General features: G+C 46.6%; 2 protein-coding genes across 3 annotated transcripts; one reads left to right on the top strand and one right to left on the bottom strand.

Annotated features, from left to right (window-relative positions):
* Window positions 1-44,730: 44,730 nt before the first annotated feature.
* LOC134351090 (phosphoglycerate mutase 2) lies at window positions 44,731-53,821 on the top strand. The gene is made up of 3 exons (XM_063057149.1): window positions 44,731-45,234; window positions 49,044-49,224; window positions 53,506-53,821. The coding sequence occupies exons 1-3, from the start codon at window positions 44,821-44,823 to the stop codon at window positions 53,673-53,675; spliced, it is 765 nt and encodes a 254-aa protein (XP_062913219.1). The 5' UTR covers window positions 44,731-44,820; the 3' UTR covers window positions 53,676-53,821.
* Window positions 53,822-58,355: 4,534 nt separating this feature from the next.
* stard7 (StAR related lipid transfer domain containing 7) lies at window positions 58,356-113,231 on the bottom strand. 2 transcript variants are annotated; one of them, XM_063057146.1, is made up of 8 exons: window positions 112,462-113,177; window positions 87,697-87,875; window positions 82,229-82,278; window positions 79,653-79,763; window positions 72,141-72,223; window positions 66,824-66,923; window positions 64,011-64,095; window positions 58,359-60,815 (listed from the first exon to the last, which is right to left on the bottom strand). In XM_063057146.1, exons 1-8 carry the CDS (start codon window positions 112,941-112,943, stop codon window positions 60,640-60,642), a joined length of 1,266 nt encoding a protein of 421 aa, XP_062913216.1. In that variant the 5' UTR covers window positions 112,944-113,177; the 3' UTR covers window positions 58,359-60,639. The 2 variants fall into 2 exon arrangements, with proteins under 2 accessions (XP_062913217.1, XP_062913216.1); XM_063057147.1 differs by lacking the exon at window positions 79,653-79,763 and having other exon boundaries at window positions 58,356-60,815; window positions 112,462-113,231.
* Between the last annotated feature and the right edge of the window lie 2,786 nt (window positions 113,232-116,017).

Raw genomic sequence — 116,017 nt, 5'->3', positions numbered from 1 at the left:
AATTGCCCGCAGAAACTCCAGCCATTATTGCTCTGCGAGTGTCCTATTGGCCAGCTCCTCTCTCATGCCTCTGTAATTCCCTTCACTCCACTGTAATATTGGTACATCTGACTGTATCTGCTCACTCTCAAACTGCAGGGTAAGTTCTTTCATATTATGATCACTGCTTCCGAAGGGTTTCTTTACCCTAAGTTCCCTAATGGCCGGCTGGTGGTGCAGTGGCATCAGCGCCGGACTTCGGAGCGAAGGCTCCCGAGTTCGAATCCGAGTTGGGCCACCCCCCGAGCACGCTTTCCATCCGTGCTGGGTTGAGCGTCGAGCTAGCCACTCGGCCTCGTAAAAAAAAAAGGGTCAAGTCAGGAACGTTCATATCGTGACCCGGTTAATCCGAGAGGAGACCAATCCTGACACCACGTGCCAGACAAGAATGGCTGACTGTCTGGTGTGACACGCTAAAAATAAAAAAAAAGCTCCCTGATCAAATTTGATTCATTGCACAACACCAAATCCAGAATTGTCTTTCCTCTAGTGGGCTCAACCTCAAGCTGCTCTAAAAAATTATCTTGTAGGCATTCTACAAATTCCATCCCTTGGGATCCAGCACCAACTTGATTTTCCCAATCCATCTGCATATTGAAATATTCCCCCCCCCCCCATTACTTTTGCAACATTGCTCTTTTGACATGCATTTTCTATCTCCCATTGTAATTTGTAGCCCACATCCTGGCTACTGTTCAGAGGCCTACCATTAGGGTATTTTTACCCGTGCGGTTTCTTAACTCTACCCACAAGGATTCTACGTTTTCCAATCCTATGTAACCCCTTTCTAATGATTTGATTTCATATTTTGCCAACAGAGACTCTCCACCCCCTCTGTCTACCTCTCTGTCTTTTCAGTACACAACAATGATCTTCTTTCAACCACGACTCTGCGATATCCACAGTGTTATACCTACCAATCTAACTGCACTACAAAATCATCTACCTTATTCTGTATACTGTGCACATTCAAATATAACACCTTAAGTCCTTTATCCATCACCCTTTTCAATTTGCCCCCACGTTACACTTCAACTCAGCCCACTAACTGCAACTTTGCCCCATCATCTGCCTGTCCTTCCTTATAGTCTCACTACACACTGCATCTACTTGTATACTTGCCCCATCCTCAGCCCTAACCCTCTGGTTCCCACCGCCCTGCCAAATAAGTTTAAATCCTCCCCAACAGCTCCAGCAAACCTGCCCGCAACGATATTGCTCCACCACAGGTTCACATGCAACCTGCCCTTTTAGTACAGGTCTTAACTTCGCAAGAAGAGATCCCAATGATCCAGAAATGAGAACCCCTGCCCCTTGCACCAAGTCCTCAGCCACGCATTCACCTGCCAGATCATTCTGTTTTTGCCATCACTAGCACGTGGCACAGGCTGCGATCTAGAGATTACTACCCTGGAGGTCCTGCTGTTCATATATCTACCTGACTCCCTATATTCTCTCTCTCTCAGGACCTCCTCCCACTTCCTTCTCATGTCATTGCAGATATGTACTAAGACTTCTGGCTGCTCACCCTTCCCCTTTAGAATGCTGTGGACCTGGTCCGGGACATCCCTGACCCTGGTACCTGGGAATACCATCCAGGTGCTTTGTTCACAATCACAGAACCTGCTGTCTGCTCCCTTAACTGTGGAATCCCCTAACAGTACTGCAGTCCTCTTCTTCCCCCTTCCCTTCTGAGCCACAGAGCCAGACTCAGTGCCAGAGATCTATTTGCTGCAGCTTCCCCCGGTACATTGTTTCTCTCCCTACCCCCCCACCCCACCTACAATATCCAAAGCAACATACCTGTACTTATTATAGAGGGGAACAGCCCCAGGGGAACTCCGCACTGGCTGCCTATTCCCTCTCCTGACAGTCACCCTAGATACCTGTCTCCTGAAACTTAGGGGAACCTCCCTGTAGCTCCTATCTATCACTTCCTGATCCATAGGCGATCGAGGTAGAGCTCCATTTCCCTAACACAGTCTCTGCGGAGCTGCAACTTGGTTGTCAGGGAGACTGCAGATCTTTCAAGGTTCCCACATCTCACACAAGGAACATACCACTAACTCTGCACCCATTCTCAGCGCACTAGCTATGTACTAACAGGAAAAAAAAGTTACTAGAAGCTTACTTAGAGCCTGCATCTGTGTTTGCCTGAGCCTGTTCTCACCTAAGCCTGTTGAGCCAAAGCTGGACCACTCTAACACTGCCCCACTCCAACAGTGGCCACTCTCCTTTCTTTTTTTTGGTTCTAATAAGACTCACTCCGACAAGACAAAACTGCTCCCTCCCTGCAAGATGTCACTCTCTCACTCACTACTTCAAACAAAGCATGCTCACAACTCACTAATCCTATCCCGTATGTCTTTAGAATGTAGAGGAAACCAGAGCACCCGGAGGAAACCAACATGGCCACAAGGAGAAAATGGACATACCTGACTGACAGCGGTGGGTACCGAACTCCGAGCCCTGCTGCTGTAAAGCCTTACGCTACTCTACTCTGCAGCCCTATCAAATGTGCAAGTGCATCGAGGCACAGAGCGTGCAAACTCCTTATAGACAGCAGCAGAAGACATAGGAGCAGAATTAGGCCATTCAGCCCATCAAGTCTGCTCCACCATTTCATCATGGCTGATCCCAGATCCCACTCAATCCCATTCACCTGCCTTCTCACCATATCCTTTGATGCCCTTACTGATCAGGAAAAGATCAACTTCTGCCTTAAATATACCCTTGGGCTTGGCCTCCACTGCAGTCTGTGGCAGAGCATTCCACAAATTCACTAAAAAAAATCCTCCTTACCTCTGTTCTAAAGGGTTGCCCCTCAGTTTTGAAGCTGTGCCCTCTAGTTCTGGATACCCCCACCATAGGAAACATCCTCTGCACATCCACCCTATCTAGTCCTTCCAACATTTGGGAGGTTTCAATGAGATCTCCTCGCATTCTTCTAAATTCCAGTGAGTACAGGCCCAAAGCTGCCAAACTCTCCTCATATGTTAACCCCTTCATTCCCAGAGTCATCCTAAGACAAGTCATTGGGTATATTTAAAGCCGAGGTTGATAGGTTCTTGATTAGTAAGGGTATCAAATGTTATGGGGAGAAGGCAGGAGAATGGGGTTGAGAGGAAAAATAAATTAGCCATGATGGAATGGCAGAGCAGACTTGACGGGCCAAATGCCCTAATTATGAACATAGAACATAGAAATTTACAGCACATTACAGGCCCTTTGGGCCCACAATGTTGTGCCGACCATGTAATGTACTCTAGAGACTGCCTAGAATTTCCCTAGCGCATAACTCTCTATTTTTCTCAGTTCTATGTACCTATCTAAGAGGCTCTTAAAAGACCCTGTTGAATCCTGCTCCTAATCATACACATTCTCAGATGGAAGACCATGACCGCCCACTTCATACAATGCGGCACATAATAACTGACCAACTGCTCCTATGTTTTATGGTCTGATGACTTTGCAGTGCTCAATCCAGAACTGAATCACCTGCTGTTAACACTGGTGTGTGACAACTTGAGCAGGAAGCCGCCACAGGCTTTTGGGAATATGCACCCCAAGTCCTGAACTTGCACACCAACACCAAACCGTACCTCTGAGACCTGAATCCCAACAAAAATTGGTGAATGAGACATTGAAGTAGAATTAGGTCATTCGCCCGTCGTACAAACTCCTCACACTATTAAAGCACCAGCAATCACCGATTGGGGTTCAATTCCACCCCCCCAACCCCACTGTCTGTGAGGAGTTTGTATGTTTACTCTGTGACCATGTGGGTTTCCTCCAGGTGCTCTGGTTTCCTCCCACATTCCAAAGACATACAGTTAGGGTTAGCGAGCTGTGGGCGTACTATAGGGCGGCACGGTAGCGTAGTGGTTAGCACAACGCTTCACAGTACTGATGACCTGGGTTCAATTCCCGGCGCTGCCTGTAAGGAATCTGTACGTTCTCCCCATGACCGCGAGGGTTTCTCCCGGGTGCTCTGGTTTCCTCCCGCAGGTCGATAGGTTAACTTGTCATTGGAAATTATCCCGTGACCAAGCTAGGGTTAAGTTGGGGGATTGCCGGACCTCACAGCTCAAAGTGTCGGAAGGGCCGGTGTCTCCATAAATAAATAAACATTGGCACCAGAACAATCCTTGACACATTTCACTGTGACAAATAAACCATAAGACATAGGAGAACGTCGGTAGGTGCTGGAAATCCAGAGCAACACACTCAAAATGCTGGAGGAACTCAGCAGGCCAGGCAGCATCTCTGGGAAAGAGTACACAGTCGCCGTTCTGGGCCGAGACCCGTCATCAAGACTGGGAAAAAAAGATGAAAAGTTAGAACAAGAAGGTGGGAAGAAGGAAAGGAAGAAGTACATGGTGGCAGATAAATTCGGCGTGGCCCATCGAATCTGCTTTGCCATTTCATCATGGCTGATCCATTTTACCTCTCATCCCCAATCTCCTGCCTTCTCCCAGTATCCCTTTATGCCCTGACCAATCAAGAATCTGTCAACCTCTGCCTTAAATTTACCCAATGACTTGACCTCCACAGCTGCCTGTGGCAACAAATTCCACAGATTTACCACTCTCTGGCTAAAGACATTCCTCCTCATCTCCATTCTAGGTGGACATTCTTCTATTCTGAGGCTGTGTCCTCTGGTCTTAGACTCCCCACCATCGGAAACATCCTCTCCACATCCACTCTATCGAGGCCCTTCAACATTCGATAGGTTTCAATGAATTTCCCTCCTCAGTCTTCTGAATTCCAGTGAGTACAGGCCCAGAGCCGTCAAACGCTCCTCATATGATAAGGCTTTGAATCCCAGAATCATTTTAGTGAGCCTCCTTTGAACCCTCTCCAGTGTCAGCACATCCTTTCTCAGTCCTGCTGAAGGGTCCCGGCCCGAAATGTCGACTGTACACTTTTCTATAGATGCTGTCTGGCCCGCTGAGATCCTCCAGCATTTTGTATGTGTTGCTCGGATTTGCAGCATCTACAGATCTTCTCCTGTTCGTGATCAGATAAAGGTAGTCTGTTTTTAAGAGATTTCCTGCAGCTGCAGGGTGTTATTTTGGCATTTGTGCAGGGGAGGTTAGCTGTGCGTTGGAGGATGTGACACAGATCACTGTGCATCACTGAGGGTCTCTTGGTCAGCCGCTAACAAGATAGACCATCGGGACGAAACAGCCTCAGACACACGAGGAGGCGGCAACCGTTTCCTAGTTCTGAGCAGAGGAAGTCACAACACAGGCAGGTTGATGAACTGATGTCAGTCCTGCCGCTGGAGGAGAGGCTGATCACGTCACTCAGAGGAACTGAACTTGAGCTAGGTACACAGTGTCTATGACGTGTGTTCACACACCCTCGCTCACTCCCGCCCACAACAAGCCACAGCACACTGTCAGAATGTGGATTGACGGGACTCAGAATCACAAGAGATTCTGCAGATGCTGGAACTGGTGAGCAACCACGCACAAGATGAAGGGGAAATAAACAGTCGACGCTCGAGGCTCGGACCCTTCATCAGAACTGGACGGGAAGGAAGCAGGAGCCCCAAAGATGGAACTCCCGCCCTTATACTCAGGATCAGCGGATTTATGGTTTTCATTGTACCTTGGAAGTGGTTCAGTGTTGTCAGAAATAGACCCAGAGCAGTCCTAATTATTTGGTAACTAAGAATCAACCTTTTCAATTAATCAAAGTCAAAGTAAATTTATTATCGAAGCACATACACTCAGTGGCCACTTTATTAGGTACACCTGCTCCTTAATGCAAGTATCTAATCAGCGAGTCAGGTGCCAACAACTCAATGCATAAAAGCATGCAGACATGGTCAAGAGGTTCAGTTGTTGTTCAGACCAAACATCAGAATGTGGAAGAAATGGGATCTAAGTGACATTGACCTGTGGAATGATTGTCGGTGCCAGACGGGGTGGTTTGAGTATCTCAGAGCCTGCTGACCTCCAGGGGATCTTAACGCACAGCAGTCTGTAGAGTTTACAGAGAATGGTGTGAGAAACAAAAAAATTTCCAGTGTCCGGCAGTTCAGTGGACAAAAACACCTTGTTAATGCGAGAGGTCAGAGGAGAATGGCTGACAGTAACTCAAATAACCATGTGTTACAACAGTGATGTGCAGGAGAGCATCTCTGAACGCACAACACGCCGAACCTTGAAGTGGAGGGGCTACAGCAGCAGAAGATCACGGACACATACTCAGTGGCCACTTTATTAGGTACAAGAGGCATCTGAGGTACTGAGTCTATGCCTTTCCCTGTAACTCAGGCCCAGCAAACAACTTTGTAACTTTTTTCTGCATGCTTTCCGCAAGTTTCCTGTACATAGGTAACCAGAAGCGATGTGGGAGAATGTCTACAAGGGAAGAGAGAAGTGATCAGAGGATATGTAAACACCAGGAATTCTGCAGATGCTGGAAATTCAAGCCACACACATCAACTTGCTGGTGGACGCAGCAGGCCAGGCAGCATCTCTAGGAAGAGGTACAGTCGACATTTCAGGCCGAGACGTCAACTGTACCTCTTCCTAGAGATGCTGTCTGGCCTGCTGCGTTCACCAGCAACTTTGATGTGTGTGATCAGAGGATATGTCTGGTTATGGAGAAGGATGTGGGAGCAGGAGCAAGGTGCTTGAAATTGGGAAGGTGTCAGGGCATCAGTCATCTGACACTACACCAGAACTTCTGCATTCCTCTCAGAGAGGCAAGGCCATGCTCGTGACCTGTATGGGAGAGGTACGATGCTAACTCATTGTTAATTTCCCCAAGTTGCCTAATATTTACATACATCCACTAATAATTAAAGGATGAAACATCCCAAGGGAATGTGTACTGCACACCCCACACTTGCTTGCTCACCGATGTTTTGATGAGAGTTGACTTTCCATAGCTTGGAGACCAGATAGATCACTTGACTTAGACTGAGCGACAAATGACAAGCAACATGCAAGAACACTGGCCGTACTCAGAATGCACCCCCAAAAGCATTAACACTCTCTGGGATCCTGTTACCACCCATTCCTTCTCTATGTGGCTACTTTCCCCAAGTGCCTGTCAGAATGTGGGAGAACATTCCCACACAGTCCATCCATAAGACCATAAGACATCATCATCATCCATTACATGCTCCGTCACATGACGTGGATGGTCATGGTCCATCAATGTCTATGATTGTTCTTGGCAAATTTTTCTGCAGAAGTGGTTTGCCATTGCCTTCCTCTGGGCAGCATTTCATAAGCCCATAAGACCATAAGATATAGGGGCAGAAATAGGCCATTCGGCCCATCGACTCTACTCCGCCATTCAGTTGTGGGCTGATCCAATTCTTCCAGTCATCCCCACTCCCCTGTTTTCTCCCCATACCCTTTGATGCCCTGGCTAATCAAGAACCTATCTATCTCTGCCTTAAATACACCCAATGACTTGGCCTCCACAGCTCCTCATGGCAACAAATTCCACAGATTTACCACCCTCTGACTAAAGTAATTTCTCCGCATCTCTGTCCTAAAAGGACATCCTTCAATCCTGAAGTCGTGTCCTCTTGTCCTAGAATCCCCTACCATGGGAAATAACTTTGCCATATCTAATCTGTTCAGGCCTTTTAACATTCAGAGTGTTTCTATGAGATCCCCCCCCCCATTCTTCTGAACTCCAAGGAATACAGCCCAAGAGCTGCGAGACATTCCTCATACAGTAACCCTTTCATTCCTGGAATCATTCCCGTGAATCTTCTCTGAACCCTCTCCAATGTCAGTATATCCTTTCTAAAATAAGGAGCCCAAAACTGCACACAATACTCCAAGTGTGGTCTCACGAGTGCCTTATAGAGCCTCAACATCACATCCCTGCTCTTATATTCTATACTTCTAGAAATGAATGCCAACATTACATTTGCCTTCTTCACAACTGACTCAACCTGGAGGTTAACGTTTAAGGTATCTTGCACAAGGACTCCCAAGTCCCTTTGCATCTCTGCATTTTGAATTCTCTCCCCATCTAAATAATAGTCTGCCCGTTTATTTCTTCCACCAAAGTGTATGACCGTACATTTTCCAACATTGTATTTCATTTGCCACTTCTTTGCCCATTCCCCTAAACTATCTAAGTCTCTCTGCAGGCTCTCTGTTTCCTCATCACTACCCACTCCTCCACCTATCTTTGAACCATCGGCAAATTTAGGCACAAATCCACAAGTCCAAATCATTGACATACATGGTAAGAGTCAGCGGTCCCAACACCGACCCCAGTGGAACTCCACTGGTAACCGGCAGCCAGCCAGAATAGAAACATAGAAACATAGAAAATAGGTGCAGGAGTAGGACATTCGGCCCTTCCAGCCTGCACCGCCATTCAGTATGATCATGGCTGATCATCCAACTCAGAACCCTGTAACAGCCTTCGCCCCATACTCCCTGATCCCCATAGCCACAAGGGCCATATCTAACTCCCTCTTAAATATAGCCAATGAACTGGCCTCAACTGTTTCCTGTGGCAGAGAATTCCACAGATTCACCACTCTCTGTGTGAAGAAGTTTTTCCTAATCTCAGTCCTAAAAGGCTTCCCCTTTATCCTCAAACTGTGACCCCTCGTTCTGGACTTCCCCAACATCGGAAACAATCTTCCTGCATCTAGCCTGTCCAATCCCTTTAGGATTTTATATGTTTCAATAAGATCCCCCCTCAATCTTATAAATTCCAACGAGTATAACCCTAGTCGATCCAGTCTTTCATCATATGAAAGTCCTGCCATCCCAGGAATCAATCTGGTGAACCTTCTTTGTACTCCCTCTATGGCAAGGATGTCTTTCCTCCAAATAGGATCCCTTTATTCCCACTCTGTTTTCTGCTGACCAGCAATTCTCCACCCATGCGAGTAACTTCCCTGTAATTCCATGGAATCCTTCCATGAAGGATCCATGTTGGGATCCTTCATCTGGATAGTCTCAGACAGAGACGTTGACCGTCCATTTCCCTCCACCGATGCTGCCTGACCCACTGAGTTCCTCCAGCCTTTTTGCGTTATGCTCCAAATTCCAAGCATCCACAATCCCTCAAGTCTCAAATGACAAGCAGGACCAAGCGCTGCAGCTCTCTCTAGGTTATAGAGTCAGGGCTGTGAAAGAGTGAGGGGAACCAAGAGAGGGTTGGATCCCTGTGAAGAAGAAGGCGATGAGCTTAAGGCTTCCTCAGAAACCCAATGACAGTAATCCAACCGTTCCTCCCACTCTATCAGTTAGACAGAGCTCTTAAAGATAGTGGAGTCAAGGGATATGGGGAGAAGGCAGGAACAGGGTACTGATTGTGGATGATCAGCCATGATCACAGTGAATGGCAGTGCTGGCTCAAAGGGCCGAATGGCCTACTCCTGCACCTATTGTCTATTGCCTTATCTCCTCACCCAGTATTACACCAACCTCCATTCCTCCAACTTATTAACACATGTAACAGTCACATGAGCCCTGCAAGCACGTACACTTCTATTTGTTTATTGTTCTCTTATCCAGAGTTGTTGAACCTTAACAAATTTATTTTGACTGCCACGGGTTTTCCGCTTACTGTGATCATTTAAGGTGGACTCCTGATCAACACTCATCACAAGGTTCTTAATCTTCTAGAGTGACTTGTCTCGTGGTGTCGCTCGGTCAAGCGACCGAAGTTGTGCTGGAATTTCAGTCTCTGCGTGGGAGTCTGTCATTCCTCTGCACCTGGGTTCAGATGTCTGTCAGCACACACTGCGACCGGAGGACCCCGTCACAAATGGACCCAGCAGAAGTTCAACAGCGGCTTGGACATCGGTCAGCTGGAGGCAGTGGTGCCTTCCATTCTCAGCACCTGTCCTGAGGCTATGTTCTGAGTTTCCTTCCCTCCGCTAGCCTGCAGCCCACCCTCCGGCGAGGTGCAGCACCTGCTTAGCCCCCCGATCAGGGTCACGTGAAGCCATGGAGCAGGTGGTGGATGGTCGTATGAGCAGCTGGTGCATATCACAAATCCTGGTTATGTGACCACTGACACCAGGCAGACAATCTCTGAAGAGTATTGATAATAACTGGGGTCACCCATCCTGTAAAGACACTGCCCAGGAGAAGGCGATGGAAAACCACTTCTGCAGAAAAATTTGCCAAGGGCAATCATGGTCACCCATGTCATATGATACAGCACATAATGATGATAATGATGAACCGGTAGTGAATTATTTAAATGAACAAGAATGTTTAATCTAACAGCATATTTACAAGATTACTCAAATATTACTGCAATATTAAATACTCTACAGAGCCTGTGTTGCCTAATTGACCTGCAAACCTGTACACCTGTGGGATGTAGGAGGAAACTATGTGGTCACAAGGAGAGCATACAAACTCCTCGCGGACAGAGACAGAATTGAAGCTGGGTCACTGGCAGTGTAATAGCATTATGCTAAATGCTACGTTACCGTGCTGCCTGCAATACACACAACGTAAGGTATAAACGGGTTTATTGCAGAGTGTGTATTCGGACAAGTATTGGATGACTGTCAGCTCACAGGGGATACAGTATGGTGGTGCATTCAGACCGTGACGGCTGCTGTAGTGGATAACAGAGGCTAGAGTGCAGCTGGGTCATTGGGAACTAAAACAGCAATACAAGGCTAGCACAGTTCATGCGGCGTGTTGCACTATGACCTTCCCAGAATAAACTGGTTTGGAACCAGAACTATTGTAACTCTAGTGTTTAGGGTCCTGTCGTACGAGAGTCCAGAGTTCGAGGTTGGCCGTTCGGTCATCAGTGGGTCCTGACGTCAATGCTGAGGATCGAGGCCCGATTTGACCCAAATCCAAGTTGAGGCTCATTGGCTGGAGCCCTGGATCTGCAAGTATCTGCGAGTCCCCTGGGGTAGTCAAAGGCCCAATGTCAGTGTGTCTGAGTCTGCTGGAGACAGTAGGCTGAACAAGAGTGTCTGTCTTGGGGTTAGACGTCTCTGTAGGTGCATGGTTGGGTGGGAGGCAAGGGGCACATCTTCCCCCTTCCTTTCCAGTCCTGATGAAGGTTCTCAGCCTGAAATGTCAACTGTTTATTCATTTCCATAGACGCTGCCTGACCTGCTGAGTTCCTCCAGCATTTTGTGTGTGTTGATTTGAATTTCCAGCATCGGCAGACTTCCTCGTGTTTACGTGTTGTTGTTGATTTTTTTTTTGTTGTGTGTTGTTCTGCCGATCATTGCGGCCGTGCTATGTTAACGCTGGAATGTGTGGCGGTGGCTGCTCCCAGCACACCCTCAGACTGTGTTGGCCGCGTTTCGACGTAGGTGGTAAAAAACCGTGAATCTTGATCTTGATCTTGACTGGTCGCAACACTGTCTGGTCTGGAGGGTCCGATGCTCAGGGTGGAAAGCGGCTGAAGAGGGTTGTAGAATCAGTCAGGCACAATCCTCCCCTCAATCGAGGACATGGCTGAGTACCGTTCTCCCAGAGTGAGTTCATACCTTCCCACCTGGGTATTCTACAGTGGGATACAACCTTCTAACAGCCTTTTTCCATGAGTTACTGTGCCTGAGATGGGCCTTACTCACATTTTCCACCAGTGGGAGGCAGAGATCCCTTCCTCGTGACGGTATAAATTCAGTGAGAATGAATTATTTTTATCTTTGGAGTTGTTAATTATATCCGAGAGGGTAAATAAAATCACCGTGAGAAGGTAAAGGTATGACGATATTGAGTCTGCTCTCCGCATCCTCTCATAAGAGAAGATTTCAAATCCTATCCGATATAACATATAATATAAAAGTAAGATTTATACCCAGTGCCCACCTGTTTACCTGCTCATTAATGCAGATATCTAATCAGCCAACCACGTGGCAGCAACTCAAAGCATTAAAGTATGCTGACATGGTCAAGAGGTTCTGTTGTTGTTCAAACCAAGGTCAGAATGGGAAAGAAACGTGTTATAAGTGAATTTGACTGTGGAATGGTTGTTGGTGCCAGATGGGCTGGTTTGAGTATCTCAGAAACTGCTGATCTCCTGGGATTTTAATGCACATCGGTCTCTAGAGTTTACAGAGAATGGTGCAAAAACAAAACAAAAAAATCACACAGAGTGTGTGGTGACACTCGCGGGCTGCCCCCAGCACACTATTGGGCATGTGGTTGTTAACATAAATAGTTCATTTCAGAGTACTTTTCAATGCACGTGTGAAAAATAGATCTGATTAAGTATCTAGATGTGCCCTCACTTTAGGAAGGTTATACCATAACAACTTACACTTCAAGGACTAGTTCAATTCACACGAAGGTCTAGCTGTCAAGAATCATTAGTTGAGCAATGGTCATCCCCACACTAACAAGTTGGAGATTCTCCCACCTAACAATGGATATTCCTACACTAACAAGTTGGAGCTACTGCCAGTTAACAATGGGTCTCCCCATACTAACACGCTGGAGCTACAGCTAACAATGGGTATCCCCATGATAATAGGGGTGAGACTAGAACTAGACATCATGGATTAAGGGTGAAAAGTGAAACGTTTAAGGGGAACATAAAGGGGAACTTCCTCACTCAGATGGCATTGAGAGTGTGGAGTGAGCTGTCAGTGGAAGTTGTGGATGTGGGATCAATTTCAACATTTAAAAGAATTTTGGATGGGTGCATGCGTGGGAGGGGTATCAACACAGACTAGATGGGCTGAAGAGCCTACTTCTGTGCTATAGTATTGTATGACTATGACTGGGAAGGAGATGAACTTAGCCATCAGGCGCTGCCCAAAATCTTAGCGAATACAAGAGTATTCTTTCCTTTTGCAATACACAAAGAGCTGGAAAAACTCAGCAGGTCGGGCAGCACCTGCATTGTCCAGGTGAAGGGCCCCGACTCGACCACATCGGCCGTCCGTTTCCCTCTGCAGATGCTGCTCAAGTGGCTGAGTTTCTCCAGCGGTTAGCTCGTTGTTCCAGATTCCAGCACCTGCCATCTCCAGCGTCTCCATTCTTTTCTTCTGGTTCAATCTCTGACCATTCCTGCACGGCCACACATCTCAGTTTGTAGGGAATGAGTGGCATTCAACATTGTCACAGAAAACAGCCTCCCCTCGACAGACTCCGTCTACACTTCCCGCTGCCTCTGTAAGGCAGCCAGCATAATCAAAGACCCCACCCATCCCGGACAGTCCCTCTTCTCCCCATCCCATCAGGGAGAAGATACAAAACTCTGAAAGCATGTACCATCAGGCTCAAGGATAAGGTTTTCTCCTTTTGCACATTGTTTGTCAGGCAGTCTTTGTGAGTAGTTTTTCACTGATTCCATTGTATTTCTTTGTTTTACTGTGAATGCCCGCAGGAAAATGAATCCCACAGTAATACGTGACATATACATACTTTGATAATAAATTCACTTTGAAGTTCGAATTTTCCACCCCGTGATATAAGACTGTTGTTCATTTCCCTAGCCTGATAAGATGGACTGTTGATCTACAATCTACCTCACTGTGGTCTGCCTTCTCTGCAACTGCATTTGGCATTCTGTTATTGTTTGTCCTTGTACTTCCTCAATCATCATCATCATCGTTATGTGCCACAGTGTATGACGTGGGTGATCATGTCCTTCCCCGCCCATGAGTGTACTCGGCAAATTTTTCGACAGAAATGGTTTGCCATTGCCTTCTTCTGGACAAACAAGAGAAAGCCCGCAGATGCTGGAAATCCGAGCAACGCACACAACATGCTGGAGGAACTCAGCAGGCCAGGCCGCATCTATGGAAAAGAGTAAACAGTCGACGTTTTGGGCCATTTCAGGACTCAGTCCTAATGGTCTCGGCCCGAAACGTCGACTGTACTCAATTCCATAGATGCAGCCTGACTGCTGAGATCCTCCAGCATTCTGTGTGCATCACAGGTAGATCAGATGGTAAGGAGAGCTTTTGGTACATTGGTCTTCATAAATCCAAGTACTGGGTACAGGAGATGGGACGTTATGTTGACTCACACACAGAGAAAATGCTAGAGTAACTCAGCAGGCCAGGCAGCATTTATGGAAAAGAGTACAATTGACATTTTGGGCCGAGACCCTTCAGCAGGACTTCTTCTGGGCAGTGTCTTTACAAGACGGGTGAGCCCAGCCATTATCAATACTCTTCAGAGATTGTCTGCCTGGTGTCAGTGGTCACATAACCAGGACTTGTGATCTGCACCGGCTGCTCGTACGACCATCCACCACCTGCTCCCATGGCCTCACGAGATCTTGACCGGAGGGCTAAGCAGGTGTTACCCCTTGCCCGAGGGTGACCTGCAGACCAGTGGAGGGAAAGATGCTTCACCCCTCCTTTGCAGAGATGCGTCTCCACCCTGCCACCCAAACTACCTCAGTACACGATTGTTCTGTACGGACAGTGGGCAAAACAAACTTTCCACTGCACCTCGGTACGTGTGAAAAGAATATGCTGATTGACCAATTCCTGACAAAAGGTCCATGGACTCTACCTGACCTGCTGAGTTCCTCCCAGACCTTGTGTGCGTGTGTTTCTCAAGATTTCCGGTATCTGCAGAACTTCTTGTGTTTACAATCTACCGTTAGGAACAAAAGAAAGAAATAACAAGAGAAAATGCTAGACATTTTCAACATGACTGCCAGTATCTGTGGTGAGAGGTGAAATGTTACCTCTTCTTCTCTAGCCGCTGATGTTGGCCAGCCCATTGACTATTTCTGGCACTTTCTGTTGTGACCGGTGAAGATGAAGATCAAGTTTGTTGTCATCTGACCGTAGGTCTGTGTGGTGCGGGAGAGTTTTTAAGGTGGGAAAACCATTGCACTGGGGCAGTTCCACTCTCCCAATGTCAGAGGTCCAGGTCCAGTGCGTAAACAAGCATCTCAAACTGGGGTCTTCCTTGGTTGCAGTGGATGCCCACCTATGCCTTGTCATGCCCCTCCCTCTGCATGGAGCATTGCAGATCCATCTTCCTGGCCATTGGATCTCACTGTAGATCTCATCTGCACAGTCCACCAGAGCTGGCTGTGCATGCTAGGGCAAGGCATGTCCCTGTCTCAGCGGGGTACGAGGCCCACCAGCTACCCTCACCTGGTTTAGTCCGCCCGTCGGAGCGATGTGCCGGGCTGTGGCCGCTGTCGCATGCGAACGGCTACTTGGAGACACAGGTGAGAGCTGAGTGTCCGGTAAGGACCAAAGGTGAGTGGGCTGCCCCAGAATGGACACGACAAGCCCCTTCACCAGAGATGCTACCCCTCCCTGGACATCCCATATGCCCCATACACGTATACAACCAAACAAAAGCACATTTCTCCAGACACAAACATCAATCATACGCAACACTAAATCAAAATATCATCATAAGTAACTTAGTAAAACCATAAAGGTAACGATTTGATAGGGAAGGGCTCTTCCCACAGTGGCATCTTCTTCTTAGGCAGCTTTTACTGTTAGGGCAAAGTGGACCCTTGGTTAAATACCTATTCCTCATCAATGCATGGCTCACGCAGGAATAAAGATCCTCAAGGCATGAATCGAAAGCTGGGCAGTGCCTGTGTAGTTGTTCTCCGACAAGAACATTCAGATTGCCTGGGCTGTTGTCACTGTAGATTGCATCAGAGGTTCAGCAGTCCAAGGGATCAAACCACAGGCCACTCAGTTTCATTCCGAATTTCCACAGTTGCAGTCAGACAGACTCAGTAGCGCTTCATCCTACCTAAATATTTCAAGATTAGCTTTATGTGTCACGCGTACATCAAAACAGACAGTCAAATGTGTTGTTTGCGTCAGCAACCAGCACAGTCTGAGGACTGTGCTGAGGACTGTGTTTGAGGACTGTGCTGAGGACTGTGTTTGAGGACTGTGCTGAGGACTGTGTTTGAGGACTGTGTTTGAGGTCTGTGTCTGAGGACTGTGTTTGAGGACTGTGTCTGAGGACTGTGTTTGAGGTCTGTGTCTGAGGACTGTGTCTGAGGACTGTGTTTGAGGACTGTGTTTGAGGACTGTGCTGAGGACTGTGTTTGAGGACTGTGTTTGAGGTCTGTGTCTGAGGACTGTGTCTGGGGACTGTGTCAGGGACTGTGTCGAGGACTGTGTTTGAGGACTGTGTCTGAGCAGCCCACAAATGTCACCACACTTCCAGCACCAACACAGCACGTCCACAACATACGAACCCTAACCCGCACGTGGTTGGACGGTGGAAGCAGACCAGGGCACGTGGAAGGTATCCACGCACAGGGAGAATGTGCGAACTCCTTACAGACAGCAGTGGTGGGAATTGAAGCTCAATCTTACAGCTGGTGCCGTAAAGCATTACGCTAACTGCTACACTACCATGCCCTGTACCTCACCGAGACTACAATGATCATCGAGCCCCCAGTTTTACACTCATAGTGGGACAAAGGGCCCACACTGGACTGAACTGGTCTATGTTCTAATCCAGATTACCCTCCACACTGTAACCACTCACCCACAGAGTTCCAGTGGCCAACTAAACCATCAACCTGCACGGTAATGGGATGTGGGGAGTACAGAGAACATACAGACCTCACATGCGTGCGTGCGTATACACACACACACACACACACACACACAGGCAAACACACGCACACACACATACACACACACACATGTGCACGCACACACAAACATGCACACACACATACATACACTATTACACATTCTCACACACACACACACACAGAGGCAAACATACATGCACATACCTACACACACACACACACTCACACACGCATTCACACTCACACATACACACACATGTACACACACACACATTTACACTCACATACACGCACACACTCACACACACACGCAATCACACACTCACACACCCATTCACACACTCACACATGCACTCACACACTCAGACACACATACACACTCACGCATGCACACACACTCACACACATATGCCCACACACACAGCACTGGGGGTTAGGATTAAACCTGGGATGTGAGATAGCATTTGTATCACCGTGCCGCCCAAGTGTCAGCCAGCTCACTACACAGTGCAATCCAACAAAAACCAGCTGAAATAGTTAATCTCAAGTGCACAGTTTAAAACTAGAAGCTGGAAGTGAACACACTCTCCTCTCCGTCCCAGCTGGCAGATTGCACGTATCCTGCCCACTTGTATCAGTCCTGAGGCGGGCAGAACCCACGCTATTACCAGAAGGGAAGGAAATCCCACTCAGTCCTTTGTGAAACTTCAGAATTAATTCAAAAAGGGATTGTGATCGCATTCTTTCCCATTGTAGACAGCAGAGGGTGTGGAGAAACAGCATCTCTACAATCTGTTCCCAGGGGTCAGTAACTTTCAGCCAACCTTACTTGGAGAAAACAGAATCAAACTTTCTGACAGGCGTCCTGCCTACCATGCACCCTAGAACTACAACATCCAGAAAATCATTCGCTCAGTCATCAGCTAATCATAGGACACACACTCAATGATTCAGAAACAGTTTCTTCCTCTCCACCATCATGTTTTGTGTTTAATATTTAAGTAATACTTGAGTAACATTGTAAATATCTTGTCTGATTAAACATTCTTTGTTGTTTCCTTAATTCATACAGGTTATATGTAAAAGTATGTGAATGGCATACAACATCATGCCACCACGTCATATGTGAGCACTTCACTAAAGAAAAGTAAGTAGACACGTATCCTGGTTCCTGTGTTTTCCTTTCAATTAGCTTTGGAATTACAAATCATAACACATCAGATTTCTGAATGGTCCGTGAACCCATAAGCACTACATTATTATTTCTACTTCTGGCACTATTTATTTTTCAATTTTATAGTAACTTTATGTCTTTGCATTGCACTGTTTTGAAGTACTTTATACTTTATGCTTTATTGTCGCCAAACAATTGATACTAGGACGTACAATCATCACAGCGATATTTGATTCTGTGCTTCCCGCTCCCTGGATTACAAATCAATAGTAAATATTAAAATTTTAAATTATAAATCATAAATATAAAATAGAAAAGGGAAAGTAAGGTAGTGAAAAAAAAACGAGAGGCAGGTCCGGATATTTGGAGGGTACGGCCCAGATCCGGGTCAGGATCCGTTCAGCAGTCTTATCATAGTTGGAAAGAAGCTGTTCCCAAATCTGGCCATACGAGTCTTCAAGCTCCTGAGCCTTCTCCCCGAGGGAAGAGGGACGAAAAGTGTGTTGGCTGGGTGGGTCGTGTCCTTGATTATCCTGGCAGCACTGCTCCAACAGCGTGCGGTGTAAAGTGAGTCCACAGACGGAAGATTGGTTTGTGTGATGTGCTGGGCCATGTTCACGAACTTCCGCAGCTTCTTCCGGTCTTGGACAGGACAACTTCCATACCAGGTTGTGATGCACCTTAGAAGAATGCTTTCTACGGTGCATCTACAAAAATTAGTGAGGGTTTTAGGGGACAGGCCAAATTTCTTTAGTTTTCTCAGGAAGTAAAGGCACTGGTGGGCCTTCTTGGCAGTGGACTCTGCTTGGTTGGACCAAGTCAGGTCACTTGTGATATTGACCCCGAGGAACTTAAAGCTTTTGACCTGTTCTACTTGCGCACCACCGATGTAAATTGGGTCGTGTGGTCCGCTACTCCTTCTGAAGTCAACAACCAATTCCTTTGTCTTGCTGACGTTGAGGGATAGGTTATTGTCTTCGCATCATGCCACCAGGTTCTTAATTTCCTCTCTGTACTCAAACTCATTATTACCCGAGATACGGCCTACAATCAGCAAACTTATATATTGAGTTCGATGGAAACTTGGCTGCACAATCATGGGTGTACAGTGAGTACAGCAGGGGCTGAGTACACAGCCTTGTGGGGCACCAGTGCTCAGAGTGATTGTAGAGGAGAGCTTGTCCCCTATTTTTACAGCCTGGGTCCTGTCTGTGAGGAAGTTGAAGATCCAGCTGCAGATCTGAGTGCTAAGGCCCAGGTTCCGGAGCTTAGGAATCAGTTTATTTGGAATGATGGTATTAAAGGCAGAGCTGTAGTCAATGAAAAGGAGCCTTATGTATGCGTCTTTATTCTCCAGGTGTTCTAAGGAGGAATGTAGGGCCAGAGAGATGGCATCTGCCGTTGACCTGTTGCTCCGGTAGGCGAATTGCAAAGCGTCGAGGTTGACCGGTAGGCTGTGGTTGATGTGTGCCATAACCAATCTCTCGAAGCACTTCATAGCAATTGATGTCAGAGCCACAGGTTAATAGTCATTCAGGCATGCCACCTTGCTCTTCTTCGGCACCGAGATTATCGTTGCCTTCTTAAAACACCAGGGGATCTTAGACTGAAGCAAGGAGCAGCTGAAGATGTCAGCAAACACTCCAGCTAGCTCGCTTGCACAGGCCCAGAGAACCCATCCTGGGATGCCATCTGGGCCCGTTGCCTTCCTTGGATTTATCTTCAGGAAGGCCCTTCTAACGTCCTCCTCAGTGACGATGAATCTCGATGCCACCAGGTCTGGTTCATCCGGAGGGAGCGGGATGCTCCTCTTCTGTTCAAATCTTGTGTAGAATATGTTAAGTTCCTCAGGAACAGAAGCGCCACAGCTATTGATATTCCCAGCCTTTTCTTTGCGCCCAGTGATCTCATTTAGACCCTGCCATAGTCTACTGGCATCCCTCTGGTTAGTCTGGGCTTCCAACTTGGCTTGATGTTGCCTCAATGGCTTTCCGGAGTTCATGCCTGGATTCTGTGTATCAACTGGTATCCCTGGACCTAAAAGCCGCAGCCCTAGCCTTCAAAAGGGACTTGAACTCATAATTCATCCAAGGTTTCCGGTTAGGGAATACCCGGATCATCTTGTGAGACACACAGTCCTCCGTGCATTTCCAAATAAAGTCTGTGACAGCTGGGGTATACTCATCGAGGTTAGCTGCCGAGTCCTTGAATACTAACTAGTCCACTGATTCAAAGCAGTCACGGAGGACCTCATCCGTTTCCTCCGTCCAACGCGACACTACTTCTGACACCGTGCCCTCCCGCTTCAGTTTCTGTTTGTAAGCTGGGAGGAGGAGTACGGCCTGATGGTCCAATTTTCTGAAGTGAGGTCGTGGGACGGAACGGTAGGCATCCTTGACTGCTGTGTAGCAGTGGTCAAGTATATTCGGGCCTCTAGTGGGGCAGGAGACATGTTGGTATAACTTTGGCAGCGCTTTTCTGAGGTTGGCCTGGTTAAAGTCCCCGGCTGTAATGAGCAAAGCCTCCGGATACCCGCCTCAGTGCATTAAAAGAGCTAAAAAAGACTGACATTTATAAATAATTATCTGGGACGTGCTCTCTTCTCATTGCTACCATCAGAAGGGAGGTACAGGAGCCTGAAGACAAGCAACCAACGTTTTAAGAATAGCTTCTTCTCCACCGCCATCCGATTTCTGGAAGGTCCATGAACACGCGAACACTGTCTCACTATCTCACTACTTCTCTTTTCAAGATTCAGGATTCCAAGTTGGTTTATCATGTGGACATTGGAACTAATGTGTCATTTGAGTGAACTACCTTCACCCCCAAGGGAGTGTTGGGGGCAGCCCACAACTTGGTTTATCATGGGGATGTTGGAACATACAGTAAAATGTGTCATTTGAGCTAACAACCCACACACCCAAGGGCGAGCTGGAGGCAGCCCACAAGTGTCATTATACATTCCAGTGCCAACATAGCTCATACAGAATATTCAGCAGAACAACGCATTATATGCGCTATTTATTTGCTTTGTAATTAACAGTAACTTTTATCGGAAATAATTCAGAAAGTATGTAGCTCAGGTGATTGATGCTTGGGTTGAGTGTTCTCCCTTCTGGGCAATTTGTTTGCAAATGTTCTGTCACCATACGGGGAGACAATATCAGTGCGCTGTTGATTTGCGGTGTGTCCTCCAAATCCTTTATATCAGCTGATTGGAATTTCAGTCGCGCACAAGCCAACAGCAACATTGAAGAGAGTACTTTGCAAACTAGAAGAACGAACCAAGCTCTTAGACAAGATCACTGTGATCTATGAAATCCAGTGCGAGGACTGCAGCAAGTGTCACGTCGGCCAAACTGGGAAGAAACATTCCACAAGGATCCACGAACCTCAACTGACTGTGAAGAGGCATGATCGCCTCTCCCTAATCCCTACCCATGAAGGTCGAGAGGGGCACAAATTCAAATGGACGTCAGTGAAAGTCATGGTGCAAGCATACATGTGGTGTGCAAGGGAATTCCTATAAGCGTGGTTTTCCATGAGCAATTCTCTAAACAAAAAAAAACCTGGATCCTACTTAGGAGCCAAAAAGGGCAAAATTCCAAACCACAATGCACAAAGTTCGCCACACAGCCAATCAGCGACGAGATTTCCTCCCTACACCACAGCGGAGTTTCTGAAATGATGTCCAGTCAGCTGGATGACAAGTATATACAGGCCAAGCCTTCAGAGCACACACCACAATGACTATCGCACTGATGATGTCTCCTTGTATGGTGATGAAACGTTTAGTAAATTGCCGAGACTGGAGAACAGCTCAACCTGACCAGTAATTTTTATGTCTTGTGCTGTACCACTGCCACAAGACAGTGAATTTCATGTCCCCTAGGTCGGTGATAACAAACCTAATTCTGATGCTGCTGTGAATCAGCCAAGATCGAACGGTGGATCAGACTCGATGGGCTGAGTGGCCTACTTCTGCGCCTATGTCTTATGATCTTAAATCAGCCGATGGCATAAAAATAGATGGAAGGAAATGTGATGATGATATTTGAATCTTGCTCTGGGTTGGGTGAATGGAGGAGTGCCTGACAAAATCCATTTAAATCAAAAGCCCTGAGAAATGGGAATGAGTGCAAATCTTTCTAATCCATTTGTACTCCATACATAAGCAGGCAGACGCTGTGATCCCTTTTCAAATCTGCCTATAGTATAACCTAATTTGGATATAGAAACATAGAAACATAGAAAATAGGTGCAGGAGTAGGCCATTCGGCCCTTCGAGCCTGCACCGCCATTTATTATGATCATGGCTGATCATCCAACTCAGAACCCCGCCCCAGCCTTCCCTCCATACCCCCTGACCCCCGTAGCCACAAGGGCCATATCTAACTCCCTCTTAAATATAGCCAATGAACTGGCCTCAACTGTTTCCTGTGGCAGAGAATTCCACAGATTCACCACTCTCTGTGTGAAGAAGTTTTTCCTAATCTCGGTCCTAAAAGGCTTCCCCTCTATCCTCAAACTGTGGCCCCTCGTTCTGGACTTCCCCAACATCGGGAACAATCTTCCTGCATCTAGCCTGTCCAATCCCTTTAGGATCTTATACGTTTCAATCAGATCCCCCCTCAATCTTCTAAATTCCAACGAGTACAAGCCCAGTTCATCCAGTCTTTCTTCATATGAAAGTCCTGCCATCCCAGGAATCAATCTGGTGAACCTTCTTTGTACTCCCTCTATGGCAAGGATGTCTTTCCTCAGATTAGGGGACCAAAACTGCACACAATACTCCAGGTGTGGTCTCACCAAGGCCTTGTACAACTGCAGTAGTACCTCCCTGCTCCTGTACTCGAATCCTCTCGCTATAAATGCCAGCATACCGTTCGCCTTTTTCACCGCCTGCTGTACCTGCATGCCCACTTTCAATGACTGGTGTATAAGGACACCCAGGTCTCGTTGCAAAACTTTATAACTCAAAATTATAGTCTTTGTACTGTTTTGGGATGACAATTATAAATCAAGATCTGCTTATTCGACATAGCTAATGACGCAGTGAAGAATATAATAATTTATCCAACATAATGGTTCAAAGGATTTGCTTCCAATAAGTGAACATAATTTTACAGCTGGATTCTTAAACCAGCCACGTTTGAAAGGCAGAGTTCAAACTCTGCTCCTATCTCTTAAGGACTTGACTGACTTGGCAAGTTTTAGCAAGTCGTTAGGACTGGGCAGAAGTGTCAAGCTCGGCTCAGAGGTTTCTCTACTCACTTCTGAGGAATGTGAACATAATTCTGTCTGTTGTCCCAGTGACGTGCAGAAAGAAGGGAGTGGTTAACGTTATATCCAGTCGACGTGATGTTAAGTTCCCACCTGCCTCTTCAGACTCACTCATAAAGCATGAAGAGGGAGGAAGAACAAGCAAGCGTTCCTGGTATCCTGGCTGTTATCTCTCAAAACAAAGAAAAACAGGTCATTGCCACATTGTAGACACAGGAGATTCTGCAGATGTTGGAAACAGAAAGCAACACACACGAAATGCTGGAGGAACTCAGCATCTGCAGGGCTCCCAAACTTTTTTATACCATGGACCAACACCACCAAGCAAGGAGTCCGGGGATCCCAGGTTGGAAACCCCCGAGTCGATGTTTCAGGCCAAGACTCTTCTCTACGAACCTCTCCCACACACTGCGGTCATTCATTTCTGACTTGCGAATGGTTTGGCTGACAAACAATTCTCGGCACCATCGTAACCTGGGGTGAACCTGTACACAAAGGTCTGAAGAGTGGACAGACCTCAATACTGGTTGGATGGAGTGGTTCTCCAATCTTGGCAATTTATTTGTCACCATGCGAGGAGACATCCTCAGAACAATGTGACCTCTGAATGCCTGACCTTTATATACTTATCAATCAGCTAAGTGTTGGCACGTGGCCGAATGGTTAAGGCATCGGTCTAGTGACCTGAAGGTCGCTAGTTCGAGCCTCAGCTGAGGCAGCCTGTTGTGTCCTTGAGCAAGGCACTTAACCACACAGTGCTCTGTGACGACACTGGTGCCAAGCTGTATCAGCCCTAGTGCCCTTCCCTTGGACAACATCGGTGGCGTGGAGAAGGGAGACTTGCAGCATGGGCAACTGCTGGTCTTCCATACAACCTTGCCCAGGCCTGTGCCCTGGAAACCTTCCAAGGTGCAAATCCATGGTCTCATAAGACTAACGGATGCCTATTAAAAAAAAAATCAGCTAATCGGACATCATTTCGGAAACTCAGTTGGTGATGTGGGGAGGGGGTCTCATCGCTGATTGGATTGTGGTGAACTCTGTGCCCTGTGGTCTGGAATTTTGCCTGCATCAGCTCATAGGTAGGATCGAGGTTTACAGAACTGTTTGCAGAAGACCATGCTTTCAGGAATTCTCTTGCTTGCCCTGTGTTTGCTGTGTCACGACTTTCACTGATGCCCAGTCAAATTTGTGCCCCTCTCGATTTTCATGGGTAGACTTTGAAGCTATTATGTGCGTAACTTTTTCTTCCAGAGGCTGGTCAGTTTATCGAATGAATCAGAACCAGGTTTATTGTCTCTGGCACACCGCATGTCATGAAAGTCGTTGTTTTGTGGCAGCACTACAATGCAAGACAAAAACATCACAATAATAGAAAAAAGTTCCTAACAAGAATAACGAGATAGTGTCTATCAGCTCTTGGGCAGATCAGAAATCAGATGACAGAGAAAACAAAACTGTTCCTTAAACATTCAATGTGTGTCTTCAGGGTACTGTACCTCTTCCCTGAAGGTAGCAACGAGATGAGGGCAAGTCGTGGGCATTTCTTTATAATTGCCAGTTTTTAGTTCTTTCATGGCACTGAGCTGTATCCAGGGATCAGAATTTCAGAGAATGAAACACAAAATCTCGCCGTGGCCTGCAAGTACATTCTCCCCGTGACTGCGTGGGTTTCCTCCGGGTGCTCCAGTTTCCTCCCACAGTCCAAGGTAGGTTAACTGGTCACTGTAAATTGTCCCGTCATTAGGCTGGATTCAAATTGGGGTCATGGCTCGAAGGACCATAAGGGCTGACTTTGTGCGATATCTCAACAGATAAATAAAAAAATAAAAATTACAGGAAGAGATTCATTTTCATATCAAAAAAAGAACAAGCAAACATGAGTTGGTGTTTGGCGCACTCACTCTGCTACTGGCTGGATGGCTGACAGCGGTTCAAGCTCCTGAACCGGCTTCGATAACTTAGAAACATAGAAACCCTACAGCACAATACAGGCCCTTCGTCCCACAGAGCTGTATCCATCCAGGAGTCTCTTAGAAGACCCCATCGTTTCTGCCTCCACCACCGTCGCTGGCAGCCCATTCCACGCACTCGCCACTCTCTGTGCAAGAAACTTACCCCTGACATCTCCTCTGTACCTACTTCCAAGCACCTAAAAAATATGCCCTCTCATGCTAGCCATTTCAGCCCTGGGAAAAAGCCTCTGACTATCCACACGATCAATGCCTCTCATTATCTTGTACACCTCTATCAGATCACCTCTCATCCTCCGTCACTCCAAGGAGAAAAGGCTGAGTTCTCTCAATCTATTCTCATAAGGCATGCTCCTCAATCCAGGCAACATCCTTGAAAATCTCCTCTGCACCCTTTCTATGGTTTCCATGTCCTTCCTGTAGTGAGGCAACCAGAACTGAGCACAGTACTCCAAGTGGGGTCTGACCAGGGTCCTATATAGCTGTAACATTACCTCTCAGCTCTTAAACTCAATCCCACGATTGATGAAGGCCGATGCACCGTATGCTTTCTTAACCACAGAGTCAACCTGCGTAGCAGCTTTGAGTGTCCTATGGACTCGGATCCCAAGATCCCTCTGATCCTCCACACTGCCAAGGGTCTTACCATTAACACTATATTCCGCCATCATATTTGACCTACCAAAATGAACCACCTCAAACTTATCTGGGTTGAACTCCACCTGCCACTTCTCAGCCCAGTTTTGCATCCTATCAATGTCCTGCTATAACCTCTGACAGCCCTCCACACTATCCACAACATCCCCAAACTTTGAGTCATCAGCAAATTTACCAACCCATCCTTCCACTTCCTCTTTCAGGTCACTTATAAAAATCTTGAAGAGTAGGGGTCCCAGAACAGATCCCCGAGGCACACCACTAGTCACCGACCTCCATGCAGAATATGACCCATCTACGACCACTCTTTGCCTTCTGTGGGCAAGCCAGTTCTGGATTCACAAAGCAAAGTCCCCTTGGATCCCATGCCTTCTTACTTTCTCAATAAGCCTTGCATGGGCTACCTTATCAAATGCCTTGCTGAAATCCATATACACTACATCTACTGCTCTACCTTCATCAATGTGTTTAGTCATATCCTCAAAAAATTCAATCAGCCTCCTAAGGTATGACCTGCCCTTGACAAAGCCATACTGACTATTCGTAATCATATTATGCCTCTCCATCTTCGCTCACCACAACACTAAACTGGTCCCACAACCTACAGGCTCACTTCCAAGCACTCTATAACTCATCTTCTCATGTTGCCACCATCGAGAAAAAAGTACAGGAGCCTTAAGTTCCACACCACCAGCTTCAGGAACAGTTATTACCCTACAACCATCAGGTCTCACACTGCCAGGTTCAGGAACAGTTATTACCCCCCTACCATCAGGTCCCACAGCACCAGGTTCAGGAACAGTTATTACCCCTCAACCATCAGGTCCCACAGCACCAGGTTCAGCAACAGTTATTACTCCTCAACCATCAGGTCCCACACCACCAAGTTCAGGAACAGTTATTACCCTACAACCAACAGGTCCCACACCACCAGGTCCCACACCACCAGGTTCAGGAACAGTTATTACCCTACAACCATCAGGTCCCACACCACCAGGTTCAGGAACAGTTATTACCCCTCAACCATCAGGTCCCACACCACCAGGTTCAGGATCAGTTATTACCCCTCAACCATCAGGTCCCACACCACCAGGTTCAGGAACAGTTATTACCCTACAACCAACAGGTCCCACACCACCAGGTTCAGGAACAGTTATTACCTTACAACCATCAGGTCCCACACCACCAGGTTCAGGAACAGTTATTACCCCTCAACCATCAGGTCCCACACCACCAGGTTCAGGAACAGTTATTACCCCTCAACCATCAGGTCCCACACCACCAGGCTCAGGAACAGCTATTACCCCTCAACCATCAGGTCCCACACCACCAAGTTCAGGAACAGTTATTACCCTACAACCATCAAGTCCCACACCACCAGGTTCAGGATCAGTTATTACCCCTCAACCATCAGGTCCTACACCACCAGGTTCTGGAACAGTTATTACCCCTCAACCACCAGGTCCCACACCACCAGGTTCAGGAACAGTTATTACCCCTCAACCATCAGGTCCCACACCACCATTCAGGAACAGTTATTATCCCTCAGCCATCAGGTCCCACACCACCAGGTTCAGGAACAGTTATTACTCCTCAACCATCAGGTCCCACACCACCAGGTTCAGGAACAGTTATTACCCCTCAGCCATCAGGTCCCACACCACCAGGTTCAGCAACAGTTATTACTCCTCAACCATCAGGTCCCACACCACCAGGTTCAGGAACAGTTATTACCCTACAACCAACAGGTCCCACACCACCAGGTCCCACACCACCAGGTTCAGGAACAGTTATTACCCTACAACCATCAGGTCCCACACCACCAGGTTCAGGAACAGTTATTACCCCTCAGCCATCAGGTCCCACACCACCAGGTTCAGGATCAGTTATTACCCCTCAACCATCAGGTCCCACACCACCAGGTTCAGGAACAGTTATTACCCTACAACCAACAGGTCCCACACCACCAGGTTCAGGAACAGTTATTACCTTACAACCATCAGGTCCCACACCACCAGGTTCAGGAACAGTTATTACCCCTCAACCATCACGTCCCACACCACCAGGTTCAGGAACAGTTATTACCCCTCAACCATCAGGTCCCACACCACCAGGCTCAGGAACAGCTATTACCCCTCAACCATCAGGTCCCACACCACCAAGTTCAGGAACAGTTATTACCCTACAACCATCAAGTCCCACACCACCAGGTTCAGGATCAGTTATTACCCCTCAACCATCAGGTCCTACACCACCAGGTTCTGGAACAGTTATTACCCCTCAACCACCAGGTCCCACACCACCAGGTTCAGGAACAGTTATTACCCCTCAACCATCAGGTCCCACACCACCAGGTTCAGGAACAGTTATTATCCCTCAGCCATCAGGTCCCACACCACCAGGTTCAGGAACAGTTATTACCCCTCAGCCATCAGGTCCCACACCACCAGGTTCAGGAACAGTTATTACCCTACAACCATCAGGTCCCACACCACCAGGTTCAGGAACAGTTATTACCCCTCAACCATCAGGTCCCACACCACCAGGTTCAGGAACAGTTATTACCCCTCAGCCATCAGGTCCCACACCACCAGGTTCAGGAACAGTTTTTACCCCTCATCCATCAGGTCCCACACCACCAGGTTCAGGAACAGTTATTACCCCTCAACCATCAGGTCTCACACCACCAGGTTCAGGAACAGTTATTACCCCTCAACCACCAGGTCCCACACCACCAGGTTCAGGAACAGTTATTACCCCTCAACCATCAGGTCCCACACCACCAGGTTCAGGAACAGTTATTACCCCTCAACCATCAGGTCTCACACCACCAGGTTCAGGAACAGTTATTACCCCTCAACCACCAGGTCCCACACCACCAGGTTCAGGAACAGTTATTACCCCTCAACCATCAGGTCCCACACCACCAGGTTCAGGAACAGTTATTATCCCTCAGCCATCAGGTCCCACACCACCAGGTTCAGGAACAGTTATTACTCCTCAACCATCAGGTCCCACACCACCAGGTTCAGGAACAGTTATTACCCCTCAGCCATCAGGTCCCACACCACCAGGTTCAGCAACAGTTATTACTCCTCAACCATCAGGTCCCACACCACCAAGTTCAGGAACAGTTATTACCCTACAACCAACAGGTCCCACACCACCAGGTCCCACACCACCAGGTCCCACACCACCAGGTCCCACACCACCAGGTTCAGGAACAGTTATTACCCTACAACCATCAGGTCCCACACCACCAGGTTCAGGAACAGTTATTACCCCTCAACCATCAGGTCCCACACCACCAGGTTCAGGATCAGTTATTACCCCTCAACCATCAGGTCCCACACCACCAGGTTCAGGAACAGTTATTACCCTACAACCAACAGGTCCCACACCACCAGGTTCAGGAACAGTTATTACCTTACAACCATCAGGTCCCACACCACCAGGTTCAGGAACAGTTATTACCCCTCAACCATCACGTCCCACACCACCAGGTTCAGGAACAGTTATACCCCTCAACCATCAGGTCCCACACCACCAGGCTCAGGAACAGCTATTACCCCTCAACCATCAGGTCCCACACCACCAAGTTCAGGAACAGTTATTACCCCTCAACCATCAGGTCCCACACCACCAGGTTCAGGAACAGTTATTACCCTACAGCTATCAGGCTCCTGAACCAGCATGGATACTTCACTCTCTTAAACTCTGAACTGATTCCACAACCTATGGACTAATTTTCAAGGACTCTGTAACTCACGTTCTCAATATTATTTATTTACTTATTTGCGCGATTTGTCTTCTTTTGAACATTGGTTGTTTGTCAGTCTTTGCTTCTGTACAGCCTTTTCACAAATTAGTTTGTATTTCTTTATTTTCCTGTAAACGCCTGCAAGGAAGTGGATCTCAGGGTAACATCGATGTCGACAATAAATTGACTTTGACTTTGTCAGAGTGACTACACATCAGTGGAGAGAGTGATTCAGAGAAAGGGGGCCTCTTGCTTCTACTTTGGTGCCCACCAGACAGTGAGATGACTCCAACCCACTGAGCAGGAAGTGTAGGTTAGTCGGAATTGGGCTGCTGTCTCTCAGATAAAAAAGTAAAGTTTCCCCTCTGCCCTTTACCTTTGATCCACCCTCATCATGCACTCCCTCACCTCGAGCCTAATGGTAGTGATTAGCAGATGGGAAAGGTGAGTGGGCTGCCTCCTCTGCCTCGAACAGCAGCAGCTCCTGGATGAAGTGCACTGTTTCTCTCCTCCAGCACTGTTCCTTTCGGTGAGTCCTGTGTCCTGTGTCCTGCGCCCTGTTACTGAGTGCCAGGGGCACCAAAGTTCAAAGTAAGTTTTATGATCTAAGTAGGTATATGTCATCAATTATACCCTGAGCATCGTTCTCTCTGTGTTTTTTTACAGCTGCACGGACCAACCATTGCTCCGAGAGGATATTTTTGCACAGCCTGAAAGCCGTGTGGTACTTTAAATTGTGTTTTATAATACTCAACATGGAGGACAACAATAGAACACAACTTTATTCTCATTGTTCAAGACGACGAGATTGCAGTGCTACTCCGGTCCTTGCAAAAACAGATATTTACAATGCATGCAGTACAGCTTAATTTTGTTTTTTAATTCCCATATTTACATGCAACAAGTGACTTTGTTGGTCCAATACACTCAGCGGCTATTAGCAAGCCGGGGTGGAGCATTAATGTCAAAGTTCAAAGTAAATGTTACTATCAAAATACATATATGCTATCATATACAACCCTGAGATTCATTTTCCTGTGGGCATACTCAGCAAATCTATAGAATAGTAGCTGTCAATGAAAGATCAACTGGAGTGCAAAACACAACAAACTGTGCAAGTGCAAATATAAATAAACGAGAACATGAGATGAGATAAGGTGGCTTTAAGGATATTATCATTGGTTGTGGGAACATCTCGATGGATGGGCAACTGTCATGACAGGGGGAAATGCCCCATTTCCGCCCAGAAGAAAATGCCTGCTGCCCCACAGCAGCTGGTAAATTCATCCCCATCCATCCCGCCTGTCTCCCAAACCCTTGTGCCTGGTGCCCATAATCAGGGAGAATCTGTAAGGCAGAATCAAAATTTGTCTGCTGCAATGGCGCCATCTCCTGGGCTCAGTCAGAATCAAAATAAATTTGTCAAAATCTCAAGCAACACACATCAAAGTTGCTGCCTGGCCTGCTGCATTCACCAGTAACTTTGATGTGTGTTGTTTGAATTTTCAGCATCTGCAGAATTCCTCGTGTTTGCGTTGTCAAAATCTCCCTGATTTCAGAATCAGATATACTGTTACTGACAAATGTAGCAAAATTTCTAGGCTGTATTAATTATTCAAAATTCAAAATAAATTTATTGTCAACATACACATAGGTCATCATATACTACCCTGAGATTTGTCCACTTGTGGGCATTTACAGCAGATACAAATAAATAAGATAGACAGATACTTTATTGATCCCAAAGGAAATGACAGTGTCACAGTAGCATTACAAGTGCACAGACATATAAATATTAGAAGAGAAATAAAAAAGAAGTCAGAATAAAATTAAGATTTACAAGATTTACAAGTTTACACTAATAAGATGGTAGTGCAAGAATTACTGTAATATTAGCCTAATGGGTGCATATTCACACCATCCAGATAAGAAGTGATGGTGGTAATGCACTGAGTGTCTGCGATAGCAGGGTGTGGTAAACAAAGCAAAAAAGAGCTTAAGCAAAGGTCTAACAGGAGGGGGTCATCACTTCTCCAGCTACAGGTTGACTCATTATAGAGCCTAATGGCCGAGGGTAAGAATTACCTCATATAATGCTCTTTGGAACAGCACAGTTGTCTTAGTCTATCACTAAAAGTGCTCCTCTGTCCAGCCAAGGTGGCATGCAGAGGCTGAGAAACATTGTCCAGAATTGCCAGGATTTTCTGTAGGGCCCTTTGTTCTACCACAGCCTCCAGTGTGTCCAGTTTGACTCCTATAACAGAGCCAGCCTTTCTAATCAGTTTATTGAGCCTGTTGGCATCACCCATATTGATGCCATTGCCCCAGCACACCATCGCATAGAAGATTGTACTAGTGACAACAGACTGGTAGAACGTGTGAAGGAGAGGCCTGCATTCTCCAAAGGACCTCAGTCTCCTCAGGAAGTAGAGGCAATTCTGGCCCTTCTTGTACACAGCCTCTGTGTTGGTGCTCCACTCCAGTCTGTCATCCAGGTGCACCCCCACGTACTTGTAGGTCCTCACCATATCCACATCCTCACCATCAATAGTAACAGGGAGCAGGCTTAATCTTCCTAAAGTCCATCACCATCTCCTTTGTCTAACTGATGATGATGTTGAGCTACAAATGATTAGCTTGCACCATTTGACAAAGTCCTCCACCAGGGCCCTGTATTCATTTTCCCATCCTCCCTTTAGACACCCGACTATTGCTGAGTTATCAGAGAATTTCTGCAGATGACATGACTCAGTGTTGTATCTAAAGTCCGAGGTATACAGGGTAAACAGGAAGGGAGCCAATACAGTCCCCTGTAGGGCCCCAGTGCTGCTAATAGCTATGTCTGACACACAGCTCTGAACTGCACAAACTGTGGTCTACCAGTCAGGTAGACCATTATCCAGGATACAATGGAAGTGCCAACCTGCACTGAATGGAGCCTTCCCCCAGCAATGAGGGCTGTATGGTATTGAAGGCGCTTGAGAAATCACAAAACATGATCCTCACAGTGCTGTCCTGCTTATCCAAATGGGAGTAGGTTCTGTTCAGCAGGTAGATGACAGCATCGTTGAATCCAATGTGCCCCTGGTAGGCAAATGGTAGGGGATCAAGTGCTGATCTGACCAGGGTCAGAGGTGAGCCGGGACCAGCCTCTCTAGGGTTTTCATGATGTGTGAGGTCAGTGACAGTGGACAGCAGTCAGTCAAGACTTTCGGTCAGCCTTTCTCGGGTATTGTGACCACACACGATGTTTTCCACACAGTCAAGACAATTTCCAGGCTGAGACTGAGATTGAAAATGTGCTGGAGAACTCCACACAGCTAGTCAGCACACTCCTTCAGGACTTTGGGGTTCACACCATCCGGTCCCAAAGCTTTGCCCATGTATGAGTTTCCCCAGACCCCCTCTCACCTGCTCAGTGGTGAAGGAGAGTCCATGATGACTGGGGAGTTGGTGGAAAGTGGGGGCTGGGGGAGGTGAGGATTGGGATGATAGCAGTTGGAATGTGGAGGTGTGGATGGTAGGTGCAGGGCAAGGAGGGGATGTAGACAGTGGTAGTCTGTGTTGTTCACCCATGTGTTGAACTGGAGGGCGGAGCAGGAGGAGGGAGGAGGGGAGGTGGTGCTGAGGGAGAGTTGGGTGTCTGGTGTGCTGGGGGGGGGTATGAACAGAAGGGTAATTGTCAAACCTATTGAAGAATTGGTTTAACTCATTAACCCATTCATGGCTGCATTCTGAAGCTCTGCAGCCAGGCTGATTGAAGCCAGGGATGTTCTTCATGACTCTCTACACCTCCCGTGAGCTCACTGCCCAGGCTTGCTCTCCAGCTCTCTCCTGCATTCCTCTTCAGCCACCTTGATCTTCTCCTTTAGCTCCCTCTGCAAGTTTCAATTCCTCCGTCTCCTGATCTGAAGGCTTTCTTTTTGTGGTTGAGAAGAGCCCTCAGATCACTGGTGACCCATGGTTTGCTGTTAGGGAAGCAGTGAACAGTCCTTGATGCTATTACCATGTCCACACAGAAGTTGATGTAGCCAGTGATGCAATCAGTAAGTCCATTAATATCCTCCCCATATGATTTACAAAGCACAATCCAATCAGTGATCTCGAAACAGCCCTTCAAGGCTTCGATGGCCTCTGGAGACCATTTCTTTACTGTCAAAGTAGAAGCAATGATAAACTTCACACAAAGACGGACAAACAACCAATGTGCAAAAGACAAACTGAACAAATACAAAAGAAAACAAATAATAATAATAATAAATAATGTTTATTGTTTAAGTCCATCACCCCTCCTGGGGCCTAAGCAGCTGACAGCAACTCACCAGAGTCCTCTGCCCTGAGCCAGACTTTCAAATGTCACCAGATTCAATATGTTCAATAGGGACATTTAATGCCAGTGAAATGTATACAATATACATCCTGAAATTCTTTTTCTTCACAAACATCCACAAAAACAGAGGAGTGCCCCAAAGAATGAATGACAGTTAAACGATAGAACCCCAAAGCCCCCCACCAGCTCCCCCAACCCACGCACAATCAGCAGCAAGGCAATGACAACCCCCCCACTACCAGCAAAAAAGCACCAGTGCCCCCCACCAAGTACTCAAGCATGCAGCAAAGCATCAATAAAGACACAGACTTGCAGTATCCCAAAGGCTACTTGTTCACCCGGTATTCAACATACCACAGGCTCTCTCTCTCCTTAATAAATGAAAAAGAGGTATCCCCATTTCACAGCGAGAGGGGAGACATAACAAAACAACTCGCTGATTTACGGTGTTCAAAGTCTGTTGCCTCGCTTTTTCCGAGCTCTGTGCCTCTGGGCACACAGCCAACATCAAGCCCACTGCTTCTGATCTTCCTTGTCCTCCCGCGACGCACTAGCCTTCCGAGCCGCATCCTCGGCATATCGAAAAGCAGCCAGTTGTGAGGCCCCGAGAGCGGGTCCCATTTCCACAAAGAACCAAAGTCAGAGCGTAACTCCAAGTCAGGGTCGTCAAAAGAAACTTGGAAGGGAAAAGAAGAGATATTAAAGATAGAAATAAAGCTGTTTCTGAAGATGCAAGCAGAGGAGTTGCCGTTTAATGCTGTCATCACTAAGCTCCGCACTCTTCATGGGTGTAACCCATCTTCAAAGATGGTTCCTCTCCCTGGGATGAGGACTTTGGAGTTTCGGTTGGCGTTTCTGTAGCTTCTATGTTTTTATGCAATGGTGGTGCTAGCCCCATGCCCAACCCTCCCCCTTTTGCAGCTGGACTTGTGTCTGTCCATGGTGGGAACAAGAAGTAACAAATTATACTGAGAACATGAGTTGTGGAGTCCTTGAAAGTGAGCCTGTAGGAGATAAGTTCGGTACTGAGGTGAGAGACGTTTTCTACGCTGGGTCAGGAGCGTGATGGTTGAAGGGTAATAACTGTTATTACCCTGGCGGGGTGGGACCTGAGGCTCCTGCACCTCCTTCCCAAAGGCAGCACTGAGAAGAGAGCGTGGCCTAGTTTGTGGGGGTCTTTAATGCTACTGGTGGATTGGTGGGTGAATTTGGTGTGAAGCAGCTTAGTGTGAAACTTTACACCAACCAACAGGACAAAACCAAGTCGCATTAGTGACACACACACACAAAGTGCTTCAGGGAATCAAAAGGGGACACACAGCATGCTTGCCTTAATTGCGTAGAATCAAATCAGGTTTATTACCAACGCAGGGGCGCCACGATAGCAAAGCATGTAGCACAAGGCTGTCACATTTCAGTTTGACTCCAGATTGTACATTCTCCCTGTGACCGTGTGGGTTTTCTCCGGGTGCTCCGGTTTCCTCCCACAGTCCAAAGACACACTGGTTACTAGGTTAATTGGTCTTTGTAAATTGTCCTGTGATTAGGCTGGGGTGAAGACGGGTTGCTGGGTGGTGCAGCTCATTGGCCTTGAAGGGTCTGTTCAGCACTGTATCTCTAAATAAAGGACAAATATATAACATATAAAAACAAGAGATGCTGCAGATGTTGGAAATCTTGAACAACACACACAAAATGCTGGGGGATCTCAGAAAGTCTGGCTGCATCTATGGAGGGGAATAAACAGTTGATGTTTTGGTCCGAGACCCTCCACCAGGTCTGGAAAGAAATGCAGCCTAAGCCAGAATAAGTTGGGAGAAGGAGGAGTGGAATACAAGCTGACAGGTGATAGGACAGACCTGGTGAGGGGGATAGGTAAATAATAGAAGCTGGGAGGGAATGGGTGGAAAAGATACGGGAACTTCGAGGGATCTATGGATGTGGACCCCAAGATACCTCTGTTCCTCCACACTGCTAAGAATCTTGCCATAAACCCTGTACTCTGCCTTCAAATTTGACCTTCCGCTTTTCCAGGTTAACCTTCATTTGCCGTCACCAGTGGATGGAAGTGGGAGGCTGGCTACAAGATTGGGGGGGGGGGGGCAGTTATTTATAATTGAGATGGACCTTCTTGCAGATGGTGATGAATCCCTGAATTCTCTACCCTGGAGCGTTGTGGAGACAGGATCATTCAAGTTCAAGTTTAATTGTCATTCAACCATACACAAGGACACAGCCAAATGAAACAGTGTTCCTCGGGGGTCAAGGTGCAAAACGCAATACCAACAGTCACACACAGCATAAAGCACACATAATAATAAACATACAGTTACAAAAAGATAAATAATACAGTCCCAGTCCCTGAGTGTCATAGCCTGTAGATAGATGGTGCACGAGATATTATCCTAGAACCACGTTCCTGCAAGAACAAGTATGCACTGTGCCCTCAAAGTCACACAGGTGCACGACCATACAATAATTGAAATGCTCCCACGCACATAGCCTTTGTTGCTGCATAGCTAGAATTTTCTTTTATACTGTATTACATTAATATAATTTTGAAATTATGCTGATATAACTTTGAAAACTAATTTAGTATAATTGTGAAATTCCCCCTGTAATTAATTAATGTGAGAAGAAATTAATGTGAATAAATTCCATTAATTTTCTAAATAATAAACATACCACAGCCTTTACCTTGGAACATTTTAGAGCTTCACCTTATTTACATTCTCAGTGTTTCAAGTTACAACATGGTCATAAATTGTAACAATAAACACAGAATGGAAGTTGCTTGAAATAAACCGCTGGACCGCCAAATGCCGAAGCCACCTCGTCAAAACATTTTACTTTTGCCATTGTGCTTGTCAGTTGTTTTGACTTTTGGACATTGTTTACTTGTGTTGTGAGTTGTGGTTCATGTTTGTTTGATGTGCATTTTACTAACAAAAAAATCATTTAAAGTGCTGTACAGTTTTCAGGCCATGTAAAAATTTCCTGCTCAGAGCAATGGTTGGTCCAGGTAGCTGTAAAAGACAGTAAAGGAAACATTGCAAGCTTGCAGCAGCTCCTCATCACGCATTAATGCAGCACAGACAAATGCAATCCAGCTTGTCAGCAAAATTTTGATCAGAGGATCAGAGGATGCAGATATATATTTTGGAATCTTTGGGAACAGTGGGCAGTGGGGGTCTGGCATTGAAGAGCAGATGAGACAGTTCAGTTGTAATCATATTGAGTGGTTTTTCCCACACAAAATGCTGGAGGAACTCAGCAGGCCAGGCAGCATCTGTGGATAAAAGTAGAGTCGACGTTTCTGGCTGAGACCCTTCTACAGGACGGAGGGAAGGGATGAAATGCCTGAATTAATAGGTGGAGGAAGGAGAAAGAGGCTAGCTGGAAGGTGATAGGTGAAGCCAGGTGGATGGGAAAGGACAAGGGATAGAGAGGAGGAGACAGTGGACAATAGGAGAAAGGGAAGGGAGAGGAGACTCAGGGGAAGTAATAGGCAGCTGAGAAGAAGTAAAAGGTCGTAGTGACGAATAGAGGAGGGAGGAGGAATTTTTGTTCACCAGGAGAAGGCGATATTCGTCCCATCAGGTTGGAGGCTACCCAGACAAAATATAAGGTGTTGCTCCTCCACTCTGCAAATGGACACATCTTGGCACAACAGGAGTCCATGGACCAACTTGTCAGAATGGGAATGGGAATTAAAACATTTGGCCACCAGGAAGTCCTGCTTGTGGCAGATGGTGCGGAGGTGCTCGACAAAGTGATCTCCCAATTTAGGACAGGTCTCACCAGTTTAGAGGAGGCCACATCGGGAGCACCAGACACAACAGACGACAGATTTGCAGGTGAGATGCATTGCCTCACCTGGATGGACTGTTTGGGGCCCTGAGTGGAGGTGTAGCATTTAAGCTGCTTGCAGGGATGAGTACCTGGAGGGAGATCAGTGGGGAGAGACGAATAGACCAGGGTATCATTCAGGGAGTGATCCCTGTGAAAAGCGGAGAGGGTAAGGAGGTAGGGATATGTTTAGTACTAGGGTTCCTTTGGAGATGGTGGAAGTTGTGGAGGATAACGTGTTGGATGCAGAGGCTGATGGGATTGTAGGTAAGGACAAGAGGGACTCTATCAGTATTACAACGATGGGAAGATGGGGTGAGCGCAGATGTACGGGAAATGGAGGAGATGTGGGTGAGGGCAGCATGAACAGTAGAAGGAGGGAAACACTGTTCTTTAAAGAAGGAGGACATCTCAGATGTCCTGGAATGGAAAGCCACGTCCTGAGAACAGATGCAGAGGAGGCAATGAAACTGAGGGAAGGGAATTGCATTTGTACAGGAGAAAGTGTAGGAAGAGGTATAGTCGAGATAACCATGGGAATCGGTAGGTTTATAAAAGGTATCAGTTGACACTTGTCTCCAGAGATGGAGACAGAGAGATCGAGAAAGGGGAGATGGCCCAAGTGAATTTAAGGGCATATCTTTACCTCTGTCCCCCTCTCCGCAGGGATCACTCCCTTTATGATTCCCTTGACCATTCGTCCCTTCCCACTAATCTCCCCCCAGGCACTTATCCCTGCAAGCAGCCAAAGTGCTACACCTACCCATTCACCTCCTCCCTCACCTCCATTCAGGGCCCCACACAGTCCTTCCAGGTGAGGCAACACTTCACCTGAGAATCTGCTGGGGTCGTCTGTTGTGTTTGGTGCTCCCGATGCAGCCTCCCCTCATAAATTGGGAGATGGCTCCGTCGAGCACCTCCGCACCATCCGCCACAAGTGGAACTTCTGGGTTCCCAAACTTTCTAATTCTGATTCTCATTCCTGTTCCGACGTGTCGATCCATGGCTTCCTCTTGTGCCAAGACGAGGCCACCCTCAGGGTGGAGGAGCAACACCTTATATTCCACCTGGGTAGCCTCCAACCTGATGGCATGAATATCGATTTCTCCTTCTGGTTAACAAATTCTCCCCCCCCCTCCATTCCCCACTCTGACCTTTCACTTCTTCTCAGCTGCCTATTACTTCCCCCTGGGTCCCCTCCTCCTCCCCTTTCCCCTATGGTCCACTCTCCTCTACTATCAGATTCTTTCCTCTCCAGCCCTTGACCTTCACCCATCACCTTCCAGTTAGCCTCTTTCCCCTCCTTCCACCTTCTAATTCAAGCATCACACCCCTTCCCTCGCCGTCCTGGAGAAGGGTCTCGGCCAGAAACATCGACGGTTTACTCTTTTCCACAGATGCTGCCTGACCAGCTGAGTTCCTCCAGCATCTTGTGTGTGTTGCTTTGGATTTCCTCTACAGAACTGTAGATTTTCTCGTGTTTGTGAGTGGCTTTTCCTATCTATCGGACTGGTGAGGGAGCTATAACACCAAGGCCCAGCTGCTGGCCTAGTAAGGAGGTGTCTGTATTGTCCTGGTGAGATACTGCAAGAGGGGGGGAGTTGGTGGAGCAGTGGTAGAGATGTTAAGGTGTGCTCAGGAGAGAAGAGAGAGGGAAGTCTTTGGATGGGGAGAGTGGGAACTTGCAAAATACGAGGCAGAGCACTGTAGGGTCTGAGTATTCAGCGACCTCTGCTAAACACAGGGGCAAGTACTGGAATAGACATGCAGAGGATGTTTCCTATAGTAGGGAGTCTAGGATCAGAGGGCACAGGCTTAGAACAGAGGAGGCTGTGGAGGACAAGTCATTGGGTGCTTTTAAAGGGAGGTTGATAGGTTCTTGATTAGTCAGGGGTCAAAGGTTATGAAGATAAGGCTGGGGAATGGGGTTAAGTGGGAAAATAAATCAGCCATGGTGGATTGGTGCAGACTCAACAGGCCGAGTGGCCTAATTCTGTTCCTATGTCTTATGGCTGAAGAAGGAATCTGATGGGGGTGGGGGGGGGGGATGGACCATGGGAGAAAGGGATGGAGTAGGAACTCCAGAGGGAGGTGATGGCCGGGTGAGGAGAAGGAAGGCATTGAGAGGGGAACCAGAATAGGGAATGGAGAAAGAGAGAAAAGGAAGTACCGGAAGTTAGCAACAACGGTGTTGATGCTGTCCGGTTGGAGGATAGATACATGAAATATGAGGTGCTCAAAGTTAATTTGTTATCAAGGTACATATACGTCACCATATATAACTCTGAGATCTATTTTCCTGTAAGCATACTCAGTAAATCTACAGAATAACAGAATCATTGGAAAACCACCCAACTGGGGTGTTCAGCCGGAGTACAGAACACAACAATCTGCACAAATACAAATAGAAGAAATAATAATAATAAATAATTAAGCAATAAATATCAAGATGAAGAGTCCTTGAAAGTGAGTCCAAGATTAACGATTAGCTTTATTTGTCACGAGTACATCAAAACATGAAAACAGACAATGAAATGCGTCATTTTGCATTGACAACCAACACAGTCTGCGGATGTGCTGGGGACGCTTCACTAGTGTCACCATGCTTGCTGGCGCTTTAAGCACTAGGCTAACCACAACGCTACCTTTCTCTGTGTATAGTTTTTCACTGATTCCATTGTATTTCTTTCAGTCCACTGTGAATGCCCATAAGAAAATGAATCTCAGAGTATATGTGGTGACACCCACTCAGTGGCCACTTTATTAGCTACCTCTCATACCTAATAAAGTGGACACTGGGAGTACGTACGTTCATGGTCTTCTGCTGCCGAAGCCCATCCAGTTCGAGGTTCAATATGCGGTGTGTTTACAGACACTCTTCTGCACACCACTGTTGTAATGTGTGGTTATTTGAGTTACTGTTGCCTTCTTGACAGCTTGAACCAGTCTGGTCATTCTCCTCTGACCGCTCTCATTAACGAAGCGTTTTCGCCCACAGAACTGCCACTCACTGGATGCTTTTTAGTTTTTCACACCATTCCCTGTAAACTCTAGAGGCTGTTGTGTATGAAAATCCCAGGAGGTCAGCAATTTCTGAGATACTCAAACCACCCCATCATTCCACAGTCAAAGTCACTTAGATCACATTTCTTCCCCATTCTGATGTTTGGTGTGAACAACAACTGAACCTCTTGACCATGTCTGCATGCTTTTTGTGCATTGAGTTGCTGCCATGTGATTGGCTGATTAGATATCTGCATTAATCATCAGGTGTACCTAACGAAGAGGCCACTGAGTGTATGCATACAGTACTTCGATAATAAAATTATTTGAATATTTATATATGTTCTATGAACTTTAAACCACACTGCAGATGCACAGTATGCAGATACAGCATTTTGTATTTTTTTGTCTGTTGCAATGCAATGTCACCAGTAGATTGAACGGGCTACAAACAGTTAAATTCGTGCCTATTTTTACAAGTGGCCACGCCCAGTTCCTGTGACATGGACTCTGCATCTCTGAAGGTCAGACCACCCCAGGAACTAGGCATTTCTTCCTTAAAAGCCCACCGGAGTGACAGATTATTCAAACCGCCTGAATCTGAATTAACCTGAGAGATTGTCACAACAGCTGTCTCTCAGGACCTCTGACCCTGAACTCTGAATAAAGGTCAGAGGCTCTGGCGCTCAAACTGCAGACTGGCTTTTGGCCTGGGAGTCAGACGCTATTAGCAACGGCTGGCCAGATTCCCAATCCCATGTCTAGCCTGCATTTGAATCTAAATACCATGCACTAAAGCAAGTCTTCTAACTCGCTGACCCACAGTGAATGTGCAGTCAGCTCCGGCTCATTGGATTTTGAAATATCTAATCAGCCAATCACGTGGCAGTTAAAGATCAGTGGTTTGGAAATGCATATCATGATGGTATTATGTTGAAAACCTATACATTTGTAAAACTCTGTGAAAGTTCCACGTATTCTAGAAAACTGCTCAGTGAGTACAAGGCTCAGGTGCAGGGCAGATCTTGGGTACAGTACCAGGTCCCAATCTCCAATCGCAGGCCTGTGTCAATGTTAGTCAGAGCAGGCATGGAATCCTCCTGGTCCACTGCAGAGATTCTGAGATGGGCATGGTTTTCCAGGTCATGTGATCCTGTGTCAATTTCAGTCCGAGTGGGCTTGGGACTCTCCTGGTCCACTGCAGAGATTCCAAGATGGCCATGGTTTTCCAGGTCATGTGATCCTGTGTCACTCAGTCCGAGTGGGCTTGGGACTCTCCTGGTCTTCTGGCCGTGGTTTTCCAGGACAGGTGACTCTAAGACTGGAGACTGACAATCTGAATTGAGTGGTGCCTCAACAACGTCAGCAAAACAAAAGAGCCGATTATTGACTGCAGGAGGAAGAAGCTGGAGGTCCATCAGCCTGTCCTCTTTAAGGGATCAGCGGTGGAGAGGGTCAGTTTGGTCACTTTAAGTTCCTTGGCATGAACATTCCAAAGGATCTGTGCTGGAACCGGCTATTGCGGCGAAGGTACGACACTGTCTCTGCTTTCTGAGAGGCTTGTGTAGGTTTGGTGTGGCACAAACACTTTGACAAACTTCTATAAATGTAAAGTGGAGAGTATCCTAACTGGTTGCATCATGGTCTAGTAAGGAAACACCAAAAAAGACTACAGTCCAGTCCATCGTCACCATTGAGTACATTTCTTTATTTAGCGATACAACGCAGACGAGCTCTTCCAGCCCTTCGAGCCGTGCTGCCCCAGCAACCCCACGACCCTGATCAACCCTGATCTTATTCACAGGATAACTTACAATGACCAGTCCATCCAACCAGTGCTTGTTTCGACTGTGGAAGGAAACCAGAGCACCCGGGTAAAACCCACACATTCCACAAGAGACGCCTTGTAGGATGATGCTGGAATTGAACTCTGAATTCTGGAACGGGCTGAGCTGTAATAACATTGTGCCCACCACTACGTTACCACGGTGTCCCACCACGTAATACCCCATCATCAGAGGTCCCCTACCATCCAGGCCATGCTCTCTTCTCGCTGCTACCATCCGGCAGGAGCTACAGGAGCCTTGGGTCTCACATCACCACGTTTAGGAACAGTTATTACACACAGCCATCAAGCTCCTGAACCGGGGGGATAACTTCACTCTGCACAACGTTGAACTGATTCTATGTCTTTCAAGGACTCTTTACAACTCATGTTTTCAGTGTTGTTTTTTTAAATATTTTCACCACTTGTCTTCTTTTGCACATTGGTTGTTTGTCAGTCTTTGTTTATGTATAGTTTCTCATAAATTCTATTGTTCTATCGGAAGGTAGGCCTCAAAATCCCCGGCCTTGCCTGCTTCTGGCGACCAAGAAGGAGGTTGAATTGTTCGGACAGAGATGGCGCTCAGTACTCGGTGTCGGGGAGCTGATCAGGGCTTGAAGTTTTCGGATGACTCAGAGTCGGATTGTGGTCGGCATGGCAGGGAGAGTTTTTCTTCCCTCTCCCGTCTGCGTGAGATGTGGGACATTTGAGAAACTTTGAACTTTACTGCGCTCACAGACTTCTTCATCAAGTTATGGTATTGTTGCACTGTTGTAACTATATGTATAATTATGTGATTTTGTCAGTTTTTTCAGTCTTGGTTTGTCCTGTATTTTTGTGATATCACACCGGAGGAAATAATGTATCATTTCTTAATGCATGCATTACTAAATGACAATTAAAGGGGACTACGTGTCTTCATAATCTAAAATTTCTGCAACAAAATGATTCCCTGGGTAGTATATGGTACTTTGTTATTAAATTTACTTTGAATTTTGACTTGCTCAGACCAGGCTGCAGGAGTATATGCTGAGGGACACACTGCTCAGTACAGCAGACGTAAAGGCTCTGTGGGGAAGACCACAAGACATAGGAGCAGAATTAGGTTATTTGCCCATCAAGTCTGCTCCGCCATTTCATCATGGCTGATTTATTATCCCTCTCAACCCCGTTCTCCTGCCTTCCCCACAGTGAAGGAGAATGGGGATGAGAGGGATAATAAATTGCAGGAAGTGCCACAGCCTAGGTTCCATCCGCTCCCACAGAGTCAGACGGGGCATCGGAAGGGTCTATCACCCCAGCGTGTTAATGCTTAAAAAAACAATTTAATGCTACTGCAACACACACAAGATGTTCGGAGACTCAGCAGGTCAGGCAGCATCTATGGAGGAACATGAACAGTGGGCACTTTGGGCACAGACCCCTCAACGGGACTGGATGAAGGAGAAAGAAGCTGAGAGGTGACCTTACAGACGTTTTCAGGCTTACTACAATATAAGATTCAGGTAATGTGGATAATCACAGTCTTTTTCAAGGACAGTGGAGTCTAAAACGAGAAGAAAGAGGTTTCATTGTGAAAGGGAAAAGATTTAGAGCGGAGCAGATTTTTCACACTTTGAACGAACTGCCAGAGGAAGTGCTAGAGGCAGGTTCCATCACAACATATAAAAGATATTTGGACAGGTACATGGATAGGAAATGTTTAGATCGATATGGGCCAAATATAGGCAAAAAACTAGCTCGGGGATACCTCAGTCCGTGTACGTGTCCTGTGTCCGTGATGGGCCACAGGGCCTGTTTCATGACTCAGATGGAACAGTGCTTGGGAGCTCCCAGATGCTGTTTTCGGAACAGAAGCCCTCTTCATCTTAAATGTTCTACATCATTCTCTGTTCTCTCGGCCTGGACTTCCCGCTCCTGCCGGTGGGCGCGGCCTGTCACTGATGGACAGGTTCTCTCGGCCCGGTGGGCGTGGCCTGTCACTGATGGACAGGTTCTCTGGGCCCGGTGGGCGTGGCCTGTCACTGATTGACAGGTTTATAGACGCGGTCCACCCTCTGCTGCCGGTGGGCGCGGCCTGTCACTGATGGACAGGTTCTCTCGGCCCGGTGGGCGTGGCCTGTCACTGATTGACAGGTTTATAGACGCGGTCCACCCACTGCTGCCGGTGGGCGCGGCCTGTCACTGATGGACAGGTTCTATCGGCCCGGATCTCCCTCTGATGCCAGTGGGCGTGGTCTCTCTGATGGACAGACTCTACCAGTACGGTCCTCCCGCTCCCGCTGGTGGGCGTGGTTTTCGCCAAGGTAGGCGGGTCTTCCGCCGACCGAGGGGCTAAATAGGCTCCTTTTCCAGGCGCGACGTCATTTGGACCTCTGGGCCCGGTACCGTCTCCTCAGTCATCTTGCAGCCTCGCCCCTCGATTACAGTACCGCAATGGCTTGCTACAAGCTGGTGATCGTGCGGCACGGCGAGAGCACCTGGAACCAGGAGAACCGCTTCTGCGGCTGGTTCGACGCCGACCTGAGCGAGAAGGGGCTGGGCGAGGCGACCCGTGGGGCCCAGGCCCTGAAGGAGGCCGGCTACCAGTTCGACGTGTGCTACACCTCGGTGCTGAAGCGCGCCATCCGCACCCTCTGGGTCATCCTGGATGGCATCGACCAGATGTGGCTGCCCGTCACCCGCACCTGGCACCTCAACGAGCGCCACTACGGCGGGCTGACCGGCCTCAATAAGGCCGAGACCGCCGCCAAACACGGCGAGGAGCAGGTGAAGATCTGGCGGCGCTCCTTCGACATCCCGCCGCCCCCGATGGATGAGAAGCACCCGTACTACGCTATCATCAGCAAGGTGAGGGGTCTGGCCGGGGTGGTTTAGAGAGAGGGGACTGTGGTATGTATGGTCTCTGGGCTGGGCTGGGGTGGGGACGGGGAGAGGGAACCGCATCTGGGCCGGGGTGGGGACGGGGAGAGGGAACCGCATCTGGGCCGGGGTGGGGTCGGGGAGAGGGAACGTACCTGGGCTGGGGTGGGGACGGGGAGAGGGAACGTACCTGGGCTGGGGTGGGGACGGGGAGAGGGAACGTACCTGGGCTGGGGTGCTGATGGGGAAGGGGGGCCGCAGTCTCCAGATTTAACGTGGGATTGGGAGATCTGGTTCCTGGATGGTTGCGGAATTGAGAGGGGAGACCACGATCCCGAGATTGGGGTGGGGAGAGGGCATGGTGTCTGGACTTGGGACGGGGCGTGTCGGCACCATTGCAAGGAAAGTTACCTCTTTATGCTGGGTGGGGGACACACTATCCCTGGACTGGTGCGGGGGAGGATGGAAATTCCCCTGGGCCGATAATGGTAGTGGTGAAGAGGGGTCCTTGGGCTGGGTAAAAATGGGGTGAAGATCCACCCTAGCGGAAGATAACAGCACTTGTCTGCCCTCGTGGAAAGTTTCTTTGATCCTTACGTTCGTCCTAAATCCTGGGGTATCCTTATATGTTAACGCAACGCACAGAATTGAATCCGGATTTCACTGCTGTAGATTTTTCTTGCCCATTTTGTAACTCTTCACATGCCCTGCGTCTCCTTCCGCCTGGTGGTGAAACGTGCAGTTCCTCACGATGCCTCTCTTGCCTATTTACACTCATTCATCGACTTTCATGTCATGGAAACTGTCCAGCGCCGCATTCTCCGAATTAGTAATTCTCAGATTCTGCTCCTGTCTGCCTTGTCACATTGGGTCTCTAGAAATGCGCTTGGGCACTTTGAAACTGGTGATTAGTGGGGCATTTTCATTTCTAGACTTGACTCTATTCCCATTCGTGTTCATCAAATGCTGTTTGTGTTCATCATTTTCACACCCACATCTCTTCCAGGTGTGTGCCTCCAGGATGGTAGTAATGAGAAAAGAATCAGGTTTAATGTCTCCAGTACTTATCACAAATTTGTCTTTGCTGCAGCAGGACAATGCAGTAGATACTGGAGAAAAACAGTGAATTTGTACGTGTGCGTGTGTATATAGTTAAATAAGTAGAGCATAAATAAAAATATAGTGAGGTAGTGTTCATGGGTTCAAGGTCCATTCAGAAATCTGATGGCAGAGGGAAAGAAGCTGTTCCTGAATCATTCAATGTTCTGTACCTGCTTCCTGAAGGTAGGCATAACCTGGGTGATGGGAGTCCTTAATGATAGATGCTAGTGCCCATGATGGAGCTGACTGAGTTTACAACTCTCTGCAGGTTACTTCGATCCTGTGAGGTAGCTCCCCACCCCACCCCCCATACTAGATGGTGATGTAGCCAGTTAGAATACTGTCCACAGTACACCTAGAAATTTGAGTGTTTTAGGTGATGAGCCAAATCTCCTAATGATATATAACCGCTGTCTTGCCACCTTTATAGCTGCATCAATACGTTTGGTCCAGGTTAGACCCTGAAGAGATATTGCCACCCAGGAACCTGAAATTGCTCACTTTCTCCACTTCTGATCCCTCTGAGGACTGGTGTGTGTTCCCTCATCTTACCCTTTCTGAAGCCCACAATCAGTTGTTTGGTCTTACTGTCGTTGAGTGCAAAAGTTTGTTACTGTGACACCTCTCAACTAGCTGATGTATCTCGCTCATGTGTGCCCTCTCATCACCGTCTGAAATTCTGCCAACAATAGTTGTATCATCAGCAAATTAAAAGATGGCATTTGAGCTGTGCCTAGCCCCAGAGTCATGGGTACAATATAGGGAGAATAGAGCAGAGGGCTAAGCACACACCCAAGGTGAGCAAGTGTTGATTGTCAGCGAAGTGGAGGTGTCGTTTCCGATCTGCACAGATTGTGGTTTTCTGGTTAGGAAGCTGACGATCTAGTTGCAGAGGGAGGTACAGAGGCCCAAGTTCTGGAGCTTTTTGATCAGAGCTGTGGGAATGACTAGAATGAGGGCACATCTAGTCCATGTTGTTCTTTTTCATGCATTGGGCAGCATTTTTGCTGTTTTCTTAGCATTTGATTTTTACGAGGCCAAGTTGCTAGCTGAACACTGAACCCAGCACGAATAGTAAGCATGCAAGGGGACCAGCTGGATTCAAACCCAGGACCATGTGCCTCGAACTCCAGTGCTGATGCCAGTCCACCATCAGCTGGCAATGCCTAGCTCATACCGAGCTATTATTCTGCATAGTCCCCTTGACCTGCAACCAGTCTGTAACCCTTCGTACCCCTTCTTTCCATGTACTATTCAAACTTCGCTTGTGTGTTATTATATTTAAACGCTTCTGCCATTAAAATCAATATGGTGTAATATGTGGGGTGGAGACAGCGTCTACCAAGAAGATGTAAGGTACTCTGCTACCCTGCAGGGCAGAGTGTAGCACCTACCTGCTTAGCCAACCTGGTTCAGATCCAATCAAACAATCTTCCACAAGAGCTAGAATATACTTTAACTTGGGTTCTGAGTCAGGATCTGGCAGCTTTCTGCTGGGGTGGGGGTATTTCTGTGAGGTGCAGGGGAAAGGGGCTGTTGTTTCCTTTTTATGCCTCTAGATTAACATTTATCTCTGAAGCTGGATCACTAAATAAGATTAAACCGTGATTACTACTTTGCCATTTGGGGAATACGAATGTATGGAAATTGTCATTTTACCTACTTTGCTGCACCTTGGAAAAAGTATTTAAACCATTAAAATTATCTGAGTTATAAACTGAATAGGGATTATCCTGAGATTATGAAAGTGTCTATTAATCAGAATCATGTTTGTTATTGTGTAATTTGGCAATTCACAAGCGCCTCTCATTTTTAATACAATAAATATAAAAAAGTGCAAAGAAAAAGCAAAATATTGAGGTAAACGCATAAGATTCTGCAGATGCTGGAAATCCAGAATAACACACACACACAATGCTGGAGGAACTCAGAAAGTCAGGTAGCATCTATGAAGGGGAATAAACAGTCAACTTTCCGGGCCAAAGCATCAGGACCAAAAATAATGAGTTAGTGTTTATGGTTTCCTGGGCAGTTCAGATATCTAATGGGATAGTAAGAAAGTGTTCATAAAATGTGAGTGTGTGCCTTCAGACTCCTGTACCTGCTGTCTGCTGGTAGCAGTGAAAAGACCGCATGTCCTGCAATGTTCCCTCTAAGGTAAGTGTGTGCACACACCTTTTGCTACTAACGCATAAAGGAATTTAAACTGCGCACAGAAGATTGTCACCCTCTGTCTTATTAGCATGTTAAGTATACAATCACATTTCCTTTCATGTTTCTGATGCAAATGAGGAATTTGCAATAATTTGTCTGCAGATTTTAGAACTGGCTTATTATACTTTTCGTTAAAGAAATTATTCAGTGTGCACATGTCACTGAGCAAAAAATTGCACAGCACAAGATTTTTGCACATGGTGGTCATTACAAATTAGAGGGAACACTGACGTCCTAGGTGGTGGGGTTCCTTAATGATGGATGCATTTTTTGAAGATGTGCTGAATTGTGAGCAGGCTACTACCCATGATGGAGCTGACCACGATGCAGCACAAGCCTTTCATCTGTCATCATGAGATGCGTATGGATGCACTTTTTGTAAATAGAGCATTAAATGGTCCTCTGAGCTTCTGAAGAGGCTGTAATTACGTTATGTATCTTGTAGCATAGTAACTGATCTGAGAATTATTTTTTGATCACAGGCAAGGCGCTACAAAGGACTAAAATCTTCAGAGCTACCAACCTGTGAGAGTCTGAAGGATACGATTGCACGAGCCTTGCCTTTCTGGAATGAGGTGATTGCACCACAGATTAAAGCGGGAAAACGTGTTCTGATTGCAGCCCATGGAAACAGTTTGCGTGGCATAGTCAAGCATCTAGAGGGTAAGAAATAACTTGTATGTGCCTTATATAATGCAGAGATTATACTTGAGAGATTCCTGGAATCAGTCTGTCGTTTTGCCTCAGTATCTCAGTCTCTGAGTCTCTGAGATGTGTGTGTGGGAAAGGGGCTTGTGCTGTTGTGGTTGCTTGTGTTCTGTGGAACATTGTGGGTATGCTATGTTGCTGTGACATTTGCGTGCTGCCCCCAGCACATCCTTAGGTGGAACGCAAAAAGACGGATCTCACTGTATGCTTCCGTGTACAAGTGATAAATGAATCTGTACTGCTGCTAAGCAATAAATTTCACCTCATTCAAACCAGTGACGATAAATCCTGATTCTGTCATTTGATCCAGCAATGGCTCTTTCAGAATTTGAACTGGGGAGGGGGGATGAATATGGCATATGCAAAAAGTGACCAGCGAGAGATCTCATCTAGGTTGCCAGTGTTCTTTATGGAAGGAAACCTTTCCTTTTCTGATTCAACTCCAATCTCCGAGTTAGAATTTGCACTTGATACTGACCTGATTTTTTCCAGGTCACCCATTAATGCCAATCAAGGCCTTTAAAAGTAATTTAAAGGTAGGGGATGAGATCAAGTGTTGAGAGATTAGGTGGCCTGCTGCTCTGAAGGAGCAGCTTGGGAAGGTGTCGATTACAATTGACATTTGAGGAACAGTTGGTTGAGCTCTGTGAAATTTCATTCCTGTCCAGGGTCAGAATTGGAGCTGGTTAGAAGCCATTGGCAGAGGTATTGCTGTTCATCCTATGCTCATGGATTCCAATAGTTTAAAGATCACTGTTCAATCTGCTTGATGGAAGTGTCTTTTTGACAGCAGTGGGGATCACTGGTTGAATTGATCTTGGCTATCCATTTGCAGCCATTTCATCACTATACAAGGAGACATCATCGGTGCACTGTTCATGTGTAGTGCGTCCTCCGAATGCTTGGCCTTTATATACTTATCAGTCAGCTAAGCCAATGCAATATTTGCTATTTGCGTGATCTCACGTTGCAGATCAATGCACATTTAAACTGGCCTTGTCCAATAAAATAACACTGCAGTCAGGATTTGCTTTAGTAAATCATTGATCCACAAGCGTATCCTTTAGACCCTAAATGTTGAAATAATCCCACTGTTCCCTATGGGGTTGATGATGCGATGTGTAAGCTCCAGTGGCTGAGCAAGACGTTACCTACTGTGGGCATTGCTGAAGGAAACGCACCTCCAACAGAAGAACAAACTGTCCACAGATGCTCTCTGACATGGCTGTTTGCAGCATTTTCTGTTCCTATTTCAGATGGCCGGTGCCTTTTAGTTTTTCTTCCATCATTAGGGCAGCACAGTGGCGTAGGGGTTAGCACGATGCTATTACAGCTCAGGGCATTCTGGAGTCTGGGGTGCAATTCCAGTGCTGCTCTGTAAGGAGTCTCTGTATGTCCTCCCCGTGGAATGTGTGGGTTTTCTCCAGGTCCATCGGTCTCCTCCCATGTACCGGTATGTTAATTGGTCATTGTCAATTGTCCCGTGATTAGGTTAGGGGCAACGTGGCTTGAGAGGCTGAAACGACCTACTCCATGTTGTATCACCAAATAAATAAATCAAATTAAAATTCAAGCAACACACATCAAAGTTGCTGGTGAATGCAGCATCTCTAGGAAGAGGTACAGTCAACGGCCTCGTTCACCAGCAACTTTGATGTGTGTTACTTGAATTTTCAGCATCTGCAGAATTCCTCGTGTTTGCGTAAATAAAATTTAACCTCAGTAACCCTGGGTGGGGAAGGAAAAATTGTCTTGTTCTTGTTAACAGTAGCCAGGCAGGTAGAAGAGCCACTAAATATTAGGATGCCCTACATTATTTGGTTTTCTGATTTTTAATGCCCACCCCTTATCAACTAATTAATCCTGTTGTAGATCCTAAATGTAGAGGACTGGATTGAATTCCCCGTGGATACGCATTTGCACCCGTGTGTGTGAGAAGAGTGCACTACACTGTAGAGTAGGGGAGCAGACTTGAGGTGAAAACAATTGTTGGAATATTTGTTAAAAGAATATGGGACGGTATCATAGCGTAGCAGCTAGCATAAAGCTTTAAAGCGTGCCAGCTGTAAAATCTGGGTTTAGTTTCTGCCACTATGAAGAGTTTGTACGTTCTGTGACTGCGTGGGTTTCGTCTCAGTGCTCCTGTTTCCTCCCAGGTTCCAAGGACATATGGTTAGGGTTAGTAAGTTGTGGCCATTCAATATTCGAGCTGGAAGAGTGCAATACTTGCGGGCTGCCCCCAGCACAAGCGACACAGTGAATTACAGTAATTGCTGGGAATTGACACCACCATCTGTGTGCTTCCAGACATGGAACACTACAGGTCCTGCCACCTACAATGTTGTGCCTACCTTTTAACCTACTCTAAGGTCAATCTAGCCCTTCCCTCCTACATAGCCCTCCATTTTTCTATCATCTAGGTGTCTATCTCAGATGTTCTTAAATGATCCTTGTGCTTCTGCCTCTACCACCACCCCTGGCAGGGTGTTCCACACACTCACCCTTTTCTGAGTAGAGAACTGATCTCTGTACCCCCTATACTTCCCTCCAATCACCTTACAATCATGCCCCCGGTACCTGGCCTGGGAAAAACTCTCTGGCTACCCACTCAATCTGTGCCTCTTATCCATCCAGATCCTGTGGTCTCCCTCATCACCACTTACTGAAGGTGATGGGAATTTCAGTTGACTTCCCAGCTCAGAGATTTCTCCATGGAAATTAGGGCTATTTAGAGCTGTGATGAACTCAGTGGACAATGACCTCCTTTGGCCTTGTTACCATAGGGTCAGGTAGGCACTATTCAACATCGCATCATATAATGATCTTTATATCAGATTCCATTGGTGGTCGCATTGCGAGCAAAACATTCTGTTCTGATATCAGTTACGTATTGGCCAAGACATGTGCAATAGCACTCCCCCACTGTCTGTAAGGAGTTTGTATGTTCTCCCCCCTGAGCATATGGATTCCTTCCGGGTGCTCCGTTTCCTCCCATGTCCCAAAAATGTACGGTTTAGTTGATTACATGGAGTAATTGGGTGGCACAGGCTCATTTGCTACCATGCTGATCTCTGGGTGAAAATAAAACCTTTTTTGCTCTTTAAAATGGTACCTCAGGATATTTAAAGCAACACACAAAATGCTGGAGGAACTCAGCAAGTCAGGCAGCATCTATGGAAAAGAATAAAAGAGTTGACGTTTCAGGCTGAGACTCTTCATCAGGATTGGAAAAAGAAGGTGGGAGGAGGGAAAAGAGTTAAAGCTGAAACATGGTGGGTAGAAACACTGCTTTGTTGCAGTGTGAATTCTGTGCCTTTGAGTATTCCGAGAATGAGTACTTGATGAATTCCTGACTCTTAAAATACCTGCTCCGCGGAAAATTTAAACACAAGCCTCGCCCCATCGCCACTCAATCAAATTTATGACCCCACGTGGGTGGGTCCCACTCATTTTTGTGTGAAAAGATTGGGGTCGATTTACTATTAAATGTCTCTGTAACCATTTCCATCATCTCACTCCCGACCCGGCCTCAGTGGATGCTAAAAATAGTGATGAACCCAAGCAGTGTAACCCGAGAATGGAGACCTGCTTCATAAAGGTCAGAGGTGCTGTGAGCAGCGGTGGCTGCTGTAACTCGTATCCTTCTCTAGGGTCATACACTCCACGGCCACCTCATTTCACATTAATCCAAATATCCAATCAGCCAATCATCTAGTAACAACGCATAAAAGCACGGTCAAGAGGTTCAGTTGTTGTTTGGACCAAACATCAGAATAGTTCTTTTGACTGGAATGATTGTTGGTGTCAGACATGGTGATTTAAGTATCATAGAAACTGCTGATCTCCTGGGATTTCCACGCACAAGTCTTGAAGAGTTTAAAGAATGGTGCAAAAATAATCCAGTGAGCAAGCAGTTCATTGGGTGAAAACACCTTGTTAATGAGAGAGGTCAGACTGGTTTAAGCTGTTGGCCTTAAGCTCACTATGAGAGGGATGGTAGTGAGAGGGTCACACTGTAAGAACTCTGGTCAGAACTCTCCTAAAGTTTAAAAAAAGGCAAAATCCTAACAGGTTTAGAGATCGCCGGAAGATTTTGGGTCTGTGGTGTCGTCTTGGCAGTGGACTAGAACATTTTCTCTTCCTGGAAGGATTCTATTTTGTAAAAATTTTGATTTTAATTTTGAAGTATTATCACCTGGCCTCCGATCCTCAGTTTGTTGCTGTTACTCTTTCTAGGGTTGTCTGACGCTGCCATCATGGAACTCAACCTGCCGACTGGTATTCCAATTGTTTATGAGTTGGACGCTCACCTGAAGCCCACCAAGCCTATGCAGTTCCTGGGAGACGAGGCAACGGTGAAGGCGGCCATGGAGGCTGTAGCAGCTCAGGGGAAGGTCAAGAAGTGATGCAGAGGGAACCGATCCTGCAAGCAACTGAGAGCAGAGAAGTGCCTGCACCTACTACACACTGGGCAATAATAAATTGTTTTTGTAAAATGTTCCTGTAAGCAGTTATTTATCATGCACTGTTAAATTAAACATGATTATTAGAACTGTTTTTATCTGTTACTCAGAAGCGATGGCTTCCAAAACACCAAATTGCACCTTTTACTGAACTTGTCCAAAAGTAAATGCAAGAGATTCTGCAGATGCTGGAACTCCACAGAAACACACACAAAATGCTGGAGGAACTCAAGTGGGCATTTTGGGAATGAGGAAGGAGGAGGAAATGCCAGAATAAAAGTGGGGGGAGGGAAGGAAAGGAAAGGAGGAAACAGCTAGGAATAGGTTAAAATCAATGTAAATTGATAATACATCCTTTGCTGCTGGAGCCCCTTGTCAGCAGTAAGATTAATTTGAAATATTCAAGCAGTCTCGTTCACCATGGGTTGGGCCCAAAGTGCTAACTATTAACAAATATTTTTGTGAGGAACAGCTTGGGTCTCAGAGGGCTGATTGAATTCTTCAAGGCAGTAACAAAGTACATTAATGAAGATAGTGGATGTGGTGCATAGCAATTTTAGTCCAACAAAGCTCCCCAGGAGGTACAGTTCCAGGGAAACTTGGCTGCATAGGTTCAGAATTGGTAGTGGATGGAGTGTATTCTGCCTGGAGGTTACTGTTCCATGGTATTCTGCAGGGATCTGTATGGGACCTCTTGAGTTTTTATAAATGACTCAGCTGAGGAAATGGAAGGTTGGTATTGTGGGCATTGATGGGATGCAGAGCCATGGCAGATAGAATTTGATCCAGAAAAGTGAAGTGATTCATGTCGGAAGGTCAAACTTGATGGCAGAGTAAAAGGTTAGTGGCAGGATTCTTCAGTGTGGAGGAATATTGATCACGCACTGCAACTTTAGATCCACATACAAGTTGATAAGGTGATTAAGAGGCATATGGTGAGTTGGCCTTCATTAGTTGAGGGATTGAGTTTGACAGCCACAAGGTAATGTTGCAGCTCTGTAAAACCCTGCTTAAACCACAGTTGGAGTATTGTGTTCAGTTCACAGGAAGGATGTGGAAGCTTTAGATAGGGTGCAGAGGAGATTTACCAGAATGCTGCCTGGACCAGAGAAGATGTCTTCTGTGGATTGGTTTAGTGAGCTAGAGTTTTTCTCTTTAGAGTAAAGGAGGGTGAGGTGACTTGATAGAGATGTACAAGAGGCATAATATGGCCAGCCAGTGGCAACAGTTAATACAAAGGGGCACAATTTTAATGCATTTGAAGGTAAGTATCCGGGGGGGGGGGGGGGTGGTCAGGCAGAGATAGTTCTGTTTGCATGAAATACTGTTAACAAGAGTTTAAAATGCTGCCTCCAGGATCTACTGTGCAGGATTTCTCATTGTTACAGACGGATTAAAGGCTAATGCAGGGGTTCCCAAACATTTCTTATGCTATGGACCCCTACCATTAACTGAAGGGGCTGTGAAAGTGTAGCAGTTAGCACAATGCTTTACAGCATCACGATGGGTTCAGTTCCTGCCACTGTCTACATTCTCCATGTGGGTTTCCTCCCACATTCTAAAGCTGCACAGGTTAGGGTTTGTAACCTGAAGCACGGCGACATTTGCAGTCTGTCCCCAGAACATCATTGGACACTGCTGATCATTGAAACTAAAGTGAAATGCATCACTTGTGACAATAAAAGCTAAACTCTAATTTCCAGCTCTGAATCTATACTGCCATTTCGTCAGAAGTACCAAACAAAATGGCACAGGAACTGAATGTGACAGGAACCATCCATGGAGGGGAACTGGGCAGTCAATGTTGCAGATCAAGACTCCTACCTGGATTATCAGACGTACCAAACTCTTATTTATAACCAACACTCTCCCTATCCAGAACCACTCAAAGCCTCAGCATTCCAAATCTTTCACACCAGACTGCATGTCCTGGTGACTCTAGGACTCACACCACTGTGTCCTCGGCCAATCTGCTACTGAATCCTTTGTGTCTTTCTGAAGTTTTACTGCCACCACTGTGGCAACCCCCATCCAAACTCGCTGACCAATTAGGAATTTTAAAGTTATCTTTCCATTTTTTAAAAATTAACCCTTCAGAGCAAATGCCAGCCTTGAAATTTCTCACATGAGATTTTCTTTTTATCCATGGTGGAGATTTTGTACAAGAGTTAAGTGTGCATTTTTACCATTTGTAGTCAGCCAGTAGAGATGTGGTTTCCCCAGCACTATTACAACTTGGGGCATTGGAGTTCAGAGTTCAATTCTGGTACCATCTGTGAGGAGCTTGTATATTCTCCCTCTGACCATGTGGGTTTCCTCCCTCATTCCAAAGTGATCCGGTTAGTAGGTTAATTGGTCATTGTAATTAGGCTGGTGTCAAATAGGTGGGTTGCCAGACATTGCACCCATTGGGCTGGAAGAATGTCTAAATAAACAGGTCCTGTGACTTGTGAAGTTCCATTCCTCACATCGGGTAGACCAAAACCAATGTATCCAATTGTATTGATAGCCTGGTCTCCCTGGCTTCTGCTGAGCACAGAACAAAATGGGGAAGTGGATGTTAAAGGTACACAAGATGAAGATATTAGTTGTAAACAAGGCAGTGAATTAAAAAGATGAGATTTACTGGGGAACAACTGAAAGCTAACAAAGAGATACAGAACAAATGACCATTTTCAGTGGAGTGTCATTCTCTTTACATTTACCTGCACACAAAAAGGCAGATTTAAAAATGAATTATCAAACAAAATCAGTGTCTTTAAACAGTACAAAATGGTTGAGTTACTGGATTCCAACTTCACGTCCAGAGATGGTGACACAAGGGCATCCTCCGAGGGGTGTGTGTGCGCTGGGGAGGAGGAGCGAGGAGAGTAGCGAGTGTTTTAACTCAGTCTCATGGTCCACATGAAGGACATCAAGAACAAGATGGGACAGGAACAATGAGAACACAAGATGGAAATATTAGTCGTCCATCCAGGACATGCCAGCTTCTCATTGCTACCATCAAGGAACGAGGCACAGGAGTCTTGAGGACACATGCTCTGTTTTAGGGATAGCTTCGTCTCCTCTGCCATCAATTTCTAAACGATGCACAATCACGGCCGCACTTATTGCACCACTCTTTTGAAAAATAAAATTTGTCATTGTAACTTGCATTGTTGTGCTGCCACAAAACAGCAAATTTCACAGCGTATCAGTGATAATAAACCTGATTATGATTCTGTTGTCCAACATTCACAATGGTACACAGCATGGCCATCAGTGCAAGGTAGTGTCAACTGCAGAAAATGTCTTGTGTAGGAATGTGCTTGCTTGCAACAAGTACAGCATTTAGAATTTCTCACAACAGAAGAGAGAGATTATACTATTAGAAAACATGGAATCCTTACATCAGATACCCTCATCCCTTCACACAGCTTTAGGCAGAGCAACTGGCAGGCAGACAGGACAACACTACAATAACTGAACCAACTATGAGGCTGAGGTGCACAATTAATGGTTGGAGCACAGCTTGAAATAACTACCCTTACAAAGCTCTGGGTTTTTGAGGAAGCAGAGATTTGACTTCCAACAAAAAGTAGTTTTAATGCCCTGGGAGCAGTATCACCATCCGGTATGCAAGCGGCACTGCACAGGATCGGAAGAAGCTGCAGAGGGTTATGAACTCAGCCACCCCCATCATGGGCACTCAGTTCCCTACCATCAAGGTCATCATTGCTACCATCAAAGTGGTGGTAAAGGAACCTGAAGACACTCAACATTTTAGGAACAGCTTCGTTCCCTCTACCATCAGATTTCTGAAGAAACAATAAAACTATGAACACTACCTCACCATGTTTGTACTATTTAATTTACATCAGGTGTATTATCACTGACATGTCATGAAATGTGTTCTTTTGTGGGAGTAGTATGGAAGAACACATTTTTCCTCTTGTTGCAATTTAGAGGGCATTTTATGTATTGCACTGTACTACTGCCGCAAAACAACAAACCACAACGTGTGTCAGTGACAATAATCCTGATTCTGAAACCCTCTGGTGATGGGGAAGGGTTGATCGACTCTGTCCCGAACACCAGACGTATTGGGCACAAGAGTGAAATACAGAGGAGAAAGGAGACATCACTGGAATCGCAGGGTGAATGAACAAGAGGCCGAGCTGGAGAAGTGTGCAGCAACAAACCACAGGCACAGGACAGCACAATAAGGAACAGCTGGTAGAGACACTGCTTCACTGGACCAGAGACACGGATTTGATTCCAACCTCGGCTGCTGCTGTTCAGCAATCAGGATCCAATTCCTGCCACAGTCTGCAAGGAGTTTGTACTTTCTCCCTGTCACCACATGGTTTCCCTTGGTGCTCTGGTTTCCTCCCACATTCTAAAGACATATGAGTTAGGGTTGGTTAATGTGTGAGCATAATGTTGGCACTGGAAATGTGACAACACTTGCGGGCTGCCCCAGCAAGTGTGATTCGACGAATATGTGACAAGGCAATCTTTAATTGTTTCTCCCTGTGACAGCATAGGTTTCTCCCTGGTTTCCTGCAACGTCCCAAAGACATGCCAGTTGGTAGGTTAGTGGGTCACTGTAAATTGCTTCCCCCCCATCCCCCCCAGTGTTGACAGAGATGTACAAGATGATGAGGCACAGACCAAGTGGATAACCAGAGGCTAGTTTGATCTTAAGAGTAGGTTAAAAGGTCAGCACAACACTGTGGTATAAAGTTTTAAGTTCCATATTTTTGGTGTCTCAGGCTGTTCACTATCTATGCCTCTCATCATTTTGTACAGCTTTATCAAGTCACCTCATCCTCCTATCCTCAACAGACATACTCACTAATCCAGACAGTAAGTCTCCTCTGCACCCTCTCTAAAGCTTCCACATATTTCCTATAATGAGGTAACTGGAACTGAACAATACTTGGTGTGATCTAATCAGGGTTGTGTTTTTTTTACATAGGGCTGCAACATTACCCTGCAGCTCTTCGACTCACTCCCTTGACAAACGGAAAGCAATCTCAAGGCATAACAAACACAACAGCCCCATCTCCTGGTGGGAAGGCGGCATTGCCATTAATTTAGCCAATGCACAAAGCAGGCGCAAATACAAGGCCGCACACACAAAACGCTAGAGGAGCTCAGATCAGGCAGCATCTGTGGAAGTTAATAGACAGTCGATGTCTTGGGCTGCAACCCTTCCTCAGGGCTTCAAGGCAGGAAGGGACATTAAGCTGGAACATAATTCTGTTCCTATACTGCCTGACCAGCTGAGTGTTCCCTGGATTTTCTGTTTTCACACAGGTACTGGTCACAGCTGAATGGAGGTGAAGTGGTCATCTACATGACCCAGTGGGTAGTGTTAATGCCTCACAGTAACCCGGGTTCAGTCCTGACCTCGGCTGCTCTCCGTGCAGTTTGCATGTTCTCCCAAGTACCCTGAGGATTTTCTTCGATGCTCCCATTCCCCCTTAAAGACAGGCTGAGAGCATGGCTGGCTGCTGCAAGTGCCTCAAATGCGTGGGTGCGTAGTAGAATTAAGGGGGAAAACAGGTTACAAGGAAAGAGTGGGGAATGGAAATAGAGTTTGAGTTGCCAGAGACGACACTTTGGCCCACCAGGTCTATGTCGTGCAGAAATAACATCATGTGTTTGGCCCCCTTAAAGCCCAGCCGGGGCAGATAGGATTGGATCTCTGCTCCCCACCTCTTCCCCAGATGTCAACTGGACCTGTGATGGTAAACCCATTCTTCTTATGCGAGCTTGGTGCCTTATCCCAATCCACTGTGGGTCAGGGTTCCCGACCAGTTTCATGCCGTGGACCCCTACCATTAACCGAGGGACCAGCCTGGGAATCCATGCTCCAGGTAGTGATCTGGCCCCAGTAATGTGTCAGCATTCCACAGAAGCCCCCACCACTGAGGGCGCAGAGTACCAACTCAGTAACACCACTGGGTAGGAGTTGGAGAGATGCACAGTGTGAGGAGGGAGGACACACACACACACACACACACACACACAGAGGGGAAAATGGGGAATGAGAAAAGGAGAGGAAGAAATATATATTATACACACGCACAAGCGACAGGATGAGCAAGAGGACAAGCAAAGGAGAGAAACAGACAAATAGGAGGAGAGGGTGAGCGAGGGAGGGAGACAGATGGGAAGGAGGAAACGGAGAGGCAGAGCAGAAGGTGAGAGAGAGAGAGAGAGAGAGAGAGAGAGAGAGATGGAGAGAGGGCAAGAGTGAAAGACAGAAGATGAGAACCATAAGCACATACACTAATACAATCATGAAGAATGCCCGTCTTCAACGTTGAGATCCTTACAAAACAGACTTTTATTTGAAAATTCTTCACCCAATATATGAACCAGAACTTTCTGGTGAGATTCAGTAGCAACCAAGAGCTTCCTGGGAGAATTAATCTGCTTATTAAAAAAATGCTGAGTGATGACGAAGAGCAGGCCAGCACGAGACCAGGGCAAAGCACAGAACACAGACCTGTGCACTATTCCAAAACACAGCAAAGCCCACACATTACAGGCAAACAACTTCCTCCTCCCACACCACCCTCCTCTCTGTATCAAAACCACCCGAAACGGCTCTAAATGAATAAGCAAGCTCAGGCTGGTAACTCAACTGAAGCGTTTCGAATAGTCAGGATCCCGACACAGTGGTCTAACTTTCCATTTCAGAAGCAGCAGGTGTCAGTGTGTTATTTCTAATATTTCAAGTTTTGCAGGCAATGCAACTTTGTTCCACTTCACACTGACGCCGTGCTGTCAGAAGCCATCAGATGTTGAGGAGTCCGTGCGCATCTCGGAAGAGTAGTTGGCCTCCATTAGAGTAATGCCAGTTTCGGGGCACCTCACCACACTCCCCCCCACCCCCGTTTGGTCTGGGTGGGCCCTACGCGTAGTCCATCTGCTGTGAGGGGCAGGAGCTCTCCTGGCGCTCGCAGTGCTGCACCGGCTTCGCCTCAACGCCGTCGAGGCTCCTGGTGGTCAGGTAGTCCTTCACTCTGATCTCCATGTTCTTTGCTCGGACCGCCGCCGTGTGCAACTTCTCCAGGAAGTCGGGCATCCCTGTGGAGGAACCAGCAACGCATCAGGTATCAGCCCGTGGCCCCCCGAGTGGTGAACTCAGCCAGATCCACCACCAGGTCAGCTCTCCCCACCCAATGACTACTACAGGCAAAGTCAATTTTCCATTGCATTTATACCTTGGCTGTGTACGTCTCTGACAAACTTCCACAGATACCCAATGCAAAGCATTCTGACTGACTGCATCACAACCTGGAATGGAAATTCCAATGCATGGGATCGTAACAGGCCACTGTGCTCCATAACGAGGACAGCTCTCCTCACTACCCAGGACATCTACATAAGACATGAATCTTGAGGAAGGTGACCTTAATCATCAAGAACTCCCACCATCCAGGCCATGCCCGCTCCCCAACGCTGCCATCAGGTAGAAGATCATCAGGTGCCGTGTCATTATGACGTGGGCGACCACGGTCTTTCCATGTCCATGATTGTTCTTGGCAAATTTTCTACAGAAGTGGTTTGCTATTGCCTTCTTCTGGGTAACCCCAGCCATTATCAATACTGCTCAGAGATTGTCTGTCTGGCGTCGGTGGTCACATAACCAGGACTTGTGATATGCACCACCTGCTCCATGGTTTCACGTGACTCTGATCAGTTGGGGGGGAGGGGGGGTTGTAAGCAGGTGCTACACCTTGCCCAAGGGTGACCTGCAGGCTAGCAGAGTGCTCTCCCCTCCATCCAGGACACCTACACCAGGTGAGGTCTCAGGGTGACCTCCATTATCAGGGAAACCACCAGCATCCGGACCATGCTCTCTTCTTGCTGCTGCCCTCAGGCAGAAGGTACAGGAACTTGGACCCCCACCTCAAGATCAAACCCATCGCCATCAGGTTCTTGAACCGTCCTGAAAATCCCTCATACCACCCTTGCCTGTACTACTTTTCCTTTCTCAACTTCAACTAGTGTTATTTTTATGTTGAAAGTCCTAGAAAGAGCGAACGTGGAGAGAATATTTCCAATAGTGGGGGGAGTCTAGGACCAGAGGGCACAGACTTGGAATACAAGGACATCCTGTTAGAACAGAACTGAGGAGGAGTTTCTTATGCCGGGGTGGTGAACATGTGGAATTCATTGCCACAGACGGCTGTGAAAGCCATGTCATTGGTCATATTTAGAGCAGAGACTGATTGGTTGTTGATTAGTCAGGGCAGAGAGACGGCTGGAAAATTGGGGTTGAGAAGGAAAATAAATCAGCCATGATGGAATGGCGGTACAAACTCGATGGATTCTGCTCCACCTTCTTACAAAATTTCCTTAGCCAGGGTAGAATGTCGTGAACCTGTGCACTTCATTGCCATAGACAGCCGTTTTGTTTGCACCCTCACCTCAGCTTTCAGCGGTTGTGGGTTCAATCCTGCTGAGGGGCCTTACACAGGGAACACAGCACTGTCAGTGCATCTCACTCTCAGAGACGGAGATATCAAACTGGAGCTTTCACACGGGTGGATGCACACAATCCCTAGACACCAATAAAAACAGTAGACTAGCAGACCGGGCAACATGCGGTCCTCAGCTGAGGATCTGGATGACCCTGCGCCACTGCCTGAAGGATGCCGATAAAGCGAAGTGCTGGAGGAACTCAGGCAGCATCTGTGGAAGAGGAGGAAAGCTCACATTTTGGGTTGAATGCGAGAACTATCCAAAAGCGTTGACCATCCCTTTCCCTCCACAGATGCTGCCTGAGGGGTTCCCAACCTGGGGTCTGCAGACTCCTTGCATAATGCTGGAGACCAGGCGGCATCTACGGAAAAAAGTACAGTCGACATTTCGGGCCGAAACCCTTCGGCAGGACTCCCTAAAAGCTCCACAGTGCTGGTGGAACATGGTGGGTCGGGCAACATTTACGGTGGGATATGGACAGTCAACATCTAGACCAGGGGACCCAACCTTTTTTATGCCATGGACCAATACCATTAAGCAGGTGTGCAACAAAGCGGTCCCCCATTCTAAGTCAGGTCTCATCAATAAAGAGGAGGCTGCAATGGCCCCAACAGATTCACGAGTGAAGCACTACCTCACCTAGAAGGACTGCTTGGGCCCTAAATGGAGGTGAGGGAGGAGGTGAATGGGCAGGTGTAGCACTTTTTCCTCTTCCAGGGATAAGTCCCTAGAGGGGGATTAGTGCGGAGGGATCAATGGACAAGGGAATCATGGAGGGAGCAATCCATTCAGAAAGCGGAGGATAGGGAAAGGAAAATGGAAGAGATGCGAGTGAGGGCAGTATCTATGGTGGAGGGAGGGAAACCTCTTTCTTTGGAGGAGGACGGCATCTCTGATGTCTTGGAAAGGAAACGAAGTAACTGAGAAAAGGGAATGGCATTTTTACAGGAGACAGGGTAGGAAGAGGTATAGTCAAGAGAGCCATGGGAATTGGTAGATTTATAGAAGATATCAGTAGCCAGTTATCTCCAGAGATGGAGCTGGAGAGATCGAAAAAGAGAGGGGTGTCGGAAATGGACCAAGTGAAGCCAAGGGCAGGAGGGCAAGTTAGAGGGAAGGTTGATGAAATTGATGAGCTCAGCGCGAGCACATGAAGCAGAAAGATTTGGGAAGCATCACCAGTGAAGGCCTGGAACATGAACTGTTCCATGTTGCCGATGAAAAGACAGGCATAGCTGGGGCCCATGAGGGTCAGTGCCCATGGTTACATCCCAAGTTAAGTACTGAGTATGAGAATTAGGTCCGCCGGACGGAGGGTGTTAGTGGGTCCTGTATTTATGAAGGCTCACTTGCTAAAAGTTCTCTTTACAACCCCATCTACCTATGATTCAACTTTCAATGTATTATAGATCTGTATTCCCAGGTGCTTCTGTTCTACTGGACTCCTCAGTGCCCTACCATTCACCATGCAAGTCCTAACCCGGGTTTGTCCTTTCAAAGTACAACACTCTACATCTGTCTGCATTGAATTTCATTTGCCATTTTTCAGCCCATTTTCCAAGCTGGTCCAGATCCTGCTGCGGCCTTCCTCACTGCCCACCACATCCCCAACTTCCTTACCGAGCGGCAGATGTGACTTCAGAAGAAGGGACCAGATGGTGGAACCTCAATGGATTTGAAGATTCACTGTTTACAGTGCAAGGTGACCGGTCTCAGTCTCCACCCAGGCCCTGGCCCTGGCCCCAGCCCAGCTCCCAATCTACTCCCTGGTATCCAGATCCCTGAATGCCTTACCACTGGACACCATCCAGCTGACACAGTACCGAGGGAAAACCGTCTGTGGATCATCACGGTACGTGAGGAGGTAGTCAAAGCCGTTCTGGAAGACAAAGATCAAAAAGGGGTTGCTGACACAGTTTGTTCAAAGCTCAATGATACGAAGTTCCCTGGAGCTCGGCAACAGCAACTTCTTACTGGATTAGAGGTAAAACCACACTTCTGAACTTTTGGGTAGCCTATCTATTGTGATCCTTAACTTTACTAACTAGCTAGAGGTTCATCACCTTTCTGAAATCCTGAAACTATTTACCTTGGCACATTGACAACCCCCCCACCCAGCAAACAAACCCCTGAAAAAACATCTGTTCCCTAAGAAACTGGGAGATGGATATCCTATCACCACTAAAACTATTGAAGTTATAGAGCACTATACAGCACAAAAACAGGTCCTTCAACCCATCCAGTTTGTGCTGATTGGTTATTCTGCCTAGTCCCATTGACCTCTACCTGGACCATAGCTCTCCAGAGGGATCTTAGAGTCCAAGTCCATAGGACACTCAGAGCTGCTGCGCAGGTTGACTCTGTAGTTAAGGCAGCGTACAGTGCATTGGCCTTCATCAACCATGGGATTGAGTTTTAAGAGCCGAGAGGTAATGTTCCAGCTATATAGGACCCTGGTCAGACACCACTTGGAGTACTGTGCTCAGTTCTGGTCGCCTCATTACAGGAAGGATGTAGAAATTATAGAAAGGGTGCAGAGGAGATTTACAAGGATGTTGCCTGGATTGGGGAGGATGCCTTATGAGAATACGTTGAGTGAGCTTGGCCTTTTCTCCTTGGAGCGACGAAGGATGAGAGGTGACCTGATATGGGTGTATAAGATGATGGGAGGCATTGATCATGTGAATAGTCAGAGGCTTTTTCCCAGGGCTGAGATGGCTAGCACGAGAGGGCACAGTTTTAAGGCTCTTGAAAGTAGGTACAGAGGACCACGCTGTACATCTTCTAAATGATGACTCTCACTTTTCCCTTACGGAAAAAACACACAAAATCTGGCTGGCAGGCCTGACTGCAGCTAAGAAGATTTTAGTTCAGCGTTGGAAACCTCCCCATGATATTTCAAATACTCACTGGCTTCAGAACTTTTTGGACATTTCTTACCTGGAACTTTCATCAGCAAGAGTAAATGATGCACGACCAAACACAATCTTAATGTGGACAAATTTGATATCTAACTTAAAAGATCCTTTGCTAAAATAGGAATGCTTTGTCTGTGTATGCACTACTATTCAGTTGGTTGGTGGAGGGGAGAGGGATGGGGGAGAGAGGGGTGGAGGGGGGATGGTGATGAAGGCTGGTGGTGGCTGGGTTAAACAGTCAAAATGTGATTAGCAACTGGTTGTATTGAATGTAGTTTGTTGGTGCTGCAATAAAAGTTAATAATAAAAAAAAGTAGGTACAGAGATGTCAGGGGTAAGTTTTTTTTAAATACACAGAGAGTGGTGAGTGCGTGGAATGGGCTGCCAGCAACAGTGGTGGAGGAGGATACAATAGGGTCTTTTAAGAGGCTCCTGGATAGGTACACGGAGCTTAGAAAAACAGAGGGCTATGGGTAACCCTAGGTAATTTCTAAGATAAGGACATGTTCAGCACAGCTTTGTGGGCCGAAGGGCCTGTATTGCGATGTAGGTTTTCTATGTTTCTATGTCTATACCTCACCCGCACCCCCCCATCCTTGTACTCATCCTAAGCTTCTCTTAAATGTTGAAACCAAACCCGCATACACCACTTCCAATGGCAGCTTGTTCCCCACTCACATTATTAATCCTTATTCTCGAAGAAATCACCAACGGGACACTAAAATCAGAACTTTATGACCAAAATGTGAAATATCCTCAACACCATAAGCTTCAGAGACGTCGTTTATTATCAACTACAATGACAGACTCACTGTACCTTACTATCTCATCTTGTTGTACCTTTAACGGTGAATTCCACATAGCACATCTCAGTCAGCTGCGGGATGCCACCCCTCCCCCCCCGCAAAAGGGAACCCAGGCCTCCCTACCACAGCCTTAGAGAATGGAAAAGCCAGGATGTTCCCTTGTAGAGGCATTTCACTGGGAAAATTATTTCCCCACTGGAACTTCAGACACTAATTGCCTTCTAGGACTTGTGCATCAGGGCAGCACAGGCGTGTAGTGGTTAGCATAACGCTTTACAGTCCCAACGAACAGGGGTCAATTCCGCCACTGTCTGGAAGAAACCTGTATGTCGTGGTCGGGAGAGCTCCTCTGGGTGTTTCGGTTTTCTTCCACATTTCAAAGTTCAGAGTAACTTTTATCATCAAAGTACATACATGCCATACATTTCCTTACAGGCATACTCAATAAATCTATAGAATAGTAACCCTAACAGAATCATTGAAAGATCTCCCAACTAGGGTGTTCTACCATAGCGCAGAAGACAGCAAGATGTGCAAATACAAAAAGAAATAATTTTTTAAAATAAATTAATAAATAAATAGGCAATATCAACAACATGAGATGAAGAGTCCTTGAAAGTAATTCCATTGGTTGTGGGAACATTTCAATGACGAGGCAAGTGAAGTTGAGTACGGGTTAGGGTTAGAAGTTGTGGGCACGCTAAGTTGGCAGCGGAAGTATGGTGACACTTGTGGGCTGCCCCCAGTACATCCTCGGACTGTACTGGTTGTTATTGTAAATGACACACTTACTGTATGTTTCGCTGTACATGTGACAAATAAAGCTAACCTTTATATTAAAAAACAGTGGACCCCCTACACCATCTGCAGTACCCAGCCTTACCTCGTCAAATGATCGGTGCGGTTTGATCACCATCTGGGACTCGTACGATGTAACCCTCACACAGTTGGGATGCTCTGGCACATCAGGGTGATCCACAGCCCTGTCCAAAACACACGAGCTATCAGAGCAGATGGTTTTAAATGAGACTAGCTCAAGTAGGTACAATGTTGGAAACCACGCATTTTTGTTTAATAGTACTTTTTATAAAGATTTGTATTTTTTTTTAAACAAACTCATGTATGTTTTACAGTCACTAGCCGAAAGCGGTATAACAGCTAAACTAACGGTTTATCGTCTTTCTCATTAGCACATTACCCCCGTGTTGTAACTGTTTTAATTAGGTACCTGACTATTTTATTCTTATCTAAGGGATTGTCCTTATCTCATTATAAAAGTGATAGATTTATCTGGAGGCACCATCTTGGCTTTTTCTTTATTGCTTTGTCTTGGCATCTATACACCCCTTGGCATCATTTCTCAGCTCTATATTTAGTTTGCTTGGTATTTGTATACTTGTTTGTGCTCCAAAATAAACTGAAATCTTGGAACTAATACTGCTCATCATTCCATTCCTGACTCCCAAAAGAACCCCAATCAGAAAGTAAACAGATCTGACAGCATGGAAGATGGGCCGAAGGGCCGGTTCTTTCTATGTTACGTCCCCAAGCTTGCAGCTGACACAAACATTGGCCGTGTAGGGTGACAATGAGGAGGAAAGCTTTAGACCAGGGGATCCCAACTTGGGGTCCATGGATAGTAGTGTGGCGACCCACTTTCTGGCACACACGAACCGGCTCACAACAGCGCGCGCAGGCAGAGGGCCGGCAGCAAAAAGGGCGCCAAGCCATCTTCACCAGCAGGGGGAAAATCCCACGCGCAGAAAGGGTCTGGGAATATACATTCCCCACAGTAGTCCCGCCCAGGGAGGGCGGGAACGGGAAGGCTTTAAAGCAGGCCGCGAAGTTTGAATAAATCTCTTTCATCGCAACTCTAACTCACCGACTCCGTGTGGTTATTCTAGCGCTGTGTGTAGCACATCGCTACAATTGGTGACCCCGACGGCCCAAACGATATTTGGACCAGAGATGACCGACGCTGCATCTGTTCACGCAGTTTCGTTAAAACTGCCAAGCTTCTGGACGCTGCGACCCCAATTATGGTTCGAACAAGCAGAAGCACAATTCCACATTCGGCAGATAACCTCGGAGTCCACTCGCTACTACTACGTGCTGAGCTCCCTCGACCAGGAGACTGCTGCACAAGTTGAGGAGTTTATACAGTCGCCCCCGGAGGACGGCAAATACACAGCATTCAAAGCCCTGCTCATAAGGACTTTCGGACTCTCACAGCGCGAACGAGCACGCCGCTTAATGCACCTGGATGGTTTGGGAGACAGGCCGCCGTCAGCATTAATGAACGAGATGCTGGCCCTGGCTGAAGGGCACAAACCCTGCCTCATGTTTGAGCAGGCGTTCCTAGAGCAACTGCCCGAGGACATATGCCTGCTGCTGTCCGACGCAGATTTCAGCGACCCCCGGGAGGTGGCGGCCCGAGCAGATGTGCTGTGGAATGCCAGGAAAGAGAGAGGGGCATCCGTCGCACAAATCACCAAGCCACGTGCCCAACGACAGACCAGACCAGGCCCGGCAGCAGAGCCTACAAAACCGGGCAACGGGAGTGAGGAGCCCAACGAACAATGGTGTTTCTACCACCAGCGGTGGGGCACAGAGGCCTGCCGCTGCAGACCACCCTGCAAATTCCCGGGAAACACCAGGGCCCGGCCGCCGCTGATGGCTACGGCGGCTGGCCATCAGGACAGCCTCCTGTACCTCTGGGACAAGCAGTCGGGATGCCGCTTTTTGGTCGACACCGGAGCGGAGATCAGCGTCTTACCTCCAACGAGTTACGACACCCGCAACAGAGAACCGGGACCCACCCTGAGGGCCGCTAATGGCAGCACAATACGAACCTACGGCACCCGCACGGTGCGGCTACAGTTCAGCTCCAGCCGGTTCACGTGGGACTTCACACTGGCCGCCGTGGCCCAACCACTCCTGGGGGCGAATTTTCTACGAGCCCACAGCCTGCTGGTCGACTTGCAAGGGAAGCGATTAGTCCACGCCAAGACTTTTCAAATGTTCTCCCTGGGTGAAGCACAGTTGCCAGCCCCACACCTGGACTCCATCACGCTGTCCGACGATGAATTCACCAGGGTCCTGGCGGATTTCCCATCAGTACTGACACCACAGTTCACGGCAGCCATGCCCAGACACGGAGTACAGCACCACATCCCGACCCAGGGACCACCCCTCCACGCCCGCGCTCAAAGGCTTCCCCCGGACAAGTTCCGACTGGCGAAGGAGGAGTTCAAGAAGATGAAGGAATTGGGGATCATACGACGGTCCGACAGCCCATGGGCCTCCCCCCTGCACATGTTGCCCAAGGCAACGGGGGGCTGGAGACCATGCAGTGACTACCGCAGACTGAACGAGGCTACAACGCCAGACCGCTAACCTGTGCCGCACATTCAAGACTTCGCAGCAAACCTACACGGCGCAAGGATCTTTTCCAAGGTAGACCTCGTCCGGGGATACCATCAAATCCCTGTACATCCGGACGACATCCCCAAAACAGCACTTATCACCCCGTTCGGACTTTTCGAATTCCTCCGAATGCCGTTTGGTCTAAAGAATGCCGCACAGACTTTCCAGCGGCTAATGGACGCGGTGGGACGCGACCTGGACTTTGCATTCATCTATTTGGACAACATCCTCATAGCCAGCAGGAGCATCTGTCCCACCTCCGCCAGCTCTACTCCCGCCTGAGCGAATTCGGCCTTACGATCAATCCAGCCAAATGCCAGTTCGGACTCGACACCATCGACTTCCTGGGCCACAGGATTACTAAAGACGGGGCAACCCCGCTACCCGCCAAGGTAGACGCGGTCCGCCACTTCCCCTGACCCAACACAATCAAAGGCTTGCAGGAATTCGTGGGTATGGTGAACTTTTACCACCGTTTCCTCCCCTCAGCAGCCCGAACCATGCGCCCCTTGTTCACTCTAATGTCGGGTAAGGGCAAGGACATTACCTGGGACGAAGAGGCCGCAACCGCTTTCGTTAAAACCAAAGAAGCCTTGGCAAACACCGCGATGCTAGTGCACCCCAGAACGGACGTTCCTACTGCCCTCACGGTGGACGCATCCAACACAGTGGTCGGTGGAGTGCTGGAACAACTCATCGAGGGTCGCTGGCAATCCCTGGCGTTCTTCAACAAACACCTACGACCACCCGAACTCAAATACAGTGCTTTCGACCGGGAGCTATTGGCACTATACCTGGCAATCCGGCATTTCAGGTACTTCTTAGAAGGTAGGCCCTTCACCGCATTCACAGACCACAAACCGCTTACCTTTGCGTTCACTAAGGTGTCCGACCCCTGGTTGTCCCGCCAGCAGCAACATCTGTCCTACATCTCCGAGTACACGATGGACATCCAGCATGTCTCTGGAAAGAACAACGTAGTGGCGGACGCACTTTCCAGACCTACCATACAGGCCCTGTCCCAGGGGGTGGACTACGCAGCGCTGGCAGAGGCACAGCAGGCAGATGCTGAGATCCCCAGTTACAGGACTGCAGTCTCCGGTTTGCAGCTCCAAGACCTCCCCGTAGGCCCAGGTGAGAGGACCCTACTATGTGACGTAGCTACCGGCCAACCCCGCCCCGTCGTCCCAGCAGCCTGGCGCCGGCGGGTTTTTGAATCTATTCACGACTTAGCGCACCCCTCCATCAGGACAACCGTCCGGCTGGTCTCCAACAGGTTCGTGTGGCATGGGCTGCGTAAACAGGTCAGTGAATGGGCCAAAACGTGCATGCAGTGCCAAACGGCCAAGGTGCAGCGGCACACCAAGGCTCCGCCGCAGCGGTTCGAACCCACCCGCCAGAGGTTTGACCACATCCATGTGGATATCGTGGGGCCCCTGCCAGTGTCGCGAGGAGCACGGTATCTAACTATGATAGACCGGTTCACCAGATGGCCAGAGGCAGTCCCGCTCAGCGACACCACCTGCGAATCCTGCGCCCGAGCACTGATCGCAACCTGGGTAGCCCGCTTCGGGGTACCGGCCCACATTACCTCCGACAGGGGCGCCCAGTTCACCTTCAGCCTGTGGTCAGCTATGGCCAGCCTTTTAGGAACACAGCTACACCACACAACTGCCTACCACCCACAGTCGAACGGACTAGTGGAGCGCTTCCACCGTCACCTGAAATCGGCTCTCATGGCCCGCCTGGAGGGGCCTAACTGGGTGGACGAGCTTCCCTGGGTCCTGCTCGGAATCCGCACGGCGCCCAAAGAGGATCTGCACACCTCGTCGGCCGAGTTGGTGTACAGCGCACCCCTGGTAGTCCCAGGAGAGTTCATACCAGCCCCAAGGGGTCAAGAGGAAGAACCCACAGCAGTCCTGGACAGACCACGAGAGAGGCTCGGTAACCTGGTCCCCATACCCACTTCACAGCACGGACAGAGCCCAACCTGCGTACCCAAAGACCTGCAGAACTGTAAGTTTCTTTTTGTACGACAGGGCGGACACCGGGCACCGCTACAGCGGCCCTACAAGGGACCGTTTAAGGTGATCAGGAACAACGGGTCCACGTTCGTGCTGGACATTGGGGGGAGAGAGGAGGTTTTCACGGTGGACCCACTCAAACCGGCCCATGTGGACTTGGCGCAGCCGGTCCAGGCTCAGGCACCGCGGCGCAGGGGCAGACCTCCCAAACAGAGGCCGATCCAGACTGTGGACATTGGGGGAGGTATCGCCGGTTCTTGGGGGGGGGGGGGTTATGTGGCGACCCACTTTCTGGCACACACGAACCGGCTCACAACAGCGCGCGCAGGCAGGGGGCCGGCAGCAAAAAGGGCGCCAGGCCATCTTCACCAGCAGGGGGAAAATCCCGCGCGCAGAAAGGGTCTGGGAATATACATTCCCCACAGTAGTCCCGCCCAGGGAGGGCGGGAACGGGAAGGCTTTAAAGCGGCCCGCGAAGTTTGAATAAATCTCTTTCATCGCAACTCTAACTCACCGACTCCGTGTGGTTATTCTAGCGCTGTGTGTAGCACATCGCTACAGTAGGCAGTTAATGATAGGGGTCCATGGCATAAAAGAGGTTGTGGAACTCTGCTTTGGACTGCAAGACATGGGAGCAGAATTTGACCATTCAGCCCATTGAGCTTGCTCTACCTTTAGAGTGAATGGCAGAGAATGTCGGGCCGAGTGAGGAACATGCACCAGCAAGGAGTGGGGTACGCCAATTCTCACCTCGATAACAACACCATCATATTGTTCTTTTCGTCCACGTGGTAGCGCCGGATGTAGAGGTAATCCCTCGAGTACATGGGATACTGGAGATGGACACAGACAGTCTGTCAGTCACCACTGTTACACATCATCTCTCCATTTTAATCACATCCTACCTCAGCAACTAAAGGTCTTCTGCATTAATTACTCATAAATGTGGTCTGATCTTCATCTAAGTCACAATAATAGACAAACACAATCTGCATAAACTAAAAACACAAACAATTGTACCTTTCACATACTTATTGAACACATTGTTTAATCATTCACAGTCCAGGCTGGAAAAAGTATGTGAACAGAAATAACTTCTTCAAACGTGTCCTGTAGCTACTGATCAGACTTGCACAACTGTGAGGAGGAATTTTAGACAGTTCCTCTATACAAAACTGTTCCAATTAATCAGTATTTCTGGGATACTTTGCATGAACAGCCCTCTTTGGGTCATGTCATAGCATCTCAATTGGGTTAAGGTCCAGACTCTTGACTTGGCCATTCCAAAACACAAATTTTCTTCTTTTTAAACCATTCTGTTGTTGATTTATTCTTCTGTTTTGGATCATTGTCTTTTTGCATCATCCAACTTCTACTAAGCTTCAGGTGACAGGCTGCTACATTACCATTCTCCTGTAAAATGTCTTGATGCAATTTTGAATTCATTGTTCACTCAATGATTGCAAGCTGTCCAGGCCCTGAGGCAGCAAAGCTCCTTCCATCATGCTTCACAGCTGGGATGAGGTTTTGGTGTTGGTGTGCAGCCCCCCTTTTCCCTCCAAACATTACAATATACATTTCTGCCAAAAAGTTCAACGTTTTTCTCATCTGTCCACAGAACCTTGTCCCAGAAGCATTGTGGAGTAACCAGGTGATCTTTTGGAGAGTTGAGAGATGCAGCAATGTTTTCTTTGGAGAACAGTGGTTTCCTTCATACTGTCCTTCCATGAACACCATTCTTGTTCAGCGTTTTTCTTACAGTGAACACATGAACAGAGACTTGAGCAAGTTCTAGAGATTTCTGCTATTACCCTTGGGTTCTTTTTCACCTCCTGCAGCATTGCACGTTATGCTCTTGGTGTGACCCTTGCAGGAAGCCCAGTCCAAGGGAGAGTAGCAACAGTACTGAATTTCCTCCATTTGTAGACAGTTTCTCTTACTGTGGACTGATGAACACTCAGATCTTCAGAAATGCTGCTGTGGCCTTTTCCAGCTTCATGTATCTCTGCAATTTCTCTTCTAATGTCCTTTGGAAGTCACTTTTGTTTGAGGCACAGTGTACCTTAACAGATCTTTCTTGAGAAGAGCACTCTCTGTCAGTAACATGACTTGACTTTGTGTGTCTTTCTCACACCTCTATAACCCACATCTCCAATCCCATCTCATTAATTGAAACATCTGACTCCAATTAGCTTTTGTAGAAGACATTACCCCAGAGGTTCACGTACTTCTTTTGAACCTGGACTGCAATCGTTTAAATACTCAGTATTGACAAGCACAACAATTGTTTGCGTAATTAGTTCAGGCAGATTATGTTCACCTATTATTGTGACTTAGATGAAGATCAGACTACATTTTATGAGTAATTAGTGTACAGAACCAGATAATTGCAAAGAGTTCACAAACCTTTTCTTGCAGTTGTAGCTAGGGTGCACAGTATTGAAGATTGGTTAAAATGGGAAGGTGGGTGGGAAACAGAAATAAGAGTACTGTACTTCGCTTTGCATTGGCTCAGTTGTTTTAAGTGTTATTTGGTAACAGGAAAGACATTATATACAGTACAGTGCAATAGTCTTAAACACCCTAGCTATGTGCCCAAGACTTTTGCATAGTACTGTAAACACACCAAACTGTTGGTGACTTGTTCTGTTTACATAAAACACACCACTCTCGATAATGAGATGACCTCCCAAAGCAATTCGGTGTCAAACACACACATCCACAATCAGGAGTGACATGCCTCTGATCCAAGCATCAGTATTCATTAAGGCACATGATATAAAGAATTTAAAATATAAAATCTTCTGCTCAACTAGGACAGAACAGTACACTATGGTATAGGCTCTTCAGCTCATGAAGTTGTGCCAACCTTATAACCCAGGGGTCCCCAACCTTTTTTGCACTGCGGACCGGTTTAATACTGACAGTATTCTTGAGGACCGGTCGACCGGGGGGGCGCACAGGGGGTAGGGTTGCCAACGAACAGGACTAGCAGTCAAATGCATTGTTTACCCAAAAGACTACCATGACCATGAAGCCTTGCGCGGGCACCAATGCGCATGCACGTCGTGACCTGCCGATTTCTCCCACCCCCCCCCCCCCGCCCCAAGCAAATCCTTTCTGGCGATTCTGTTCATTGGGGGGGGGGTGTTAATCACTACGGGAATATAGGCGATAAGTGGGTAATACACTCAATTTTGTTTCTAAAAGGGTTTATCTAACGAGTTTAATATTAAACACACAGCGCATATTTTCCTCGCATGGATATAATGATAAGTCAATTATCCGGGGAGCTTGAAGTGTTGAACGAACTTCCAGTAGAAGTGGCAGAAGCAGGTTTGATATTATCATTTAAAGAAACATTGGATAGGTATATGGACAGGAAAGGAATGGAGGGTTATGGGCTGAGTGCAGGTCGGCGGGACTAGGTGAGAGTAGCGTTCGGCACGGACTAGAAGGGCTGAGATGGTCTGTTTCCGTGCTGTAATTGTTATATGGTTATATAGGTCACTTATGTCAATAGCATCACAACATTTTAAGTAATATTTGGATATTAAACGCACAGCACATATTCTCCCCGTATGAATATATAAAATCATTGCAACGCACCAATATCGCTGAATCAGTGGGAGCCCTGGGCTTGTTTTCCTGCAACAACACCGTCCTATCGAGGGGTGATGGGAGACAGCGATACTCGAAGGGGGTTCTTGATGTCCAGTCTATTCCGCAATTTAGTTTTCGTTGCATTCATTGCAGAAAACTCCGCTTAGCAGAAAAATGTTGGAAATGGAAGCAATGTTTTCAGTGCTTTCGTGGCTATCTCAGGATATTTAGCCTTGACTTTGATCCAGAATGCCGACAGAGATGTTATGTCAAACATACTTTTCAGCCCGTCGTCATTTGCAAGCTCGAGGAGTTGATCGCCTTCCCGCGCTGAGACGGATGACGCGCGGGTCATAACCTCGCAGGCGTAATGGCTGATCAGTGGCCGTGACAGGGAATGAGGAAAGGTGCAGCTGACCAAATCATATCGCTTCCTCGCGGCCCGGTAGCGCATGCTCTGCGGCCCGGTGGTTGGGGACCGCTGTTATAACCTACTCTAAGATCAATCTATCTCGTCCCTCCCACATAACCCTCCATTTTTCGATCATACATACAAGGGGTGATTGATAGGTTTGTGGCCTATGGTAGGAGGGGTCAATTTTAGAAAACCTAGCACATTTATTTTTCAACATAGTCCCCTCCTACATGTACACACTTAGTCCAGCAGTCGTGGAGCATACGGATCTTGGACCTCCAGAAAGTGTCCATGGATAGGTGATTGATAAGTTCGTGGCCTAGGGTAGAAGGAGATGAGTTTGTTACGTACCCTGTAACTAGGTTGCCAAACCAGCAGAAATGGACCACTTAGTTGGAGTCTGGATTACTGGAACTAAGAAAGTTTTATTAAAGAAATAAGCAACACAGTACTCTAATCATAAAGATATAAATGCAACAGGTTAGCAATGAATAAACACACATGTACACAGAACTAGGATAATAGGATCAGTCAAGCTCTGTCGCAGTCTAGGGGTAAAATGATCAGTCTCAAGTGACTCAGAGTTCAGTTCAGTTTAGTTCAGTTCGCAGTAATCGCTGTCGTGCCGTTGGAGAGAGAGAGAATGAATTCTCAATTCAAACAGACCTTGATGTTCCTCGCAGTTAGCTTTCGGGCGAGCCCTTTGTAATGTCTTCTGAGGTCACCGACTGTGACCCCTCCGTTCCGGATACAATCGTTCTTCCGCGGTGAACCCGGCACCCAGGCAAGGGCGGACACACACACCAGGTTCCGCCAATCGTACCTTCTCACCCTGTGCGTCTATGGTCGGTCCCGCAACCAGACCTCCAAAACTCCCACCACTTGTGGGGGCACACCGCACTTCCAGGGTCTCATTATCTCGTGGTGTTGTGTGTGTGTCCCTTGCCTTAGCGAACCTGTTCCTTTTATCCCCCTGCTGGGGTATCGCCTGTCCATCAAACTTCAAACAGTTCAGGTTCAAAGCAACTGGTCTCTGACAATACTCGGAACTGTGTCTCCTTTCGGTAATCTCTCTCGTCTCCTATTAACATTTCTGAATGTTCCCTCATTGTCTTTCTTATCGGCCTCAATCTTCTGATAACTTGGTATTTTGTCACAAGTGATACAGCTCTCATTACATGCACATGCAGGTCAACTCTTTGAGTGATCATGCAGAAAGTTTGAAGTTAATAACTCATCCCCTTCTACCTTAGGCCACAAACTTATCAATCACCCCTGATGAGTTATTAACTGATGAGTTATTAATTTCAAACTTTCTGCAAGAGTTGAACTGCATGTGCATGTAACGAGAGCTGTATAACTCATCTCCTTCTACCTTAGGCCACAAATTTACCAATCACCCTCATATGTCTAGAGTCAGCCATAGAGTCATAAATCACAAAACAGGCCCTTCAGCTCATCTAGTCCATCCCAAACTGTTATTCTGCATACTCCCATCCACCTGCACCATAGCTTTCCCATCCATGTACTTATCCAAACTTCACAAACTTTGAAACCGAGCCCGTATCCAACACTTCCGCTGGCCAGTCTTGAGGCCCTCTGTTGGTCAGGGTCAACCATGAAAGTTGCATCCCAGTTGTCCACTTGATACACAAGCCAGGGCTGTACGATATGGAGAGCAAGCTGTTGCCCATGTAGCAGGCTTCCCCGTCCGTGCAGCTGATGAATCCAAAGGAACGGCAGAGACCGATACAGTTTGGTACTAGTGGCGTCGTAGGAGTTGCCAGTCAGTGTTGAACTAAACATAGGACTGCCTTAGGAACCCCAGATCTAGATTCTTCCTCGAGGTTTACTCCCAAAGCCTTCCCCATGAGCGGGTATAGCCTCAAGGCAGCAGAGGCTTGAGATCAGAGTTTTCCTTCTCCGAGATCAGTTGCCAACCAGGGCTGATGACCCCATCTGCCTGAAGCGACTGGTTTTAAGGTGCCAGTAACCTGCCTTTGCCCCTTCTCCCGTCGGTAGAAACAATTCCAACCGGCTTAGTAGCTAAGCCACATGTCAAGGCCAGGAGCTGGACTTGGTTGTCAGAAGCTATTTGGGATGGAGACTATTGGGAGCATTTAAGAGGTAGTAGGAGCTTATCCCCACTACCACCACCATTTATGACAACCTGAAGGAACCAATCCAAGAGTCTCTTAAATGTCTAATGTATCTACCTCTATCACCATCCACGACAGTGGGTTCACGTACCCACTACTCTTTGTTTAAAAAAAAAACTACCTTTAACATCTCTCTTAAATTTTGCTCTAATCACTTCTGGTATTAGCCATTTCCACCCTAGGAAAAGGCACTGGCTGTCCACTGTATCTAAGCCTCTTATAATCTCACACACACTTCTATCAGGAAATGTCTCATCCTCTAGACGAGACAGATGACAATTTTTTTTTTGATTGATGGAGTTCAACCCAGATAAGTGTGAGGTGGTTCATTTTGGTAGGTCAAATATGATGGCAGAATATAGTATTAATGGTAAGACTCTTGGCAGCATGGAGGATCAGAGGGATCTTGGGGTTCGAGTCCATAGGACGCTCAAAGCAGCTGCGCAGGTTGACTCCGTGGTTAAGAAGGCGTACGGTGTATTGGCCTTCAACAATCGTGGAATTGAATTCAGGAGCCGAGAGGTAATGTTGCAGCTAGATAGGACCCTGGTCAGACCCCACTTGGAGTACTGTGCTCAGTTCTGGTCGCCTCACTAAAGGAAGGATGTGGAAACCATAGAAAGGGTGCAGAGGAGATTTACAAGGATGTTGCCTGGATTGGGGAGCATGCCTTATGAGAACAGGTTGAGTGAACTCAGCCTTTTCTCCTTGGAGTGACGGAGGATGAGAGGTGACCTGATAGAGGTGTATAAGATGATGAGAAGCATTGATTGTGTGGATAATCAGAGGCTTTTTCCCAGGGCTGAAATGGCTAACACAAGAGGACACAGGTTTAAGGTGCTGGCGAGTAGGTACAGAGGAGATGTCAGGGGTAAGTCTTTTTACGCAGAGAGTGATGAGTGCGTGGAATGGGCTGCTGGCAACGGTGGTGGAGGCGGAAATGATAGGGTCTTTAAAGAGACTTTTGGATAGGTACATGGAGCTTAGAAAAATGGAGGGCTATAGGTAAGCCTAGTAATTTCTAAGGTAGGGACATTTCAGCACAACTTTGTGGGCTGGAAGGCCCGTATTATGCTGAATATTTTCTATGTTTCTATGAACGCAGTCTGGTAATAAGCTGCACGAATCTGTTTTTACCATCATGATGAAAATGCCCGGTCCCTGGACGATTGCTCACTTAACAAGCACATGCATGTGTGATCATGATGCTCAGTGGCTTGGAAGCAGCTTCCGTTCAGGTCAGGGCACCAAACACAATGCCGGACGAACTCTCCTCGGCAGGCAACATCTATTAATGGACCTGACGAAGGGTCTCGGCCCGAAACGTTGACTGTACCTCTTCCTAGAGATGCTGCCTGGCCTGCTGCGTTCACCAGCGACTTTGATGTGCGTTGATCCATTAATGGACAGTTGGCATTTCTGGTCAAGAACATTCTCTGGAAGGGAATCCAGAGAAGGTTCAGGAGAATGATCCCAGGAATGAAGGGATAATGTATGAGGAGCATTTGATGGCACTGGGCCTGTACTTGCTGGAGTGGAGAAGAGCGAGAGGGAGTTCTCCTTGGAACTTTTCGAATATTGAAAGGCCTAGATAGAATAGATGTTTCCTCTAGTGAGGCAGTCTAGGACCACGGGGCAAAGCCTCAGATTAGGATATTCCTTTAGAACAGACATGGAGGAATTTCTTTTGCCAAAGGATTGTGAATCTGTGGAATTCATTGCCACAGACGGCTGTGGAGGCCAAGTAATTAAGTATATTTAAAGCAGAGGTTTATAGTTTCTTGATTAGTAAGCGTGTGAAAGGTTATGGGGAGAATGACGTTGAAAAGGATTACAAATCAACCATGATTGATGATGGAGCAGACTTGATGGGCTGAATGGCCTCACTCTGCTGCTACCCATTCATTTCCCTCCACAGATGCCACTCAACCCGCCAAATTCCTCCCACATCTCGTTTGCTGCTTCAGATTCCACCGTCTGCAGCCTCTCATATTTCCTATTCGGTTCACAACTGGACAGCAGGTGACCAGACAAGAGCCGCCGGAAGAATGTCACACATGCTTTAGAGATGGAAAACGTGCTTACCGGGAAATGCGTGACCCAGTGGACAACCTCCGACCCAGAGACCTCATCCCGTTCGATCACTTCCAGCTTAATTACCAGCTCATCCCATTTCTTCCTGTATTCGGTGTCCAGCTGCAAGGAGACCCCCCCCCATTAGATAATGTGGCAGAGGAAGGCTTCACTCCACCTTAATTAACCACAGGAGGAACATCATCGGGAATAGTTCTTGCCCCAGGCAAAACTGCCCAGGGCTACAAAGACAAGAACCAATCTTGTCAGAACAGCGAGTTGCTGGTTTCCGCTCTTGTTGCAGGACAGCAACCTCTCTCTCCCTTGACTGGGGGGACTGGGGAGGAAAAAGAGCCTCTGTGAGATGCCATAGTCCTGTAGTTTTTGATGGAATCTAGATCAGGGTCACTTGTGGGGAGGGGGTGGGGTTGTAGATTCAAGTTGGGGGAGGGTCAATGTTTCTGCTGCCCGTGTGGGTGGGGGGCTTTGGGGATCTAATGTTCTATTATTCATTCTATGGGCTTTCTTGTTTCAAGGCTCTCTGTGGAGAGCAAGAATTTCAGGTTGTATACTGTATACATTCTCTGAAAATAAATTGGAACATTTGTCCAGAGCCAAGTAAGACTCAGGCTATGTCCACACTAGACCGGATAATTTTGAAAACGCCGGTTTCGCGCAAAAACGACAGGCATCCACACCAGGCGTTTTTAAAAATACCTCTGTCCACATTAAAATGGATATTTGGACAAATCTCTTCCTACTGGGCATGTGCAGGACACACAGAAAACAAACGAAGAGGAAACTGTATACTTGGTGCACGTTTGTCTAGATACAGACTGGAAAAATGTTGGTGCGCGTTTGTCCAGAAACATTTCCTACAGCCATGGTCTCTTCACCAATGAAAGGGACGACAGCTACAACGAAATGCAATAAGGCTTGTTACTGGGCAAAAGTGAAATTTGCTGTTACCTCATTTGTTTGCCTTTACTTTTGCCGTGTCTTTGTGTATTATTTTGTTATATTTAACATGTGCAATAAAACGAATTACTGGGCAGAAGTGACAATTGTATCTATTGAATGTTTGCACAAGCAATCCATTAATAAAGCTCCTGTTAAATGTATAAAACATGTCTGCATCAGTGTTATCTTGTATTTCCATACAATGTTACATTAGGCTGTTACACATCTATTGTCAGATATCGTTGTGGTGGTGTTGGAGGTTGTGTTCAGGAAAACAATGAGATGCCGCGCTGCCGCCACCATTTGTTCCGGTACGTCATGACAGCGGTTTTAAAATTAGCTGGTTACCCCGTCCACATTACGCCAGGTAGTAGGCGTTTTCAGATTTATTCACTCTGGAGAGCGTCTCTGAAAATCTCCATTTTTGGGGGAGGAAACACAGTTTCAGTGTGGACGGAGGGTCAAAACGAAGAGAAAAAGCTTCGGTTACGGATTTATCCGGTCTAGTGTGGACGTAGCCTTAGTATACTAGATCCCTCACACAGACAATGGTTGACAGTCAGAGCTGGAGCAAAGAATGCCTGATAGATGTCCAAGGTGAGGTTGTGGAGGACGAGCGAGGAGGTACCACAGCCTCCAGAAAGGCTAACTGCATCTTGAGGACAAGGTCACCAAGTCAACCTTCAGTACAGGAAGGGAACCCTGGACATGCAGGGGCAAGCAGAGAGATCAACAGTAGTCCACAGACTTCTGCAACCCACGTGGCTGTGGGGTGGACAACTACAATTCTGCATTCATTTAGTCCAGGGGTTCCCAACCTTCTCTATGCCATAGACTCCTACCATTAACCGCGGGTCTATGTACTCCAGGCTGGGAGCCCCTGATATGATCAGAACATTGGGATCACCTCAATCCAGGGAGAAAGAGCTGGGACTTGGAGGAAAAGAAAGTGCCCCATTTCCTTTGATCAGTCACAATAAATGACTTCATTTTTATTGCACATTCACGTTCATTACCATTCAACCATATAAACATACACCGCTAAAGGAAACAATATTCCTCCGAACACAGTACATATAACTCACACAACACAACATAAAAAGTAATATTCCCACAAATAAATTGACAAATAATCAAATATATTCCAGAAGACTGACATTTAGCACAAGGTGCATTTACAACACAAGTTCAAAAGCAAACACAGTAACAAACACTACTGGTGTTTCACAAGATCACAAGATAAAGGAGTAGGCCATTCGGCCCATCGAGTGCTCCGCAGCTCCCCCATGAGCTAAACTATTTACCCATCTAGTTCCAATTTCCAGCTTTTTCCCCATACCCTGACTAATTAGATACCTGTCAATCTCCTCCTTAATACCCTCAATAAGTGATGAGACCTGGGTGCTTGGCAGTCTCATAGCCTGGGGGAAGCTATTTCCCACCCTAATAGTCTTTGTCCTAATACGACTGTACCTCTGCCTGATAGTGGAGGGGGAGGGAGTCAATGAGATTGTACAAGGGAATGTATAAAAATTAGCTGAATAATATAATGCAACACTGTACATTTCTAATCCTCTTCAGGATTACCTATACACCAACTCTTAAAAGATTTAGTTCTGCAGACATACCTGCACGTTGAAGAACTGTCGAGGGGTAACGTCATTGTATGTGCCAAAAACTGCAAGGGGAAAAAAGTGAAATGAGTGAATGTTCTCATTACGACTCTCAAGAGAAGATTAACAAAGCAGAGCCCACCGTTACTATGTGTTACCGCTTTACCGAGGCCAAGTAGAGAAATTAATGCCATCAAATCCAACCTTAATTAGGACGAAACTGCTGGAGGAACTCAGCTGGTCAACCTCTGTGGCAGGAAAGGCCACAGACGTTGCCAAGACTCGCTGAGTTCCTCCAGCAGTTTCGTTTTGGTACCGGATTCAACCATCTGTCCTCTCGTGGTCTCTGAATTGTGAAACTGCATTTGCCTCCTTGAGGTCACTGGGTGCCCTGCTGGTTTGTACGTTAATTGCCGAGGTCTAATCACTGGAATACTGTCCACATGGTCCTTTCTCATCGGCAGCTGTGAATCTATTCATCCACAGAGAACAGTGTGGCATCGCTCAGAACAAACCTGGTCTTCCTCACCACAGACACAAAGCAGGGACTGTATAGTGATCTGGCCTAGGAAAGACAGCTGAATTCTGCTCTGGTCAACTGGGACTTACAGTCACCTTGGCTCACAACATCTAGCCCAGTGTACAGTAGTACGCTGGCGTAGTGGTAAGATCAGTCCGAGAGACAGGGAGCCCATAGGTCTTTCCTGGAATTGGAGGATCGTCCCTACGCATGGATGGGAGGGAGGGAGGGAGGGAGCGAAGAATAAAAGGAGCTTGTTTTGCTGTGTTGTCTTGGTGCTTGTTCAGTTCTGTCTTGCTCTGCCAAGTATCATGGGCATGCTATGTTGGCACTGGAATGTGTAACGACCCTGGTGGGCTGCCCCCAGCACATCCCTGTGTGTGTTGGTTGTTGACATAAACAATGGATTTCACTGCTTCAATGTACTGCCATTGTTCAGTCATTAGGGGCCATGTCGTATGATTTGGTCAAGTCACGGTCTTTCCGTGCCCATGATTGCTCTTGGCAAATTTTTCCACAGAAGTGGTCTGCCATTGCCTTCTTCAGTGTCTTTACAAGGCAGGTAACTCTTCAGAGATTGTCTGCCTGGAGTCAGTGGTCACATAACCAGGACTTGTGATATGCACCAGCTGCTCGTACGACCATCCACCACCTGCTCCCATGGGTTCACGTGACCCTGATCGGGGGCTAAGCAGGAGCTACACCTTGCCCAAGGGTGACCTGTAGGCCAGCAGAGGGAAGGGGCACCTTACACCTCCCTTTTCAACCTGCCACCCAGCACATATGATAACTAAATTAACCCGTATCAAGTGATCTGGAGACAAGTCTCACCTGGCAGATGTATTTGATGTATTGGGACTTTATCAAAAGTAGTGAATGGCAAGAATATTGAATATAGATCAATAGAAAAATTCATATACATAACACAAGAGAGCAGTCTTGGTTCCTAATGCTTTTACAATCCAAACATCAAGAATGAGGCATTAAAATTGTTGCTTAAAGCTGTTCTATCAAATGTTACAAGAGCAAAGGCAAACGGAAAAAAAAGGTCAAGAGAAGTCCCAATTAAAAAGTGGTCACGTCTTCTCATACCAGACTAGCGATAACAGAAATTCCGTTGATAACATTTAACCAGAACTAAGTACTGTGATGCCGGCTAAAGAAAGCCAAGAAACCTCTCGAAAAATGCAGAAGTAACTATACCTTAACTGCTGGAAAATGCACCAAGCCACATGCATACAAGGGAACACACAAAAATACAGGCAAGCATAGGAAAATTAAGCCACAAGAAAAATAACAATTCTACACCCTGATCCAACAGGAGCAGGCCCTTCAGCTCTTCTTGTGGCAAATTAATTGCACAAGTAATCAAATGCCCAACTAAACTAATCCCTTCTACACTTACAATGGCAATATCCCTCCACTCTCTGCATACTGATGAGAACATCTAAAAGCCTCACAAATGCCCAAGCACATGTACCTCATCCACTACACGCCAGAAACTGTTTAAAAACCTGTCCCAGACACTTCCTTTGAACTTGCGCCATCTCACCTTGCATGCATGCCCTCCAGAATGAGATAAAACCATAATATGGTGCAATTCACCGTGCTGTTTGAGAGGGAGAGTGGCGGGGTGGAGATTCATCTCTACCAACGGAGGTGTGAGGTGCTCCTTCCCTCTGCTAGCCTGCAGGTCACCCTTGGGCAAGGTGTAGCACCTGCTTAGCCTCCCCCCACCCCACACACCCTGGGTCAGGCTTGTGAAGCCATGGGAGAGGTTGGTGGATGGTCAAATGAGCAGCTGGTGGATATCACAAGTCCTGGTTACGTGACCACTGACACCAGGCAGACAATCTCCAAAGGGCATTAATAATGGCTGGGGTCACTTATCTTGTAAGGACACCCCTCAGAAGAAGCCAATGGCAAACCACTTCTGTAGCAAAATTTGTCAAGAACAATCGTGGTCAAGATCATGATCGCCCATGTCATATGACCCAGCATACAATGATGATGATGTTTGACAGTAAGAAGCTCAAACTGGATGTATTAATATTACAGTTGAGTAAAGGTAACTGCCCTTCAAAAGGCCGCAACCTTGTCATAGTGGTAAAAGAAGGCTTGCGTGCCTTAATGACCCGGAGAGCTATGTTGGCTGGAGTCAGGGCTTTGTGCTTTGGCCCTTGGTAGAGTCACCCATGGCAAACAGGTCAAAGGGTAGAGGCCAGACTAAGTGTGGTCCACAAGTCCTCCAGGTTCAGGGGTTCATCTCAGGGCCAACAACCCTGACTGGTCAAACAAAGTTGTTATGCAAACAGCAATGAAGAATCCTTCTACATCTGAGTGCAACAGTATTGCTGAGTCTTCACTCAGGACTTTATGACTGACAGTAGTGAAGAGCTGCTGACATGATGAAGTCCTGAACACTGCCAGAAATGGAGGACCTTCATTGCTGCCCTAGATGCCAGCAGCGCAAGGGGCAGCAAGTAAAAGGTAACTACAGGGACCAACATTCTCCAGTGGAGAGCTCTCACCTGGCTTGAAGCAACAACCAGCTGGAGGAACTCAGTGGGTTGAGCAACATCGGTAAGATGATGGAGGAGGAATCAAAGTTTCAGGTGGAACCCTTTGCATTAGGACCCACCGAGTTGCTCCAGCAGCTTAGATGCTGCTCCAGATCCCATCATCTTCAGTCCCTCATGTCCACATCCATCCTGGGCTCAGCAAGACAATTATCCAGCTCTATGCTGACCAACACCGGCCACTGCGCTGCTGGACCAGGGTCAGAGGTAGAAGGTAACCCATGGCCACAAGTGTTGAGTGAAGCACAGTACTGTGCAAATGTCTTAGGCACATGTAAAAAAAATCCTGTAAAGTGAAGACACTTTCAAAAATAATTAAATGAAAAGTTTCTAAGTATCAAAAAAAAACACCAAATCAAATCAATTTTTGGTGTGACCATCCTTTGCCTTTAAAACCGCATCAGTTCTCTTCAGTGCAAAGTCATGCAGTTTTATATGAAAAAAAAACAGCTGGCAGGTTGTTCCAAGCACCTTGGAGAACTTGCCACAGTTCTTCTGCAGACTTTGGCTGTCTCACTTGCTTCTGTCTCTCCAGGTAATCTCAGGCAGCCTTGAAGATGTTGAGATCAGGGCTCTGTGAAGGCCGTACCATCTGAAACCATACAGAAAATCTTTGATGCCCAAGACTTTTCCACAGTACTTTAGAAACTACTGGCCTCTCGACAAAGGCTTTGGTCAGTACCAGAATAGGCAGCTGTCACACATGGACATTTTCTACCCAACTGCTCAAGGGAAGGGATCGGCCTTCCTTTGAGCAAGGACCCCAACACTCCAAGCTGTGCTCTCTTCTCACTGCTGCCACTGGGAAGCAGCTATAGGAACCTAAGGTCGCACACCAGCAGGTTTACCCTACAACCACCAGGCTCCTGATCCAGTGTGAACAACCTCAACTCTGAACTGATGCACAATTTATAGACTCACTTTCAAGGACTCTACAACTCATGTTCTGAGTATTATTACTTAGATGTTTGTCAGGTCTTTGTTTGAGTGTAGTTTTGCATTGATATTTCTGCATTTCTTTATTTTAAGACCATAAGACAAAGGAGAAGTCAGCCATTCGGCCCATCAAGTCTGCTCCATCATTTTATCATGAGCTGATCCATTCTCCCATTTGGTCCCACTCCCCCGCCTTCTCACCATAACCTTTGATGCCCTGGCTACTCAGATACCTATCAATCTCTGCCTTAAATACATCCAATGACTTGGCCTCCACTGCTGCCCGTGGCAACAAATTCCAGAGATTCACCACCCTCTGACTAAAAAAATTTCTTCGCATTTCTGTTCTGAATGGGCGCCCTTCAATCTTTAAGTCATGCCCTCTCGTACTAGACTCCCCCATCATGGGAAACAACTTTGCCACATCCACTCTGTCCATGCCTTTCAACATTCGAAATGTTTCTATGAGGTCCCCCCTCATTCCTCTAAACTCCAAGGAATACAGTCCAAGAGCGGACAAACGTTCCTCATATGTTAACCTTTTCATTCCCGGAATCATTCTAGTGAACCTTCTCTGTACCCTCTCCTACGTCAGCACATCCTTTCCTAAATAAGGAGCCCAAAACTGCCCACAATACTCCAAGTGAGGTCTTACCAGTGCCTTATAGAGCCTCAACATCACATCCCTGCTCCTTTACTCTATTCCTCTAGAAATGAATGCCAACATTGCATTCACCTTCTTCACCACCGACTCAACCTGGAGGTTAACCTTAAGGGTATTCTGCACGAGGACTCCCAAGTCCCGTTGCATCTCAGAACTTTGAATTCTCTCCCCATTTAAATAATAGTCCTGTAAATGCGTACAAGAAAATGAATCTCAGAGTAGTACGTAAAGACTTTGATAATAAATTTACTTGGTCTTTGCTGAGGTTCAAAGGGAATATGCTGAATGCCCTTAATCCAATGTCTTTTCTCGGTTAGGGTGTCCACATGGCTGGACCAGGGCGAGTTTTTGATGATATTTATACCTTACAAATTGAAGCTCAGCACCATCCCCACCCAAGGAGTTTGTACGTTCTCCTGATGACCGCGAGGGCTTCCTCCAGGTGCTCTAGTTTCCTCCCACAGTCCAAAGACCTACCGGTTGGTAGGTTAATTAGTCATTGTAAATTGGCCTGAGATTAGGCTAGGGTTAAACTGGGGGTGGCTGGGCAGCGTGGCTCGAAGGCCTATTCCACGCTGTATCTCAATCAATAAAAAATTACAATAATGTACAGTATAGAGCAACACAAGTGCTGGAGGAACTTCGCAGGTCAGGTAGCATCTATGGAAGAGAATAAATGGGTCGAGACCCTTCATCAGGACTTAGTGTGTTAGGGTGGCCATACAGTGACGTACATGCACTTGGGTAATGAATTTACTCTGAACTTTTCCCAGGGTGGTCTTACCTCTGTACTGGTAGAGATGACTACCTGGGATGGGTCTACGCCACAGTCGGAAGCTGGACCTGTCCATCACCAGCTCCCACGCATCGTCCTGCTTGGGATGTTTGTCACACAAGGCGCGTTCTCTGCTCTGCTGTTTCTCGTCCAGTGGGATGTCCAGGTTTTTGAAATCATTCAGACACCTGCGCCAGGTAATAAAACCGCTCATCAGCAAGAGGCAACGGAGAAACAGAAAGGCCCAAGCGTTGAGAGTCTGATTTATCACACATACATCAAAACATGCAGTGAAATGCGTCAGTCATTAATGTTAACAACCAACACACCCAATGATGAGCTGCAGGCAGCCCACAAAAGCATCACCACACATTCCAATGCCAGCTTAGCATGTCCGCAATCTTCAACAAAACAACACAAGCAGCAGCAAGGACTAAACAAAACAAGCCATGGTACATACACACACCACACATCTAGGACTTCAGTTCTTAGCCCAGGACTCTCAGATATCGGGCCTCCAAACACCAGTCTGGCCCAGACTTGCAGACTCCGGGCCTATGACCTCTGAACATGCCAACCCGGGGGTTTCAACCTTCAGGCCCCAAACTCTGGACTTGCCAGATTTGGTTCTCACCCCTCAGACTTGCTGAACTCAGATTCCCTGACCTCCCCACCACTCCTCAGTCACGCACTCATATGACATCCTACGTCCAACACCGTGGATCAGGTTCATAGCTTCATGGAGTTCTACAGCACAGAAACAGGCCCTTCGGCCCAATTTGTCTATGCTAACCAAGACGCCTCTCTAACCTAATCCCATTTACCTGCGTTAGGCCCATAATCCCTTGAAGCCTTTCCTACCTTGTAACTCTGAATTATTTTTAATCTTGTACCCACATGTACCTCTTCCTCAGGCAGCTCATTCCAAATATCCACATGCTGCATGGAAAAATGCCCATCGGGTCCATTTTACATCTTTACACCTCCCCCCACTTTAAACCTAAGCCCCTAGTTTTCGAAGTTAGGGGAAACTATCTACAGCAGGGGCTCACAACACTTTCACACCATGGACCAATACCATTTAGCAAAGGGTCCAGGAAGCCCTGAGCTGCAGAATCTATGTCCCATCGAGTGTTTTCCACCATTCCATCATGGCTGATTTTCCCTGTACACTTTGATCCTTCTACGATCCTCCCATCCATGTACCATTCCAGGAAATTCTTGGGTAGGAACATGATACCTAAATGAAACCGCTGTACCTGCCTTGAACACTTTCTCCGGCATGGATAACAAACACGATTGATAGAAATACAACGTAGAAAGTGGGAGGTTATGAATCCATAAAACACAAGAACAGAATTAGGCCATTTGGTTCATCCAGTCTGCTCCACCGTTCGATCTTGGCTGATGTATTTTCTCTCTCAACGCCATTTTCCGGCCTTCTCCCCATAATCTTTGACACCCTTACTAATCAAGAACCTATCAACCTGTACTTTAAATACACCCAAGGATTTGGCCTCCATAGCAGTCTGTGGCAATGAACACCCTCTAGTTAAGAAAATTCCCCATCTGTTCTAAAGGGACATCATTCTATTCTGAGGCTGTACCCTCTGGTCTTTGACTCTCCCACTATTGGAAACACCCTCACCATGTCCACCCTATCTCGGCCTTTCAGTATTTGATAGGTATTGAATATACAGGTAACTTTACGCTTGTATCTCAAACCCTCTGATCCTAGTAGTGTCCTTACAAACCCTTTCTGCCTGCTTCAAGACCTCCTACAAATGGTAGTGGATTTGGCCCAGTACATCACAGGCAAAACCCTCCCAACCATTGAGCACATCTACGTGAAGCGCAGTCGTATGAAAGCAGTATCCGTCAGAGATCTCCACCACTCTCTTCTCACAGCTACCATGAGGCCTCCGGACGTGCACCAACAGATTTAATAACAGTTACTACCCCACAACCATCAGCCTCTTAACAAAGGGGACAACTACACTTACTTGCCAGTCCATTCAGATGTTCCCACAGCCAATGACCTCACTTAAAGGGCTCTTTATCTCATGTTCTCGTTATTTATTGCTACTTATATTTGTACAGTATGTTGTCCTTTGCACTCTGGTTGATCTTTCACTGATCCTGTTATAGTTACAATCTACAGACTTGCTGAACATACCCACAGGAAAATGAATCTCAGGGTTCATTATATGTACTTTGATAGTAAAATTTGCTTCGAACTTTGAAGTCTTCACATGTAACCCTGCATACTAAGTGGGGCCAAGTACTGTATACCTTCCATTAACATCTGGGGCTGGTGTCTAAATTAGCAGAGCTGTCCCACAAACAAAGAACAACCTGACATGGTTCAGCAAATACAACTATACACCCGACTCAGATCAGTTTACAGACACATACAATAGGAAGGTGCAACACCAAGTTCTTGCTCACATGTGGTGACCTTTCTACCACATACAAGGCATGAATCAGAATATCCTCCACTTCCCTGGGTCAAAATAGCTGCAGCAACATCGAAGCAGCTCACTTGACTGACACCCCCTTCCACCACCAATACAGCACGGCTGCAGTGTGCATCGGCTACAAAATGGACTGCTGTTAATTGCCGTGCCTACTCTGACAACACTCCCAAACCTGCGATCTCTACCAAAGCCAAAGTTCAAAGCTCAAAGTAAATTTATTATCATTTATGTCACCATATACAACCCCGAGATTCATTTTCAATATTCAATAAATCCAATAACCATAATAGAATTGTGGTCAAGTGGTTAAGGCATTGGACTAGCTACGTGAAGGTCCTGAGTTTGAGCCCCAGCCGAGGGAATATGTTGTGTCCTTGAGCAAGGCACTTAATCACACATTGCTCTGCGACAACACTGCTGCCAAGCTGTATGGATCCTAATGCCCTTCCCTTGGACAACATCGGTGTCGTGGAGAGGGGAGACTTTCAGCATGGGCAATTGCCTGTCTTCCATACAACCTTGCCCAGGCCTGCGCCCTGGAGAGTGAAGACCTTCCAGGCGCAGATCCATGGTCTCGCAAGACTAACGGATGCCTTTGTTATAATAGAATCAACGAAAGACCACCCCAACAGGGCGGACAACCAGTGTGCAAAAGACAACCAACTGCAAATACAAAAGTCAAAAGAAATAATAATAAATAAATAAGCAATAAATATTGAGAACATGAGATGAAGGGTCCTTGAAAGAGAGTCCATTGGTTGTGGGAACAGTTTCAGTGATGGGGCAGGTGAAGCTGAGGGGTAATAGCTGTTCATGAACCTGGTGGTGAGAGTCCTGAGGCTCCTGTACCCGACAAGGAAAGCTGGAACATCTACCAGCTGCGGTTTCGTCCCCAAGTCACACATTACTCAGACCAGGAAATAACACACTTAACCCTGTGAATAGTATTCTAAAATTGTGTTCTTAATTGATAGAATGATTGACTTGTTCCTGTTTCATAAGTGGTTAATCTGTACCAAGAGGAAGTCAAGTCAGAACACAGAACATTATAGCATGGTACAGGACCTTCGGCCCAGAATGTTCTGTCGATATTTTAGCCTACTCCAAGATGAAAGTAACCATTCTCTCCCACAGAGTCCTCCATTTTTCAATCATGTACCTATCTTACCATATTCCTTGTTTTATTTTTTCAGAAGGCGGGGGAGTGGGACCAAATGGGAGAATGGATCAGCTCATGGCGGAGCAGACTCGATGGGCCGAATGGCCAACTTCAGCTCCTTTGTCTTCTGGTCCTAAGAGTCTCTTAAATGTCCCAATATATCTGCCTTTACCACCACCACCACTGTATGGATGTCCCATGCACCCACCTTCCCAATCATCTTAAAATCACACTGTCTCGTACTAGCCATTGCCACACTGGGAAAAGGGTGCTGGCTGTCCACTCTATTTATGCCTCTTATCATGTCTGAGTGAGCAGACCGGCATAAAATAGGTACGGTGACAAGGATGGAAAAAGTCTTCAAGGGGACAACCCAAGTGTGCCAGGAGACAGGAGGTGGCGGCCATGGTGCTCACCCAGCTAGCCCGAATTTCTAGCATTTAGCCCAGAACCCTCCAGGATCCTCCCCTCTATGTAGCTGTCCAAGAGTTTCTTGAATGAAGCTGTTGTATCTGGCTCAAGCACTTCCTTCAGCATGGATAACAAACACCATTGATGCAAATACCATGTGGAAAGTGGGAGGTTATGAGACCAAAAAACACAGGGACAGAGCTCGGCCATTTGGCCCATCGAGTGTGATCCACCAATCTTGGCTGATGTACCTTCCCTTTCAACACCATATTCCAGCCTTCTCCTCATAACTTCTGACACCCTCACTAATCAAGAATCTATCAAACTCCACTTCAAATAACTTGGCCCACACAGCCGCCTATGGCAATGAATTCCACAGATTCACCAGCCTCAGGCTCAGGGGTTTCCCAAGCTTTTTTATGCCTTGGACCGATGCCATTAAGCAAGGGGTCCATGAACCCCAGGTTGGAAACCCTGCTTGCTGAAGAAATTCATAAGAACATAAGAAATAGGAGCAGGAGTAGGCCATCCGGCCCATCTAGCCTGTCTCGCCATTCAATAAGATCATGGCTGATTGGTCTGTAAACTCAGCTCCATCTACCTGCCTTTTCATCATAACCCTTAATTCCCCTATGTAAAAATCTATCTAACTGTATCTTAAATATATTTGGTGAGGAAGCCTCAACTGCTTCCCTAGGCAGAGAATTCCACAGATTCACCACTCTCAGGGAAAACCAGTTTCTCATCTCCATCCTAAATCTTCTCCCCTGAATCTTGAGGCAATGTCCCCTAGTTCTAGTCTCACCTACCAATGGAAACAACTTTCCTACTTCTATCTTATCTATCCCTTTCAAAATTTTGTATGTTCCTATAAGATCCCCTCTCATTCTTCTGAATTCCAGAGAGAATAGTCCCAGGTGACTCAATCTCTCCTCATAGGTTAATCCCTTCATCCCTGGAATCAATCCGGTGAACCTCCTCTGCACCGCCTCCAAATCCAATATATCCTTCCTCAAGTAAGGAGACCAGAACTGCACACAATACTCCAGGTGCGGCCTCACCAGTACCCTGTATAGTTGCAGCATGACCTCCCTGCTCTTGAATTCAATCCCTCAGCAATGAAGGCCAACATTCCGTTCGCCTTCTTAATAACCTGTTGTACCTGCAAGCCAAACAAGCACTCTGAAGTCCCTCTGCGCAACAGCATGCTGCAATCTTTCACCATTTAAATAATAATCGGCTCTTCTATTATTCATTCCAAAGTGGATGATCTCACACTTACCAATGTTATATTCCAACTGCCAAACCCTGGCCCACTCACTTAACCTATCTATAATCCTCTGCAGACTCTCCACATCCTCTGTACAATTTGCTTTTCCACTCAGTTTAGTGTCATCAGCAGATTTTGCTACGCTACACTCAATCCCCCTTCCAAATCATCAATGTAAATGGTAAACAGCTGTGGGCCCAGCACCAACCCCTGCGGCACCCCACTCACCACTGACTGCCAACCGGAGAAACACCCATTTATACCAACTCTCTGCCTTCTATTGGTTAACCAATCCACTATCCATGCCAATACACATCCTTCGACTCCATGCATCCGTATCTTATAAGTCTTCTTGTGCGGCACCTCATCGAGTACCTTCTGGAAATCCAAGTATACGACATCCACCTGTTCCCCTCCATCTTATCTTCTCATCTCTGATCTAAAGAGACATCCTTCTATTCTGCGGCTGTGCCTCTGGTTCTAGCCTCTCCCACTACTGGAAACAACTTCACCCTGTCCACTCCTAATCCTCCACTTGTACTTGATTAAACTCAGAACTGCTGAGTGCATACATCTTCTAAATGCTGACAGATTTGGAAAATTAATGAACAAGAGCTCTTTATAGATTCAAAGTACGTTTATTATCAAAGTATATACAGAGAAAACAACCCTGGAATTCATCTTCCTCACAGACAGCCATGTAACAAAGAAACATAGAAAATAGATGCAGGAGTAGGCCATTCGGCCCTTCGAGCCTGCACCGCCATTCAGTATGATCATGGCTGATCATCCAACTCAGAACCCTGTATTTGCCTTCCCTCCATACTCCCGATCCCTTTAGCCACAAGGGCCAAACCTAACTCCCTCTTAAATATAGTCAATGAACTGGCCTCAACTGTTTCCTGTGGCAGAGAATTCCACAGATTCACCACTCTCTGTGTGAAGAAGCTTTTTCTAATCTCGGTCCTAAAAGGCTTCCCCTTTATCCTCAAACTGTGACCCCTCGTTCTGGACTTCCCCAACATCGAGAACAATCTTCCTGCATCTAGTCTGTCCAATCCCTTTAGGATTTTATACGTTTCAATAAGATCCCCCCTTAATCTTCTAAATTCCAACGAGTACAAGCCTAGTTCATCCAGTCTTTCATCATATGAAAGTCCTGCATCCCAGGAATCAATCTGGTGAACCTTCTTTGTACTCCATGGAACTACCATGAAACCTGTTCAAGAAAGCTTCAAGCCCCCAATGTGCGATAAAAACAAACTGTACCTCTGGCAAAAAGCAAGCAAACACCACACAGAATCTCAAACATCAAACCAGGAGGCCAGTAGCATTCAGTTTAGTTCAGTTCAGCGTCCTGCTGTTAACCCACTGCAGCTTGCAGGGTGAAGCATTCTGCAGTGAAATGCCTCAGACTCCATCAATTGCCCCAATTAAACCACTCAAAAACAGCACAAGACAAAGAGTATCCAGAATCCAGGAACAGGTACAGCGTGAACCCCAAGTCTCCCAAAACGAATCCAAAGCCTCTCTAACCAACGTGGATCCCAAGACTCCTCCACTTTCCTCCGACAGCAGATAACAAGAGGGCGAGGATGACTGATCAACACAGGCAGATGGCGACTGCAGCAGAGACCAACACAGTCTGAGGATTGCACGGGGGCAGCCCGCATGCCTCACCCGCTTCCAGCGCCAACATGCGGTCACGGGGAGAATGTACAAACTCCTTACACAGCGTGGCGGGAATTGAAAACTCATCACTGGTGCTGTAACACACGATGCTAAGATGCTGCCCATTGGCAACTAGGCAGGCAAATTGTATGCCTGCCTTCAACACTAGGGCAGGGGTTTCTAAACTTTTTTTATGCCAATGAGCCTTACCATTATCCTCCGTATTTTCTGACCAGGAAAGATCTCCAGCTATGCCCTACTCCTTCAGTTTCACTAAGAGGACATGACCACAATCATCACGAGGAAACGTTGGAGATGGATTGGACACGTGATGAGAAGAGAAGTCAACACCATCGTCAAGACAGCACTTCACTGGACCCCTGAAGGGCTGAGGAAAAGCGGGAGACCAAAGACAACTTGCTGACATACACTAGAGGCAGAAATGAGGACTCCAAACCACACCTGGGGACAATAGAGAAGATAGCCAAGGATAGGCAGCGATGGAGGACCTTCAATGCTGCTCTAAACGCCAATGGCATAACAGGCAGTAAGTAAGAGCCTTACCATTAACCAAGGGAGCCGTGGACCCCGAATTGGGAACCTCTTTGTGCTGGAAGATTTGAGTGCCACAATTAGATAGGGCCACGGGGAGATCACACCTGGAGCTTTATGTACAAATTGTGCTTCTAACATGCTGTTCGGGGAGTGCAGCAGAATTTTACCAGACTGGTTCATGGAATGGCAAGGCTGTCACTTGGCAGGAACACTGAGCTGGAAAGTGACTTTTCTGGAGCGTAGAAGAATAAGAGGAAAGACAAAAAAAAAATTGGGCTCAATGGAAGGAGGAGTGTCCTGATCAAGGAAACTAGAATTTGGCATACAAGACAAAATAATTTTAATTTGATGCAAACAACATTTTTCACTGTATGTTTGGATATTTCTCTGTACTTCTCACATCCAAATGTATAGTCAAAAGCAACTTTTGCATCAAATTAAATCAGTGAAGATTGTGCTAGAGCCAACATCCAAAACATACAGTGAAAAGTGTCTTTTGCGTGAAATTAAACCAGCGAGCATCGTGCAGGGCAGCCCGTAACGACTGCCATGCTTCCAACACCAACATAGCATGCCCACAACTCACTAGTCTTTGGAACGTGGGAGGAAACTGGAGCATGTTGAAGAAGGCCATGCAGTCACAGGGAGTACATACAAATCCCTTACAGACAGCAGTGGGAAATGAATCCTGAACTTACAAATAGCGCTGTAAAGTACTTACCATGCCAACCCACCCACCCCACAAATGAGAAATTGACTCTAGCTATTTCTGCCTCTCACAATGTGATACATCTCCATTGTTATCTCAGCTTCACCGAAAGCAATCACAACTCATCCAGTCTCTCCTTATAACTTGAGCTCTCTAATCCAGGCAAGCTTGAATAGCTGAACAGCCTCTTCCTGCTGACTGATAAATTACTAAAATCTAAGTCCCTCACACTGACAAGGAGAACAAACTGCAAGACAGGAAAATACACCAATGATGTTATTGGCCAGAGCTGAATCTGCGAATCTCTGCGTCCACTGGGAAAGTCGAAGCCCAATATCTGCAAGCCTGGGTCAGAGACAGCTAGAAGTCAAAGACAACGGCCTATCTAGGGTTTAAAGGACCGTGTACATATGTGCATGGATGAGAGGGAAGAATGAGGCTTGTTTAGCTGTTATGTTGCTTGTTGTGTTGTTTCATGTTCTGTATTATTTATTTATTGGGATACAGCGCTAAACAGGCTCTTCCAAGTCACACTGCCCAGCAACATACCCATTTAACTCTAACCTAATCATGAGGCAATTTACAATGACCAATTAACCTACCAACCAGTCAGTCTTTGGACTGCGGGAGGAAACTGAAGTAACCGACGGAAACCCACACGGTCACGGAGAAAACGTACAAACTCCTTACAGTCAGCGGCAGGAATCGAACCTGGGCCACCGGCACTGTAAAGCATTGTGCCAACTATTATGCCACCTGCCACCCTTAGCACGGTGGGCATGTTATGTGGGCACTGGAACATGTGGCATCACTTGTGGGCTGCCCCCAGTTGTGAATGCAGATGATGCATTTCACTGTATGTTTCGATGCACATATGACAAATAAATTTCACTAATTCAAAGGCGAAATCAAATTAATGAATAGACATGCACAGTAGGCTTCCAGATTCCACATTGCCCTGCATGTTTTAAATATGGTGGTTCGATCAGCTGCAGAAGATGGCCAACAGAAAGAATGGGAAGCAGCCAGCCAGGAACATGTGAAGCTGACCGAGAGATCAGCAGGCCCAGTCAGTTCCCACAGCAGCGGGACTATCCGAACACCAGCCTTTCCCCACGGAGAACACGTTGCCCTGGGCCCAACACATAGAAAGCAACACACATCAAAGTTGCTGGTAAACGCAGCAGGCCAGGCAGCATCTCTAGGAAGGGGTACAGTCGACGTTTCAGGCCGAGACCCTTCGTCAAGGCTAACTGAAGGAAGAGCTAGTAAGAGATTTGAAAGTGGGAGGGGGGAGGGGGAGATCCAAAATGATAGGAGAAGACAGGAGGGGAGGGATGGAGCCAAGAGCTGGACAGGTGATTAGCAAAAGGGATATGAGAGGATCATGGGACAGGAGACCCAAGGAGAAGGAAAAGGGGGCAAGGGGTATAGTCAGAGGGACAGAGGGAGAAAAAGGGGAGAGAGAGAAAGAATGTGTGTATATAAATAAATAACGGATGGGGTACAAGGGGGAGGTGGGGCATTAGCGGAAATTAGAGAAGTCAATGTTCATGCCATCAGGTTGGAGGCTACCCAGACGGAATATAAGGTGTTGTTATGCCAGCTGCTCTACTTCATTAGGAGTTTCAGGAGATTTTGTGACAAAGACTAGCAAATTCTACGGTGGAGAGCATTCTGACTGGTTACATCACTGACTGGTATGATGGCACCAATGCACAGGACTGGAAAAAGCTGCCGAGCATTGTAGAGTTAGCCTGCTCCATCAAGGGCACTAGGGTCCCCACCGAGGACATCTTCAATACACAATGCTTCAAGATGGTGGAATCCATCATGAAGAACATGTCCTCTTCTCGTCAGAGGAGTAGTACAGGAGCCTGAAGACATATTCTTAATGTTTTAGGACCAGCTTCTTCCCCTCCATCAGATTTCTTATCTGTCCATGAAGACTACCTCTCTATTTCGTTCTTTTCTTTGCACTTTTTTTAATATTTCTCATCCAGAATCGCTTTATAGCCGGTATGTGAAACGTACCAGAATTGATTGATTCAGGTTCAGTGCCAAGCATAAAACACGGGACAATACCATAACAGACAACGTAAATAGCAACCATTAATTTACAAGACAATAGAGGACTCAACAATTAGCAGAAAGGTCACATGCACAAAAGTCAATAATCAAACTTCAATAAATGTGATGTGAATAGACTCAGTAATTACCAACAGAACAAGATGAGTAAGAACTTGTAACTTACAGTAATCTTTATGTCTTGCACTGTACTGCTGCAGACCTGACTGATTATACCAACAGGGACTCTTGGAATTCACACTATTCTGAGCAACATAAACAAGGTGACCAAAATCTATGAAGCAATGGATCACCATATTCACAAAGACAGCCATAGAGGCCAAGTCATTTGGCACATTTAAATCAGAGGTTAACAGATTCTTGATTAGTAATGTCTCGAAGGTTACGGGGAGAAGATAGGACAATGGTGTTGAGGGGGACAATTCAGTCATGATCAAATTGTAGGGTAGACTCGATGGGCCGAAAGGCCTATATCTGTTCCCATGGTTTCATTCGCACTGTATCCCACTCCCTCCTCTTCATCCCTACCTGTTCTGTTCTGTAACTTCAAAACATTAAACTAATTCAAAGGAAGACATGGGAGTCCAAAACGTGATTCTAATTTCGTCCTTACTTTAAATGAGGCATGCACTTATCACATGGTAGGGTGACGACATATGCAATTCACATATTTTTACATATTACCCATCATTAATTAAATGAAGAATGCTTAAAAATATACACACACGATTACTCAAATATTGTTGAAATATTAAATATACAGTTGTAAGAAGTTTGTGATCTCTTTGCAGTTACCTGGTTTTCTGCATTAATTACTCAAAACGTGGCCTGATCTTCATCTAAGTCACAACAATAAACAGCCTACAGTAATAACACATGAACAATTGTACTTCTCATCAATACTGAGTACAGTACACATTTAAACAATCACAGTCTAGATTCAAAAAAGTACGTGAACCTCTGGGGTATTGTCTTCCACAAAAGCTAATCGGAGTCAGGTGTTTCAATCAATGAGATGAGGTTAGAGATGTGGGTTGTACAGGTGCCCTGTCCTATAAAAAAAGACACTAAGTCCGGTTCTGACAGAGCCTGCTATTCTCAAGAAAGATCTGTTTACGTGCACTGTGCCTTGATCAAAACAACTTTCAGAGGACCTTAAAAGAAGAACTGTAGAGATGCATAAAGCTGGAAGAAGCTACAAAAGCATTTTCAAAGACCTGAGTGTTCATCAGTCCACAATAAGAGAAATTGTCTACAAATAGAGGAAATTTAATACTGTTGCTACTCTCCCAGGGAGTGGGCATCCTGCAAAGATCATACCAAGAGCACGACGGGCAATGCTGAAGGAGGTGAAAATAAAAACCCAAGGGTAATAGTAGAAATCTCTAGAACTTGCTAAAATCTCTGTTCATGTGTCCACTATAAGGAAAATACTGAACAAGCATGGTGTTCATGGAAGGACAGCACGGAGGAAACCACTGCTCTCCAAAGAAAACATTGCTGCACATCTCAAGTTTGCAAAAGACCACCTGGTTGCTCCACAATGCTTCTGGGACAATTTTCTGTGGACAGATGAGACAAAAGTTGAACTTTTAAGAGAGAAATGCACATCGCTATGTTTGGAGGAAAAAGGGGACTGTGCACCAACACCAAAACCTCATCCCAACGATGAAGCCTGGAGGAAGGAGCATCATGGTTGGGAGCTGCTTTGCTGTCTCAGGGCCTGGACAGCTTGCAATCGTTGAGGAAACAATAAATTCAAAATTGTATCAAGACATTTTACAGGAGAATGTTAATGCAGCAGCCTGTCACCTGAAGCTTAACAGAAGTTGGATGATGCAAAAAAGACAATGATCCAAAAAAGAATAAATCAATAACAATGATTTAAAAAGAAGAAAATTCATGCTTTGGAATGACCAAGTCAGAGTCCAGACCTTAACCCAATTGAGATGCTGTGGCATGACCTGAAGAGGGCTGTTCATGCAAGGTATCCCAGAAATATTGATGAACTGAAACAGCTTTGTATGGAGAAATCATCTAAAATTCCTCCTTGCAGCTGTGTAAGTCTGATCAGCAGCTACAGGACACGTTTGGTAGAAGTTATTTCTGCTAAATGAGGTTCTACCAGTTACTAAATACAAGGGTTCACATACTTTATCCAGCCTGGACTGTGAATGATTAAACAATTATTCAATAAGGACATTGAAATTACATTTGTTTGCATGTTATTAGTTTAGGCATATTGTGTTTGTCTATTATTGTGAACACATTTTATGTGTAATTAATGCAGAACACAGGGTAATTGCAAAGGGTTCACAAACCTTTTCATACAACTACACAACACTCCCCCCGCTTGGCTATAAACTCCAACTCAGTAGAGAATGCATCTTAACTATACACATAGTATACTAATACAATAATACAACTATACAGTAATGACATCTTCAAGCTTGAATAGAATAATTTAATATTCACTAATTATGGGTTATATTCAAAAATGTGAAGTAAACATGAAATTGGAGTTACATTTCAATCCACACATCAAAGTTGCTGGTGAACGCAGCAGGCCAGGTAGCATCTCTAGGAAGAGGTGCAGTCGATGTTTCGGGCCGAGACCCTTCGTCAGGACTAACTGAAGGAAGAGTGAGTAAGGGATTTGAAAGTGGGAGGGGGAGGGGGAGATCCAAAATGATAGGAGAAGACAGGAGGGGGAGGGATGGAGCCAAGAGCTGGACAGGTGATTGGCAAAAGGGGTATAAGAGGATCATGGGACAGGAGGTCCGGGAAGAAAGACAAGGGGGGGGGTGACCCAGAGGATGGGCAAGGGGTATACTCAGAGGGACAGAGGGAGAAAAAGGAGAGTGAGAGAAAGAATGTGTGCATAAAAATAAGTAACAGATGGGGTACGAGGGGAAGGTGGGGCCTTAGCAGAAGTTAGAGAAGTCAATGTTCATGCCATCAGGTTGGAGACTACCCAGACGGAATATAAGGGGTTGTTCCTCCAACCTGAGTGTGGTTTCATCTTGACAGTAGAGGAGGCCGTGGATAGACATGTCAGAATGGGAATGGGATGTGGAATTAAAATGTGTGGCCACTGGGAGATCCTGCTTTCTCTGGCGGACAGAGCGTAGATGCTCAGCAAAGCGGTCTCCCAGTCTGCATCGGGTCTCGCCAATATATAAAAGGCCACATCGGGAGCACCGGACGCAGTATATCACCCCAGCCGACTCACAGGTGAAGTGTTGCCTGAAACTCAGCCTGAAACATCGACTGCACCTCTTCCTACAGATGCTGCCTGGCCTGCTGCGTTCACCAGCAACTTTGATGTGTGTCGCTTGAATTTCCAGCATCTGCAGAATTCCTGTTGTTTACATTTCAGTCCTGTGTCTTCCTTTGAATTAGTTTAATGTTCTGAAGTTACAAAACATGACATTACCTCACCCTCCCTCTCCTGACCGCCCCTTCCCCACCTCCTGCCCTCTTCACTCCTCCCCTCCCATCAACATGACTCATGTCACAGTTCTTTCACCTTCTTTATCAGCTCTGGGGCCTGGCCGGCTCCAAAGCTAATATTCTGTTTCTATTTTATCTTGGAGCTTGTTTTGCTCCTGAAGGTCACTTCAGTAAACTTAAACTGCATTAACAGCACAGAATCCCGCCACGAAGCTAAATTTAAGTTGCTGGTTACATTCTTTTAACTTTCTGATCTGCAGCTACAAGAAAAGTTTGGTGCAGGTTATTGCCGCTAAAGGAGGTTCTACCAGTTATTAAATACAAGGGTTCACATACTTTTTCCAGCCTGGACTGTGAATAATTGAATAATGTGTTGAATAAAGACATAAAAAGTACAATTACTTGTGTTGTAAGTTTAGGCAGATTGTGTTTGTCTATTATTGTGACTTAGATGAAGATCAGACCACATTTTATGAGTAAGTAATGCAGAAAACCAGAACCAAACAGAGAGCAAATTCAGAAATCAGAGGTGCAAATAGAGTTGGAAGTCCTCATGCAGGATTCCCTGAAGTTTAACTTGCAGGTTGAGTGGGTAAACAAGAGAGATTCTGCAGAAGTTGGAAACCCAAGCAACACACAAAATGCTGGAGGAACTCAGCAGGCCAGCCAGCATCTATGCAAAAGAATACAGTCAACATTTTGGGCCAAAACCCTTCAGCAGGACTTCGTGGGTAGCCAGAGAGGCAAATGCAATGTTGACATTCATTTCCAGAGGACTGGAATATGAAAGCAAGGAGGTAAGGATAATACAAGGCACTGGTTAGACTACAGGTTTCTTAAGCTTGTTACAGCTGGGAGTGGTAGTGGGGATAAACTTCCACTACCTATTAAACGCTCCCAAAAGCACGCATCTCAAATAGCCTCTGACAACCAAGTCCAGCTCCCGGCCTTCACATGTGCCTTAGCAACTAAGCCCAGCGGAACCGTTTCTACTGACAGAAGGTGAAGAAAACGTGGGTTACTCAAAACCAGTCGCTTCGGGCAGATGGGACTCGTCAGCCGTGGCTGACAGATCATCGAGAAGGGAAACTCTGATCTCAAACCTCCGCTGCCTTGTGACTGTACCACACATGGGGAAGGCTTTGAGAGTAAACCCCGAGGAAATACCCAGAGCTGGAGCCACTGAGGTAGTCCCATGTTGAGGTGAACGCTGAATGGCAACTGTGATGTTAGCGTTCGTTTTGAGAGGACTAGAATATAAAAGCAAGGATGCAAGTGAGGTGTCTCTCGGAATACTGTGGGCAGTTTTGAATCCCTCATCTCAGGAAGGATGCGAATGTTCAGAAGAGGCCCACGAAAATGATTCAGGGATTGAAAGGCCTGTCACATGAGAAGTGTTTGAAGGCTCCGGGCCTCTACTCACTGGAATTCAGAAGAACAACTGTGACCTCATTGAATCCTATCAAATGGTGAAAGGCCTTGATAGAGTGGATGTGTTTCCCATGGTGGGAGAGACTAAAACCAGAGCACACCGCCTCAGACTACAGGGGCAACAGACACACGGAGGAATTTCTTCAGCCAGAGTGCTGAATTTGTGGAACTAGTTGCCACAGACACTGTGTAGACTAAGCTATTGGGTATATTTAAAGCAGAGATTGATAGAGTCTTGATCAGTCAGGGCATGAAGTGATATAGGGAAAAGGAAAATTGGGGCTGAAAGGAAAAATGGATCAGCCATGATGAAATGGTGGAGCAGACCTGATGGGCCAAATGGCCTAATTCTGCTTCTATATCTTATGGTCTTATAATCCATCAAGACTGGACTTATTTAAAGGCCTTTACAAATATTAATAACACTACAATGAAGTTACTTTCCCAGCCTTTCAAAATGCTAATTAAACCAAGATTAGTCACATCAAAATACCTTACTGTGATACTAGTTAAGTACAACACGGGCTGAAATTCCTGTGAGAGGACAACAGGCGAATTCATGTTTCACAGCCAACTGATAAAATAGAAATGGTACAAAATACACGACTAAGGACTGGTACACAAAATAAAGATTAGATTAGCTTTACTTATCACTCATACGTAGAAATGTACACAAAGACGCAGCATGAAGTGTATCAATGAACAACAATGGCCAAGGATGCACTGGGGGCAGCCCTCAAGTTCATGGGAGTTTGCCGTTTAAATGGTTTGGCACGGACTAGATGGGCCAAAGGGCCTGCTGTACTTTTCTATGACTATACGTGTCACCACACTTCTGGCGCCAACACAGTAAACACTGATTTATACTTCTCGACGCCATAGGTACGGCTTAGCCGCGAACCCTACGCAGAGCCTACGCGGATCCCTACACCGGAGCCTGACGCGCACCTCTCCCAAAATGTAACTACGCATCACAGCAACGCAGACTGCAGCAGCTGTGATTGGTCCACTTGGCAGCATCGCATTTCCTCCTACGCTGCAATAGCTTCCCATTGGGCGACTGAAGGGCAGGGAAGGAACTCTGACTGCAATGCTTTCCATAAAACTTTACAGACCTCCGAAATTACGGAGGACACATTTTGCTTTTACGAAAAAAGACGCTTGCTTTAAACTTGTTTACCCCGAGAGACTACCATGACCATGAAGCCTTACACAGGCAGGTGTGAAGCATGCGCCATGTGCCTGAATTGCAGAGCGACGCAGACACACCAACGCATAAGTATAAATGCTCACAACGCGCGTAGGCCACTTGCGTAGGTTACGGCGTCCACTGACGCACAAGTATAAATCAGCCTTAAGGCCATAACGTACAAACCCCAACTTTAGAATGTGGGAGCAAACCGGGGGGGTCCTGGAGGAAACACACGGGGTCACGGGGAAAACGTACAAACTCCAGACAGATAGAGATGCAATTGGAAACCCGCTCGTACAGGCGGGCACTGAAAAGCGCTACGCTAACCGTTACACTACCATGCTGCACCTTGTAGCCATGGATGTGATGTCTGTCTTAGAAAGGGGGAGAGATCAAGGCAAACTCAACCTACCCCATTAAGATTTTGCAGCTTCTTGTCTGCCTGCACTGAGCTTTCTCCGTGACTGTAACACTCGATGCTGCACTTTTTCCGCACTACCTCGATGCGCTGTTGGGATAAAATCACCCGTATGGATGGCATGCAAAATAAACCTTTTCACTGTACCTCAGAACATATGACAACATTAAAAAAAGCAATATACCAGTCATAAGGAAACTTCCTATAGGAAGATGCCCTGGGTGACAGCTGAGATAAGTGATGCTTGCAATCCAGAGTTCAAGAGGTTCAAGATTCTGTATAGGTTTATGTCATTTCCAGTATTGAAGCGTAGAGAACAAAATAATGGTTACTCCTGACCCAACGTAGCCCAAAAAAGATAAGGAACAGTTCTGATCAAAAATCTGCAAAATCTGGGCCTCTGTACCTCCCTCTGCAACTAGATCCTCGAGTTGCTAACTGGAAGACCACAATCTGTGCAGAGCAGAAATGTCATCTCCAGCTCACTAACAATCAACACTGGCGTACCTCAGGAGTGTGTGCTTAGCCCACTGCTCTACTCTCTCTACGCCCAAGGCTGTGTAGCTAGGCACAGCTCAAATGCCATCTATAAATTTACTGATGATACAACTATTGTTGGCAGAATGTCAGATGGGGATGAGAGAGCGAACAGGTGCGACATATCAGCTAGTTGAGTGGTGTCACAGCAGCAACCTTGCACCCAACATCAGTTCTACGAGTCTGTGGTGGCCAGTGCTATCATGTTTGCTGTTGTGTGCTGGGGCAGCAGGCTGAGGGTAGCAGACACCAACAGAATCAACAAGCTCATTTGTAAGGCCAGTGATGTTGTGGGGATGGAACTGGACTCTCTCACGGTGGTGTCTGAAAAGAGGATGCTGTCCAAGTTGCATGCCATCTTGGACAATGTCTCCCATCCACTACATAATGTACTGGGTGGGCACAGGAGTACATTCAGCCAGAGACTCATTCCACCGAGATGCAACACAGAGCGTCATAGGAAGTCATTCCTGCCTGTGGCCATCAAACTTTGCAACTCCTCCCTTGGAGGGTCAGACACCCTGAGCCAATAGGCTGGTCCTGGACTTATTTCATAATTTACTGGTATAATTTACATACTAATATTTAACTATTTATGGTTCTATTACTGTTTATTATTTATGGTGCAAAGTATGACTATGACTATGACTATAACTAAGACCAAACAACTGATTGTGGCCTTCAGAAAGGGTAAGACGAGGGAACACACACCAGTCCTCAGAGGGATCAGAAGTGGAAAGGGTGAGCAATTTAAAGTTCCTGGGTATCAATATCTCTGAGAATCTGTCCTGGTCCCAATATATCAATGCAGCTACAAAGAAGGCGTAACGGAGATTTGGTATGTCACCTAAAACACTCACAAATTTCTACAGGTGTACCATGGAGAGCACTCTGACTGGATCCATCACTGTCTGATATGGGGCAGGGGGCAAAGTGGGGGTGGGTTACTGCACCATATCAAAATAAGCTGCAGAAAGGTGTGAACTCAGTCAGCTCCATCATGGGCACCAGCCTCTGTAGTATCCAGGACATCTTCAAAGAGTGATGCCTCACAGGCAGCATTCATCAATAAGGACTCCCATCACCCAGGTCCTGCCTTGTTCTGATTGCTATAACCAGGAAGGAGGTACAGAATCCTGAAGGCACACACTCAACAATGCAGGAACAGCTTCTTCCCCTCTGCCAGATTTCTGAATGGACACTGAACCCGTGAACACTACCTCACTACTTCCCCCCATCTCCTTTTGCGCTACTTATTAATTTTACACACACACACTTCTTACTGTTACACCCTATCCCCGTTGTATGCATCTTCAGATCAGGCGGATTCACAGTTAAGCGAGGAACCTATTTCTACCAACGTCTCATTATATGCGTCCAAAATTCAGTTATGCAAGGAGCACTGCCTTCCCGCCAATACAAGTCACGTGCGCGTGCCTTATGGCCCCGCTGTGGGGATGAGAAGCACCACTTTCCCGCCAATACAAGTCAGGTGCACGCACCTCACAATCTCTCTCCCGCCACTCTCACATTGGTTTTGGCAAGGTGTGGATGCACCATCTTAAACTTCTGTTGGTTTTACCTACGGTGCAGTGATTTTGCACTTGAAATATTTAACTGCCTCCTAAGCGTCCGATGTCATGTCCTGGGCCGTCAGCCGAGCGGCAGAGAACCGCTTTAACACTTGAAAAAAAGTTGGAAATTATAAACAGCGCAGCATCAGCTGAAGGTAACACAGCTCTGGGATGCTACTGCCAGGAAAAGAATCTTGCCTTTAAAGTTCTTTTGTTGCTTGACAATGCGCCAGCCCATCCTAAACATTTGGACAGCATTCATCCTAACATAACGGTGCGTTTCCCGCCGCCGAACACGACATCGCTGATTCAACCACTCCACCGGTGTGATCCACGATCAAGGCGTTTTTTTTTACGGCAAACTATCTCTTAGATGCTGCAAGCAACAGACAATTTTGAAAATCCTGGGAGTTTACCAATGGTGAGGGAATGGTGGAAGTCGGAACACTTGGCACAAATGACGATGGAGATGAACCCACGTTTAGAACGGAGTCAGCATTTCAGTCATTCCCTGCCGTCAACACTTCTTCCCTACAAGCAAATTTAAAACAAAATGCTGCCAAGCAAACAACCCTCACCATTTTATGCAGATCGTTGTAATCTTCTGCTGCCGGCAGTTCTAAGAGTTCTGTGAGTCTTCCTTCACCCCTTGCCATGCTTGATATTATCCTGACGACCACAACCATCCACCTTATCCGTGTAAAGCTGCCCGACACCACAACCACCACTCATCTCCCGGAACGAACACACCCGCCACTGTTGGTGAGTACTGTACACCCTAGTATGTTAACTTTCTATGATTTATTACATTGAAGATTACCTTAAATTGACTAAATATAATATAAATGTTGTCTTGTAATACTGCTTTTGTGTCACATTGGTATAAAAATGTGAATAAATTACAGATAAAACATATTTAGGAAGCCCTCTGGAATGCATCCCTATTTTCTCCATTTAAATAATTATTCACATTATGCGTCAACTTCGAAGAACGTATCCCTCGCATTTAACCAGGATAGGGTGTGTTTAGTTTTTATGCATTGTAATGTGCTGCTGCCGCAATAACAAATTATTAAAACAACAATATAAATACACAAAGTAGCTTATATACTGCAGATGGATTGACTGCATGTCTATGAAGTGATGGTAAATTCAGTGTCCGTACATAAGCTGACTGACAGGAAACGGTAAAGTAGTGGTGGGGGGTGATGGAGGGCAGTGGGTGGAGTAACCACACATGTAATAAATAGTTAAAGGGAACACAAACACCAAAGTTTGGCAACTACACTAAATTATGACAGGGACACTGTATTGTGCTACTCAGAGCTCTGACCAGTTTCGACCAACACGGGCAGGTTTGAGTCAAATCCACAGCTCAAACCTGGTGAACCCGCATTTAAGCTAAACACCAGAAGCATCTGAAAACCTTGACCACAGCTCTCTCCTGCAGAAAGGTCCCAAGCCTGAAACCTTCATTGCTTACCTTTACCAGACTTTTATTTGAGATACAGCGTGAAACAGGCCCTTTGGCCCTTCGAGCCGCAGTGCCAGCAACTGCCATTTTAACCATAACCTAATCCCGGAACAATTTACAATGTCCAATTAACTTACTAACTCGTACTTTTTTGGACTGTGGGAAGAAACAGGAGCACCCAGAGGTAACCCACACAGTCACAAGGAGAGTGTCTTTGCAGATAATGACGGGAATTGAACTCGGCTCACCGGTCACGTAAATCGTTGTGCTACCATGCCGACACAGATGCGGTCTGGCGTGCTGAGCTTTTTCTGTTTTTATATTTAAAGGTATACAGCACGGAATAGACACTTCAACCCAACTTGCCCATGTTGATCTCGTTGTCTACCTCAAAATGCAAAGTAATTATCAAAATACATATATGTCACCATATACGACTTTGAGATTCATTTTTTGTGGCCATTCACAGAATTCTTGATCAGGGCATGAAGGAATACAGGGAGAAGGCAGGAGATTGGGGCTCAGAGGAAAAAGTGGGTGGAGCTAAGGAGACAATGGCGCCTAACGGTGACTCCTTTGCTTATGTCTTCAGAAGCAGCCCTATTTCTATCTTTTATATCTCTATTTTCCCCTTTCAGGATTCTTTTGAAGACCCTGGCCTGGAGTTACACGCTGACTTCAGTTCTTTGTGGGAATGGGACCCGCTCTCGGGGTCTCATGACTGCCTGATATTCAATATACCAAGGACGTGGCCTGGAAAATTAGGTGGCCTTCGGAGTTCCGGGATCTTGTGGCTCTGGAGGCAGGCGGACTTGAGGTTGGTGCCTCCGCAGGAAATCGGTGTGTCGTGGGAGACAGAAGATCGAAAGCAGCAAGCTGGATGCTGGCTGTGTGCCCAGAGACACAAGTTCTTTGGGCACAGAGCTTGGAAAAAGCAACACAACGGACTTTTAACATCGTAAATCAGCAAGTTATTCGTTATGTCTCCCCTCTCACTGTGAAATGGATACACCTCTTTTTCCCTTATTATATGCCGAATTACTGGGTGAACAAGTAGTCTTTGGAGTACTGCAAGCCTGTGTGTTTACTGATGCTTTGCTGCACGCTTGAGTGCTCGGTGGGGGAGGGGTGACAAAGCTTTTTGCTGATGGGGGAGGGGGATCGTTGCTTTGCTGCTGCTTAAGCATGGGGAGGGAGGCTTTGGGGTTCTAACATTTAACAGTCATTCATTCTTTGGGGCACTCCTGTTTTCGTGGATGGCTGCAAAGAAAAAGTATTTCAGGATGTATATTGTATACATTCCTCTGACATTTAGTACCTTTGAAAATGGATCAGCCATGACGAAATGGCAGAGCAGACTCGATGGGCCAAATGGTTTAATTCTGCTCCCATCTCTTATGGCAGACAACCCCAATAGGTGGACCGCAGGCCAGGTCTGGACCGCGAGAACCAAATGTCTGGACCGCGCCAACCCATTGGCACTTACGTGAACGCACCTGTCATAACATGTAAATAAAGCGCGCGCTGCTCTAATTTATTTTAACCCCATCCCACACCGTACACTTGACCTACGCCCCCGTAAAGCGCGCGACCTACTGCGCGTTCTCTATGGTCCTCGACTAGACAGCGGCATGCACCAGCTACCCACCTGTCATCTAAGAAGCGAATCTGTCATCTAAGCGAATTGTTACCAGCAGTAAGTCACAGACCCTAAACCAAGAACAACATGGCCTGTGTGAAAAAGCGCAAAGTCGACCAGGAAAACCGCCAGTTCAAATCTGACTGGACTGATCAGTTTTGTTTCATTTTACCGGACCATGCCAATGCTAAACCGACAAGGTGAGTGAATCAATTTATTTTTGTTCATTTGTCAATCTTATTGTGGTGTAATAATATTACAACAATAATGCTGATAATTTCATTTATAGCTACACTTCATACTTCAAATGCTACACAGCTTAATTAAAAAGAATAGATTAAATGAGAGAACAGAAACAGTGGAAAAGGCAGTACTACTGAAGCTACAGACTGCCATTGTGTGTGTGTCTGTGTGTTTGTTTGTTTTAAGTCCCAGATGAGATCTCAATGTGACAGCTGACAGTTATAAAATAATTAAATGGTTGGTTTTGGACTTACTTTGTTTCAAAAGTGCATTTTTTTCTTTGGTGACCCACAACACAGGCTTTGAGAATCCCAGGCCTAAATTATTACTACTACCACTATTATTAATATTAATAATAATAATGGTAATTAGCAGCAACAACCATCTGCCCATAAAACAACTTACTGGCACAATGAAAAAACCCTGGACATTTTGGCCCTTGGCTTGGCATGCTTAACATAATTTGGCCCTTGTGGAAAACTAATTGGGGAACCCTGTCTTATAATCTTACAACAAAGAAACACAATAGCATCAATGAAAAACTACAAAGACTCACAAAAAAAACACTAAAATTGTACAAATACAAAATAAAAATAAACAGACAAACAAGCAAAGACATTGTTACGACGTATTCTAGACTTAGGGTATACAGCAAATATTAATTTCAACAGCAACCAATCTTCAGATCTGAATGTGGACTGTAGACTGAATTTAAAATGCAGCTCTGAACAATAGTCTTCCTCATACAGCAGACTGGGGTTGTCTGCAAACCAGCAACATCCATTCACTTGATGTCTGCATATGCATGACTCCAGAGACAGAATGCTGATTAACATTAATTTTGAGTGTCTGGAGTGTGGGTGTGGAGGAAGTGGTGTGTGAAAACTAGATGTAATTCAAAGGAAGCATTGTAAATACAATGTAACTATAGAAATGTCCTGCTGCTATCTTTCGCATATAAAAATATCATGTAATATTGGGTCAGACGGACCTCTTCTCCCAACAGTGTCTTGAATATGATGGCTGGTGCTTGTTTTTGCTGAAAAAGGGCTTCAGTCCCTCTCCAGGGACTTTATTCACAGTCACAACTGGAGTCCTTGAAAGTGAGCCCACAGATTGTCCTGCCAAAGGGTCTCAGCCTGAAATGTAAATTGTACCCTTTTCCATAGATGCTGCCTGGCCTGCTGAGTTCCTCCAGCATTTTGTGTGTGTTCCATAGGTTGTGGAATCAGCTCAGGGATGAGGTAAGTGAAGTTATCCACATTAGCAGGGTAATAACTGTTGCTGAACCTGATGGTTGTGGGACCTAATGGTTGAGGGGTAATAACTATTCCTGAACCTGGTGGTGTGGGACCTGATGGTTGTAGGGTAATAACTGTTGCTGAACCTGATGGTTGTGGGACCTAATGGTTGAGGGGTAATAACTATTCCTGAACCTGGTGGTGTGGGACCTGATGGTTGAGGGGTAATAACTGTTCCTGAACCTGGTGGTGTGGGACCTGATGGTTGAGGGGTAATAACTGTTCCTGAACCTGGTGGTGTGGGACGTGATGGTTGAGGGGTAATAACTGTTCCTGAACCTGGTGGTGTGGGACCTGATGGTTGTAGGGTAATAACTGTTGCTGAACCTGATGGTTGTGGGACCTAATGGTTGAGGGGTAATAACTATTCCTGAACCTGGTGGTGTGGGACCTGATGGTTGAGGGGTAATAACTGTTCCTGAACCTGGTGGTGTGGGACCTGATGGTTGAGGGGTAATAACTGTTCCTGAACCTGGTGGTGTGGGACGTGATGGTTGAGGGGTAATAACTGTTCCTGAACCTGGTGGTGTGGGACCTGATGGTTGTAGGGTAATAACTGTTCCTGAACCTGGTGGTGTGGGACCTGATGGATGAGGGGTAATAACTGTTCCTGAACCTGGTGGTGTGGGACCTGATGGTTGTAGGGTAATAACTGTTCCTGAACCTGGTGGTGTGGGACCTGATGGTTGAGGGGTAATAACTGTTCCTGAACCTGGTAGTGTGGGATCCAAGGCTATCTATGTTTGACCCATATCCCTTGCAATGTTTCCTACCCATCTACCTGTCAAAATGCATTTCAAATGTTGATAGTGTACTGGCCTTTACCACTTCTTCTGGCAGATCATTCCATTAACCCAGCACTTTGTGTGAAACAAGTTGTCCCTCAGGTCTAAATGCCTGCATCTGGAAGTCTGGGCCAGACAAGAGGCTGGAGGCCAAATGTCTGCAGGTCTGGGAGTGCAGTCCAGAGACTTGAGGTTGGAAGCCAATTATCTGCAAGAGTTATCTTGTTCTGTGTTGTTGTTTTTGCTGCTTTTGTTAAATACCCCATGGTAGTTGGTGTCGGTGCCTGAGTGTGCGCCGTTTGCGGGCTGTCCCCAGCATATCCTTAGGTGTGGTTGGCTGTTAAAGCAAAGCCACACATTTCACTGTGATATATAAAGCAGACCTACCTCTGCATTTCCTCGTCACGGATCCTCTCGTCGTCCCACATGAAAACTGCGGCGAAAGCCACCAGGAGTTTGCCGGAGCCCGAGTGACGGCTCTGGAATTTGCGCCACAAACTGGTGAAGAGGCTCCTCCGGGACCTCTCCGAGTAGAGGTTGCCGTACAGCTGGCCGATCTGCTGCGCTCGCCTCAGTCTCTGCCCCGTCACATAGCTACACTGGCTGGCCAGGATGGACACCATCTTCTTCCTTCCGCCGCCCGGGGCCACGCCGCCGCCGCCGGCGTTCAAGCCTTCCCGCAGGACACCCAGCGCCCAGCGCAGGACGCTGCCAAGCTGCCTCCTCCATGCAGCCAGCTGCTTGGCCTCACGCCAACCCTGAGCAGGGCTGCGGGAAGAAGCGGACTGCAAGCAGTGAGAGTAGAGCCCACTGAAGGGCTTGGAGCGGGCAGAGTTCAGCATTAAGGCCGGTCTCTTCGCAGTCAGCATAGCGCCGGATGCAGACAGAACGCAACGGAGAAAATAAGTTAAAATAACAGCGGCTGCGCTCACAACTTTTGCACAAAACGTGTAGCTACTTTCAGCCAGTATCTTCTGATAACACGGGCGTGAGGCAATGCAAGTTCTTGACCAGAGAGGTGCCCGAGCCTGCCCGCGAGTGGGGCGAGCGAGCCGCGGTCCACGCCCGTACCTGGCTGTGTCGGTGCCCGCGGAACGACGCCGACCCCCGCCGCAGGCCTCCCACCTGTCAGTCACCGCGCCCGCCCCGCCCCCACAGGCCCCGTGCGGCTGCGCAACCCAACCTGCTGCCTCCTTCGGCGCTGTCGCATTGGGCCGCGCTGACCGCCGCCGGTCTGTTGATTGGTCGGCTGCGCTGTCACTCACACGCCGGGCGCACAAGGTTGGATGCGCCGTGAAGAGGACCCCGCCGGTCTTGACACTTTATTGCTGTTACTACAATTAATAATTGGGAGGAGGCATTCGAATTTCTTATAAAGCTATCCATCTAATTACTCACTTTCTAGAAAAATCTCTTTATAAATTTATTCAAAGGCAACTGCAGGGCAGCCAGGGAAATGGGAATGATTGACAGCTGGGATGGAGGGCGAGCATATGCAGAATAGCTGGGAAGTTTCGTTTTGAATGCTGAGTTTGCTCATTTTCAATCTCAGACAGAAACTTAATCTTTTGACAGAAGTTTATCAGATTTACTATTGGAAGCTAATCAAATATTATTTCATATTCGAAGCACTGGTTTATATGTTTCCTTCTTTATGGGTCCCCGCACATTGAAGTGTTGAAGGAATTGAGCGGGTTGAAAAAAAAAGCTGCTAAAAGTTCAACGGTAGATACAGACCTTAAACTTAGTAAATCAGAAGCTAAGGAGTTGGTAAAGCTAAGAATTAGGGGATTATGGCAAGACTTATGGGATAATGCGCATAAGAGGATAAAACAAGAATGGAATTATATTGACTCGATTTAGAATCGGGGATACTATACTTAATTATCCCTTATATCTTGTTGGAAAGCAGCATTCTGGGTTGTGTAGGTTTTGTTGTCATTATGAAATCAGTTGAGCACATACTATTACAGTGTGACCTTACAAGGTTGAAGTAAATCAGATGCAGGCTTCATTACAATCTCTGGTGGTTGTTAGTTTTCATTTTAAAACTTTATTAAGTTATGGGAGTGAATTTAATTTAATTGGGGGTAATTAAGATTGAAAAGCGAAGTTGTCAGGGTTTAATTTCCCAGTTCTCCACACGACACTCCAGGCCTGTTGGCGGCAGTAGTGCACCTTAAATTGGATTGCAAATCGCCATTAAAGGTCAGAAGAAAAACTGGTTGATAAATTTTTTATTGATCCCAATCTCACAAGTGCACAGCTACACAAATATAGAAATATTAGAAGAGAAGTAAGAAAGACTTTTAGGAAGTTACCACCACAGGAAGAATCAACACTTCCCTAGTGAAAGATTTGACTTATTATAGAGCCTAATGATCGCATTGTTAAAAGTGCTCCTCTGTTCAGCCAAGGAGGCTGGCAGAACATGAGAAACATTGTCCAGAATTGCCAGGATTTTCTGTAGGGTCCTTTGTTCTGCCACAGCCTCTGCTGCATCCAGTTTGACTCCTCCTATAACAGAGCCAGACTTTCTAATCAGTTTATTGAGTCTGTTGACATCACCTACGTTGATGCCATTGCCCCAGCACACCACCACATAGGACATGTGAAACATAGACACATAGAAAATAGGTGCAGGAGTAGGCCATTCAGCCCTTCGAGCCTGCACCGCCATTCATTACGATCATGGCTGATCATCCAACTCAGAACCCTGTACCTGCCTTCTCTCCATACCCCCTGATCCCTTTAGCCACAAGGGCCCTATCTAACTCCCTCTTAAATATAACCAATGAACTGGCCTCAACTGTTTCCTGTGGCAGAGAATTCCACAGATTCACCACTCTCTGTGTGAAGAAGTTTTCACTCATCTCGGTCCTAAAAGGCTTCCCCTTTATCCTCAAACTATCCCCTTAAAGATTGCATGGATGAACTACAACAATTGTTCATCCCAGTTTGGCAAAAGAATAAATCAAGGAAGGTAGTGCACCCGTGGCTGACAAGGGAAATTAGGGATAGTATCAATTCCAAAGAAGAAGCATACAAATTAGCCAGAAAAAGTGGCTCACCTGAGGACTGAGAGAAATTCAGAGTTCAGCAGAGGAGGACAAAGGGCTTAATTAGGAAGGGGAAAAAAAGATTATGAGAGAAAACTAGCAGGGAACATAAAAACTGACTGTAAAAGCTTTTATAGATATGTAAAAAGGGAAAGACTGGTAAAGACAAATGTAGGTCCCCTACAGACAGAAACAGGTGAATTGATTATGGGGAGCAAGGACATGGCAGACCAATTGAATAATTACTTTGGTTCTGTCTTCACTAAGGAGGACATAAATAATCTTCCAGAAATAATAGGGGACAGAGGGTCCAGTGAGATGGAGGAACTGAGCGAAATACATGTTAGTAGGGAAGTGGTGTTAGGTAAATTGAAGGGATTAAAGGCAGATAAATTCCCAGGGCCAGATGGTCTGCATCCCAGAGTGCTTAAGGAAGTAGCCCAAGAAATAGTGGATGCATTAGTGATAATTTTTCAAAACTCGTTAGATTCTGGACTAGTTCCTGAGGATTGGAGGGTGGCTAATGTAACCCCTCTTTTTAAAAAAGGAGGGAGAGAGAAACTGGGGAATTATAGACCGGTTAGCTTAACGTCAGTGGTGGGGAAACTGCTGGAGTCAGTTATCAAAGATGTGATAACAGCACATTTGGAAAGCGGTGAAATCATCGGACAAAGTCAGCATGGATTTGTGAAAGGAAAATCATGTCTGACGAATCTCATAGAATTTTTTGAGGATGTAACTAGTAGAGTGGATAGGGGAGAACCAGTGGATGTGGTATATTTGGATTTTCAAAAGGCTTTTGACAAGGTCCCACACAGGAGATTAGTGTGCAAACTTAAAGCACACGGTATTGGGGGTAAGGTATTGATGTGGATAGAGAATTA

The sequence above is a fragment of the Mobula hypostoma genome, chromosome 8 (genome assembly GCF_963921235.1).
Source record: "Mobula hypostoma chromosome 8, sMobHyp1.1, whole genome shotgun sequence".
Classification (NCBI taxonomy): Eukaryota; Metazoa; Chordata; class Chondrichthyes; order Myliobatiformes; family Myliobatidae; genus Mobula; species Mobula hypostoma.
This window is presented reverse-complemented; position numbering and strand designations above follow the sequence as displayed.

Coding starts and splice junctions, on each gene's coding strand:
- LOC134351090 (XM_063057149.1), top strand. CDS start 44,821: ATGGCTTGCTACAAGCTGGTGATCGTGCGGCACGGCGAGAGCACCTGG. Junction 45,235..49,043: donor ACTACGCTATCATCAGCAAG/GTGAGGGGTCTG, acceptor TTTTGATCACAG/GCAAGGCGCTACAAAGGACT. Junction 49,225..53,505: donor CATAGTCAAGCATCTAGAGG/GTAAGAAATAAC, acceptor TACTCTTTCTAG/GGTTGTCTGACGCTGCCATC.
- stard7 (XM_063057146.1), bottom strand. CDS start 112,943: ATGCTGACTGCGAAGAGACCGGCCTTAATGCTGAACTCTGCCCGCTCC. Junction 66,924..72,140: donor ATGATGGTGTTGTTATCGAG/GTGAGAATTGGC, acceptor TGTTTTGGACAG/GGCTGTGGATCACCCTGATG. Junction 60,816..64,010: donor CAGCTGGATGGTGTCCAGTG/GTAAGGCATTCA, acceptor GTTCCTCCACAG/GGATGCCCGACTTCCTGGAG.